Here is a 114880-nt window from a genome sequence, read left to right as displayed (position 1 = left end):
TGCGTGAATTCGGGATTTCTTAAGATGGTATTAGCTCACAATCCGTCAGTACGCTTTCGCTTTCTGACGTCCCAGGACGTCGAAATTCGGTTGACAGCCTCCCGCTAGAGGGCGCGCAACTGCCCACGGAGATTCCACCCGCACTGCGCAGCCTCAGTCCAGGGGTGGGCGGGAATCCCCTTACGGACGCCCGTGACGTCACCGGAGGGCGCGGCCCGTGGGTGTGGGCGGGGCCTTCCCCTCAGCGACGGGCGGGGCCCGGCCGAACCCCCTGTAACAGCTGAAGTGGGTTGCGAGTAGGAGGCGGCGGCTGGTCCTCAGCGGTGATTGGGAAGATGGCGCCTCCGGTGACGGACCGGGGGCTGAAGAGCATCGTGTGGCAGAGTGAGTGCGGTGGGACAGGGGCTGAGAGAGGGAAGGCCAGGAGGCCGCGGCGCCGGGCCCTGCTTTCCTGCCCCAGACCAGCAGTCTCTTGGGGAGCCGCCACGGGCACTCGTTGCTTTGGCTCCCACGTCCATGTTAGCACTTCTTCCTTCTTTCTTTCCCAGCCCTCGTTCTGGCAGCACCAACGATGGGCGGGGTGCGGGAGAACGCGGCCTTCTCGCAGGCGTCCGGCACCCTCTGGGCTGGCTCGGCCGGGCTCTGGCCCCGAAACCCCGCCCTGCGTGAGCGGCCCTGGGCCCGGCTTTTCCTCCCGCGGCCCCTGCGCGGTTCCTCGCTTGCGCTGCCTCCGGGGCCCCACCAGTCGGCGATGTCTCTCCACCCGAGACAGTCTGAGCGCTTTTTCTCTATCCCACCCCTCCCCTTCTCCCCACGCTTGAGTTTTCCAAGACTGCTTACTCTGCTTATTCGTCTTAGTGTCAGCGAGAGTTTTACTAACCGTACTTTACAATGCTTGTCCTTTAAAAACACAAAAAGAAAACCTCACTGTTAAACAAACCCTTCTTCCCTTCTAGAAGAACCCACTTTCTAAAGAGTTCTTGAGAAGGGACCATCGGCATGATTAAATCTCGGGGCCAATCTGCACCTTCACCTCTTCCTTTCCACTCTCGGAGCCACTCCCTTCTGCTAGGACTGTATTATAATACTTACTGGTTACTGATATTCTGCCATTGTGCTGTATCATCTACGACTTTCATAAATATCACTCCACACCTAGGTCTGCCAGCTTAGCGAAGGAATGAAACCGCCAAGAACCAAACAGGAAGAACCATCATTGTTTGGCATTGCTGGGCTCAAAGTAATTATGGTCTAGTAGTGGAAAGGGGTAACATCTAATTAGTATTTCTGGCTCCAGCTTGTTGAGCAAGGAACAGAAATAGTGACTGAGTTAACAAAATTATGGGAGTCACAGAGTTCCTGTGTAAAATTAAAACTCCAAATCGGTAACTGGCATACTGCTTAACATACTAAAAACAAGGATATAAATAGAAGGGGAAAAAAGTTATGAAAATTTTTTTAATTGGATAATTATAAGGTTAGCATTTTGTTTTTCAGAATTTACATGGGTCCCTTTTAAGGTTTGGTAATATTTTAAAATCACAGTGGCATTTAAATACATTTATTTGAAAATGGATAATGAATTGTGTTGTATAATTTCCAAGATGGTCCTTAACATCAGCATTTATCAGAAAAAAAAGGTTAATGATCGTAACCTCGGTATTGATAGCATGGAAACTAGGCAAGAGGGAGCGTTTACAGGTAACAAAATTTCCATCTTGTGCTGTTAACTTGAGGTAGCACCAGGATACCTACATGGAGCGTAAGATAAAGAAGAGGGGACACTGAATGGAAGGAAGTGTTATACAGATTAAAAAAAATAGTTCTTCGAATTTTTGTGGAAATAGGAACATAACTAAAAGATAAGATGATATTCATTCAGCACTTAGTTTAATTAAAGTAGAGAGAGAAAGAGAAGTGGGAGCCTCTGAGTTCTGTTAGCAAAAGGTGAGAAAGTCTGAAAGAAATGATGGAGGAATCTCCTCAGGGAGAATCATATATTTGGGAAAAGGTTTTGCTAGGTTGAAGGTAGTATAGTTAGGTCAGGTTAGAAAGATAAATAACTTAACCTTCAATTTACCTGTAAAGTAGGGAGAAAGGAATTAATATTTTTTGAACATAACTCTGTGCCAGGCACTATTCTTTACAAATATCAAAACAATAAGAATTATTATCTCTTTAACAGATGTTAAAGCTGATACACCTATTATCATAGCTGCATAATTCTTAATAGACAAAAAGTCAAAAACAACCCAAATGTCCATGGACTGGTGAATGGATAAATAACATGTGGTTATGTCCATACAATGGGATATTATTGGGCAATAAAAAAGAAGGAAGTACTGAAACATGCTACAGTTTTTTTTTTTTTTTTTTTTTTTTTAACGGTATGCGGGCCTCTCACTGTTGTGGCCTCTCCCGTTGCAGAGCACAGGCTCCGGATGCGCAGGCTCAGCAGCCATGACTCACAGGCCCAGCCGCTCCGTGGCATGTGGGATCTTCCCAGCCGCTCCGCGGCATGTGGGATCTTCCCAGACCGGGGCATGAACCCGTGTCCCCTGAATCGGCAGGCGGACTCTCAACCACTGCGCTACCACGGAAGCCTATGCTACAGTATTGATGATCCTTGGAAACATTATGACAAATGAAAAGAAGCCAGTTGTAAAGAACCACATATTGTATGACTCCATTCATATTAAATGTCCAGAATAGGCAAATCTATAGAGATTAGTAGAAAATAGATTCGTGTTTTTTAATTTATTTTATTTTTGGCTGCGTTGGGTCTTCATTGCTGTGTGTGGGCTTTCTCTAGTTGCAGTGAGCGGGGGCTACTCTTGGTTGCCGTGCGAGGGCTTCTTGTTGGAGTGGCTTCTCTTGTTGCGGAACACGGGCTCTAGGCGCACGGGCTTCAGTAGTTGTGGTGCGTGGGCTCAGCAGCCATGGCTCACGGGCCCAGCCGCTCCGCGGCATGTGGGATCTTCCCGGACTAGGGCACGAACCCGCGTGCCCTGCATCGGCAGGCGGACTCTCAACCACTGCGCCACCAGGGAAGCCCGGCAGGAGGATTCTTAACCACTGCACCACCAGGGACGCCCTCTTCTAGAGCTTTAAATTCCAAACAGGCCCTGGCAGAATGCAATGGATAATAATGCTTGTGAAAAGTAAACAGTGGGGAAAAGAAAACAGTAGATCAGTTTTGTAATTTTCCCCCATTATTCAATAAATATTATTGAATTCCTAGGGGAATACAGCAATAGAAGGCAGGCAAGTTCCCAGCCTTCTTGAATCTTGCATTCAAGTGTGGAATAATAGAAAATAAGTATATAAACAAAGAATAAACATGATTATTTCAGTCTGTGATATCTATATATAGAAAGGGACTGTTGTAGGTAGGTGGATCAGGAAAAGTTTCTCTGAGTAGGTGACATTTGAGCTGAGGCCTAAAACATGAGAAGGAATCAGCCTTTAGGGACCACATTAAAACCTCTTTTAAAAATTTAATATTTGAATGCAAAGGGCTACATTTATTTACAAAACTAATTCCCATACTTAAAATCAGTAAAAGTTTCTAGTGCTTGGTATTGCTCATTTGCCACTTTTTGCTATGGGGGGGGGAATGGTAATAAAAATATCACTGATAAAAGATTTTAAATAAAAATTTGATGAACTTTATTTGAAAAACACACAGCAAAACAATAGTAATTAAATCGACCATAAAGCAAGTTGAAGCCACCTACAACATTTTTTTCCTTATTCAGTATAGCCTATTTTCTTTCTTGTCTATAAACAATAGTCTAATGTCTGTAATTCACCTTGTATATTTTAGAGGAAATGTTAGAGAAAATGAACCTAGTAAAATTACAAATAAAAGTAATCAGAATGTATTTATCTGAGCCAGTTCTTTGCACATTAAATCATAAGCTTTTTGGGTTTTTTTTTCACATTTTTCTTCTAGTTCTTATATAGCTTCAGATATATTTTTTATTATTTGTCATTTTGTGACTTCCTTTTTTTAAACAGTTAACATTAACATAACTTTTTCCTCCTTCGAAATCTTTGTAATTAACAATTTTAATCATTCTTTTTTTTTTTTTTTTTTTTGGGTACACGGGCCTCTCACTGTTGTGGCCTCTCCTGTTGCGGAGCACACGCAGGCTCAGCGGCCATGGCTCATGGGCCTAGCCGCTCCGCAGCATGTGGGATCTTCCCTGACCGGGGCACGAACCCGTGGCCCCTGCATCAGCAGGCGGACTCTCAACCACTGCGCCACCAGGGAAGCCCTAATCATTCTTAAATACCTTGATGTGGCAAAAAAGTTTGATAACAGAAAAGACTGTAAAATAAAATTAATCTTCATCCCTACCCAGACCCCAGACTCCTTTGCCAGAGACAACCACTCAGGTTTCTTATAAATTCCTTGAGAACTTATTTATGCCAATATAGGCATGTATAAAATATATTTTTTTGTTTTTTGTTTTAATCAATTATCTTTGTTTTATGTCTTTTTTCATTCTGGTCACTTCTTTAAGTTTATCTTGTTGAGAAAAATTCTCTTCTTTTACTTTTTGGATATTTGCAGAGTCATGTATTCTTTTAAATCAGTATTTATTGACTACCCTGTGCCGCCCACTATTCTAGGTGCATACTCCTTGACCTCCTGGAGTTTACAGTTCAGTGGGAGGAGACAGGTACATAGGTACTAAGTGCTATATTAGCAGCATGAAGAAGTTTCATGGGAGAAGAGAAGAAAAAGGAATTATTTCCTCTCTGCGAGTGGATCAGGGGAGACTCCAAATAGGAGGTAACAGTGAAAGGTGGTAGGATTTTGCCAGACAGGGGAATCTGAGCCAAGACCCAAAGATGTGAAAGTATGTGATTGTTTATGGAAGAGGGAATAATTCCTTTTGTCTGAGTACAGAGTATTTGTTGCAAGAAATAGGGGGATGAAGACTAAAAGGTAGGTTGGAGCTAAATTGTTCAGACATGCTGTAGCAGTGGTGAGCTACTAAAGCTGAAAGGTTTTTTTTCCTCTTTCTCAAACAGCAGTCATCAGCATTTTGGGGACTTACTAGAACAGTGCTGAAAGGAAGTCATTTTCTTGTTCCTAAAGTTTTCATTAAGTATAATGCTAGTGTAAAGTGCACTAATGCTAAATGTGCAGATGGATACATTTAAAAAAAATTTTTTTTTATTGGGGTATAGTTGATTTACAATACTGTGTTAGTTTCAGGCGTACAGCAAAGTGAATCAGTTGTACATATATGTATATACACTCTTTTTTTTTTAGATTCTTTTCCCATATAGGTCATTACAGAATATTGAGTAGAGTTCCCTGTGCTATACAGTAGGTCCTTATTAGTTAGTTATTAGTCCTTATTTAGTTTTGGCTGCATTGGATCTTCGTTGCTGTGCATGGGGTTTCTCTAGTTGTGGCGAGTAGGGGCTACTCTTTGTTGTGGTGCGCGGGCTTCTCATTGTGGTGGCTTCTCTTGTAGAGCACAGGCTCTAGGTGCACAGGCTTCAGTAGTTGTGGCTCACGGGCTCTAGAGCACAGGCTCAGTAGTTGTGGCACATGGGCTTAGTTGCTCCACGGCATGTGGGATCTTCCTGGACCAGGGCTCGAATGCGTATCCCCTGCATTGGCAGGCAGATTCTTAACCATTGTGCCACCAGGGAAGTCCTAGATGGATAAATTTTTATTCATGTAACTACCACCTAGATTGAGGTATGGAATGTTTCCAAGCACCCCATAACTCTTCCAACGCCAAATTCCACCCTTTACCCCAGAGTAACTACTGTTCTGACTTACATTGCCATCAAGCAATTTTATAGCAGTGGCTTTTTACCTTTCCACCCTTATGTTTAAGAAAGGAACACTTCAGGCTGCTTGTTGGGTTTTAAAAAAATATTTATTTATTTGGCTGTGCCGGGTCTTGGTTGCGGCACTCGGGGTCTCTGTTGCCACATGCGGGATCTTTTTTAGTTGCGGCATGTGGGGTCTAGTTCCCTGACCAGGGATGGAACCCAGGCCCCCTGCATTGGGAGCATGGATTCTTAACCACTGGACCACAAGGGAAGTCCCCCTTCAGACTTTTAATTGTAAAGTATTTGCTTGAAGAATAAATATAGAATTTACTAAATTTCTACCTAGAAATAATTGCTTTAATATTTGCCTTTGTATATATTTAGGTGGTCTTATACTAGTCCTCAGTTTTCATATTGTTCATATTTCATAATTTTTTTTTAAGATTTTTTTGATGTGGACCATTTTTTTTAAAGTCTTTATTGAATTTGTTACAATATTGCTTCTGTTTTATGTTTTTTGGTTTTTTGGCACGAGGCATGTGGAATCTTAGCTCCCCACCCAGGGATCGAACCCACACCCCCTGCATTGGAAGGCAAAGTTTTAACCACTGGACCACCAGGGAAGTCCCGTTTCATAAAATTTTTAAATAATAAACCTTGAAAGCTCTAAGTGGTCTTTCCCATGAACGGGTCAATCTGTTTTTTGTTTTTAATTTATTTATTTTTATTTTTGGCTGAGTTGGGTGTTTGTTGCTGTGCTCAGGCTTTCTCTAGTTGTGGTGAGCGGAGGCTACTCTTTTTTGCAGTGCTCAGGCTTCTTATTGCGGTGTCTTCTCTTGTTGCGGAGCATGGGCTCTAGGCGTGCGGGCTTCAGTAGTTGTGGCTCGCGTGGGGTCTAGAGTGCAGGCTCAGTAGTTGTGGTGCACTGGCTTAGTTGCTCTGTGGCATGTGGGATCTTCCCGGACCAGGGCTCAAACATGTGTCCCCTGCATTGGCAAGTGGATTCTTAAACACTGTGCTACCAGGGAAGCGCAGGTCAATCTGTTTTTATTCAACTAGTAATGAGTATTACTTTTATCTCTGCCGCAGGCCCCTGGGATTACCTATAAAGATTCTTACCTGTTCATTTCCTGTTTTCCAGACAAATCAGTTTTTCTTGCATATTTATCAGGTTTATTAGTTTCTCTGTGATTAAAGATAGTTGTACAAGTATACCTTGGCATTGCTGATGCTATACACTACTTTGTTAGTTCTTTTATTTTTCCTTTCAGTGTTTTCACATCCTCTTTGGTGTTACAGTTTTAAATACATTTCCTTTTATATATAGGAGAAACAGAAGGAGCAAAGATAGAGTAATTGGTATTAATAGGTCATTAATTGGGGACCATCTGGACTGGTGGAAGATTAATTTAGAGATTAGGTAGAGGCCAATTGATGGAGGATGTTGAATAGTAAGAGTCTAGATTTTATTCTAGGTAGGTAACAGTCAGCATTTGAGAGAATTTTGAGGTGGGTATTGATACAACAGGGCTGTGCTTCAGGAAGATGACTCTGACAACAGTGTGAAAAATGGATTGGAAAAGGTAAAGGGGTTGGAGGTAGAAAGCAGGAAATCCAAACAGGAGATTATTGCAGTAGTTCAGTGAGAGATGATGAGAATCAAGGCAATGCTGGTGACAGCGGCAGTCACCAGAAAGAACAATCAGTACAGCCTAATGATTAGAAAATGGAGGAAAGAGGAAATAGCTGATGACTATGACTAAGAAAATGACAATAGGGCTTCCCTGGTGGTGCAGTGGTTGAGAGTCCGCCTGCCGATGCAGGGGACACGGCTTCGTGCCCCGGTCCAGGAAGATCCCACGTGCCGCGGAGCGGCTGGGACAGTGAGCCATGGCTGCTGAGCCTGCCCGTCCGGCTCCGCAACGGGAGAGGCCACAACAGTGAGAGGCCCGCGTACCGGAAAAAAAAAAAAAAAAAGAAAATGACAATAAAACTCATAGAAATGGAGAAGTCTAGAGCAGTTTTTAGGGCATTTAATCTTAATTTGAGGCACATAGGTGTTTAACCTGTATTGTGTAATGGAAAGAAGTCCAAGGAGAGATGAGGATTTGTGGAAAATTGAAGGATTCCTGGGGGTGGAGGGAAATAGGGAGAAGTTAGTCAAAGAGTACAAACATCCAGTTAGAAGATGAGTAAGTTCTGGGGATCTAATGCACAGCATTGTGATTATAGATAACAGTACTGTACTATATAATTGCAAGTTGCTAAGAGAGTAGATCTTAAACGTTCTCACCCCAAAAAAGAAATGGTAATTATGTGAGGTGATGGAGGTGTAAACTAACACTACAGAGGTAATTATATTGCAGTATATGTGTATCAGATCAACACATTGTATACCTTAAAGTTACAAGATGTTATATGTTAATTATATCTCAATAAAGTTGGGGGAAAAATTAAAGGACAGATCTGTTAGAGGATACTTTGATGATGAGTATGGTCTCTGAGGAAGAGTATAGAGCAAGCAGAGCAAAAGTAAGAGAATTGACTCTTGGGATGTATCCATATTTAGGGTGCAAGAGAAATGGATTATAAGGTTAAATAATTCTCATTAATAATTAGAGGAAATACCTTTTTAGTTTTGTCATATTAGTTGATGTGATTTCCTTTGACTCCTCCAAACACATTTTACCTGTAACCACATCACTTTTCATGGATGCCCCTAATCTCTGTCCACAAAACTAGTTATCTCTTTATCATTTTTGAGATGCTAACACTGACTGGCTTGGTATCCTCAGATTCTAAGGTATCCTCAGATTCTAGTTAGAAATAACGGCAAGCCACATATGTTACTTAAAGTTTTCTGATAGTCAAAAAAAAAAGGTAAAAAACATGAAATTAATTTTTAAAATATATTTTGTTTAACTTGATCTATCCAAAATGTTATCATTGAAACATGTAAATAACATACAAAATGATATTTTAAATTTCTTTTTGTACCAAGTCTTTGAAATCTGGTGTGTATTTTATACTTGCAGGACATCCCAGTTCAGGCTAACCACATTTCAAGTGCTCAGTAGCCACATGTGACTAGTTTCTGCCATATGTGACAGTGCAGTTTCTAAGGTGGTAAAGACTGGAATGAGTTCGACTAGGGAGCTGTTCAGTCTGCTCCATCATAAATTCCATGAGCATTCATTTCTAAGAGAAAGACATAAATTCGGCAAAAATCAGCAAAATGTCTTTGATTTTCAGCTTGTTTTAGGTATACAGGAATAAAGCAAGCTTAGAAAGGGAAGTACCATAATGTTTCAGTGCCTCAGTGCTACTTGAGGAAATCCTTCCTCTTTGCCTGTAGAATACCAGAATCCACTACTTTAGGCTTAAATTATGGTTAAATACTTCAGGCTTTTGCCATAAATGTATATAACATCATAATCTTCCCAGAAATATATATAAGCCTCTTAATATCTTAACACTTCCACACCTTCTCAATCACAATAAAACCTTTCAGATCACAATTCTTATGATGAGTGTCAGTAACCCTTATTAAATATACCCTCTGCTTGGACATGTCATCTTTTAACATGGTGCCAAAAACTTGTTGGTAAATTTCCAAAAGCATTAACTTAAATATAAATTAAGAAATAGAAAAGTTTAAATGAATTATATAAGTATCTCATTATCAAGAATTAATGGGGCTTCCCTGGTGGTGCAGTTGTTAAGAATCCACCCGCCAGTGCGGGGGACACAGGTTCGAGCCCTGGTCCGGGAAGATCTCACAGGCCGCAGAGCAACTAAGCCCATGCACCACAACTACTGAGCCCGTGCTCCGCAATGAGAAGCCCGCGCACTGCAACGAAGAGTAGCCCCAGCTCACCGCAACTAGAGAAAGCCCGCTTGCAGCAACGAAGACCCAACACAGCCAAAAATAAAAGTAAACAAAATAAATAAATTTAAAAAAAAGAATTAATGAAAAACAAGAGTTACTGTAATTTACATTTAATTTTATTTTATGTGTTACATTACTACAGTTTTCAAAATTAACTGAGAATTAATAAAACATTAAATGTGGGAAATTTTTATCTTACAAAGTAGAATAACAGGTATTTGTATTGCCTCTGTGTATTTTATTTAGTAATTTAAAATATATGTTTACATTAATTTTGAAAATCATTGCAAGGAACGCATTAATAAATATTTACTGATTATAAATAAATTCTGAATATTTGTATCCTAATGCTGTGACACATTTTTGAAAATTGTAGTAAATCAGGAAGAAACTTACTTATCTAGTTTTGATTGTCAGATGTAATTTAGCAATGAGCCAGTTAGGGCTATTCCTGTGGGTTTTTTGTTTTTGTTTTGTCCAGGCCATGATGGCATGTGGGATCTTAGTTCCCCAGCCAGGGATCGAACCTTGCCCCATAAAAGTGGAAGTGCAGAGTCTTAACCACTGGACCACCAGGGAAGTCCCAGTGTCTTGTTTTCATCTTGTTTACTTAGGATTTAAGTAAATAGGAAAAACCAAGTGAGATAATACTTTCAGAAATATTTTCCAGATATGTTTATATAATTAAATATGTTAGCCTTTTTTTAAAATTTATTTATTTATTTTTGGCTGCGTTGGGTCTTTGCTGCTGCGCGCAGGCTTTTCTCTAGTTGCGTTGAGTGGGGGCTACTCTTCATTGTGGTGCGTAGGCTTCTCATTGTGGTGGCTTCTCTTGTTAAGGAGCGCGAGCTTTAGGTGCACTGGCTTCAGTAGTTGTGGCTCATGGGCTCTAGAGCGCAGGCTCAGTAGTTGTGGCGCACGGGCTTTTTTGCTCGACAGCATGTGGGATCTTCCCAGACCAGGGCTCAAACCCATGTCCCCTGCCATTGGCAGGTGGATTCTTGACCACTGCGCCACCAGGGAAGTCCCTACCCTTTTTAATAATATTCTTATTCTCAAAGATTAAAAATATATTACAGTTTAAATATACCATATAGGTTATGTATTAAAGAGAACTGGATTTTTACTTCGAGTTTAACATGTGAATGTGCTTTTTATGTAGCTGAGCAATTCCAGTTGATATTTCCCCAGCCATCTTGGACCTTTTGAGTAGTTATTCTGACTGTTGATTAAAATTCCTAAATAGTTCCCTTTTTCTTTGCAGAGATAAAAGCAACAGTGTTTGATGACTGCAAGAAAGAAGGCGAATGGAAGGTAGAATTTGCATACTCACATAGAATTTGCATGAAGCTAGAAGCCTTTATTGAAGATTTCTATATATTTTACTTATTATACTTCTATAAAAGTATAGAGTCTAGAACCATACTGCTTGTGTTCACATCCTAGCTTTACCTCCTATTAGCTGTGGCTTCTTGAACAAATTACTTGACATCTCTGTGCCTGTTTCCTTATCGATAAAATGGGGATGGAAGTACCTCATAGGGTAGTTGTAAATATTAAATAAATTAATCCATGTAAAATTCTTAAAATGGTGCCTAGAACAATTATAATTCTACAAGTGGCATTTTATAATTTTAAGAAAATTTGATGTTAACATACATTTAAAATGAGCAAGTTCTCTGCTTCAAAATGAGAATATTTCTATTTGCTTACTTATGTATAATATCATGTGTCCGTACATTGAGGAAATAAATTTCTAGGTCATGCAAGTTAAATGAATTGAGATAATTTTGTCCACTGTCCTAATATTTTAATTTTATATTATAAAAAGTTTATAAGTTTGAGTAGGTTTAATGCATTAAATTCTGTCTTTTGTGAATTCTTGGCAGTCAAATGCTGATAGTATTTCTTAATTTATATTCATTTTAAGATAATGCTTCTAGATGAATTTACCACTAAGCTTTTGGCATCGTGTTGCAAAATGACAGATCTTCTAGCAGAGGGTATAACTGGTAAGTGTTACAAATACTCATCATGAAAAACTTTTCTTATTATGATTGGGAGAGTTTGAAGTATTAATAAATTTTAGTAATTGTGTTTCTCAGGGGGTTATGTTTTATTTTTTTAGTAATTCTAGCCATAATAATTACACTGGACATTCTTTTCTTTGTGAATCTTCAGAATAACCTCTGTAAGTCAGAGTTTTTTCCCTCAGCTGAGACATATAATTAAGTACCCCTAACCAAGACTAAGTTGCTTTATTGAGTTTGTTCTTCAAATTTTTTATTCTTATGTATTTGTTACAGTTTTGTATGCTGATGCACTAGGTTTACCTTAGTATTTTGATGAATGTTTGTGGTTTTCATGTATTGTTTTTAAATGAATAGTAAGATTTATGTCATAAAATCAACTTTTGTACATATTTACAAGTGTATACGTTTCTCTTTATTACCTAGAAATGAGACTATTAATTGTAAATTGAAATCAGCTTTAGTGTGGGATTATGGGGAAAAAATCACACTACCACAGTTGCTGTCTTCCACTGGGCAGGATTGTGTTAATGAGTTTTTAATTTCTCTTACATTTTGGAGAGAATACCAATATCTTGTACCATTCATAATCATATCATCATCTATATAACTCATCATCCTTTAACTCATCTATTTAAATTTGCCTTCATAACAGCCCTTTAAAGACAGATATTAATACCCCGATTTGTAAAGTGAAAACTGGGACTCAAAGTCAAATATAATTCTTTTATATTTTGGATTCTAGTATAATATCTGTATCCTCTGTCACTCCTAACTTGTGAGGTTCAAAAGTACACCCAGTATTCAAGAAAGTGTGAGCATTGTGTAGAATGAGAGGATTACCTAAAAAATTTAGCAATGTTTACTTTTTGATATTTATTAATAAAATAATCTTTTATTGTTGATTACATATTCAGTTTGTGGTCTTTATGACCTTCAGTAGAAAATTAAGCTCTGAACTAGAAATTAGAAGATTAAAGCCTTGATTTTTCTACTAACTAGATAAGTGTAATATTGATTAAGCTACTTAAGTTTTGTTACATTCCCAGAGTCTCTCTGATGTGCAGTTAGAGAACCATTTGATAATATGTGTACAGCACTATGAAGCTACAGAACCATTTTGCACTGTAAGGAGGTTTTATTGAATTTTTATAGACCATTGTTTCTTACTGTGTGTTCAGTGTTGATTGATATTGTTCAAGGAAAGGACTCTGTGGCCATGTTAGTTTGGGAAACTGCATTAACAAAGCTAACAGTTTTCTTTAGGACTTTTTTGGAGTTTTTTATATGCTAGCAGATAATGTGGATCCCCTGTGAATAGGTATAGTATTCAGTTTTCTAAACTTATTTGACCACAGAAGCCTTTTTTGGGAAGTATTATATAGGACTGTATATCATGGAGCGTATTGCTGTGGATTGTTCTCAATATCCTCCAGTCACCTAGGTTTGCTCTGATTTAATCATAATCATATCTACTAACTTGAACACGGCACATTTCTTTTGAGTTCCACATCAGCTCACCTGCATTGGCCGTTCAGTGATCAGACTTTCTGTCTGCGTTCAGGTCATTTGGGAAAATATTCAGTGTGTCTTGGAACTTTTAAAAAACATGAGAAAAAAATACACGTGTGATGCTACCTCAGTGTCTCCACTAAAGTCAAGTAAAAACCTTTAAAAAAAATAGACTTGGAATTAGATTATTCCTTTGTCACTATTATAGGAATAATCATAAAAACCTTTCCTTTTTTATCATTTAATAGATAGCCACTTTCCAGTGAATTGAAGAAGTGGCACTTTCTGCTATTGATAACCAGACATTTCAGAATCTTTTCAAAGTCTGTGTTCTAAATCATATTACAACATTTTAACATGTATGTTACTCTCCAAACATAATACATAGTATGTACAGCATAAGATGACTGTAAGACACTTTATTTTGGGCACTAAGCAATAAAAGTAAATTAACACAGATTTAACCATAATCTTTTAAAGGTGAAATTACAATTGTTGGGAGTGGAGATAAAAATAAAATTAACTATTTCCTCGGAAATCTTATTTGATATCCTCTCTAACAGAAGCTATGATAAACCTATACTATACTAGTATAAATTTAGGGATGAGAAAATGAATCATCGTATTTAAAAGAGAAGTCCAACGGTAGCCTTCCTTGCATGTCAGATTAATGTTTTAAATTCTTTCTAGGCCCTTTGCCAGCGTGAATCTTGAAAGATGGTTCTCTTGATTTGTAGAATGATACTTTAAGTTAGTATTGTTTTAATATAGCCTTCATAGTTAATTTGACAATTTAGGGCTTACTAGTTTTAAATTCACTTTGTTTTATATTAGTTATTTATAAAGTTCTTAATTTCAATAATAAAAATATAATTGATTAAATTATGGTGATACTTCATTGTTGAAAAATGATTTATATTAATGTGTGGTTTTAAAAGAAAAAGAGTTACTTGGCAATTTATTTAAAGAATGTTATAGCAGTTAAAAACTTAGACTCTAGAGTTGGACAGATGTGGGTTGGAATCCTGTCTCTTCTTTCTTACAGTGTAACTTGGATAAGTTTCTTAACTTTTTTAAGCCTCAGTTACCTCATTTGTAAAATACATAAAGGGTTATTATGAGGTTTAACAGATAATTCATGCTTAGCCTGATTTCTGATATTATATTTTCTATTATTATAGTAGAATATTTTTTTAAAGAAATACATTTTTTTTTTTCGATTCACGGGCCTCTCACTATTGTGGCCTCTCCCGTTGCAGAGCACAGGCTCCAGACGTGCAGGTCCAGCGGCCACGGCTCACGGGCCTAGCCGCTCCACGGCATGTGGGATCTTCCCAGACCGGGGCACGAACTCGTGTCCCCTGCATCGGCAGGCAGACTCTCAACCACTGCGCCACCAGGGAAGCCCAAAGAAATACATATTTTAATTTTAAATGCATTTCTTGGTTTCTTCATGGCATGTTGATTGCTTATGCTGGTAGACCTAGCTATCAAATAGCTGCTTTATCTTTTTTTCTCATGATGAGCACTTAGCCCAGAGTTTAGGGAAGACACATTTTCAGGACTTTAATTTTTCAAGTGAAGACAAAGAAAATGTTAAGCCCAGGATATACAATTGTGTTTCTATATTATTATAAATAAAGAAGTACAGTGAATTTCATTTAAAAATTGTTTCAAGTTTATAAATATTTGGTTATATAAAATGACTTTTTTTTTTTGGTTAGTTGTGGAGAATATTTATAAGAATCGAGAACCTGTCAGACAAATGAAAGCTCTTTATTTTATCTCTCCAACATCAAAGGTGAGTGTTTTGAATCTTTAAAAAGTATGTTCTTCAAAATTTTCACCATTGACATGATTTTCTCTTAGAAAATTCAAAGTAATAAAATGTCCTTTATTAGATGCTTAGGAGAGTCTCCCTGTGTTAGAAGATTGTTTCATTTGCATTCTTCTCAATGAGAATATTTAAGTGAAAGAATTCCTTTCTCCCCATCTATTAAAGCAGAATTTAATTATATAAAATGATAGAGTTTCTTTCAATAATTTGTACCCATGCAGTTTCTATTCAACCATAATTTTTAGGAGGATGGAAATGTATGTAAAAGAAATGGTCTTGGATTAATCTTTCATTTATCTTAGGGACTTCCCTATAGTATACATATATGTATGGGTGTACACACATACATGTATGTATATATGCGTATATGTATGTGTATATATATTTTTTATGGGAAAGGTATTTCTTTATAATCTAACCATGATTTAATTCATACTTAAAGCCAAAACTGTAGAGCCATATAAAGTATCAAATTCCTTTATTCTGTATAGTATCTGAGAATGCATTTTCTAACACATCCTTTGGCTTATTCTTAGAATAAGAATGTTAATTTGGCAATTCCAATTTCATTTCTTCTAACTCTAGCAGAGCAGACAGTAGGGAAAAACCCAGACATTTACTATATGGTCTCTACATATTGGCTGCTGGTGGATTTTAATGACGTTTTATATCTTATCCATAATATAATTTTATAAGATAAAATTCATGATCGGAAAAAATGAAAGAAGCACCATTTTCACCTACTAAATAGGCAGAGGGATTTAAAAAAAGTGTGTATATGTAGACATTTATTTATTTATCTATGTATCCTATTCTAGCTGTCAATACCCATTATCAATGGTTAATGGAGTAGAAACTACTATATACTGCTAGTGGGAGTATAGATTAATATAGCCTTTTTGGAAAATAATTCGCTGTATCAAGAACCTTGAAATGTTCTGAATCTTGGAGTTTATTGTAAAAAAAAAAAAACTCAAATAAATTGTCAAGCTAAATTTCAAAAGCAATAAAGATATCCAGATAAATTCTTAGCATTAACAAATACTGGTATGAAATACCATGTGGCCATTGAACATGAGGTTTCTAGAAAATTTTAATGATCTGTATAAATGTTCATTTTTAATGTGAGTGACAAAAGCAGGATACAAAATTATGTATTCAATAAAGTATCAAAGGATTTAAAGAAAATGATACCTGAATGTGACTCCTTTATCTACCACAACAAACTCCAGTTTCTCTTCCTGTCCTGAATCAATTAGCTCTTGGGTTCTATAGGCCTCTGGGTGTATGTGAGGCCTTGGGCTCCTTGGGTACTTGTAGAGAAACTTGGTGTGAGATTTCCTTCCTCAGGGGCTGGGTGAGCACGTGGAGACCAGCATCAGAGAGTTCCCAAGCAAGGGTCATAAAATGACAGATTTCAGGAAGAGTTTATGTATAAGAGATCTGTGAACCCTAGGGGAAAGGTCAGTTGGATGGATTTTTGCTTTTATACTTACAGCCGTCAGGAGGAGAAACTTCTTTGCCTTCCTCTTCGCCTTCCTCTTCTTATGGTACTGCCTCTATTTAGGATACTCCAACAACTAAACCTAAGCTTCAAGTGAGCTGACAAAGAGAAGCAACCACACATCTAAGTAGGTCAGGTGGCCAGAGAGAGACAGTTTAGTAAGAATGAAAAAAAGGGCATGTCTAGCAACGTATAGGGGCTTGGAGGGAAGAATGATAACCAGAACAGAAAAACAGTACACTTAAGAAGAGTCTGGTATAGCACATAAACTTTCTGAAGCTCAGAAGTGTATTTTCTCAGTTAAAGAGTTAATTGAAGAGGATAATCACTATGGAAATTTGAATTAATAGTCTAAAAGATAAAAATGGAGTATCTCAAAGCAAAAAAACAATCATTGAAATCATGAGGGGAAGGATAAGAGACTTGCAGGATAGATTCATGAGCTCTAACAGAAATATACTAGTTCTAGGAGTTGCAGGAGGAGAAAAAGGAACAGATGGATGAGAGAGAATTAAATTGTTTGTTCTTCATTTTTGCTTTCAGGCTACTGTATCTTTAAAACTACCAGCATAGAGGCAAATACTATTAGACTATATTACCTGCTCTCCCTCCTCTTCGCAGTCTGCCAGCCTTTGGCTTTTTCATTCTAATCCCCCTTGACAATTTTAGCTCCTAGCTCACTGTCAGTCTGTTCAGCAGTTCACCAGTCATAGTCTGGATGGTTTCATTTTCCCTGTAGGTAATACTTTCAGTACGTTCATTGATTTCTCAATTCCTTGATCTGTTATCTTCCAGTGGTCTTGTCTTTTATGTTGCTTCAGCTTCTCAGTCACTTGACCATTCCTAGAGCTCCTCGTCACCAAAACAGCACTCTATTCATACATTTTAACCTACTACTTACTATGCTTCTAGCTATAACTGGCTAGACAACATAGCATCTTAAAAAATCAGTTTATAAATTAATCTTTTGACAGTTAAGGTTTTACTTTATCATCAAAATAATCTTAGTTATTTCAAAAGATAGCATATTTAAATTAGTATTTGATAAAATGTATATTAACATCTAACCTTTTTTAAGTCTGTAGACTGTTTTTTACGTGATTTCGGAAGTAAATCGGAGAACAAATACAAAGCAGCGTATATCTACTTCACTGACTGTAAGTAGCTTTGTAAAAGTTATTGCTTCATTATTTCAAATCCTATTAATTATGAAGTATTTCTTGTAATGCTATTTTAGTACTAGTGCTTTCTATTTATTGTTTGTTCTAATTAGGTTAGAAGGAATCTAAAAATATAAGATTATTTCTATGCTAATTCATGGTAAGGTGATAGAAAATTAAATCATTCCAAACTAGTTTCAAAAGATAGTCATTTTTGCTGGTGTACAGGGGTGAGGGGGTTGATGGAGAGGGCTATCCCTCAAATTCTGTGCCAATAACAGGAAGAATTCTTCTTTAAATAAAAGTTTCAACTGGGGATTTGATTATATAATAAAAAAATAGGACCCTTTGGGAGATGCACTGAAGAAACTGCCATCTGTTTGCTAATATTAAGCGAGAAAACCTATCACATTTCTTTTTCTATGCTGTACATTCAAATAAAAAGCAGCTTTCTATATTATTTTTCCTGTAAATTTTTATTTTTCCTGTAAATTTTTATTTAGCTCATACCTAGTAGTAGCTTGCAATTTTTATAAGGCCATATCATAAGTATTTGTCATTTAAGTAACCTTATTATACAGAAATTCATGTTTATGGAATTGATAAAATTTAATGAGTATGAAGCCTCTTTTAATTTAAGGCATTTTGAGGATAAAGAACAACATGTTAAAAGACAGCAGAAGCCAGTGGTTGATACTCCAACCTAGTTTTAGTGAAACTATATAAGCAGTTAGGTAAAAGGGGGGAAAAGAAAGCTTCTAAAGTCCAGAACTTACTAGTTTAGAGGTTTAGTATTTCCTGACACTAAAGGATATCCTGTAATTCAAGGAAAAATTAAAAATTTGTGTGGTGTGGCTGCTCTTAATGGTAGATTTAGAAAAGTAGTATAAATTCCTAAGAAGTTCTGAAAGTCCTGTGAAAGTTTATTAAGTCCTTAGTTTGGACTTGATTTTCCTTCCTAACAATTTTAGTTTGCTGTATTAGAGCTCTCTAAGGAAATATATCTTAGGTTACGGTGGATATGAATGGGGAAAGTGGAATTTCTATTACAGCCCTCATTACTAGAATGCATCTGTTCTATAAAGTGAAAAAACAGTATTTACATATTATCTCTGTCCTCATAGTAAAATTACTTTGTGAAAGTCAGTAATTATATATAAAAAATAAATATCTTGGATGTTGGAATGATTTACTCAAAAGAAGGAAAATTTAAATGCAGCTATATGCTTTGATTTTGTTTTTTTTCCCTCTCAGTTTGCCCTGATAGTCTCTTTAACAAAATTAAGGCTTCTTGCTCCAAGACAATAAGAAGATGTAAAGAAATAAATATTTCCTTCATTCCACTTGAATCTCAGGTACTCTCTATTTTTATTTTTTTAATTTATTTTTTATTAAAACAATTTTTTTTTTGAGCAGAGAAAGGTTTGTTACAAGGGTCAAGCAAGGTGAATGGGCAGCTTGTGCTCAGAAGACCCAAATGCCTTTTATTTTTAAGTTTAGTTTATAATGGATTTTAAAATTCAGTTTTATGAACTTATTTGTTAATAAGGTTTATCCTAAAGATGTTTTATATATTATATATTTGGTGAAGTTTGAACAATCCACAAATAAATATTTCCTCTGATGAAGGGAGGAGCATGAGTACTAAATTGGAATATAACATTAATAATGAAAGTGGACTTAAATTTCGTATCTCCCGCTAAGTCCTGTGTGTGTCAAGGTTTACAGACCTATCAGATTATGAAACCAGAAGATTTTTAGCATAATGTTTGTTAAAGGACTCCAAAGAGATAAATACTTTTCGCTTCTGTAACCATTTGTGATATTAAAACAAAGTTCTTTAGTAAACTTTTTACATAATGTTATATAAACTATTATTTAATTTATAAAATGAAGGATTTTTGTAGATTTGTTTTGCCTTTGGAATAGTTAATGAGCCTTCAATTAATAATTGCAAACACATAGTACTTTCTCTGTGTCACTTTCCTAAATGCTTTACATAAATGTATGCATGTAATCTTCACAATAGCCCTATGAACAGATGATAATTCTATCTATATTTTAAAGATGGGGGAATCAAAGAGGTTAAGTAACTTGCCGTAATCACACAGCTAGTGCATTGTTTAGCTCTGTTCTCTGTGTTTGGATTCCAACATTTCATAGAATTGAAATAGTTTACTGTTGTTTGGAACTCTAAGGTCAATATTTTAAGAAATAGAATGGTCCTGGATAATGAATTTTTCTTTTAAGCTGTTGCTGGGTTTTTTGGGTTTTGTGTGTGTGTGTGTGTGTGTGTGTTTTAATATTATTTATTTATTTGGCTGCGTCGGGTCTTGGTTGTGGCACATGGAATCTTCGTTGAGGCACACGTGATCTTTCTTTGTGGTGCCCAGGCTTCTCTCTAGTTGTGGCATGTGGGTTTTTCTCTCTCTAGTTGTGGCATGCAGGTTTTCTCTTCTCTAGTTGTGGCGTGTGGGCTTAGTTGCCCCGTGGCATGTGGGATCTTAGTTCCCCGACCAGAGATCAAACCTGCGTCCCCTGCATCAGAAGGCAGATTCTTTACAACTGGACCACCAGGGAAGTCCCTAAGCTGTTGCTGTTTTTGACAAAGAAAGACCATAATCAAGTTTGTAAAATTTTAAGATATCTGCTTAACATTAAACTGTTTTCCAAAGGTTACCTTTAGATTTATTCTTTTTCATATGATATGTAAGTTCAGTGTAGAGTGAAAATGGGCATCCTAAAATGTTGTGGGATTAAATAGCGGTGTGAAAAATATTACAAATGTGTCCAGAGCATCTTGCCGCACAGAAGATAAATACGGTTTTAGCCTCAGAATTCAGTAAATTTCAATAATTGCTGTATATGGAGGAGAGGTTTGTGTATATATCTGACTAATTTGATGGCTAATGGAAATAACTTGTCTTTGTGTGTATAGACAAATCTCATGAGACTCTTCTACTTACCAGTCTTTGCAAAATGTTATGATTATTTAAGCTCCTATCTGTTGGCTATGTTTTTCCCCTAAAAAGTTTTTTCTTTTAATTTACTTCCTTGATAAATATCTTAAGGGAGTTTACTTAATAAATTTAACTGTTATGGGGAAATTACAGTGAAAATTGTCATTTTCTCAGTTTTGTATTGTGACCTTTTGTTTGTTTGCAAGTGAAGATATAAATGAAATACTGCTAACTGCTTTGAGCTGTAAGCAAAGGCCTATGTGAGCGTTTATCAAGAGCATGTGCTGTGGACATTGTCTTCTAGATGCAAAGAGTATGCTATGGAAAGATGATCAAGATATGTGCCCCACCCTCATCCGAGAGCTGTGAAAGAGATACAAAGTATTACGCATCTTCAAAACAATATCAGTTAAGATTAGGTTCAACTGCATATAACAGTACAACTTAAACTTTCAGTGTTTAACCAAGTTGGAAATTTATTTCTTGCTAATATACAAAAAGTCAGGAAGTGGGCTATATAAGTCCGGTATGCTGGCTGTACAAAATTGTCAGGGGCCTGGTCTCTTAGGGATGGCCCTCATGATCCAAGATGTCTGTAGAATTATTATGTTCTCATTTGAGGAAGGAGGATGAAGGAGAGAAAGAAGAAAGTACATTTTCATTTATATCTTATTAGCTAAAATTTAGTCACATGGCAATCCCCAAGTGCATGGAAAATGGAAATGTAGTCTTTTAGCTGAGCGTATGGCTGCTTACCCCAAATAATTGGTATGATTACTGAAAAGTAAGGGAACAATGGTTTTTTAGGAGGCAGCTCATAGTCTGCCAAAAGAGGAGATTAATTCTTACTAGGAAAATGAGAAAACACTTGAAAAATAGAATTTCGTAAGGTAGTAATGAAGAGGGAGGAAATATTCTAAGAAGTGAGAATAGCGTGAGTGCAAAGATACAGAAGCAGGAAAGTGCAGGGGAGCAGCAGGAATAAGGATTATAATGGGTGATGGTATGATAGATAAGGCTGTGTCTGTAGGTAGGTTGGGACCAGGTTGTAGGAGGCACGAGGTTCCATCAAGAGTGATAGCAGAAAATGGGCTGGTACAGAAAAGTCCTAAAGTCTTTAAGGAAAAGTAGAAGTTGGGTGATCGTTGAGGAGAAATTGGTAAAGTCAGAAATGATAGTCTTCTGAAGAAGAGAAGTTGGACATTCAGCATATTTCGAAGTTTCACAGAGAGGAGAGTAGTTGACTCCTCCTGAATCCATGAGTCAAAGGGATTAAAGAAAGCTCTCTTTCCCTTTCAAAGGGTTTAAGGTAATTAATGCTGTCACATATACGTTAGGGCAATTAGATGGAAAGCATTAAAGAATATAAGGGAGTTTGTTTACAGTTGACCTCAGGGAGTACAAAAAGTCTGGTATAGTTAGTGGAGAGGGTGCTAGATTGTATCTAGGCAGAAACAGAGCTAAGCTGGCTATAATTTAGGAAGAAAAGTAGATGGAGGTTGTGGGGGGAGAGTTCCTATATTTAAGGAGCTGATTGTGGGTCATAGAGATGAAGAAAGCATTTAGTAATAGTCTAAAGGAACATGTCATGGTGGTGATGGAAAGTGGGGGAAGGAGAAGGAAGGAAAAGGAAGATGTGAGTATAGAATGAAAACCAGCTCCAAAATTGTATTTGGTTCATTAGAGTATTAGATAATAGCTAAGATTAATTTAAGCTGTGGTAGCAACTCCCCAAATCACAGTGCATTACAACAACAAAGTTTATTTCTCCTTCACATTAGTGTCCATTTTGGTTTGACTGGGGCTTTGCTCTACATCCTCTTCATTCTGGGACTTAGGCTGAAGGAGTAGCCCCTGTCTGGGACATAGCAGAGGGAAAAGAGAAATGGTGGAGCCATACAATGGCTTTTAAAGCTTCTGTAGGGAAGTGGCACATGTCACTTCTACTCACATTCCAGTGACCATAGCAAGCCTGATATCAATGAGTGGGAAGTATACTCCCATAGGGAGAGGCCCTGTAAGGAGGGCAATAAATATTTTTGAACAGATACTATCTACTGCAATGGGGTAGAATGCTATGAGAAAGCCACAGTCCAGCTGTAGGGTGCTTGTTGGCAGTTAATACAGCAACTAAGACTTTGTTAATACAGCAACACAGACATAAGTGGTAGCTTCAGCTAAATCTCAGTCTGTGTTCAGGCTGCTGCTGTTAGTGATGGGTTATGTTCAGAGAAACGAATTACTTTGTGTGAAAGGAAATGCAGGGAAGTTTTTTCATAATTCATTAGTTAACCTATAATGTTTATTACATGTCTACTTTTACACTCAATACATTATCCTAGGCTAAGGGGGATTACTATCATTGTTTAAAAAACAAAATTAAAATTAATTTAATGGGAAAATCTCAACTCCAATTAGAGAGCTTTTTCTTTTGTATTCTTCAAGTAACACAATAATAGTAAATCTCTAATCCAATTCTTTGCATGTAAGTAAATGCTTTTGTTAGTTGAAAAATGTCTGTGAGGTTTCACTGTGTATATCGTAAGACCAGTACTATGTCTGGCACAATGCTGTGTCTTTGGGGGAAGTATGTCTCTATTTTAAGGACATTAAGAGTATAAGCTAAAGAGTTGAAATATATATCAACTTTGGAAAATTTCTAGGTTATTCTCTAATGGGTTAAGATTTTAATGTATGTCAAATATATAGACCAATTTTGGCTTTGTTTTATTTCTTTGTGCCAGGTTTTAGATTTTTATTTTTATTTGACTACCTCAGATTTCTTCATCTGCTGCACAGGTAGAGAAAATCAAAGAGTACAATCTTTATATGAAACAAGAATTGAAGGAGAGAGGTAGACTAAGCAGGAAAGGAGAGTGAGAAAAGAAATAAAGGATGAAATCAAGATGACAGAGAATATGAGATTTGATTAAGGCAAAGACACAGTTGTTTCAGGAAACAGCATGGTTGGTGCAAGTATTTTTTTTTAGAATCCCAAGGAATAGCTGTGTTTTTCTAGATAGATATTTTTAGTCAAGTTTCTAAATTGACAGTGTGACTTTTTTTGGCCTAACTTAGGTATATACTCTTGATGTACCAGATGCATTCTATTACTGTTACACTCCAGACCCTAGTAATGCAAATGGAAAAGATATCATCATGGAAGCGATGGCTGAGCAGATAGTTACAGTATGTGCTACCCTGGATGAAAATCCTGGAGTAAGATATAAAAGGTAAGACACTCAGTGGTGCCTTTATATGTTATGTTATCTATTTGCTCTTTGGTGTACAGGTAAGTAATGTCTCTGTGCTTTTGTGTGTTGGTTTGCAGAATTTATTTTCTTTATAAAATTATGCTGTACATATAGGAGATTTAAAGTTTAAGGCTTAAATTTCAGAGTAACTAATATCCTCTATTACTGAATTTCAGAGCTTAAATTTGGTATGGTTTACATGTATATTTTTCATGAGTTTAAGGAATGCTTAGAAGAATGTCTTTGTTGTCCTATGGGGAATACCATCTTACATTTAATGTTTTATTGTATTTCCACCAAATTTAAATAGTCATAATATCTGGATACTGGTTATAGTATCTAAATATCTATGGTATTTAATTCCAGTAGCCATTTTAAATAGATTTTTGGAGGTTTTTTTTGTTTTTTGTTTTGTTACATCTTTATTGGAGTATAATTGCATTACAGTGGTGTGTTAGTTTCTGCTTTATAACAAAGTGAATCAGTTGTACATATACATATGTTTCCATATCTCTTCCCTCTTGCGTCTCCCTCCCTCACACCCTCCCTATCCCACCCCTCTAGGTGGGCACAAAGCACCGAGCTGATCTCCCTGTGCTATGCGGCTGCTTCCCACTAGCTATCTATTTTATGTTTGGTAGTGTATATATGTCTATGCCTCTCTCTCACTTTGTCACAGCTTTTATTTTATTTTTGGCTGCATTGGGTCTTCATTGCTGCGCACAGGCTTTCTCTAGTTGCGGCGAGCGGGGGCTGCTCCTCGTTGTGGTGCGCGGGCTTCTCATTGTGCTGGCTTCTCTTGTTGCGGAGCACTGGCTCTTGGCGTGCAGGCTTCAGTAGTTGTGGCACGTGGGCTCAGTAGTTGTGGCTCGCAAGCTCTGGAGCGCAGGCTCAGTAGTTGTGGCGCACAGGCTTAGTTGCTCTGCGGCATGTGGCATCTTCCTGGACCAGGGCTCGGACCCGTGTCCCCTGCATTGGCAGGTGGATTCTTACCCGCTGCGCCACCAGGGAAGCCCGATTTTTGGAGTTTTTTAAAAGTTAAAGTTTGACTTTAGTACTATGTACCTTTATTTATTTGTTTCTTATTAAAAGTAAAGTTTACTGTAAAGTGCATAAATTATATTTATATGGCTTGATAAATCATTCCAAAGTGAAATACCTATCTAACTTCACCAAGGTCAAGAAATAGAATACTAACAGTGTCTCAGAGGCCCCCCTCATGATCCCCTCTAGTCATCACCCCCTGTCTCCTCCCCAGAGATAACTACTATCTTGACTTCTAACACATATTTTAGTTTTGCCTGATTTTGAGCTTGATGTTTTTTATTTCTGGCTTTGTTCAGTATTATGTTCTTAGACATTCATGTTGTTCTGTGTAGCCAGACAGCTTGGATTTTAATCTCTGCTACTTACTGGCTGTGTGATCCTTCTGCTCTCAGTTTCTTTATCTATGAAATGGGAACAATCATAGTACTCACCTTATAAGGTTGTTTTTAGAATTAAATGAGTTAATATCTGTAAAGAACTCAAAATAGTGTATGACACTAATAAACTAGTAGACGTAAATATACTGTACTACTACTAATAAGTTATGTCACTTGTTTCTGTTTTAAAAGTTTCTTTAACTTAAACATTGACATTTGTCAAGGTAGTTGGATGAATTGTTTAATTTCAAATTCATGTAGTACTTTATATTTAAGTTTCGTTATTCTTGACCATTTAAAAAATTTTCTGTTAATTACTTAGAAAGTATATAGTAAATCTCCTTAATTCAGATGTGACCAAACAGGCTCTTCACTCATACCTCAGGTGTTGGAAACATTCTTTTTCTTATAGGTGATATGCTAATTACATTCTGAACTAAGTGGTTTATCTCCTGCTAGAGTTCAGTCTCTGTTCAAGCTTCTACTCTTGGTGTTTGGCTCTGTTCAGGGAAATGAGTATGTAATATAGTCGGCCGTATGTATCCACAGGTTCGGCATCCTCAGATTCAACCAATCGTGGATTGAAAATATTAAGAAAACAAAACTCCAGGAAGTTCCAGAAAGCAAAACTTGAATTTGCTACATGCAGAGAACTATTTACATAACATTTACATTGTATTTATGACTATTTACATAGCATTTACACTGTATTAGTGTTATAAGTAATCTAGAGGTGATTTAAAGTATATGGGGGATATGCATAGTTTATATGCAAATACTACGCCATTTTATAAAAGGGGCTTAAGCATCCATAGATTTTGAAATCTGAGTGAGGTCCTGGAGCCAATCCCCTGTGGATACTGAGGGATAACTGAGGCCAATTTATAATTTAATAGCTCACCTTTGGACCTGTTTGGAGTTATTGTAATAGTTAAATAATCAGGCTTTTAGAATCCTACCTGTTCTTTCACAAAGTATTCTTTTATGCCTCATGGACTTTTCAAGTGTAATTCTAACATGAAATTATTTCCTTTTGAAAATATTTTAAAGCAAAATGTGTAATAAATTATTCTTTATAGTTGCTTCTTTATTTACTTTTGAGGTATAAAACCTAAAGGTCCTTTAACACTTTGAAGACCCTTACAAGGAGAGCCTCCATTTTTGAGGTTGGTTTGCCAATTGAAGAGGCTTTTCTTACAATTTCTTGTAGACTCAGAAGTTATACTAATGTCACTGGTCATGAAGTTACAATTTAGAGTATGATTTTATCATTTTAGAAGACAGTGGTATATAAGATTTTATGCAAAAGACTATATTGGAAAGTTGACTGAATGTTAGAGAGCATGTAGGGAGATCTCATACTGCTAGTGGGAGAGATAATTGGTCAAGTAATTTGGAGAGTAATATGGTAATATCTGGAAAAGTTGAAAATGTACATACCATATAATCTAGCAATTATACTTTTAGAAATAATATATCTAGAGAAACATGGAGATGTATGTACAAAGATATTTGTTTCAATGTTGTTTGCAATGGTATAAAATTGAGAATGACTTAAATATCCATCTTTAGGGGAATGAATGTATAGAATCCAGTATAAATCATATGATGGAATACTATATTGAACTAAAATGATTAAATTTGATATGTGTCAACATAGATCTCACACATATATATAACAGTAAAAACATACAGTTAAAACACATATAAAACAGTAAACATATGTATAATAGTAATGACAGGAAGAATACACATCAAATTCATGATAGTATTGCCTTGGAGTGGGGGTAGCTAGGGGTGGGGGAGAAGACCGAGAATTGGGAGGGGAATAAAGGAGCTGCGGTTTTATTTATAATATTTCCTTCATATGAAAAAAACTCTGAAGCACATATAATAAGGTTTACATTGATAAAATCCAGACAAATTGATATAGCATTATATTTGATGTATTATCTGAACTTCTCCATGTTTATAAAATCTTTTAAATTAATAAATTTATGGCTTAATTTTAGAATTCAACTTGATATTGTAAAGTGTGTCTTGAAAGAAAGATAATTGTTCGAACATTTTTTCCATTTCTAGTAAACCTCTAGATAATGCCAGTAAGCTTGCTCAGCTTGTTGAAAAAAAACTTGAAAACTACTACAAGATTGATGAAAAGAGCCTAATAAAGGTAACATATAAAAGATAAATAGTGGTTATGCATAAAGTCTGTCTTATTTCTTTCTAAACCAAGGAAACTGTTGTTCATTCATTTTCCAGTATTGATTTGAGAATCATTAACACAGATCCCCAATTTTGATTTGGGAATCACTGATATAAGTGGTAGTAGAAGTCTTAATAGACAGTGTGGCTTAGAGGAGAAGATAAGGGTTTTGAAATAAGCACTTTGTCTATATCCTGGCTATGCCATTTAATTCATAGATATGTCAATTAGCAAATGATGTAACTTCTCTGTGCCTAAGTTTTCTTACCTATAAAATGGGGATAATAAGAGAATACCTATATTATAAAATAGAGGATTAAATGAGTTAATACATAAAAAGTTTTTAGAATAGTGCTTGCAACTGAGTAAACAGTTAATAAACATAATTTTTCCTGTTATCACCAGCTTTGTGTTCTTGGACATATTATTTACTCTGAGTTGTATTTTCATCTATAAAATGGATCAGATGATATGTACCTTACTTGGTTGGTATGAAGGTTAGGCAGATTAGCTTGTGTTTGGCATATAATAGGAGTTTAATGAATGATAGCTATTGCTATCTTATCAAGGTAATATAAAGTAATCTAAGACTAAGATTAGAACCTGGGGAATTCTAGCATTTGAGCTTGGGTTGGAGAGTGAAGAGCTTGAGTAGACTGCCAGAGGTGGTGCCACAGGGCTAGGAAGCCATATTACAGTAGCTGAAAAATAAAAAGAAGGAACTGTTGATAGTTTAGAAGAGGAGATGGGCAAGGAAACCACCAATTACAATGCATGTAGTAAGAGGAATGAGAGAAGAATACATGAAATGTAGTGGGAACATAGGCTGGGGCTTAATCTTATTGTAACTGGAGTCTTGGAAGGCATCCTAGAGGAAGAGGCCCTTGAGCTTGAAGAATGAGTATAACAGAAGAGGGAGTTTTTTTCTTGGATAACAGGGTTCTTTGGGCAGAGGCATAGAGAAAAAGGCAAAATTCACAAACAACTTGGCTAGAATGGAGGGTGTAAGATTAGATGTAATGTTGGTTCAGAACTTTAAAAAGTTACTAGTTTTTGGTTTGGAGGACTAGTGAAATCTGTTGTCCTGGTTGTAGTTATGAAGATAATGGCTCGGTATACATAGTATAGTAGGTAGTCAATAAATGTTTGTTGAATGAGGAAAGATAAACGATCATTATATTAGTTAATATCCCTTTAGTCCTTCATGATTTCAATGATAAAAAGGAAAATCCACAAAAACCAAACTTGTCCTTTCCATTCTTTCTGCCTCAGAAATTATAACCTTGGAAATGCTTGATACCTTTTCTTCATTCAAGGACCTGAGAGAGTGTCACCTCCTTTTTGAAGTCTTTCCTCACTCTTCAGGTCAAGCGATTCTTCCTCTCACATACTTTCATAGCCCCAAGCCCTGATATAGCACTTATATTGCACAGTCTTTTTCCTATTCATATTTCTGAAGACTCATAACTTAACATGTATTGAGGGCTTACTAAGTGCCAGGCACTGTGATAAGTGTTCATGGTATTATTACATTTAATCTTTACAGTAATCTTGTAGGGCAGAGGTTCTGATTAAATATATATTTTTTGTTTGTTTTTTAATGAGAATACTGAGATATTAACAAGTTAAGCAATTTGTCCAAAGTTGTACAACAAGAAAGTGGTCAAGGCTGGGAATTCTCTGGAGGTTCAGTGGTTAGGACTCCATGCTGTCACTGCCGAGGGCCCACATTCGATCCCTGGTCAGGGAACTAAAATCCCATAAGCTGCGTGGCGTGGCCAAAAAATTAAAAAAAAAAAAAATGAGAGAGAAAGTGGTCAGGGCTGGATTCACACCCAGATCTACCTGATTCCAGAGGCTGTGCTCTTAATCACTATACCGTACTATCTCAAGGTTTATTTAAATGAGTGAATGGTTAACTAAAAAAAATTTTAAAGATCTATTCTATGTAGTTTACCTTTGTCTGCTGGAAGTAAATAAATAAGAAATGTTTGTCTGAGTTGTAGTTATCTCTTACTGCTCCAAATAATAATCCAGAGAATTTATTACTTTTTAAAATGAAGTATAGAAGATACTGATATTAACAATGATTTTTCCCAGCACTATTATTCACTGTTTAATGATTAGTGCTGTTTGTGAGTTAATGATAGCAAAGCTTTCATTGTAATTTACCATCTTAGCTGGCATCAATGTAATCTTTTAAAATGCGTAAAGGTTAAGAGTACAGGCCACGGAGTGAAGCTGACCTGGGTTTGAATCTCCATTCTACCACATACTAGCCAGCTATGTGATTTGGGCAAGTTACTTAATTTTAAGCCTTAATGCCCCCATTGTCAAATGGAGTTAATAATCCCTGTCTCACAGGGTTGCTATAAGAATTAAATAATATGGATATTTCTTGCTTAGCACAGTGTGTAGCATAAAGAGCTCAAGTAATAACTACTATTCATAATTTATATCAGTTTTAGTGTTTATGGAGCTGAATTCCTAAGGAAATAGATTTAGTGCAGGCCAAATGTTACTTTTTTTAAAGGAATTTTCACAATATCGTATTATTGAGTATAGCCTCTTACTCTAATTATGAAAGCTTTTGGTTTTGTAGTCTTATTTTTTTCCCCTGTTATACCACTCAGATTTTTCTGTTTTAATATAACTTCACATTCTTAGGAATGGGGCAGAACTTAGGAAAAGTCTGCTTTTGTTTTCTAAGATACTAAAAATGTGTTCACACAAAGAAATTGAAGTTTCTTAAGATAATTTTATTTTGTTATTCCAGGGTAAAACTCATTCCCAGCTCATAATAATTGATCGTGGCTTTGATCCTGTGTCCACTGTCCTGCATGAACTGACCTTTCAGGCAATGGCATATGATCTACTGCCGATTGAGAATGATACATACAAGCAAGTATAACTTGAAGGGAATATATAGGGCATATACAAACAGGATAGGATATTAGCATTTAATGATTCGTGCAGGCACCGGAAATCTAAAGCCCCTGTAACCTTTTTCATTCAGAGACTTTATCCTTCTCTTACCCCTATAATCATAATCTGTTAAAAATATCTTGACCTTGTTAGTTAATGGGTAATTTAACTGCTTTGAAGCTTTTTCGGTGTATTTGCTTCCTTAACTGTGTCTACAACAAAAATAGATTTTAAACAGCTGGAATTTGTACTTTTCAGTAAATACCAGGCTCACTACTATATTTATTGAAGTGGAAACCATATTCAAATTGGTTAGGCTGTGATTATTCTGAATCACACATCCGAAAGTTATCTATATGTGTGTCTTGTCAACATAGTGTATTTAAAAAGATTAGAAGACTAGGAACCTCATTAGGATGGTTATTGAGAATAGATACAAGTTTACCAATTTGGTACCTATTATTGACTTAACTCTGATATAAGCATATTAACTTTAAAAGTAATATCAAGTAGCTAAATGAAAAATGAAATCACTTTTCTGTTAAGGAACCATTTTATTGTACCTTTGTGCATCATTTATGAGTGTGTGTATATATATACACACACATACATATATATATACACATAAATATATAACATGTTGTTTGATATCATAATTTCTAAATCCAGATTGGCATTTTTCAGCTAAGATTTACTGCTTTGAGCATAGTAATAAAAAAGAAAATTAGTTTTCTGAAATTTTATGTTTAAATTAATTTAGTAATTTTAATAGATTAAAAAGATCCAAAAACTTGTGCTAATTATAATACTTAATATTTTTTCTTAAACCAAATATTGTTAAACTAATTTTGTATTTTCTATTGTATTTTTATTTGCATTCTGGTCAGATCCTGGCTTCTGAGTTTTTCTTTATTTGTATTAATGTTAGATGACGTAGATCAACATTTTTCTAATATAAAAGTAGTTTTTCTAATATAAAAGTAGTTATTCTAATATAAAAGTAGTTTTAAGCAGTTTTTTCAGAATTTTCAGAAAGTTACCTCTCTTATCCTTTAGGTCTCTAAACCTACGTTGCTCAAGAGACTTAGAAACGACTTAAACTGATGGACACTTAAGAATTTGGTTCCAGACTATTGACATAAGTTTCAGACATTTCTAACCTAGTACTTTTTTAAAAAAATGATCTCCCTAGGTTTGCTGGCAAGCAAAGCAAGGTTTAATTTTTTAAGAGTAATAGAGAGACTTATTTAAAAACAAAAACAAAGAAGTCAGAGATTTTTTGAATGAATTGAAAAAGTCCAGGGATAAGACTAGGTGGAAGCACGAACTCCCTGTGGGTTGTGCTCCATCCCAATTTTTAATGGAAATAATGCAGAGCAGAAACTTCTAAGTATCCAGACTGTGTTCTTCATCTTGGTGACCTCTTTAAATGTACTCTTAGGATTGTCATCATCTTTTAGTATCGTCAGGCCTGCTACCTTAATCTTTGTTTATAAATCAAAGGTTAAAGAAGTACAAAGTAGCATTTTAAATGACAAAAAGGCCTCTGTCCTTAGTGCAGTCTTGTAATTAAGCACAGTCGTTCTGCCTTTGGGCATCTGTAATTAAGACCAAATAGGTAGATGGTTTTATAGATGGGGCCTGAAATTTGGGGGATTGTAGAAATGATTATATTTATACAGCAGAAATCTCCATTTATTGTCTGCTATCCAGTGCTAGGAAAGCTCAATGCTGTCCATTCTGATCTTGAGGACGTTGACAGTCCCAGGGAAGATTGAATTTTCCAGCTCCACAAATGGAAGGAGGCTGGCTATTTGCATAAAAGAAGCGAGGAATTACTTTTGGGGAAGCAGTCAGGAAGCCCATTTTGAGTAATTTCATGAACCTCTTGAATTGCCTCTCAGTTCAGTAGAACTCATTAAAGCAATCAAGGTTTTTAATGGCTACACTAGTTTTTCTCTCATTTCCTTTCCCATTCTTTAAAGGAGATGTGGTTATAGGGTTAGGGAAGAATATAGAAACAGATGATATATGTTTGTGAATTTTGTACCAACTCTGAAACATCTGCAGTACTTAATAGGCTACATTAGGGGGTGACATTTCTTTTCTTAATGGATGTTTGATAGTTGAGTTGATGGTTATTAGTATGTCAAAGTAGTGTTTTGAGCAACTAGAATACAAATTGTTAGTGTATTCACTCTTGTTCTTAAAGTTGATTGTGGAACGTTGAATTTTTGTTTCTAAGATACCACTTTGCTGAGATAAAACTCTATAATAATGACAGCTAAACCTAACGAAAGTAAAAAGGTCATGGTAGACATAGCACTTTGATTTTTATTGTATGGATAGCAATATGCCTTAGTTTTGAGTATGTATTCATTATCCCCCAAAATAGTGGATGTATTCTTCAGTTTCTTGAGCTGTATCTTAAAATTATTGTTTATAAAAATGTTTCACTTTTTGGGTGGGAAAATAATCAAAAAGTTCATACTTCTCTCTACTTGTAGATATAAAACCGATGGGAAAGAAAAGGAGGCAGTCCTCGAAGAAGATGATGACCTCTGGGTCAGAATTCGACATCGGCATATTGCAGTTGTATTAGAGTATGTGAACTCATTTTAATTTTTATTCCACATTTTTAAAATACTAAATACATGATAGTACATTTTGTAATCTTAAAATATTTTTGTAAAGAATTACACCTTAGAAATTTAAAGAATCCTCTTACAATTTGACAGGGAAATTCCCAAGCTTATGAAAGAAATTTCATCAACAAAGAAAGCAACGGAAGGAAAGGTAAGAGTGTTATTTAACTTTCAAGATAACAATGAAGGTGAATTTTAAAGTCTGTGTAAAATTTTTTATCTATTTAACTTTCCATTTTGGGAAATTTCTAACATACACAAAAGTAGAGAAAATAAACTTTCATGTACCCATTACCTAGCCTCAACAGTTAGCAAAAGTTTCTCTGTCTTGCTCCATTAAAATTTATTTTTAAAAGGCCATTTAGCCAATTGCATTAATACATTCTTGTTAGATTTTTTATATTGAGGTATAATTTACCTAAGTAAAGTGCACAAATCTTAAGTGTATACTGAATAACTTTTTACATACATATATATGTGTTCATACACACACATACCTGTGGAACTACCACCTAAATTAAGGTATAGGACATTTCTATCATTTCAGAAAGTTGCACAATAATATCTGTGAATAAAGAAAATTTAGCCTGATCCTTTCGAATCTGTATACCTTTTAAACTAGTTTTCTTAGTAGTTAATACCTCCTAGCTGTATAATGTAGACTAGAACTGGTGACAGGATATCCTTGTCTCATTCCCAACCTAAGGGGAAATGTGTTTGATATTTCATCATTGAGTATTATGGTAGTTTTAGATTATTTTAGATACATCCTTTGTCAGATTAAGAAGTTCCCTTCTATTCCATATTTGCCAACAGGTTTTTTTTTGGTTTTGTTTTTTAAATCAGCAGTAGGTGTTGGATTTCATCAAATGCTTTATCAGCACCTATTGAAATTTTTTTCCCTCTTTTATTCTTTTAATGTGATAAGTTACATTCATTGATTCTCTAACATTAAACCAACCATGCATTCTTGGAATTAGCTCCACTTAGTCATGATACTTTATCCTTTTCCTATATCTCACTAGATTCTATTTGCTAGTATTTTGCTTAGAATGTTTACTTCTAGGTTTATGAACAATAGTATTTCCCTGTAATAATTCTTGTGTGTGTGTGTGTGTGTGTGTGTGTGTGAGTGAGATAATCTTGTCAGGTTTTGGCAGCAAAATTATATTGGTCTTTAAATGAGTTGTAATGTTTTCCCTCTCATTCTCTGGAAGTGTTTGTGTAAGATTGTTATTACTTGTCTCATCATTGCTTGGAAGACTTCACAACTGAAGCAGTCTGGGCATGGAGTTTTCCATTTTTATGGGGAAGTCTTTACTTACAAATTCTTTAATAGTTACAGAACTATTCAGATTTTTAATTTTTTTATGTCAGTTTTGGGGTGTTCATTTTTAAGGGATTTGTCTATTATATCTTCATTTTCAAATATCCTCTTATTATCTTTTCAGTGTCTGTAGAACCTATAGCTGTGTGCTACTTATTTAATCCTAATATTGTTAATTTGTGTTTTAGCCTACATACTATTAATATCCCTATATATATAATTAGTATTTCAAAGAACCAACTTTTGGCTTTGCTGATTTCTCTACTGTATGTTAGTTTTATGTTGAATTGATTTCTACTCATTTTTATTTCTTACCTTCAGTTTTCTTTGGCTTGTTTTTCTTTTTCTAACTTCTTGAGTTGGATGTTTACAGCACTGATTTTCAACCTTTTTTCTCTTACTATATATATTCATTTATTTCCTTTTTAACATTGTTGTAGCTGCATTCCCCAAGTTTTGGAATAACCTATTTTTATTTCGATTCAGCTCAAAATGTTTTCTAACTCTCATTGTGATTTCTTCTTTGACTTATGTGTTATATAGGAATATGTTTTTTAATTTCAAAGAGTTTGGGAATTTTCTACTTGTCTTTCTGTTATTGAATTGTAATTTAACTATATAGTGGTCAGAGAATGTGCAATGTATGATTTCAGTCCTTTGAAATTTGTTCAGACTTGACTTGTGACCTATCATACGATCTATTGTGGTTAAGTACCCAATGTGTACTTGAAAAGAATACAAATTCTATGTGTGTCAATTAAATCAAGTTGGTTCATCATGTTATTCAAATATTCTATTTCTTTACTCTTTTTTTTTTTTTTTTTTTCTGTACGCGGGCCTCTCGCTGTTGTGGCCTCTCCCGTTGTGGAGCACAGGCTCCGGACGCGCAGGCTCAGCGGCCATGGCTCACGGGCCCAGCCGCTCCGCGGCATGTGGGATCCTCCCAGACCGGGGCACGAACCCGCGTCCCCTGCATCGGCAGGCGGACTCTCAACCACTGCGCCACCAGGGAAGCCCTCTTTACTCATTTTTTATCTGGTTTTTATATCAGTTACTGAGAATGGTATCGCTTATGGCTATGAATTAGTCTATTTTTTTTAGAATCTTTTCAACTTTCAAAGCTATATCAACTGATAAAGCCATGTTAATTATAGTCTTTATAAATTTAAGATAGTTACCTTTCTGTTGAATTTATCTTTTATCAATACAAAATGTCATTTTGTTTTTCATTTGCAATATTTCTTGACTTAAGCTCTACTTTGTCTGATTTTAATATAGCCATACCTGCTTTATTTTGGCTAGTGTTTACATGGTATATCTTTTCTCATCCTTTATTTTCACCAATTTGTGCCTTTATGTTTAAAGTGTGCTTCTTAAAAAGAGTTTGTATTAATAGTTGAGGTTTGTTTGTTTATTCAATCTGATGATCCTTATCTTTTAATTAGAATGTTTAAGTCCATCTGTATTTCATGTAATTATTGATATAGTTGAATTTGTTACCATCTTATTTGTTTTCTCTTTATTTTATCCTTTTCCTTTTCTGCCTTCTTTATATATATAGGCCTTTTTTTTTTTTCTTTAAACTATTCCATTTTGTCTCCAAAATAAACTTTTGTTTTACCTTTTGGTATCCTTCCTGTAGTCATCATGTTGGGTACTACAAAATGTATCCTTATATTATCACAGTGTACCTTAAAGTATACTTTTGCCATGTCCTAAAGAATTCAAGAACCTTATAATAGTTTAACTCCATTTACCTCCCTTCGTCTTTTGTGCTAAAGAAGCCAGCTGTCATGTTACTGTTAATTTCCTGAAGATAAAGTGTCTTTTTAAAGATTTTTGTCTTTATCTTTTAGTTTTAGCAATGTGACCATAATATGCCTTACTATGATGTGTTATTGTTGGTATTTATCCTCCTTGGGTTTATTGAGCTTCTTGAATCACTGGGTTGGTAACTTTCTTCATATTTGTAAAATTCTTGGCTCTTATTTCCTCACATCCTGATTTTGTCCTAGTCTGTCTTTCCTCTCCTTCTAGGATTCCATTCACTTGTGTTTTAGATTTTTGGACCATATTCTACATCTCTTCTATTCTGTTCCTTATTTTCCCACTTTTTTCCTCCTCTGTGCTTTAATTAAATATTTTCTATTAACCTGACTTTCAGTCCCCTACTTTTTATTTTTTTTTGTGGTACACGGGCCTCGCACTGTTGTGGCCTCTCCCGTTGCAGAGCACAGGCTCCGGACGTGCAGGCCTAGCGGCCATGGCTCATGGGCCCAGCCGCTCCGCAGCATATGGGATCTTCCCGGACCGGGACACGAACCCGTGTCCCCTGCATTGGCAGGCGGACTCTCAACCACTGTGCCACCAGGGAAGCCCGAGTCTCCTACTTTTGTCTGTTGTATCCAGTCTGCAGTTAAACCCATTCAACATATTGTTTCTTAAACTGCATTAGAAAGTAAAGTTCCCCCTTTATAGTATAAAATTGTATGAGTTTTGACAAACATATACTCTCATATAACCACAACCAAGATATAGAACAATTCCATCAACACCTCCCCCCACAATTGCCTTGTGCCACTTTGTAGGCAACCTCTCCACTCAACTCTGATCCCCTCAGAACCACTGATCTATTTTCTTTCCTATAGTTTTGCCTTTTCCGGAATGACAGCTAAATAGAATAATACAATATGGCTTTTTCATTTAATATAATGCACTTGACATTCATCCATGTGACATGTAACAGGAGCTTCAACACTTTTTATTGCTGAGTAGTATTCCATTGTATGGATATACTACATTTTATCTGTTCACAAGTTGCAGAACATTTAGGTTTTTTCCAAGTTGTTGACAATTACAAATAAAGCCACTGTGAACATTCAGGTTTTGTGTGAACAAATGTTTTCATTCAGTTGGATAAATAAGAGTAAGATTGCTGGGTCATATGGTAAATGTATATTTAATTTTCTAGGAAACTTCCAAACTGTTTTCCTAATTTGCTGTACCATTTTACAGTCTCACCAACAATGTATGAGTCATTCGTTGTGTTTTTAATTTCAAAGTTGCATTTAATTCTAGGGCATCCATTGAATTTTTTTTTTTTTTTTTTTTTTTTTGTGGTACGCGGGCCTCTCAATGTTGTGGCCTCTCCTGCTGCGGAGCACAGGCTCCGGACGCGCAGGCTCAGCGGCCATGGCTCACGGGCCCAGCCGCTCCGCGGCATGTGGGATCCTCCAGACCGGGGCACGAACCCGCATCCCCTGCATCGGCAGGCGGACTCTCAACCACTGCACCACCAGGGAAGCCCCATTGAATTTTTTTTAATAAAGTCTATAATTCTCTATTGAAATACTCCATCTTTTCATCCATTTAATTCATCTTTTCACCTGTTTTCTTTAACATAAGTATGATATTTTAAAGTCCTTGTCTGTTAACTCCAGCGTCTGGATTTTCTTGGGTCTACTTTTATTGACTGTTTCATCACTTGAGTATCGATCACTTTTTCCTGTTTTACATGTCCAGTAATATATTACTGTATGTTAGACATTGTGGATGCTATGTTGCAAAGGCTCTTGATGATGTTCTCTTTACTAAGAGTATTGAGTTCTGTTCTGGCAGGCAGGTAATTTGTTAGTGAATAACCTTGATTCTGTTGAGACTTCATGTCAGGCTTTTGTTATGTTGAGTGTATTTCACTTTTGCATTTAGTCGGAAGATATACTCCTTCCAGGATTAAATGTCTGGGATGTTCACTTAGAACTGTCTACTTTGTCTGGATCAGAGAATGCCAATATTGTCTTGCATTAAGACCCCTCTGAAATCTCTGCAGTTGTTCTCTGCTAGGCCTTTAAGAGTTATGCCCTGTATATGTGCAGCTTAGTATTTGGCCAGGGATGCTAAGGCAACCCTTCTACACGTCTTTGAGTTATGTTGTGACTGGCTCTTTTCTGTATTAACCCTGGACCCCAAACCCTACCTCAGTAGCCCCAAACTCTGATCTCTTTTTCCTCTGCCCAGAGAGACTTGCTTTCTACTTAAACTCTACTTCCTTTCACTGTGTTTTGGAAAATGTTTCAGGGAAGAGCCAGGATGAGTGCAGGAATCACCGTCTATGCTTTCCTTTGCTCAAGTAACCTAGCTTTGAGCTATTTTTGAAAAATCCTTTGCCTGAAAGCTGTTGTCTTTTTTATTTTGTCCAATTTTGTTTTTGTTTATGGAGGGAGAATTTTTTTCTTTTTTTTTTTTGAGGTACGCGGGCCTCTCACTGTGTGGCCTCTCGTGTTGTGGAGCACAGGCTCCGGACGCACAGGCTCAGTGGCCATGGCTCACGGGCCCAGCCGCTCCGCGGCATGTGGGATCCTCCCAGACCGGGGAACGAACCCGTGTCCCCTGTATCAGCAGGCGGACTCTCAACCACTGCGCCACCAGGGAACCCCCCGGAGAATAATTTTTATATCAGTTGCTTTATCATGGCTGCAACTGGAAACCTTGAATTTGTTTTCTTTATAAAATTGCCAAATATTTAGTAAATTAATAACTATTTAAAACTTTAAATATTTATATTTAAAGTAAATATTAAAAATATTAAAATATTTAAATTAAATATTAAATATTTAATAAAATTTATTTTATTTTATTTATAAAATAAAATATTTAATAAAATTAAATATTAAAATATTTAAATATTTAAAAATAAATATTTAAAACAGGATTTTAAAGTTGTTATATAAAAATAACTGAATCATAAGTTTGTTTTAAAAAATGTTTTATTTTTCCTAGACATCACTTAGTGCTCTTGCCCAACTGATGAAAAAGATGCCCCATTTCCGTAAACAGATTACTAAGGTAAGCAGTATCGTACATAAGATATGTTATCATTTTAGTTTATTAGTCCATCCAGTTCTGTAGTCAGGTTTAGCAGTGGGTGTCATGGAATACTTGGTGTTAGTTGTCCTCTAAAACCTTGCTTTAGGTCTGAGAAATACCCTAAATATCTAAGCTCCCCAATAGAGTTCTCTCTATGTATACTCTTGATTTATATCTTTATCTTGAATAGCCAAACAGAAAAAGCTTAATATTTATCAACTTAATAAGAAAATTCAACATTGGATTGACAAGTGGTTGTTGTTATACTTGGTTCGTTGAATTAATAGTTATTTTTAAAATTTTATTTATTTATTTATTTATTTTTGGTTGCATTGGGTCTTCATTGCTGCATGCCGGCTTTCTCTAGTTGTGGTAAGCAGGGGCTACTCTTCATTGCGGTGTGCGGACTTCTTACTGTGGTGGCTTCTCTTGTTGTGGACCATGGGCTGTAGGCATGCTGGCTTCAGTAGTGGTGGCGCACAGGCTTAGTTGCTCCGCGGCATGTGGGATCTTCCTGGACCAGGGCTCAAACCCGTGTCCCCCTGCATTGACAGGCGAATTCTTAACCACTGCGCCACCAGGGATGTCTGAATTAATAGTTATATATCAGTAGATTTAAGAGCAATCAAAGCTGTGTGGGCAGGTAAAGTTTTGTTTTTTTGCTGTTCCAGTCCTTCTTACAAGTATTTATCAGAATAATATTTACATATTTTTTATCATATTGCTTCCTAATCAAGAATCAATAACATAAATTCAAACTTTTTCTGCTTGCCTTTAAGGACTTCACTATTTTTTTCTCACCTTATTTTTCACTACTCATAAGCCCAACACAAATTCAACCCTTCCATTCTGTTTTTTGTGGTCTGTTGATTATCCCCTGTAGATCATGGTAATTTTCACTTTTTTCCGTTCTCGAGATGTTTCCCTTGATCTACATGGTACCTCCTTCCCACCAAAGCCCATGCTTGCCTTCAGGCCCATCTCAAAAGTTTAATATTATCAGTTACACAGAAAGAAATGAAAATGCTTTAAATGATTGATTTCTTCTGTTTTTCAGCAAGTTGTTCATCTTAACTTAGCAGAAGATTGCATGAATAAGTTCAAGCCTAATATAGAAAAGCTCTGCAAAACTGAACAGGTATGTGCAGAGCCAGAAATACCTATGTTCAGGATAGATTTCCAGAATTAACTTTGTAAGGTAAAACCTAACTTTTTGTTCAATACAGTGCACTAGATCACAGAACCTCTTTTAGAAGGAGACTCACCCACTTGGTTTAATACATCATTCCTTACCAACGCTAACAAGTAGCTATACAGTATCATAGTAAGCAGTCCCTCCTAATCTGTGATTATGCATTTTTGGTTGAATGGGATGATTTAAGTGTTTGGAGCATTAATTCAGGGTAGCACTGTTGGCAGGCCTTTTTCAGTGGGTGCAGCATTTAAGGCAGCATCCTGCAGAGTACTGTGTAGGCACATTTAATTAAAGTCTCCTCTGTAATGCCAAAACTATTTAGATCAGTGCTGTCTAATAGAAATAGATTGCAAGTCATGTATAATTTTAAATATTCTAGTAGTCACATTAAAAAGGTAAAAAGAAATGAGTGTGGTTAACTTTAATATATTTGATTTAACCCAGTACATCCAAAATATTATTTCGACATGTAATCAAGATAAAACAATTATTGAAATATTTTACATCCTTTTTTTCACAAACAAGTCCTCAGAATCTGGTGTTTTAACTTAGAGCACATCTTAATTCAGACTAGACACATTTCAAGTGCTCAGTAGCCACATGCGGCTCATGTCTACCATATTAGCAAAGGTATAGATTAATGATTTTCTTCTCTGAATTATTTTTTGACTTTTTACATTTTGTACAGTATTAGTTTACAAGTGATACTCACATTTTCCTGTGAAAAGGCATCAGTGTTCCATTAAAATTTGGCAAGTTTTAGTAATAGGTTTTTTTTAACTGAAAAATGAATTTGGATCATAGACCACTGACTATATTTCATTTTCGTTAAGGACCTGGCACTTGGAACTGACGCAGAAGGACAGAAAGTCAAAGATGCTATGCGAGTACTCCTTCCAGTTCTACTGAGCAAAAATCATGATAATTATGATAAAATAAGAGCAATCCTACTTTATATATTCAGTATTAATGGTAATGCAGACTGTTTATTTTCTTGAATATATTAAAATACCCAGCTCTAAAATCATTTTACAATAAGTGGTTTACTATTTGATCATAAGAAAATCTTAGAAAATTCAAAAGTAGTGGCTACAGTTGGTTAAGATAAATAAAAGGAAAAATGTGAAATTGGGAGCGTACTGAAGGGTATATAATTTAAATGTTTGCTTTTTTAAAAAAAGCTTTATTCTTGGATACCTAAAACCTGGAAATGATTATGGTAGCAATTATTTGACTGTGCACTCATATTTTACTTATCTAAGGAACTACGGAAGAAAACTTGGACAGGTTGATCCAGAATGTAAAGATAGAAAATGAGAGTGACATGATTCGTAACTGGAGTTACCTTGGTGTTCCCATTGTCCCTCCCGTAAGAAATTTTACATTCTGTATATACTTGATCATACGCATGTGTGGTCATTTGCATTAAATATGTTTTCTTATGTGGGAATCCATGTGGACAGTCTTCTTAATTTTACTCTGTTGATTTGGTAAGTAAAATATTAATAATTTCATTTTTTTCCATATATGAGTAATTTGGACAAGTACATTTTTCTAGTGAATTTATATCTTATAGCTTCTGTTGTAATTTGCTATTTACGCTTTTCTTTTTATGATTCATTTATAGCAGAATTTGAAGAACTCTGTATAGAATCTCACTCTTTCCCATCGAGTTTTATATAAGCACTTTGGAGTAAACATATTTTCTGATACTATCACAAATTTTATCATTAATGCACAAAATACTGTGAAGTTACATGACCACACCTATTCAGATTTTTTGAGTAGGCTTTTCCACTCTTAGTTTTAAGTCAACTGCACCATAGTGTTTGTTGTAAATTAAACATCTTGTTAGAAAACTTAAGAGAATATCACTAAATAAAATTACTGATTTTTAATTTTTTCCTCTAATTATATTAGTCTCAACAAGGCAAACCATTAAGAAAGGATCGGTCTGCAGAAGAAACGTTTCAGCTCTCTCGATGGACACCTTTCATCAAAGATATTTTGGAGGTAAAATTAATTAAATTTTATTTGTACCCTGAGTGCCCTTCTGTACAATATTTTTTACTCTTTGTATATTTATCTGTCAGTCTGAGCATATCTATGGGTCAGGAATTATCTGCAGTACTGGGAGAGTTCACAAAAGAAGGCTGTATCTGGTGTTAAGGGAGGAAAGGAAACTCTTGAAGATTCTCTCCTTAAAGACTGCAAATTCATACCACTGACTGACTCAAAATAAATTTAAAAAAATAAAGCACACACATGCTTTATGAAAAAAACTCTGTTTGAAATAACTATATGTAGCAGAAATATAGATAATTTAGTGGAATGAAAGTTCAACAAAATAACATTTGTTTATGACCACTATTAGAAAGTGTTAGACTCCAGTATTCTTGGAAATGTATTTGTGATTAAAATGTAAACCTCCAATGGAATATTACTCAGCCATACAAAGAAACGAAATTGAGTTATTTGTAGTGAGGTGGATGGACCTAGAGACTGTCGTACAGAGTGAAGTAAGTCAGAAAGAGAAAAATACCATATGCTAACACATATATATGGAATCTTAAAAAAAAATGGTTCTGAAGAACCTGGGGCAGGACAGGAATAAAGACATAGATGTAGAGAATGGACTTGAGGACACGGGGAGGGGGAAGGGTAAGCTGGGACGAAGTGAGAGAGTGGCATGGACTTATATATACTACCAGATATAAAATAGATAGTGGGAAGCAGCTTCACAGCACAGGGAGATCAGCTCGGTGCTTTGTGACCACCTAGAGGGGTGGGATAGGGAGGGTGGGAGGGAAACACAAAAGGGAGGAGATACGGAGATATATGTATATGTATAGCTGATTCACTTTATTATAAAGCAGAAACTAACACACCATTGTAAAGCAATTATACTCCAGTAAAGATGTTAAGAAAAAAATGTAAGCCTCACTATAGTTTGCTTTTATAGTCAACAGATGGCTGATGCCTTTAGTACTGTTTACTTTTAGAAAATAATATTCAATTATAGGAAATTAGAAAATGAACTAATAAAAATCACGTTATGAGCTCAATAAAGTCATGACATTGATTCTTCAGTCATAATCAGATAGTTCTATTTATTCTAATTTGCCTTTAACTTATTAAACTTTAATTTCTACTTTCCTATGGAAACTAATTGTGTACAATTTATTCCTATGATTTTTCTGTTTTACTTGACTAATTCTATGTCATTCACACATGCTTAATATAGATGGAAAGTTTAAAGAGTTTAGACTTTTTTTTCTGCAGCATAAGTTGTTTTTTTTTTTCCTGATCCATAACAAGGATATAGAACTAAGTAGTTTTTCTTTGCTAGTATTTTAAAAATAAGAATTGACCTTCTCAAACCCTTTAACAAGAATTTGCATATTAAATTCAGAAAACCCACTTTTACCTCAGTGGCAGTCTATGGCCTTCAGGGTTTCTCCTGAAACTTGGTTTCTTCACATCTTGCAGTCTTATTGAAATATTCTAGGACTACTGAGTACCTTGTGCCCATTCCTTGTCCATTCCTGCTTATTGATACCATTTGTACAACCATGCTCTAATGCAGTGGTCTCTAAACTTTCTTGATCATGCACACTTAATCATAATAGATGTGATCAGGAGCCTAGAGTATATGATTATTTATTTATAAACTATATAAATTCTGTATTGATAAAATACTATGTGTACAGTATATACAATTACACAAAAATATATAATAAAATATTAACCCTAAAAAGAAGGAAAATTTTAAAAATGAAATGAAAAGGAAAGCCTTGCTCATCCCATTGGCTTGTCTTGAATACACCTAGGCCACATTCTGTTTTAGAGCCACCGCTATGCACATTCTGTTTTAGAGCCACCGCTATGAAGGGCAAGGCCTGGACTCCAGTAGCCTAAGAGGTCTGTCAGGATTAAGATGGTATTTAGAAACCCCCAGCACTAGGCTTCCCTGGTGGCGCAGTGGTTAAGAATCTGCCTGCCAATGCAGGGGACACGGGTTCAAGCCCTGGTCTGGGAAGATCCCACATGCTGCGGAGCAGCTAAGCCCATACGCCACAACTACTGAGCCTGTGCTCTAGAGCCACAGCTACCGAAGCCCATGTGCCTAGAGCCTGTGCTCCACAACAAGAGAAGCCATCGCAATGAGAAGACCGTGCACTGCAACGAAGAGTAGCCCCTGCTCACCGCAACTAGAGAAAGCCCGTGCACAGCAAGAAAAGACCCAACACAGCCTAAATAAATAAATAAATAATAAAATAAATAAATTTATTTTTTAAAAAAGGAACCCCTAGCACTCTAAAGATAAAGATCCTTATAAGGTCCCTGGAATTCTCACACCAAAGTGGGAACTCTCCAGATGAAGAAATACAGGCATGCAATAAATATTAGTTTAATAAGTAAATGATTTCATTAATTTTTGTAGCAATTAAGATTTGTGAGTTTCAAAAAGAGGGCTAACCTTATTTTATTAAATATATATCCTTATGTTCCTTAATTGTAAACACAAGTTTTGAGTTTTATGTAAAACAAACAAAATCCTGGAATTTACAATATTTTCTTGATGGTTTTAATTCTTTTCTTTCCTAGGATGCCATTGATAATAGATTAGATTCAAAAGAGTGGCCATATTGTTCCCAGTGTCCAGCAGTATGGAATGGCTCAGGAGCTGTAAGGTAAAACCTATAAATGAAAGCCAGTGAAATTTTCACTATGAAATTACAGACTAATAACTGAAAAGGTACACAGGTATTCCTATATTGGTAACTCTTCTTGAAGCATATAGTCACTTAAAAGGCAGTTTTTCTTTAACTGTAACCTGTTTTAGATGAGTCCAGATAAGCAATATGAAAATGTGCCTTATTATAAAAAAAACTTTCATGAAACTAGAGAAGAATTTCTCCACTCATCTTTTTTTTTCTTCACATTAGCAGAGGACATAATCCTTTTTGATGATTTTTTTTGGTGATAAAATATTTGAGACATTCAGAAAGCTATAGACAATATTATAATGCATACCCTATACTCAGTGCCCAGCTTAACAAATGAATCATAAATACAGTTCAAGCTTCCTATATATCACTCTCTGATTTTTATTCTCCCTTTCTTCACTATCCTGAATTTGGTGTTTACCATTCACCTGTGCATCTTTATACATTTTCTACATATATCTGTATTCTAAATTATGTATAGAGTTGTGTTTTGCAGGATTTTTCTCTTGGTCTTTGGCTTTTAGCAGTTTAACTATGATGTGTCTAGGCGGAGTTCTTTTTGTGTTTATTCTACCTGGGGTAGTTGAGTTTTCTTGGATCTACAAGTTAATATTTTTCATCAAATTTTGGGAAGTTTTCAGTTGCTGTTTCTTCAAATTTGTTTTCTGCCTGTTTCTCTCTCCCTCTTCTTTTGAAACTCCATTACTCATGTGTTGGAAAGTTTGACTTTGTCTCATGGGTCACTGAGGCTGTTTACCTTTCTTCCACCTTTTTTCTTTCTGTTCTTCAGATATGCTAATATCTATTGATCCATCTTCAATTCTTTGATTCTTTCTTCTGACATCTCAAATCTGCTATTGAGCCCATCTAGTGAATTTTTCATTTCAGTTATTGTGCTTTTCACATTTTGAATTTCCATTTGCTTCTTTTTTAGTTTCCATTTCTCTTTTGAAATTCCCCATTGATTAACATAGTATCAGCATGCTTTTCTTTAATTATTTGATCATATTTATAATAGATTCTTCAAAGTCTGCTAATCCAACATCTGGATTCACTCAGGGTCAGTTTCTATTGATGGCTTTTTTCCAACGTGTGGGACACACTTTACTGTTTTCTTACATATCTACTAATTTTTGCTTGAAAGTTGGATCTTTTAGATACTGTACTGTAGCAACTCTAAATTGTTTTTTGTTTTAGTAACTTGTATGGACTTAAGCTGTGGGATCACTGCCCCCTGCAGTTTAGCCACTGATGTCATTGCAGGGGTTTTAATTTTAAATTTAATTTTTTTGCTTGGTTCCTAGTGGTTGCCCTATGTCTGAATAGTTTAGAGGTCAGCCAGTTACCTGGGCAGAGGATGTGTTTAGACACCTCACGCCTTCCATCATCTGCTGATCAATCCGAGTGTGGGTTAAGAACCGCATTACAAGTCAGAGTCAGTTCTTGAGTCTTCCCCCCCCCACCACCACCCTTCTTTTTTTTTCCTATTCTTTCCCTGGGCTTTCTCTGGCTTGTCCTGGCACAAGCATAATTTGGCAGTCAGCTAAGGATGTGGGGAGAGTTTGTCTTTGTCTTCTTTGGCTTTCGTACGTTCAGGATTTCCCCATTAAATTTCTGGCTGATGTGCCACCTATCCCATACTGGGACCAAGATGTTGTGCTACCAGAGCTGCAGGTCTTCCTGTTCTAAACCAGGTCTGCCGTTTTTAACTAGCAAAGCTGCAGGATTTTGTACTCCCTTCGCTCCCTACCTTGAATCAAGTCTTCCACCTCAGGCAGTAAAGTTGGTGGTTTTCTCAGCCAGCCTCAGGTCAGTAAAGCTATAGTTTTTGCTGACTGAGTTGGAAGAACAGTGCAGGTTGAGTGTAGCCTCAGGCTAGAAGGTCACGTAGTCACTACCACCATTCTTACCAATATGCTAACATATTTTTTAAGAGTAAATGCTTCTCAATTTGCTGTTTGCCTGTGGTTGATTTCCAAGTGACCTGAACTGGTTTTTTCCCCCACAACTTCATCCAGGTTTATACTTGTTTTCTTGGAGGGCAATCTTCTGACCATCTTATTCCACCATGACCACAAGTTGTCTTTGACTGTGTTTTTAATCTTAATATACATGGTGTCATCTTGTATGTGTCCTCCTGCAACTTCCTTTTTAAATTTCCCTCAACATTATGTTTGTGAAATTTATCCCAAATAGATAACATGCATAAATTTTCACTGCTGGTTGGTGTATTCTTATGTGAGTATCACAGTTTATTCATGTATTTACCACACAAAGGAAATTTAGGCTGTGTCAAAACTGGCAGCATTACAAACAATATGCAATGAGCATTCTTGTACATTTACGTGTGTTTGACTATTTCTCTAGGGTGATTCTCTTGGTCTGAGGACTTTTTCTTTAGTTTTATTTTTCCCTTTTCTCCTGGTTTGGAAGTTATATAGCCTTTTTGTACTTTTGTAGCTATTATCCTTAGAATTTTAGTACACTTCTTTGACTCAACAAAGTCTGAGATTAGTTATCTTTGCCCTTCTCATGAACAATACAGAACTTTAGAACAACTTAATTCAAACTACACACCCTTTAAATGTTCTCTTAATTGTTTTCACCTTATATCTTTTTTATTTCCCAAATTAATGATGAGCATTATTATTTTTTTAGTTGTGTGTGCATACTAACCAGTTATATTGCGCACCACTTCTGCTTTCATCCCTTTTTTTAAGAATTAATTTTATTTTACTTTTGGCTGCGTTGGGTCTTTGTTGCTGCACGCAGGAGTTGCAGTGAGTGGGGTCTACTCTTTGTTGTGGTGCACAGGCTTCTCATTGCAGTGGCTTCTCTTGTTGTGGAGCATGGGCTCTAGGTGCGTGGGCTTCACTAGTTGTGGCATGCGGGCTCAGTAATTGTGGCTCATGGGCTCTAGAGCACAAGCTCAGTAGTTGTGGCGCACAGGCTTAGTTGCTCCATGGCATGTGGGATCTTCCCGGACCAGGGATCAAACCTGTGTCCCCTGCATTGGCAGGTGGATTCTTAACCACTGCACCACCAGGGGAGTCCCTTGCATCCCGTTTTTTGGGCTCATTTGTTTTCTTTTCTGAAATATATCCTATCCTTTAGAAGTTTCTTCAGTGTGGGTCTGTTGGTGGTAGGGTCTCTGTGGTTTTGTCTGTCTGAAAATGTCTTCATTTTGTCATTGTTCTTATATGATAGCTTTGAATTTCTAGGCTCGTGTTAATTTTCACTCAACACTTTGAAATGTTATTCTCCTGTTTCTTGGTTTCCATTTTAGCTCTTGGGAAGGTTTGTGTATGGGGATGGGGTGTTTTCAGACAGTTTTGTCGTACTTTTATAGGTAATTTGCCTTTTCTCTCTGGTGCTTTTTGTGTTTGGTATTCTGTACATTTCCTGTGCTGTGTCTACCTGAGGGTTTATTTTTATTTCTTTCCTTGGGATTCAGTGTGTTTCCTAAAATCTGAAGTTTCATATCTTCCATAAATTCTTCAAATATTGCCACTTCTGCAGTCTTGGTTTTATTCAAACGTCTCATTTTATCTTCATGCCTCATAATCCCTCAAGTTTTAATATTTCTTTTACTTTTTGTGTTTCCTTTTGGAAATTTTTCTTTGGATTTAGTTTTCAATTCTTTAGTTCTTTCTTAAATTTGTGCCTAATCTGCTGAGTAAACTGTATATATTTTTTGAGCTTCTATGTTCATTGACTTTACTTTTCCTTTATTTTAGAAGTTCTCCTTGTTTCTTTTTCAAATATGCTTGGACTTCTTTGTTATTTTGTCATGCTTTCTGTTCTACTTTATTATCATTTATCATTTTCAACATACTTAATTTTAGACTATTTTTTACTAAATTGAACATCTGACATTCTTTGGGGTCTAATTTTACTGCTTTTTCATTTCCACAGACACTTATGCTTGCTTATTTCCTCATGTGCTTCATAATTTTGGATTCTGAACTTATTTCAGTAGCCAGGATTGAGAGTGGGTACCTTCAGAGAGGTTTTGCATTTGCTTCTGCCAGGGTTAGAGACTTTTTTCTTTTGTGTGTTAATTTCTCAGTTGGGGTTCCCCAGCCTATGAAGGTAGTGTAAATTAGAGCTCTCACGAGACAGGCCTGTGTTGAATTATCAGGCAAGAAGCTTCTTTGTCATCTCCCCTTGCTTTTGAGTGTGTCCTGACCTTATGCTGGGGTGTCACCTCCCCATCTCTACTTTGCACAATATCCAAGACTTTGTCTTCTGTGTTCATTAAACAGGGAAACACCCAGACCCCTTGTTTGCTAAGATTAGACTAACACTGTAAGGCAGAGCAAGCCTCAACTCAGTTTACCACTCTAGTTTTTAGTTACCTTTGTGCTGCTGGCCCTTGAAGATTGCTGTTACTTGTTTACTTTCAGCTATGCTTTTAAAAAGATGTTTGCTCTTATTTTAACCAATGCCTCTAGGTGCTTTCTAGAGTGAGATTTTCAGGATACAGGGATTTAATCATTATTTATGTGTCTTTCAGAGTGTAAAACACTAGCACAGTGTCTTACACATTTATGTGAAACAAATTAAATGTAATCCTATTGTCCTAAAATTGCTATTCAGAAATTTAAAAATCGTTACAATCACATAATCATTTTGAGCAATATTAATTCCTTTTCTTTTGCTTTCTTACTTTATTTCACTCTCTTTGGAAAGTTTTTAAACCAAGGTTGTACTTTTAGTATGTCCTTGATTTATTTTGTATGGGAACCAAGAGTGTATCTTGTTCCTGTTTCATCTTTCAAAGCAAACTACTAAGTGTCTTTACTATTTCTGTTGTTTACTACCTCGTCATTCCTTAAGATGGCAGATGGAAATTACCATCCAAAGGCTAGACTGAGAACATTATTAAAAGTTTACCATGGACTTCCCTGGTGGCACACTGGTTAAGAATCCGCCTGCCGGGACTTCCTTGGTGGCGCAGTGATTAAGAATCTGCCTGCCAATTCAGGGGACACAGGTTCGAGCCCTGGTCCTGGAAGATCCCACATGCCGTGGAGCTACTGAGCCCGTGTGCCACAACTACTTCAGCCCGCGTGCCTAGAGCCTGTGCTCCACAGCAAAGAGAAGCCACCACAATGAGAAGCCCGCGCACCACAACAAAGAGTAGCCCCCGCTCGCTGCAGCTAGAGAAAGCTCTCACACAGCAACAAAGATCCAATGCAGCCAATAAATAAATAAATAAATAAATAAATTTACTTAAAAAAAAGAATCCCCCTGCCATTGCAGGGGACACGGGTTCAAGCCCTGGTCTGGGAAGATCCCACATCCCATGGAGCAGCTAAGCCCATGCACCACAACTACTGAGCCTACGCTCTAGAGCCCACGAGCCACAACTACTGAAGCCCGTGCGCCTACAGCCTGTGCTTCACAAGAGAAGCCACCGCAAAGAGAAGCCCATGCACCGCAATGAAGAGTAGTCCCCACTCGCCACAACTAGAGAAAGCCTGCGTGCAGCAACAAAGACCCAGTGCAGCCAAAAATAAATAAATGAATTTATTTTTAAAAAAAGTTTACCGTAATATCCTACATTGCAGGGTCTTAGAGGTCATCTAGTATATGGTTTCCAAAGTGGGTAATAAGGTGATCTATTGGGTATTATTTTTATACTAGAAAAAGGAGAAATTAAGCTTTATTAGTATATACTAGTACACATTTATAATTTATAAACTAATATATATTTTTAATAGATGTACATGTTTATTTTAAAATATTTATTTACTTTTCAAATAAAAGCTCAGAATTTTTACCAGTGGGGTATGGGAACAAAAATAGTGGTTTCTATGACCTAGGGCAGTGCTACCCAATACAACTTTCTTGCAGTAATGGAAATGTCCTGTATCTGCACTGTCCTATATGATAACCACTGGCCACATAATCATGACTGAGAAACTGAATTTTTAATTTTAGTTAATTTAAATTTAAATAGCCTCATGTGGCTAGTGGCTGCTATCTTGGCCAGTGCGCAGATCTAGAGCAATCTAAGGGGGGAAGTAGTAGAAATTGTAGTTCTATTTGTTTAGTGCTTTCCTAGTACTAGATCCCATACTTAGTGTATTCTGTACATTATTTCATTTGATCTTGAAAACAACCCTTTAGGTTTAGAGAGAGGTTAAGGAACTTGCTAAAAATCATAGAGAATTAAAAAGAAGCAGAATCAGAGTTGAAACCCAGATGGCTCTCTTTTTTTTTTTTTAACAGCATTATTGAGTTACAATTGACTTCATAACGTATATTTTTAAGGTATACAACTTGATGTTTTGATACATATACATTGGGAAATCACCACAAACTAGTTAATATATCCATAATTACCTTTTTTTCCTTTTTTTTTCTTTTCCTTCTTTTGTGGCATAAAGACTTAATTTAAGATATATCCTCTTAGCATATTTCACATATACAGTACAGTTTTGTTAACTATAGTCACCATGCTGTACATTAGATCTCTAGAACTTACTCATCTTGCATAGCTGAAACTTTGTGCCCTTTGAGCAACATTGCCTCTTTTTCCTCTCCACCCGTTCCCCGGCAACCAACATTGTATCCTCCACTTCTATCAATTTGGCTTTTTTATTTTATTTTACTTTTTTATTTAAAACCAGAATATTTATTGCGCGACTAGTGATTGAAGTCCTTAAGATGAACTGGTTGCTGCAACAGCTGCCCTCTTGGACTTAGGTGTTTTTCCTTCACGGAACCCATGCCTGAATCTGCGGTATACAATTTTTAGGTTCCTCATTCGACCAGTCCGGGTGGTACTTCATCTTTTAGCTTTAGCACTCCAGTTATACTTTCTCTTCGCTTGGCAGGATAGCCACATTTGCCACAGGTCGACTTCTGAAGGTGGTAGGCCGTAGAGCCACAGCGGCGGCACAACATGTGCGTCTTATTCCGACGCTTTCCAAACAATGACGTTCCCTTCATCATCTCGCTTCTGCCACCAAGACCAAAGAGCAGTTTGACTATTTTAGATTCCACATATAAGTGAGATCATGCAGTCTTTCTGAGTCTGGCCTTTTTCACTTAGCATAATATCCTTCAGGTTCATTCATGTTGTTGCAAATGGAAGAATTTGCTTCTTTTTTAAGCCTGAATAATATTCCACTCTCTATATATACCATTTTTTTAATCCATTGATGGACATTTAGGTTGTTTTCATATCTTGACTATTGTGAATAATACTGCAGTGACCACAGGAGTGCAGATATGTGTTCGATATCTCCTATAATCATACTTTACTAGTAGAGTTCCAGCAAGGGACGTTCTGGTACCACGTCAGCTCCAAAGCAGCACCTGTGCCTCCCTCACCCCCTCTATGTCTTTAAAACCCTATTGTCTCAATGCCACCCCCCGCTTTTTTAACTTCAGGAAGTCATAGATTTTCAGGTATACTATGTCTTTATCTGAAATAAATAAGACAGGGCCTTAGCTCTATTTTATAGGTAAAAGTGCTGAGCTAGATTATGAGTCATTTGTTCAAACTCTGTAGATCAAAATTGAACTTAAAGTGGGGCTGTCCTGCCTGGCCCTTGATGCTCCAGTCATACCATAGTTAAGTCATTTCCTTAAAATCAATGCAGCTGGTGCAAAATTTGAGTTTGCTTGAGTTGGGCTCTTTTAAAAGACTAAAAGCAGTATGGCTTTGGAAATATTTTTAATGTGTTTGTGTTTATTTTTTAGTGCTCGGCAGAAACCCAGAGCTAATTATTTAGAGGATCGAAAAAATGGGTCTAAGCTGATTGTTTTTGTAATCGGAGGAATTACATACTCTGAAATGCGTTGTGCTTATGAAGTATCTCAGGCACATAAATCCTGTGAAGTTATTATTGGTAAGACTTGTGTTTTCCTCTTTTCTGTTTTTTTAAAACAAACTCTAAATGCAAAAATATATATGTAAAACTTTATCTTGTAATTTACATTTAGGACTAAATTGTTGAGTGCAAAAAAGTATTTTTTAAATCATAGTGTGTTTTATCTGATATACCAGAGTTTTTTCCTGGTTGACTTTTTTGATTTTTTTTTTTATTAAAATTCTGATTTTGAGAGAATGAGCTTCAGAAATATTATATTCTTTATAATCTTTATAATATATATTATATAATGTATTATATATATTCTTTATAATATTCTAAATATTACATAAAGAATATATCCTTTAAAATATTACATCTTATCCTTTTCTTGCCCTCATGATTAAATAATTTTTGAAACATACATTTCTATTACAGAAATATTTTGAAATTTTTTCTGTCTGTGGACCTGACATTGGCCAGGCCTGTATGGAATTTAGTTTTAAGAATTTCAGTCAAAGCCACTGATACTGAAACTCTCCTGACCCTTGGAGGTGCCGTGTTTATACGCCAAGCCTTGATCTGCGGCACTGCTTAACAGTTCTCTGTGACTGAACTCACAGTGCCTGTTGCTGTTTTGTCAGGAGGACAGACTAACCTCCAGTTTTGGTCTTCAGTTTATCAATATATAGCACAAAGTGGACAAAGCTGTAGGAGTGGGCAGTGTTTTTGAAGGGTTACTGAGTGTGCTCAATGAAGAGGAAGGATTGAAATACTGTAGTTCAGGCAGATTTCAGGAAGGCATCCTATAGAAATTTTAAGTTGCCCCAAGCTACTGCACTTTGCATATTTGAAGGACAGGACAATATAATTAGCCAAGGAAAATTGATTTAACTGCTGGCCTCTGAAAATTTCTCTTTTCCTCTACCAGGTTCCACGCATATTTTAACACCCAAAAAGCTGTTGGATGATATAAAGATGCTGAATAAACCCAAGGATAAAGTCTCCTTTATTAAAGATGAATAGCATTTTAGCGGGGGAGGGATTTGGAGATTCTTATTAATTTGATCAACTAAAGTAGATCAAGACATTGTAGCTGTCATGTAATTTAAAAAATGTAAATATTTTAAGGAATAATGACTTTTCAAATATATTTCTTAAGGGACTGTTTATGATTGCATATCATTGGATTTGCCTTTTTGTGATACGCAGGCCTCTCACTGTGGTGGCCTCTCCCGATGCGCAGGCTCAGCGGCCATGGCTCACGGTCTTTCCGGACCGGGGCACGAACCCATGTCCCCTGCATCGGCAGGCAGACTCTCAACCGCTGCGCCACCAGGGAAGCCCTGGATTTGCCATTTTTAATTTAAATATTGTTGCTGCTTTATAGATGATGAGAAGAAATGTTAAAATGCTTTCTAAAAGGAAATATTTTCAGCTTTGGAACAGAATATGTTACAGTTATGGGTAATTTTTCACAGCCACCTATGTACATACTAATTACTTATTAGATACTTATCTGTCTAATGCTGAAGTATAGTTTTTTGGGAAAGAATGATTTTAAATGAAAAGGTTGTAAAAGTAAAAACTGTGAACTTGTATGTATGATAGAATGATTTCCTATAAGTGCAGTTTTTCTTTCAACTGAAATTCATAACTTCTTTTATATGTAAAGTAATTTAGTCATTAATAGGAATAGAATGATTTCACAGCATATACTGTTGCTAGATACTTCTGAAGAACACAATTTTGTATAATTCTGAATAATGTATATTTAAATTAGCAAACAAAAATAATCATGAACATTCTAAGAGAAAATAAATATATACTTACAAAAATTATCTCTGTTTTTTGGCAGGGAGGAAGGGGAAATTGGGAAATTTTAAAGTTCTAAGTCAGAGAATTACAAAGAAGAAGAATGCATCATAATCTTCCCACCAAGATAACTCCCTTTGACCTAAGAAAATAATAATGTAATCTTTGTATATGGTTGGATAATGTAAGGATATGTGTGCACATGTGTTACACAAAGGGAGCATCTTCATTTCAAATCTCTCCTTTTACCTGGCCTCATAGTGTTCTATTATAGAGTGGGCTGTAATTTATATATCACTCATCTTCAGAGTTTTGCTCTTACAAATAATGCGGCATTGTTTGGGTACATACCTGTGCAAACTTACACAAATATTTCTATAATATAAATTTCTAGCAAGGACATAGCTGTCTAAAGTATTTGTGCTTTAAAATACTGATAGATATCACAATTTAAAATTTTTATGTAGGGACTTCCCTGGTGGTCCAGGGGCTAAGACTCCACGCTCTCAATGCAGGGGGCCTGGGTTCGATCCCTGGTCAGGGAACTAGATTCTACATGCTGCCATGCTGCAACTAAGTGTTGGCATGCCGCAACTAAAAGATCCCCCACACCACAACTAAAAAGACCCCGCATACAGCAACTAAAGATCCCACGTGCCACAACTAAGACCCGATGGAGCCAAATAAATAAATAAATTAAATAAATAAATACTAAAAAAATAAAATTTTTATGTAGATCAATCCATCACTTTTCCTGTGTGGCTTGCAAATTTATGTTGTACTTAGAAATATCTTTGCACCTGAGATTGTAAATTCACTCATCGATCTTCTAGAGCATTTTGATAGGTTCATTTTATTTTTTACAGGTAACTCTTTTATCCATCTGGAATTGGTTTTAGTATGAGAATGTGTGCTAGATATTGTCTCTTAGCACTTGGCATTATGTCCCATGCCTCCCCATTCCATACCACAGGGGATGAAAACTAAAAAGGAAGTTTTGCAGACTCAAAGGTAAGTGGGGTTCTGAACAGGTTAGATTCTGCCAACGACTTGCATTTGGTCAAGTTTTGAAGTTAGAAGGGAGGCAGAGGCCATCTGCTGCAGCTGTGCCAATGGACAAGCAAGTTGCTGCCGACAGGAGTTGTTTGTAGCAACCAGACTCCACATTTTAGTGTCTCTCACCTGCTTCATGGGTATGAGGCAATGCTGGTGGCAACTGGTGGCATTAACTTCCTGTTCTCTGGATCAGATGGTGATATGACCTTGAATCTAAAAATATGGCCCCTAGTTTCTGCCCTTACAGCTTTTTCCATGAGTTTTAAGGACTTAATTCTCTATATGTTAAAACACTTCTTGAAATATCTAGAGGAGTTTCTGTTCTCCCATGAACCCTGACTGATACAGTATTTAACAGAGATCCATCCTTATTTCTTTCTAAATAGTCAGATACTATACCAAATTTTATTGGGTAATCCCTCTTTCCGCAACTGAACTGAAATACTACGTTTCTCATAAACTAAGTTTGTATTTTGGTCTATTTCTGGATTCTGTTTTATTGACTTATAGTTTGTATCTCTTTTTCTCTATTTTATTTTTTTTTAATTTTTATTGGAATATAGTTGATGTACAATGTTGTATTAGTTTCAGGTGTGCAGCAAAGTGAATCAGTTATACATATACCATTCTTTTCCCATATAAGGCATTACAGACTATTGAGTAGAGTTCCCTGTGCTATACAGTAGGTCCTTATTATGTATTTAATATAGAGTTGTGTGTATATGTCAGTCCCAGGCTCCCAGTTTATTCCCTATTTTGATTCATGGTGTGTTAATATGTGGACGTAATCTCTGTTCCACCCATACCAAAATTACCGTTATTTTTCAGAATTCCCTGGGTATTACATTTTTTAAAAATGAACTTTAGTCTCGTTAATACCAAAAGTTATTTTGATATTTTCATTAGGTGTACAGTAAATTTATAGGTTAATTTAGGGAAAATATGACCTTAAGAATCATTATTTTCTTTATATAGATCCTGCATATTGCCATAATATTTTTCATGGTTCCATGTGAATTGGATCTTCTATTATGCTTTTCAAACAGATATTTTTTAATTAATTAATTTATTTTTTTGGCTGCGTTTGGTCTTCATTGCTGCGCGCAGGCTTTCCTTTTAGTTGCGGCGAGCGGGGGTTACTCTTCGTTGCAGTGTGCGGGCTTGTCATTGCGGTGGCTTCTGTTGTTGCGGAGCATGGGCTCTAGGCGCGCAGGCTTCAGTAGTTGTGGCTCGCGGGCTCTAGAGTGCAGGCTCAATAGTTGTGGCGCACGGGCATAGTTGCTCTGAAGCATATGGGATCTTCCCGGACCAGGGATCAAAACCGTGTTCCCTGCATTGGCAGGCGGATTCCTAACCACTGCGCCACCAGGGAAGCCCTGGATTTTTTTATATATAGGAAGGTTTCTGTTTTTGATATATTAATTTTAGAACTTGATATTTTACTAAGTAATGATAATAAAATAATAATGTGCAAATGCTTACTTTGTGCTTTATATGTGAGGCACTGTTTTTAAGTGTTTATATTACCTCATTCAGTCTTCTCATTTAATCCTGTGAGGATAGGCACTATTATCATCTCCATTTTAAAGCTGAGAAAAACAAAAGGCACAGAGAGGTAATACAGTTTAACCTGGATGACATGTATATGTGGAGAGGAAAGGTGACATTGATAAACAGCTCTCTTTGTTTTTTTTTAATTGAAGTATAGTTGATTTACAATGTTGTGTTAATTACTGCTGTACAGCAAAGTGATTCAGTTATACATATATATGCTTTTCTTTTAATGTATTCTTTTCCATTATGGTTTATCACAGGATAGTGAATATAGTTCTCTTCGCTATACAGTAGGAACTTGTTGTTTATCCATTCTATATGTAAAAGCTTAACGTCTGCTAACCTCAACCTCCCACTGCATCCCTCCCCCAACCCCCTGCCCCTTGGCAACCACCAGTCTAACAAACAGCTCTCTTTGAGACTGAGCATGAGAACAGTACATTGCCAGTGAGAGGGTTAATTTTTTGGTGTCTGCATTTTATCTGAGATCTTTGTATGCCTTGGTAACTATCTGTCCAGGGTTAGTACATGTGTGGAACAGAGATTCATAGTAATCCAATGCCCTGTGACAAATGGAGCTAAGAGTGTGATGACAGCAAACATTGGTCCATTCATTCAATCACTGCACACCTCAGTGATCACTCTGCCCTATCACACTGATAGGAGATCCTTTGAGGCCTACATTTTAGGCCTCAAATTTCACATACATTTTAGGCTTAGAGTTGGAGAGACCCTTTGTTTCCTAAATTTCTTACTGGATTTGAAGACATAAGAGGTCATCACACATAAATTCCTACTATAAGCTGATTCCTTACCCCACTCCACCCTCGGTAGAATGAGCAGTTACAGATTCTGGTATCAAGACCCTGAAAAAGACTTTTTTCGTTGTTGCTCCTAACTGAAACGATTTACTATCTCTGAAGCACATTTTTACTTCCTTTCAAACTTTAGTTTTTGCCACACTAATAGGTAAAATTATATTTCATTATTTTGATTTCTTTTATTATGAGTTAGGAATAACACATTTATTTTTAAGGAAATATGTGTTGATTTTGATTTTTAAGAATCAGAGGTCCATTTTTTGTTTCATTTTAGCACATTGTGTCCCCCATTTCTTGCAGTTTTGGTGTTTTCTCTAGGAAGTCATCTTCATAAGTTTGTGTAATAAGTAAAATACTTCTGGGGTGAAGACCAAGTTTTCTCTGCATTTTTTTTTAATCCTTGGTTGCCTTGAGTCAAACTAGTATTTCAGTCTGTTCCTCCATCTCTCTACTTTGGCAAGATCTTCTGCAATAGTTCTAATCATTTGATCAGGAGTTTGTTTCAAAATGGTTGCTGTCCTTAGGGCATGATCCAAAGACGAGTTTAAAATCTACAGAGGAAAAGTCCACACGTTTTAGTTACATAAATTTACTACTGCTTCTGTTAATTGGGTTCCCTCATTATTGAACATTGCAAAGTGGAATTTTTGGAGTATTCTGTTTTCCACCCAGTCTATTTCTGTTTTTGAGGCTTGGTTTCCTAGGAAACCAGTCTGAGATGGAATATATTTTGTAGAGAAAGGGACAGAAAAAAGACCAACACGTGACTGATGAGCATGAATCAGAGGGTGAAGTCAGCAACCTGCTGGGCTGTTTCCCTGCTGTGGAAAAAGAGATCCGTGACAAAGAAGAAAAGCTCTTGGGGGGAGGGGCATTGAAGGAGATTTAGGGGCCATAACCACTGAGAGGGCACCCAGGGATGCAGCACATGCTGTGGCAGCATTTGAAAGTAACCTGACTGAAAATAGGAATCTACTGATAGCTCTAACCCCAGTGTCCCTGGAACAAACTTGTGAGCGGCATGCCTTCAGGTCTGCGCTGGGGAATCCTGTAGCTGAGGCACCACCCAAAAAACATTTTCTCCAGGAAATATCCCTTGGAACCAGTTTAGGAATAATACAAACCATGTGTCTGCTCAGGCTGTCTTTATGTTAGTGCTGAGCACAAGTTGTTTTAGCAGAGCATTTTCTGATGCTCTCATACTATAATAATTTAAAAGCCATCAGTTTTGTGGTCATCAAGACCAAACTTACAAGCTGCAAAGATTCTAGAGTGTTTTTTTCTAAGTCCTCACCTCAGATTCCGTTTCTTCGATACCGGTAAAGTTGCTTGAGGATGTGCTTTCAGAAATCCTGCAGGAGTGGGAATGGGGTGAGGGTGTAGCAAGGTCTGAACTGTAAAAAAGGCAAAAGCACACTGATACTTGTATAAAGTGCCATCCTCAACTCTGTGGTCCAGTAGTGGCTGTGTGTGTGGGCGTGGGGGGGGCGAGGAGTTTGTGCTCCCTCTGCCCAAGGACACACAACCAAGACACAAACCCAAGAACTCCCCAGTGGCTGCATTCATACACACTGCACTGCACTCTGGTAGTGAGTAGTGGGGTTCAGACTGAGTGAGTGTGACTCCACACAGCCTGAACTCTGGTCACTCAGCTACACTGTCGATTCTGCCTCCTAAGTAGCTCTTGAATACTAGACTTCTCTCTTTCCTTTTCTACCACCCTTGGCTAAGCTGCCATCATTCCACCTGGATTACTGTACTAGCCTCTTACTTGGTCTCTGTGCTCCAATCCTTGACTCCTCTAATCCATTCCCTCTCCCTTAGTAGTTAGAGTGATTTTTAAAACACTGGAAAACTTTAAAAAACACTCTGGTTAAAAAATCTCATTGGCTTCCCATTATACCTAAGAGTCTGAAATCCTTCATGCAGCTGACAAGCCCCTGCACAGCCTGGCCCTGCTCATCTCACTGCCCCATCTTTCCCCCACTGCCTCTCCCTCTTTTAGGCTCCAGCTACATTGTTCCTGAACTTGCCAAGGGCTTTTCCACACCAGAAGGCTCTCTTAGACTGGCATGTTCTTCTCTCTTACTCCCCCATCCCCTTGCTACTTCACTCATCCTTTGGAACTCAGCTTCCCTAAACCCCCAAATTAGGTAATAGCACTCTGTATGCTCCCTTTTCCTCTACCAAAAAAGTAAGGGCAGGGACAGAATTTGACTTTGTCACTGTGTCCTCAGCACCTGCGCAGTGTCCTGCTATTGATACTCAAGTATTTGTTGAATGAATAACTGAATGATTGAAATATTAGCCAGACTTAGGTTTGAATCCTGGCTCTACTACCTATGATCTAGGTGATCTTGGGCAGGTGATCTAATGCACTAAGTGCATTGCATGCATCCAGACAACGGGTAGCCATTTTGTTAATCATACTTACTCTCCTGGTATGAGTTCACATTCATCATGAGAGGATTTTGAATTTGCACTCTGGAAACAGATCCATTTTGGTTTTGAATGAGCTGAAAAATGTTAGCTCTGATCAGATTCAGAGCATCAAAAATGATCCCCAAATGGTAGATATATGGGTATCATTCCCTGAACTTTCCTGTATGAATGAAATCTTTCATAAAATTTTACTAAGTAAATAAAACTAGGGAACATGGAAAATAGCCATCGAGTATTCTGAATTCAAGAAAAGAAATTCAACATTTAAAAGGAGTTTTATTAGCAGACAAGAGACCAGGACTCTAGGTTCCCTTGGTGCTAGCTGTGTGACCTGGGCATGTCTATGGACTCAACTTCTTCATCTGGCAAATGGAGGGATAATATTTTCCAAGAGTTTGAACTGAATGGATTTCTGAAGTCCTCTCCACTTTAGGAGCAAGGATTCTAGGAGTCAGAAACTAAATTATGTTACTAAGACAATTCCAGAAAATAGAGACTAAACAGAGAAGAAGATAAATGTCACCATGGAAGACAAGAAGAACGCCAGGGGAAGGAAGAGAACAAAGTCAGTAGCCAACAAATCTGCCTTCTCTGTCACTGAGGCTCTCTTCTCCCCCTTCTCTTGCCTCTCCTCCTCTCTTCTCTATCTTCCCCTCTTTCTCCTTCATTCTTCTGTCATATCCACTGGTCTCTAGTAGCTTGGCTTCACTCCCCCTCAGGAGGGTCCCATTTGACAAAGGAACAGGGAGAGACACGGAAGGCAGGGCAGAAGTCAGAAAGTCCAAATTTAGTCATGCTGTACCCAGACTTAAGTCATGACGAACAGAGGCACTAATGAGCTCAGTCTTAACCCCTTGGTCACCTCCAAATATAGTTGTGGATTTTATTTGAAACATAGAAATTCAGAGTTGGAAAGGGTCATAGGGTCATCTGGTCCAGTTCTCATAGTCTACAGATTACAACATCCTGACAAAGTACATTGTCTCTCAGTCTACAGGTGGGACTCATGACCTCCTGCAATAGCCCGCTCCATTTTCTGTCCGTTCTGGAGGTTCCTGTCTAACACCGAGCAAAAGATGCTTCCCTGGGACTTCTACCCTCTTGGCCACTATATGTTTACTAATGGAGTTCAAGATCACATTTCAAGTGACTCAGTTGCTTTCTTCATTCGTATGTTGGAATAAGAGGTCTCGTGGGCTGTAGACCCCAAAACCAAGGCGATAGTAAAGAAATCTGTCTGTTGCTTCTTCAGAGTCTTAGGGACTGTCGTCTTAACAGAACACATCCAACTGGACGATCTGGCAGCTGGGGGTGAGTAGGGGAGACATAGCTGAGGTCAGCCAGATAAACACCATTCTTTAGTCTTGGACATTGGCAGTTGTGAAAGCTCAGAAACATTCTCTCTGGTGCCCTGTCCCCAGTGATGGAGAGAAAGCGCTCTGAAGGTATGAACTCACCCATGAGGAAAGGATGTCAGAGAACCAGACACAGCTGTCATTCAGAAGCAAGACAAGGGTGTTCCCTTCCCTCCTTTGTGTTCCCTTAGCACACTCTGTGCTCTTAGCTCTTATCATATTTTTCCATGAACTTTCCTTATTTGGGTAGGAGTTCCTTTCTCTCAATAGGTTGTAAACTCCTTGGGAGGAAGGAGCCATGTTTTTTTGTTTGTTTGTTTGTTTTTGCGGTACGCGGGCCTCTCACCATCGTGGCCTCTCCCGCTGTGGAGCAGAGGCTCTGGACACGCAGGCTCAGCGGCCATGGCTCACGGGCCCAGCCACTCCGTGGCATGTGGGATCTTCCCGGACTGGGGCACGAACCCGTGTCCCCTGCATTGGCAGGCGGACTCTCAACCACTGCGCCACCAGGGAAGCCCAAGGAGCCATGTTTTATTCATCTTTATAAATAAATGTTTGTGGGATTTTACTTAGTTCCAAAGACAGCAAAATTTTGCATTGAAATTAGCAATATGATGTTTAAGGAGTGTAAACATGTGGGGATAGATCTAAAGCTTTTGCCCCTTCTGAATAATAACAATAATAGTGGCAGTTATTCAGCCAGTTACTTATTCAGCAAATATTTATGACTTGTTACCAACTTACACTGGTGTAGCACTTAGTAACTTTCAAAGTCCTTTATTGCTAGGATTGCATATCTCCCAGTCCCAGCCCAGCCTCTTGCCATCCAGGTGTCGGGCTGGATGTGCAAGTGTCAGATGAGTGCTAGAGACCTGGCGGCAGACTAAACAGGGCAGGGGCTCCCCATATGGAAGCAGTGGCTGGTATGATGTAGGTCTCCCATGCAGGGAGATTAGGTTGTGTACAAAGATGGGATCTTGCAGATGTACTTACAAGGTGAAGAATTTTTATTTTCATTTAAATAACAGAGCTGGGCAAAGGCACTTCTTTTGTTGTGATTAAAGAAATTCTGTCCCGGGGTGTTGAATATGTAATGAAATTCTAAAAAGAAAAGATTAAAAATACAACTCATTGCCTGGGAGCAACAGCTGCCCCCATTTATGCCTTGTTTTCTGAGGCGGCCCAGTTACTCTCACCTTTAGATAATGCTTTACCGCAGACTCTCGGGAGTTATAAATCTTAGTGCTGCAGTTCTCACATTTATTACTCTGCAGTCCAGTCCCAGAAGCAGAATAGCAGCTGAGTCCTGTATCAGAACCTGAAAAAGCCCAAGTTACACAAAGGAAGTGTGAGGTTTTTTTATTATAGTCCTAAAATATGCTCTGGAGAGTAGAGCTCTGATCGTGCAAGGTATGCATTAGGCCCCAGAGTGTTCAATTTCCCCAAGGGGAAATTTACCAAGGGGGGTTGCCATCCTAGGGGTGACATTTGGACTCCCCTTATGACAACTGAGAGATGTTTTGATAGAAAACAGTTCTGATAGGAAAGTCTTAAGATTTGCCTAGCACATGTAGGTGTTTAGTAAAGGTCCTCTGAATGGATGGATCTGTGAGAATTTCGTCTATTGAATTATCAGACGATCTTGCATTTGTAGTTATTTTTCCAGATTAGCCCTGATACATCCACATTCTCTTCTTAGACCCTGCGGTGGCCAAGAGCTTGTGTTTTGTCATCCAGGCAATTGGAAAGATGGTTTTCCTCACATCACGTTCGTGAGTCCATATGGGAACTTGAATCATAGCTTTGCCCTCATCAGTACCACAGAGAGGCTAGCAGTAGAGAGCACGTGTGTCTGGTGCAGGTCTGAGTCTTATTCGGTAGGCTGTGGGCAGTGGAGTTCTCCAGGTTAGGCCAGAGTGTGGGAGCATGGGCCCGGCAGGTGAGCACATCACACTTGGGTGTCCAAGCAACGTCTTAGCTCCAGGAGTGATGAGGCTTGGGGACAAAGCTTCTGCCAATGCTACCTGCCTTGCTGCACTCATGATTACACTCATTTGTAACATTATCTTCCAAAGTGTAAATCACAAATGGAATGAGCTCTAGGAAGGATGTTTTCTTTCCCAAATCTCAGTCAATGGTCATTGAATGCCTTCTAATCCAGAAGTCAAGGAAATTACAAATAGAGGAAGAAGGAGCTACACCCTGGGAAGGTTGTGTTGTACAGGAGCAAGGACATGGGTTCAGATAGGCCTGATTTGCAGCCTGACTCTGCCACTTATTGGCTATATTGGTTGACAGTATGTCCACAAATTCTTTAACATGCTTTTCAAAGAATAGAGCCTAATTCCTCTCTCCTTGATTGTGACAACTCACAATTTAGTGACTTGCTTCTAACAAATAGAATAAAGTGGTAACGATGGTGTATAACTTCCAAAATTAGGTCATAAGAGACATTGAAACTTCCATCTCAGTCTTTCTCTTGGATCACTTGCCTGGGGGAAGCTGGCTGCCCTGTCTTAATGACACTCAAGCAGCCTTTTGGTCCACATGGTGAGGAACTGAGACCTCCTGCCAGTGGCCATGTGTGTGAACAATCTTGGAAGCAGATTCTCTAGCCCTAGTCAAGCCTTCAGATGATGGCAGTATTGGCCAACATCTTGACTGCAGCTTCATGAGAGACCTTGAACCTGAACCACCCAGCTAAATGGCTCCCAAATTCCTGACCTGCAGAAACTATGAGATAGCAAACATTTGTTGTTTTGAGCCATTAAGGTTTGGGATACATCATTACACAACAATAAATAACACACCAGGCTCTTTGACCCTGGCAAGTCACTTAATTTCTCCAAGCCTCCATTTACTTATCTATAAAATAAAGATAATAATTCCTACCTTACAGGGGTATTATGATAGTCAAGTGATGTACACTATATGTCAGCCATTCTCAGTTCTTTAATTTCAGAACACTCTTACTTACACTCTTAAAATTGAGAACCCTAAAGAGCTTTTGCTTATTATAGTTTTTATCGTATAATATATGAAATTTTTTATACCTGTAGTAAAAATCCACCCTCCCCTTGCATTGGAGAAGAGCTGTCATACAACATTCAGTCAACTGAATGTGGCTTGGTAGAGAGGTATTTATAAATTTCAAGTCATTTTTGCTGTGTAGAATCATTCAGATTTTCCTAAGACTAAATGGGCAGTCTCAAAGCTTTTTTTTTTTTCAGAATTTTAAACTGAAGCATTTAAAAAATACTTCGTCATTTAAAAACAGTAATAATCACTTCATGTTCACAAAATAACATTTTTTATGAAAAATAGCTATTTTTGAAAAAAAATCAGTGAGTAAAATGGCAGTGTTTTACGTTTTGGCAAATTTCTAAAACATCTAGCTTAACAGAAGGCAGCTGTACTTTATAGCTGTATCTCCATTCAGTCTGTTGAAATATTGTTCTTGCACAGAAAAGAGAGGACCTCACGGCCCCCCGGGGGCCCTCTGACCACACTTTGAAAATCTCTACTCTGTTCTGGTGTCTGGTATACAGTAAGTGTTCGATCGATTAAACCTACTATTATTATTAGAAAATGTGTCATCTACAGAGCAGAAATAGAACCAATGTGTCATAACAGGAAGAATACTGAGTTGAAGGAAAAAGCAAGCCTGGTTAGCTCTCTGGCCCCCAGCTTCCTGCTGTATAAACTGGGTAGATTAGGCTCGGCCGCTGATTTTCTTCTCAGGAGCTACCTAAGCCAGCAGGCCTCAACTCCACCTCTTCCTCACCCAGGGCAGTCCTGCCAGGGGATGTTTTTCTGCTTAAATTATCTTTGGAGAAGGGCCCCTATGACTAAAACTCATTGGATTCCATGCACTGGTGCTCTCTGGGTCTGCTCCCCGCTCTAACTTTCTTTGCTCCTATGAAATGTGTATGGACAAGTCAGCAGCAACTGTCCCGTGGCGGGGGAGCTCCCAAGGTGCAGATTACGGGTCATGCTGGGGGGCTGCCACGCAGAACTGAGGCCGCCTCGTGACTGAGTCACGGAGCCCTGTAACTCCAGGCAGAGACAGGTGTGGGCACTTTCACCCTGCTTGACCACATCTCATTTGAATCAATTCATTATTCTTTACATTTTGCAACAATAATAATAATAACCAACGTGCAACACCCTAGTCTAAGTAAAGCTATTTGACAAGTAAAGCACATGGTCTGCTGGCAGTGAGCGGACCCCAAGGAGAGGGATCATGACGACTGGCCCCAGACCCCTCAACTTACCGAGAACTGAGTCTGGGTGCCGTGCCTTGTCTTGAATGGCAACAGGAAACCTTCCACAGTTGATTCCTCTGTGGCCTTTTTTCTCCATTTTTTGCTTCCTAAAAAAGGTGCATAAAATCCCATAAACTTTTAGTATACTGCTAATAGCGATAGTTAGAGGTCTGGTAAAACTGAAATGTGAAATTTCTTATGTCAGAGCCTGGAATGATGGAGGATGCATGTCATCCTCAACACAGCTATCCCTCTGCCTGCCTGTTTGAGAGCTTCCCCGTGAGAAAGTGCACCCAGCTCAATTTGGCCTGAAAAGAACATGCATACCAAACATTAAAAGTAAATCTGTTTTGTTTCCCTGAGGATAATATCTGGTCATGATACACATAAACAATATAGAAATTTGAAGTATGGAATTATAAAATTTGGAGTTTAATTCATTGTCTCAAAATCAGTTCTTATCAGGGGAGGAAGCTGTACTACATGTCAATACCAGATCACATGACTTTGGATCCATAAGCACTAGCTGAGAGATCCGAAAATTCCAGCAAGGTGGATTTTGTCCAGTGTCTATGGGGCTAAAGGCTATGAGAGCATGTGGGGTTAATTTTAGCTGTGCAAGGCCACCAGGGGGCATCAGAAAGATGCCCTTCGATTGTCATTTACCGGGACACTTCCTCCGACTTGTCTGTAGCTTCTGTCTCCCTTCTTCACAGAAATTCTAACTCCTCCAAAGGAATTTTAGTTGACAGCAATTCTTAAGAAAGCTCTAGCTCAGCCCCTGGAATACTATAATAGCCCCTAGGGAACGTTGCTCATTCTTAGCCTGGAGGGCACCGTGCCCAAGATGTCCTGGATGTAGCCCAAGATGTCCTGGATGTAGCCAGTGAGTCAGGAATGAGACTGATTGCCGGGGATGGAGTTTGAGCCTCAGGCCTTGCTTGCAAATGTGTGCATGTCCCACTGTGCCTGGGCCTGCTGCTGGTGGAGAGAGGCGCAGTGCTTGGAGTTTGTGAGGTTGGGGGCTGAGAAGCCAGGCCCTTTCCCTCTTCTTGGGAAAATATGCTCTCCTCATGAGTCACATATTTTCTCACACCTCATTTTATGTCTCCACCCTCCTCCTCTGGGGCATTTGAACATCTGCTCTCCAAAGTGGAAAACTTGGATGGCACTCAAGTGAGTTTAGTCCAACACATGAGTTTCTTTTTCTGCCTCTTTTAAACTTCTTTGTGCACTAAAATCTTCTTGCCAAAAACAGTTAAGGGCGGTTCTACTTGAGAAGACAGTTTTTCAACAAGACCAAGTAGCTGAAGTGTACTCTTAAATCCAAAATTCTGCATCAGACATAAAGGGATAAGCATTTTACACATAGTATATATGTTATTTATCTGCATATATATAAATATCCTTCAAACAGTACGTACATCAGTAGGCTAAATAAAGAACACATCCCATCTGAGAGAGAGCTAATCTTCTAAAAGAGTAAAGAGTATATATAACCCTCTGTTCAATTAATTCCTCAGGGATGATATAGTTTACCAAGATTTCAATTTATGAATCATGCATATCGCCACATCACACCCCAGCAGTTGATTTACTGTTAGATCTGATTTTACACTTGGTTGTGTTTTGCCTTCCATCTTGTTCATTATAAAAGAGAAAATGTAGTCTAGAACGCCAGTCCCTGTCTTGCTACTTTAGTGGTTCTGTGAGGTCTAGACTATGAATTTGGAAGAGAAATATTTAGTATCTTGAAAGCTTAATCAAAACATTTTTTTAATGTCAAGCTATTTTTATTATGCTTACTAAAACCTAAAAAAAAATGTCAAAACGTAGGTTTTAATTCAATTAAAAAATATAGTGGATCTGGGATGACTCAGGGATTTGGCATCATTTGTGACCTTTGTATTGAAAGGAGAGTCAAAGCTGATGATGGACATGTTGGTTTAAAATAATGGTTCACACCAGATGACACACGGATATTTAACCACAAAACCATGCTGTTTCTTTTTTTAGAGAGCGGAAACTCAATAGGACCCTTATGACAAGTGCTCATTCCGTGCTTGGCATGCTTTCCAACAGGAAACTTCAGTCTTTCAGACCTTGTCATCTGCCTCTATTCGAATCCATTATGTTCAGGTAATAGTGGTGGCTAAACAGCCCCTCCCTCCTTGCCTCTCCACCTTCCTAAGGTCAATTAGCCAAGCTTTGGCTCCAGTCCACAGTGCCTCTCAAGCTTGGAGGAGGCGCCTCTTGCTGACTGATAGAAGCTTCAAATAAATGATTCTGAATCCACACGGGCTAACAGCTGACCAAAGAGTGTTTCAAAACCATTAAGAATTTCTCCTTAGGATTTCACCTCTACAGCTTTTTACCCGATTTACAGCTTGTCACCTCCGGAAGATTTCTTGCTGAGGGATGTGGAGAAGTAAACCCTGGGACACGGGATTAGGCTTATTTCCGGTGGCACTGGGGGGCAGAGGTGGGACCCAACAGGGTAAGTTTTCATTCATTGTGAGGAGAGAGTAGTGAGGCTGCGAGCTGCTACACAATGGTGTATAATAATCTCCCACATGGGCAAGGTTCAAAGGGAGCCTAAAGGCCAAACCACCCTCCATACGCTGTGGTCATGATTCTTAACCAAGAGGCCTATCAGAATCATCTGGGGGAGATTTAAAAGAAAGATTCCCGGGCTTCCCTGGTGGCGCAGTGGTTAAGAATCCACCTGCCAATGCAGGAGACACGGGTTCGAGCCCTGGTCCGGGAAGATCCCACACGCTGCAGAGCAACTAAGCCCATGCGCCACAACTACTGAAGCCCGCGTGCCTAGAGCCCATGCTCCGCAACAAGAGAAGCCACCACAATGAGAAGCCCGCGCACCACAATGAAGAGTAGCCCCCGCTCGCCGCAACTAGAGAAAGCCCGCGCGCAGCAACAAAGACCCAACGTAGCCAAAATAAACAAACAAATAAATAAATATTAAAAAAAGATTCCCACCAGGGCTTCACCCCGGGGAGGCTGATACAGTAGGTGGGGCTGAGGCATGTGCATTATTTTCAAGTGCCCTGGTAAGGCTGATGCTCTCCGCAGTTGAGAGCCGCTGCTACAGGGATTTGTCAGTTGGGAGGGAGACCGGGCTGCGTGTCCAGCCCTGAGATCTGCGATTCTATAACTCGGCCCATGGCTGCTGGCACCTGTTCAGTTAGTTGATGCCCATCCTCACTGGAGTTACTATCCCAGGACCGGCTCCCACCCACCCTGGGAATTTAGCAGCTGGAAGCCCTCACCATTCAAGGACCCGGTGGCAGAAGGCACAGCTTGCACCGGTCGTCTCTGTGCTGTCCTGCCTCCCCGCAGCACTGTTAGGCTCCTCCTGCACCACAGAGCACACACAGATGTGGATGTGACCGAGGAAGTGACTCACCCCTCGGCTGCTCAGGCACAGCCCAGCAAGCCGCGCGGACCCCGCCAAACTCACCATCTCAGGACTCCACTCTGATTTCTGGCTCAGTGGGGCCTGTGCTGTAACGGCCTGGGGCTTAGAGAAAGAAAGCTTCCACCCTGCCTTGACTTCCTTCCTTCTCCAGACATTTAAAAATCTAGTACAGATGAGAGAATACTCTCCCCACCCTGTTTTCTCTTTCCTTTAGTTTCAAATTACACCAAGCTCCACCAGAGGATGAACCAATTTAAGATGATTTTTAAATCCTTCAATCTGACCACTGGTTAGCAGAATCTAAAAGCCTTTCCAAAGCAATGTATTCAACTATGAATTAAAACAAGGTTTAGGGACTATCTAGAGGCCTAAATGATTGTTTATATGTCCCTGTTTAACACACACACAAAAATCACACTATGGAACTGAAAAGGCTGACACCACCCTTACTATGGTTTTACCCTTTATGTAAACAGAAAATAAACGTACTTTTCTCACCATTATAAACAATAGTGAGAAATAAGCATCATTGTACAGACAGCTTTTTCTATATTTTGAATTACTTCCTTAGGAAATGTCTGGATCGAAGGTTGTGAAAGTGCTTGTGTGATGATACGTGTGGCCTAATTGCTTTCCACCAAAGCTATACGAATTACAGAGCCACCATCAACGTTGGTGGCTCGTTTGTCTACACCTTCCTCTGCATCAGGAGTTATCCCTTGAAAATGTTCTTGTTAATTTAAAAAGTAGGGGTGGCTCCCTGTGTTAACATTTCCTCTGTTATTAAAGGAGATAAACATTTCCACATATGTTTATTTATTGGTTGTATATCCTACTTGTGACTTTCAGTTCTAATCTTTTATCCATTAATTTTTTGGAGGGTTTCAGTGTTTTCTTATTCATAAAAACAACCATTTGTTGATTGCTCCTTGTGCCAAGTACCTCTCATATCACCTCCTTTATTCCTTACCACCATCCTGGCATGTCGTCCCCATTTTAGTGATGAATAATCTGCGGCTCAGAGAATTGAAGCAGCTTGTCAAGGTCACACAGAGTGAGTGGCAGAGCTGGCATTTGAGCCTTTCCCCGTACACTTGTGTCCTTAACCACAGAGCTACTGCTCCTTCGTGCCCTTGTCAGAGCAACTTTGTATGATAAAAATCTTCATCCTGAACAGTGTTTGCTCTTACTATTTTCCAAGTTGTCTGCCTTTCTTAAAAAGATTTACTGTAGTTTCAGTTTTGCAAACATTAGTTGAAATGTTGACATTGTCAAAGAGGTGGTGGAAATGGCCAAGAAACATATGAAAATGGGTAAATTTCACAAATAGTCAAAGCAATACAAATTAACACAATGAGGTATCAGTTTTCCTTTATCACTTTAGCAAAGGTTGGAGAGAAAAAGAAAACAGATACCCTGGTTTGGCTCAGGTTGGAAGGCACCTTCACTCCCAGGCACTGTTGTGGGCACCACTTTGCTAAAGGCCAGTTTATCCAAATTTTCACTGTGTATCTTTTGAACCATTAACTGCAACCCTAGGTTTTTATTCAAAGGAACTAATCAACTATGGCCAAAGGTTTGCATATAAAATGATTTTACTGAAGCAGTGTTTCTAATATCAAAGAAGTGGAAAAAACTAAATGTCCATCAATAAGGGATTGGTTTAATGAATCAGGGTACACCCATACAATGAAATACAGTGCAGTCCTTAAAAATGTAGCTGTAGGTTTATTCAATAACTTTTGAGAGGCCCACAATATAATGTTAAATGTAAAAAGCATATCCTAAAACAATACATGTATGGGGACTTCCCTGGCGGTCCGGTGGTTAACACTTCGCCTTCTAATGCAGGGGGCGCGGGTTCAATCCCTGGTCGGGGAGCTAAGATCCCACATGCCTCTCGGCCAAAAAACCAAAACGTAAAACAGAAGTAATATTGTAACAAATTCAGTAAAGGCTTTAAAAATGGTCCACATCAAAAATTCTTAAAAAAGCCCCCAATACATGTATGATCCCATTTTTGTAAAAATGTGTATGTGTATCAGAGAAAAAAAAAGACCAGATATACCCTAAAATATTAGCAATGGTTTTTCTGTCAGTGAAATGTTCCTCTGTATACTTTTCTCTATTTTCTGATTTTTTTGCAATAAGCCTGTATCACTTTTATAATTTAAAAAATAATGAGGTTTTTTTTGCTTCATTTTTCCCCTGTGTTTTCTTTTATTACTTCTGGGCCTTCAGGGAGTATCTTCGCACTTCACAGTTAAGGCAGATTTACATTAGCAGAATGTAGGGGGGGTGCCCTCCGCCTGAACTGGGAGACCTGGGATCCAGTGTCTCCTGTCATTTGCACTGGGCAAATCTCTTCACCTTTCTAAGCTTCCAATTTTTCTTCTGCAAAAAGTCTATGCAAACAGCAAAACTCCAAACCAACAGAATTATTACTGTTTATTGCTTATTATAATTTTGTCATTATTATTTTAGACCCAGGGCTTTTAATCCCAGTATTTCCAATTCCTTTATAATGAAATCATCTCAAAGTGTGGTCCCCAGACCAGCAGCATTGACATCACCTGGGAGCTTGTTAGAAATGCAGAATTGCCGGCTCACCCCAGACCTACCGAATCAAAGCCAGCGTTTCAGGAAGATCTGCAGGTGAGTCCACGGCAGACTGCAGTTGCAGAAGCCCTGATCTAGAACAGGTACTTCAGGCAGGTTTCTCCTGAGTTCTGAAAGAGTGGAGAGGGTTAGCAATACAGGCAGCTCTCACCAGCACTAACACCCAGGGCGCCGGTTAGTATAAGAGCCAAGTGATCTCAATTATGCCAATTTCAGAGTCACGTTCAGCCATACTGGTTGGTTAAAGAGCCAAGGCAATGAACTGAGCAGAGCCAGGACGGGGCTGCAGGACGTTACTCCGGAAGCCGAAGACAACCTCATGGTCATTTGATCTGGTTAGTCTAGTTTTTTTTTTAAAAAAAAAAAAGCAGTTTGAATTTTAGAGTCAGTTCTTGAGCTACCTGGGCGCCCCACTTTGGGGGATTATTTGGGTTTTGTTTAATCTGGTGAAGAGTCACTGGGAATTTAATTTCAGCACTCCTGGGACAGTGGGGCCAAGTGACCACTTGCCCTTTTCCCACCCTCCCTCCCCTGGGCGTCTCTACGGAGAGAGGGCCCCCAAGGAAGCCAGGCTCCCGGAGGTGGAAGCGGTGGTCCAAGTCCACGTCTCCCTTCTCGGACCCTCGGGAGGGGCCCGTCGCTGCCCTCTTTGCTGGGCTGTGGGACCAGCCTGTCAAGTTCCTCGGAAGAGGGGGCCTCCTGTGTCTGTGCCGGTGGGGGGTGGGGGCGGCGCCCTGTCGCCTCTCACCCACATGGCCCTGGCGCCACGCAGGACGGCCAGGATGCTCCTTGGGTAACTGGGGAGCCGCAGAGAGGGACTTGCCATTAGGGCTGCTGTTGCACAGGAGGTGACTCAAAATGGGTTCTCCATTTCCACACCACCCCTAAGGCACCATCACATCCTGCCTGGAGTCCCTTTCCCCGGACTCCTCACTTAGCTACCTCATTCTTATCCCCCAGTACTCAATTCAGATCTCACCTCTGACCCTACCCTCCCACTGTGAGTTACTTTTGGTCATATCCCATCACCTAATTGTCACGGTACCTAACACCCAGGTAATGTGCGTACTGTGAGCCAGGCCCTGTTTTAAGTACGTATATTAACTCATTTAAACGTCCTAATAATATCATTAAAATTTCCAAGAAGCTGCCAGGTGAAGCCAATGCTGCTGGTCTGGGGGCCAGCTTTGAGATATTTCATTATAAAGGAATTAGAAATAATGGAATTTAAAACCCCTGGGTCTAAAATGATAATGACAAAATTATAGTAGACATAATAGTTCCGTTGGCTCAGACCTTTACAGTTTGCAAAGACTTTTTGCTAAAGGAGTTGGAAGCTTAGACAGATATTATTATCCTCACTTTATACAGGAGGAAACTGAGGCACGGAGAGTTTATATAACTTTCTTAAGGTCACAAAGCTGATTAATGACAGAGCTCATATTGATATTTGAACCCAGGCAGTCTGGCTTCACAGTCCTAAGGAATGCATTATTACTTGCACCTACATAGCACTTTTAACATTCTGTAATTCCACGTTAATTTTATCTGTTTGTTATATGTGTCCCTCATGGAAATGTAAGCATCTTGAGGGCAGGTGGTTTGTCTGCCTTGTTTATATTGTATCCCCAATACCTAGAAAAGTGCCTAGCATTTAGCAAGAAATATTTACTGAATGAATGGTTAATACTAGAGGTAGACTCTCTTTTCAGGGCTATTTATCACAAAGTTATAGAGTCCTCATCATCTCACAACAGTTGCTATACACTTGGGGCCAGTTAAGAAGAGCAAACCCAGACCTGAGGGGAGTGCTGAGCAGGAGCCTGGGCTGCCTCACTAGGCTCACTCACACCATGTTGAAGCTAATTTCAGTTCAGGACTAGAGAGAGAACCAGCTGCGAACCTTGGGGATCATTTGTTAAATCCACAGTGGTGCAGAGTTTACTATACTGAGTACTCACTCTATACCAGGCATTCAGTCAGTTGTTCGGGCTACAAAGATGGGTACAAAGGCACAAGGACAAATGAGACATGATGCTATGGGGGCACAGAGGCTGGGATGAAGAATCCTGCCTGGAGTGGGCGGCTATGCATCAAGTTATATAACTAACCTTCAGAGTTAGTGGGCTAACTCTGAAGATGGGCCTTGAATGAATGGGATTTTGCCAGGCAGGTAAGGGTTTTGAGGAGGCAAACATACTGGTTTGGAAGGGCTAACATTTATATAATCTTCAATATCCTGTCCTAAACTCTGACAAAAACCTATTCAAGTTTTGAATAACAGCCATGGGCTCTGTCTTCAAATACAGTCAATTTAAGGCAATTATCCAGACGATTCCATTTGTCAGAATTTTCATGTATTCTGAAATGTTCTGATAGTTAAGGTTACAAAAAGTACTATAGAAAGACACTGGTAATTGATTTGAATTCCTGGTTTTGCATATGTAGACAATCCAAAAGAATTTAACTTGAGAGAAAGAAAATGTAGAAGTGGACTCATGAGAAATGGTTCTTTCACTGAGTGTGTTATTCTTTATGTAGCAGAAATAGTACAAAACTATTAAGAAGAAAAATTATTTCTTCCAGGCAATCAAGATCTACAAAAAATGTTACTATTCATCCAGAAGAAATAGCTCTTTAGCAGTTCATCAGTTTAAGCTGCATTGTTACATCCTAAACCAATAAGATATTTCAAAAACCAACACTTGAAATAGCTTCTAATTCTTAAAAGCTGGTTCCACTTTATATAATATGATTCATAGGCCTTTGGAAAGTTAAATTTTCATGAAATGTTAAGATAGAATTCAGTGATTCCATTAATTAGGATTCTATAAATACATAAAAACCATTTTTCTTGGCATGAAATTAGGCTGTAGGCTGCTATATTACCTCATTTGAGGATGGAGAGGATGTGGATGACAAGTCATCCAGGTTGATTTGAGAACTCACGGGAAGAGAGACAGCTGAAGTATATTTGCCTTTATTAATTTTCTCTTTAAAATCTTCAAGTAGCATCTCCAACGTGAAGATTTCACCTTCTACTTTTCTAGGTAAATATAAACACACAGGCATCTTATTGAGTATGCAGTCAACATTCTAATTAGTAACAACAGTTCTTGAATATAACATTGATCTACATTTTTAATGCCATCTATCTTCAGACAGGAAGGGTAATGGACACCTTCCCTGACAGGCATCCTGTTTATAGTTGCACTGCAAAGGCCTGGGCTCTAATACTCAATTTTTTCTTCCAGTTTTATTGAGATATAATTGACATACAGCACTGGACAAGTTTAAGGTGTACAACATAATGACGTGACTTACATACAACACGAAATGATTATCACAACAATTTACTGAACATCCATCATCTCATATAGATACAATATTAAAGAAATAAGAAAAAATTTTTTTCCTTGTGATGAGAACTCTTAGGATTTACTCTCAACAACTCTCATATATAACGTACAGTAGTGCTAATTATATTTATCATGTTCTATATTTCTAATTCTCATTTTGTTATTCATTACCTGTGTATCTTTTGGCAAATCACTTAATCTTTCTGTGCCTCCAATGTCTCAACTATAACATGAGATAACAATATTTTGCTTATCTGGATCTGATTATTTTGAAGTCCCTTACAGTTCTAAGAGCTATGATTCTAGGAAAATAGTGATTTATATCAACTGAAAAAGAATGATATGAAAAATCTGAATAACTTAATTAACAAGCTTGATCCATAGGTATATGTACATATAGGTATATGTGTATATATGTACATGCATATATAAATATATATTTTGCCCCCAAATAATTAATTTTCCTCAAATTCATTAAATTTATAAAAATTTATCTCATATTACTCCACAAAGAAAAATCTCAACAAATTCCAAAACATTAAAAATTATACCAGTTCTTTCCCACTAAGATCAAGAACAAGGCAAAAATATTCCTTCTCACCACTCCTATTCAACATTGTACTTGAAGTCCTAGCTAAAGCAACAAGACAAGAAAAAGAAAGAGAAGGTATACACGTTGGAAAGGAAGAAATAAAATTGTCTTTGTCCACAGATGACATGATCATCTGTGTAGAAAATTAGAATCAACAAAAAAACTTCTGGAACTAATAAGCAATTATAGTGAGGTTGCAAGGTACAAGGTTAATATATGAAAATCAATCACTTTCCTATATTCTTTTTTTTTTTTTTTTTTTTTGCTGTATGCGGGCCTCTCACTGTTGTGGCCTCTCCCGTTGTAGAGCACAGGCTCCGGATGTGCAGGCTCAGCGGCCATGGCTCACGGGCCCAGCTGCTCTGTGGCATGCGGGATCTTCCCGGACCGGGGCACGAAACCGTGTCCCCTGCATCAGCAGGCAGACTCTCAACCACTGCACCACCAGGGAAGCCCTCCTATATTCTTTTAAGGAACAAGTGGAATTTGAAGTTAAAAACATAGTACCATTTACATTAAGATCCAAAAAACTTAAATATGTAGGTATAAATCTAAAAAAATATGCACAAGGTCTCTATGAAGAAAATTACAAAACTCTGATGAGTGAAATCAAAGGACTAAATAAATGGAGAGATAGTCCATGTTCATGGATAGGAAGACGCAATATTATCAAAATATCTGTTCTTCCCAACTTGATCTATAGATCCAGTGCAATCCTAGTAAAAATCTCAGCAACTTCTTTTGTGGCTATTGACAAACTGACTCTAAAGTTTATATGGGGACTTCCCTGGAGGTCCAGTGGTAAAGAATCTTCCTTCCAATGCAGGGGACTTGGGTTCGATCCCTGGTCAGGGAACTAAGAACCCACATGACGTGGGGCAACTAAGCCCACCACAACTACTGAGCCTACGTGCCTCAACTAGAGAGCCCACATGCCACAACTAGAGAGATAAAACCCACACACCACAACTAGAGAGAAGCCTGTGTCACAATGAAAGATCCCACATGCTGCAACTAAGACCTGACGCAACCAAAAAATAAATAAAATAAATGTTTTAAAAAATAAAGTTTATATGGAGAGACCAAAGAGCAGAATAGACAGCCTACAAATAGACCTACATAAAATTAGTCAACTGATATTTGACAAAGGAGTAAAGGTGATACAACGGAACAAAGATAATCTGTTCAACAAATGGTGCTGGAACAACTGGACATCCATGTGCAAAAAAAAAAATGAATCTAGACACAGACCTTACACTCTTCACAAAAATCAGCCCAAAATAGATCATAGACTGGGAATAGAAGGATCATGTTTATGTATAGAATGAGTTGGGAAATTTTCCCTTTTCTTTTTATGTTCCAGAAGAGTTATTTAAAGTCTTTGTTGAACTCACCCATAGTCCCACTTGGATTTGGTACATTTTGGGGGTTTGACTGTTTACAATCTTTTCTATTTTTGTCTGGTTATTAGTCTTTTCAGATTTCCTACCTCTTTTTGAGTAGAGTTTAATAATTTATATTTTCCTAGAGATTTGTCCATTTCATCTACATTTTAAACTGTGTTGATATGAAGTTGTCCAATCCCATTTGATCTAAAATTTTTATTCTGATATTTTCCCTTTCTCATTCTTTATGTTATTTATGCTTTTCAGTCAGACTTTCCAGTGGTTTATTTTATAGATATTTTCAAAGAAAATGTTTTATTGATTAAATTATTTTAAACTTCATTTATTTCTCCTTCCTTTTATGAATCTCTTCCTTTTGGGGGGTTTATTTTGATGTTCTTTTTCTGCCTTCCTGGTTTGAATTCTTAGTTTATTGGTTTTGAACTTTCCCCCCTAATAAATGCATTTTAAAACTATAAATTTTCTTCAGAGTACTACTTTAGCTACATTACATTGGTTTTCATGTTATTTTCTCATTTATTGTTGACTTGTAGATTATTCCTAACCTCCATTTTTATTTCCTATTTAACACAAGAATTATTTAGATGAGTGTTAAAATTTTCTGATTAGATTTTTACTATCTTTTTATTATTAATTTCCAGTGATCAGAGAATGTGAGTGGTATAATTTTTTAATACCTTTTTTTAGAGAAGTTTTAGCTTCTCAGCAAAACTGATAGGAAGATACAGAGATTTCCCATATACCCCCTGCCTCCACACATACATAACCTCCCCCATTATCAACATCCCCACCAGAGTGGTACATTTGTTATAATTAATGAACTTATATTGACACATCATAATCACCCAAAGTCTATAGTTTACATTGGGATTTACTTTTAGTATTGTACATTCTATAGGTTTGAACAAATGTATAATGACATGTGTCCACCTTTATGATATCATACAGAGTATTTTCACTGCCCTAAAAATCCTTTGTACTCTGCCTATTCAACCCTCCCCCCACCCTAACCCCTAGCAACCACTGATCTTTTTGTTTTTGCCCGTTTTGCCTTTTACAGAATGTCACATAATTGGAATCATGCAACATGTAGCCTTTTCAGATTGGCTTCTTTCTTAGTAATATGCATTTAAGTTTCATCCATGTCTTTTCATGACTTGATAGCTCGTTTCTTTTTAGCACAAATAATATTCCATTGTCTGGATAGACCACAGTTAATTAGTGCAGTTCATCTACTGAAGGACATATTGGTTGCTTCCAAGTTTTGATGGTTCTGAATATAGCTGCTTGAAATATCCATGTGCATGTTTTTGGACATAAGTTTTCATCTCCTTTGTGTAAATACCAAGGAGCATGATTGATGGATCATATGGTAAGAGTATATTTAGTTTTGAAAGAAGCTGCCAAACTGTCTTCCAAACTGGCTGTAGCATTTTGCACTCCCACCAGCAATAAAGCAGAGTTCCTATTGCTCTACATCCTCACCAGCATTTGGTGTTTTTAGCATTCCAGATTTTGGGCATTCTAATAGTGTGTAGTGGTATCTCATTGTTGTTTCAATTTGCCATTTCCCTGATGATATATGATGCGGAGCATCTTTTCATATGCTTATTTGCCATCTGTATGTTTTCTTTTGGTGAGGTGTCTGTTAAGATCTTTAGTACATTTTTTAATTGGGTTTTTTTCTTACTGTTGAGTTGTAAGAGTTCTTTGCATATTTTGGATAACAGTCCTTTACGAGAAGTGTCTCATCTTCTCATTCTCTTTACATTGTCTTTTGCAGAGCAGAAGTTTTTAATTTGAAGTCTAGCTTATCAATTATTTCTTTCATGGGTGGTGCCTTTGATGTTGTATCTCAAAAACCATCACCATAACAAAGGTCATCTAGGTATTCTACTATGTTATGTTCTAGGGGTTTTATGATTTTGCCCCCCCAAAAGCACCAAATCCAAGTGGGATTATGGGTGAGTTTACCAAAGACCTTAAGTAACTCTTCTGGAACATAAAAAGAAAAGGGAAAATTTCCCAACTGATTCTATAGATAAACATCAGGATATTTATTAATATATTTCACTAGATTCATAAAGGAGATTAAATAGATTTCTAAACCCCATTTGATTAAACTTTTTCCTAAATTTAAAAATATCTAATTCTAGTAAGCTAGGAATAGATGGACACTTTCTCGATAAAGCTTATCTACGTGAACCTACAGAAGTCATTATACTTGGAAGAATTCCCAATACCATTAGGAACATGACAAGAATGATTGTTTTCACAAGTATTAGTCAATGTTTTTTGGGAAAACCTAGCAAATGAAATAAAGCAATAAAAAGAAATGTGATATAGAAAAGTTGGTGGGAAGAAAAGATATAATGTATAAATATTTAAGGGGAAAAGTGAAGTTGTGGGGAACTATTATTTGTTTCTGATTGTCATACCTAAAAACTAAGACAGTCAAACTGAAAATCAACGAAATAGTAAGAACAAGATTGTGTCAGGTAGCCCCGTATAAGTTAAACATACAATTTTCTTTATTTCCTGTATATGGATTAGAGAAAACATCTATTAACAACACACAGAGGGACTTCCCTGGTGGTCCAGTGGTCGAGAATCTGCCTTCCAATGCAGGGGACGCAGGTTCGATCCCTGGTCTGGGAACTAAGATCCCACATGCTGTGGGGCAACTAAGCCTGCGCGCCACAACTACTGAGCCTGCCACGGTCTGGAGCCCATGCATCACAACTAGAGAGCCCACATGCCACAGCTACTGAGCCTGCGTGCTCTAGAGCCCATGCCACAACTAGAGAGAAGCCCACGTGCCGCAACAAAGAGCCCATGCACCACAGTGAAAGATCCCGCATACCGCAAGGAAGATCGCACGTGCTGCAACTAAGACCTGATGCAGCCAAATAAATATTTTTTATAAGGTATGTGTATAATCTTGACTCTTAAAAGAAAACACAGAAAAGGTACAAAATAGCTAAGAACAAATTTGACAAAACATGTAAAATCTACATGAAGAAAACATGCTGGGGATGTTTTCATGGGAATGGGATAGGAATACTCATTGCAAAGATTTTAATTTTTCCTGAACTGATCTGTAAATTCAACAAAATCCTAAACAAAATTCAAATGGAATTTTATTAAAGAAATTTGGTTCCTAAAACTATATTTCTCAATAAAAGTGACTCTATCAATGAAAAAAAAGAAATTTGCTGAGCTGATTATAAAGTTTATTAGTAAGAAGAGTATATAAGAATAGCTAAAGAAAGTTTAAAAGAAGAAACATTTAAAAATATACACTAACCTATAGTAATTTAGAACTATGTGGTTAATGTAGAAATAGAAACAGAACAATGGGGAGGATAGATCCAATCCCATGTACACATGGGGGTTTTGTATATGATAAAAGTGGCTTTTTACCAATGGGGAAAGGCTGCCCTATTCAACGAGTGGTGGGACAAAGATCTAAACCTGGAAAACCAGACTGATAAGTAAAATATAGGAAAATATGTTCTAGTCTGGCAGGCAGAAGGGAATTCATCAGGTGACAAGGGGAGACTGAAAATTTAAAGGAAGTGAAATGATGGAGCGAGGCCTCAAGGTAGCGGGAAGAGATAGGCTCAAGGACCAAGGCTGGAGAGGTTGGAAGGTGAGTGAAGGAAGAAAGAGGAGGTGAAAACATGCAGAACTGGAGGTGGAGAAAAGACATTTCTTGAGGGAATTTGTGATCTTTTCTGTAAAATAGAAGACAAGAGTGTATGCCGATAGTATCAGGGAGGAGGGATTGATGGAGGCAGAACCCCATTTCTTGACTCCTTGGCTTCTGGTGCTAGTGTGTGAAAGACTCAAATGACCATCAGACTACATTCTGACAAACAAGATACATGAAATCCAAACAATGTTTTTGAATATTACCTTTCAAAGGCAATAATAAGAAGGTTTTAATAAGAGCACAATAGCTGACTTAAGCAATTAGCCAATTAATTTGCACAATTCTTTCCTTCACAGAAAGCCATCAACAGTAGCCTTTGGACCCATCATTTAGAAGGTTCTCGACACACCACGACCTCAAGGGTTGGATTGGGTTCTGCTCTTTGCCACATTTTGCCCATTTGAGAACAAGAGGAGCTGAGCACACTTTGCTCTGAGGCAGTTCTGAGGTGAGTTTTGGGAGAGGCTGAGTCCTTCCCTTGCCCCAGTGTTGACAGCTTCTCCTGTATATGGGATATAATTGCAGTTGAAACTCTTTTGATTTATACTGGGGCCAGGCGCAGTGTGGGTGTAACTAGGATATAAATAAGGCATTGCATAACTTTGGTCTTAATGCGCACAGAGGCCTGTCTTTAAGACGACTGCCAAAACAAGTGGGATTTCTTGGAAAATAAATATCCTTACTCTATTAGTTTTAAACAAATAGTGAAAGCATGTGGAGATCCTTTTTTCCAAGGAAAAAAAGGCTTTGGCGGAAAAAAATCAATATTAAAACCTCATCCTTGCTGTCTAATTACTCAGTATTGAAATAACAATAGACAGAGATTTCATTCATTTTGAAGAAGTAATATCTCAGGACGCTAGTGCCAAAATATAAACCATTAAAATATTTTGGCATCAAGAATGAATTCGTGTTAAAATGCTATGAATAGAAAGAGCTGAACTTACAAATATTAAGCCTACTAAATGGGTTCTTTAAATTCATCCCAGGAAATTATATGGAAACAATCCTAGCCTTGAGTCCTGGACTACATCTTAAAATTATTTAGATTGGAAAGAGAGGGGCATGGTGGCATCAGAATGGCCAGCTGGAATCTTCATTCAATATGATTGTGCACCCAAGTTTCTAATGTGAATTAATTCAGGAATCATTTGACTTCAAGCCTTAACATTTTGCCTTTATCAGGATTTGTGGGTCCCTTACCCCAACACTAACCAATGTAACAATGATTCATTCCTGCCTGCTGTCTCTTTGGAATTGTCTGTGCATGAGGAAAAAGAGGGACAGAAAAGAAGAACCAGGCAGGGGAAATAAAGGCAGGAGTGGGATGAAGGAGAGGACAGGACAGGAGGAGCTTGGAGAGGAGAGGGTCCTCTGGGGTTAACACGTGAGCCTTTCTAGAGTTTCTTGTACTCTTCTGAGTCTCAGAACCAATTATAATGACATCCAACAAAATGCAAGGTGGTGGCACAATGTCTCTCCTCCAGGAGACCATTGTTCATTTGGGGCACTCTATCTGGGTCAGTGCCCTGCACAGGACCTTACACATAGCAGGAATTCCGTACTGCTTGTTGCATGGGGTGACACTTATTCAATGGGAGCACAGTTTTTGCTGACCCAAGACCAATGGCTCTCCAAGCACTAAGCCATCAGCCGCATCAGAATCCCACCTGAAGGAGATTACCTCTGACCCTTCCACCTTACACAGTTTAAGCCTCACCTTTCTGGATCAAATTCATCGACAGCTGGGGATTCACGCTTGTGGACTTGCTGTTTCAAAGTCAGATGCTTTTCCTTATTGGCCAGAAACTCCTATTCCAGCAGTTCGAGGTGTCCCTGCATTTTCTCGAGGACCTGTAACAGTGGAGTCACTGGAATCATTCACAGGTAAGCCTGTGTGTGTAGTTGGTTTTCCCCAAAACACAATGAGGATGTACCCCACAGTAGTGTCAAAACAAAGCCATCATCCTTCTCCTGGCAATTGTTTTGTTTCAGAGTCTGACATCTAAAATATAGACAACCCAAGACCCATCTCAGCATTTATGATAGCACATAGCTGAAAAATATGGTCACTTCTGATTTCTCTCCTAGAACCCACTTGGAGGTGTTTAAATTTTTGTTAATGGGACATTCATAATCCTACATATTTGCAGAATAATTTTTAGCTCACAGAGCACTTTTCCATTCATTATCTTATTTAATCCACACATCAATGTTGTAAACGTGGCAAAGTAGATTTATTATCCCAGTTTTATAGAGGAGGAAATTGGGGCTCTAGGAAGTATGTCAGAAGTCACATAGATATTAGAAAAGAACTGAAGTTAGAGGACCTGGGATTGAATCTATGGCACTTGGGGGATGAAGTGGGGAAGGAACATCGGGAAGTTTAGTCAAAAGCTTCAAATGGGTCTTCCAGATGTAGCCTCATGCAGATGAATGTTTAAACTGTACAGGTCAGGGTCTTATCTCGATGCACAGAGGCTGCAGCCCTGCAGCCCCAGTCACTAAACATTCCCTGAGCACTGCCCATGTTTGGTCCTGGGCCAAAAGTGTGAGAGACACAAAAGCTGTATCAGGCACAGTCCCTGGTCTCAGGGATTTTATTCCAGTTGGGAAAACAGACTGTGGGATGGAATACTTTGCTATGGCTCAATGGAAGAAGTGAGACTTAAGTCAGGCTTAAAGGACTCAAGAGGGCCTGGATCAGGCAGTATCCGTGAAAATGGAGAGGAAAGGATGAATTGGAGAGATATTGCCAAGGGCAAGAATACTGCATCATGGGATTACAGAATCGGACACACCAGGGTTCAAGTTCAGACTGTCACCTACTAATTGTATGATTTTAGTCACCTTGAACTCTAAGTTTCAGTTTTCTGATTTGAGATAATAGCCCTCACCTCATATTGTAAAAATTAAATGAGATAATGCTTAGTGCCAGGAGCATAGTGCACCCTCAATAGATGGTAGCTCTCATCTTCATTGTTATTAGTTCTTACTATTATTAAAATAAACAAACAAGTTTAGAAGCATACTGGCTATACAGGTATAAAAAATGGCAAGTGTGGTAGATGTTTTCCATTTCTCCTCACCCCAGATCCACCCTCCAACTTTCTCTGTGCCCCAGCCAGGAGGCTGGCCTTCAATGGACTGTATCAATAGGCTCCCAGGCCTCTGGTTTTGGTTGATTTCAGCCAATGGAAGACAACAGCAGGAGAGAGGAACTGAAGAAGGATGAGGTAGGGTCTTTATTTCCTTGATTTCCTCCTGTCTGTATCATCATGGATTGGCTGTGTCTCTATCAAAAGCCGCAGAACTTGTCAGCTACCCCTACAGCTACTGCTACTCTTCTTATGCTCCATTATCTGCTCTTCCTCCGTCCCTCTGCCCCACTGTTCCTTCCATGAGATGCTTTCTATCCCTTATTGTTTTCCCTTAACCTTGCCCATGCTTTTGTAAAATAATGCCTTACTAAGCTCTCCTCAGTAACTCCACTAGAGTAGGCCTTCTTGTTCTTGCCAGGACCCTGACTGATACTATAAATATCACAGACAACACTCAAAGGTTTCTACTGTGGGAGGTGGGAAGAATGTGAACCCCCTGATGAAACTGAGGAATTTGGAAAGGCTAAAAAGTTTGAATGAAGATGTCAATGTTGGGCAAGGTAGAATTTTTGGTAAGAGTGGGAGATCCAAAGGAAGATCAACACAAACATTTGGAGCTCCAGATGAGAAGTGAGGACTAGTAATTTAGGAATTGGTAGCATGAAAATGGTGGTTAAAGCCACGAGAAGGAATTAGGTATTCAAAGGAAAGAGAAAAGTGAAGCAAGCCAATTATGAATTATAATTTGGGATCTTGGAATTTTAATTGTGTTCAGAAGAAGATAGGGCATAGTTTTCTTGCCATAAATGTACCTCATTTAACTCTCTTAACTAAGATAGGCAGACATGCTACATGTCTAAGCTTGTACAATCAACACATAGAACCAGGATGTTTGCTGCAAAATCCAAATGCTTTCTCCGTGTGCTGCTCACCCTGAGAAAGTTAGTTTTAGCCCTGTCTGGCCTTCCTTCACTGAACCAGATGGGCCCGGAATTTAGGAGTCACCTTCCTAAGGAGTCACCTCTCTCCTCTTCTCTCAGTCCCGACACGAATCCCCACATACCCTCTAACATAGGAAGAAACTTCCTGAAACTTCCTCAAGAAGGCTAATGCCTTGAACCAGTTTCCTCTGCTTTGCTTGGCCTTTTAAAACTTTATGTTCTCCCAGTTTCTGAAAGCCTGGGTTTTAGGAGATCTCCTTTATCATTCACTCCTTAACTCCTGCAATCTGGCTTCTGTAGAACCACCACTTCATTGAAATCAGGGTTGCCAAGCTCCCTCATGACCTCTCAGTTGCCAAATCCAATGCACATTTTGCTTACCTTCCTTACTTGAAGATTTGATGGTGTGGCCCACTCCCTCTTTCTCAAAACCCTCTTTTCTCTTGGCTTCTATAGCTCTGCCCCTTCCAGGTCTGCCTCGACCGTTTGAGTCTCTCCTCATCGATCTCCTTTGAGGACCCCTCTTCTTTTACCTGCCCCTGGTTCTGCTTCCTATGATCCTATCTTTGGATTTCTTCACTGCTTACTCTGCGTGTTTGCCTGAGCAATCGCCTATACCCCACAGCTTCAACATAAAACTATACCCAAATTTACATTTCTGGCCCAAACAACTCCTCTGAGCTTCAGATCCATTGCTCTAATTGCCTACTGGACCTCTCCAATTGGATGTCTTATGGGTACCTCAAAATGTCCCAAACTGAATGTGACATCTGGCCTCCTGCCTACCTGGCACACCCATTCTGAACTGGATCCTCCACTTTTATTCCTGACCTTGGTTACCCAAGCTAGAAATCTGGAATGCATCCAAGCCTCCTCTCTTCTTTACCTGGTTCAATCTGCCGCCACTTCCTTCAACTCTTGGATTTGTGCCCTCTCCATCCTCACTGCCAGCCTTGCTTTAGGACTTCATATAACTTGTTACCTGGATTATGGCTTTCGAGCTAATCTCTGTCCCTACAGTCTTGCCCCCATGGTGCTTGCTGTTTCTCAGCTTTGAATCCTCCAGTGTTGCCCCATCACTCCACCTCAGGATGAAATTGATCTAAGCTCCTTAGCGTGGTGTAAAGGCTTTTCATGATATAGTCCTTATCTACCTCTCCAGTCTCCTCCCTTCCCCCTGAGCTCCATCTGGTCAATTACACTGCCACACAGTTCCTCACACTCTCAGCACTTTCTTGTCCCTGTGCCGCTGCACCTGCTGATTCCTTTTCCTGGAATACACCTTTGCCCTTACTCTGCCATATTCTTCCTACATGCCCAGCTCAGAAGTCCCTTCCAGGAAGCCTTCTAAAGTACCGTCTCACTGGCAAGGGTGAGCCTCTTCAGTGCTGCCATTAGTATCATATGTAACCTTTCCCAAGCTGCATGTTACTTGTTGATTTACTGGTCTGTTCCTAGGAGACGATAAGTCGCTTGAAAAAGAAATGTTTCTTCATCTCCAAATTCCTAATGCCTGATACAGAATCTGAGTCATAGGAAGTACCCCACAAATGCTGTCGAATGAATGTATGAGTTATTTAATTACTGTGGTGAAAGAATAATGAACTGTGTCTCAACATTTGCCTCCTCCTAGTTTTTGTCTATACTGTTTGGTTTCTGAAGCACAGACTGCCCTGAGCTTTGCTCGTGTCCTTTATGTCAGGACTTCTGGCCATCTGTCCTGCTGCTGACCCAGTGGCCTAAACTACATCTTCAACTTCACACACACCTGGTTCTAGTAGTCTCAGCTTTTTGCCCCACTGCCATGCTTCACCCCCACTTCCCACGACCCTGACACTGATGAACAAGGCTATGGTTACAACATAAATTAATGATTTGATTAAATGCAACAACAAGCAAGGATGTGAAAGTCAAAGGTTTTGATCTGAAGAGCATGGCTTCAAGATTAATTTTAAGTTTTCAAAGTTTTACATATTGAGTTGCCAGATACTGGCGATTTTTGTAGCCTGTATCCCCCAGGACCCATCAAATCTGGATGTGCTTGCCCTTTACAACAGCTGACATATTATTCTCTTGAACTTACCATGGTCTCATATTTATTATGGGATGACTGCTGAGGAAAAACAGCCATAAGTAATAGATCCCCTGAGAAGGAGAAAGGGCTAAATACATATAGAAACAGAAAGCTCTAAGCTCTTTTAGTCCCTGTAACACAAAGATAGTTTCATCTTCAGCAAAGCATTTCTTATCAGAGCATTTCTATTCCCACCAAAGTAGAGAAAACATGATACTATAAAGTCATTTGTATTTTCCCATGTCAAATTCCCTAAAAAGATTTTTAAAACTTGATAAAATTTATTACCAGCCTCCTATCTTGCAAATGATAGGGAGAATCCTGTGCTATGCTTTTGGAAAATTCTTGTACCTGCAGTGAAAAAATGCAATATTTCGTTAAGGGCATAGTGTCTTACGTTTGAATTTGGTTATTTCTATCTTTCATAATAAGCTTTAAAAGTATTACTTTAGTCTTCAGTTGATCAGTCTGTTCTTTTAACTTCTGGCACATCTGTTTCCCTTGGGATATCGTGTGAAATGTGTAAGAAGAACTTGAGGAAGGGTCTTTCTGAGAAGTCAATGGCATCATAGAGAGACTTGTCTCAGATTCTATTCCTATGTAAGAAAGAATAAGTTTTGGTTACCATTCATCTCAGCTGCACTGCAGTTTTATTAAGTACAGAAAACAGAAGTCTATGGCAATCACTACCAATCACTATTTAAAAAAAATTTTTTTTTTCAAAATGTATATCTAAATCAAAGAGGTTTAAAAATGCTGGTACTGGGACTGCCCTGGTGGACCAGTGGTTAAGAATCTGCCTGCCAGTGCAGGGGACATGGGTTGGATCCCTGGTCCTGGAGGATCCCACATGCCTTGGAGGAACGAAGCCTGTGTGCCGCAACTACTGAGCCTGCGCTCTAGAGCCTGCGAGCTGCAACTACTGAGCCCACGTGCTGCAACTACTGAAGCCTGTGCACCTAGAGCCTGTGCTCCACAACAAGAAAAGCCATCACAATGAGAAGTCCAAGCACCACAGCGAAGGGTAGCCCCCGCTCACCACAACTAGAGAAAGCCCACGCACAGCAATGAAGGCCCAATGCAGCCAAAAATTAAATAAATAAATATTTTTAAAAATGCTAGTACCTGCAAGATGTTCTTGGTGGATGTGTACCATGGGCTCCATCTGCGCATTTAAAGGATAAGAAAACGTGACTGTTGATAGTGATCATGACGCCATTACTCAGGATGACTCGATGTGTTCTGGTCATCATGGAGGCCACCCAGTTGTGTCAAGAGCTGGGGCCCTGATGCCAAGGTTAAATTCCACTCCGACACGTATCTGCCAGGTGACCCAGAGCAATTACTTCATCATTGTAAACCTCAAATTCCTCAACAGTAAAATGGAGATAGTAATAGAACCTACCTCATAGTGTTGTGATGAGAATTAAATGTTACCATAGTATCTGTCATATGGTAAGCATTTATGTTAGCTGTTACTACTATCATGTTTGTTACTATTACGAGGAATACTCACATATTTCTCCTACAGCTAGACCATAGGTTCCACAAAGGACCGTTGTTGATCTCGTCACCGGCTCTATTGCTGGCGCTCTCACTAACACTCAGACACATGGTAGCCACACTCCAGAGAATAATAACAGTAAGCATTAAGTTCCAAAATGTGTCAAGATAGTGACTGTTCACACAGCCCTTTTCTACTCACCACAGGCTAACTGGATAAGAGTTCAGATTCCGGAGTGATTCACCTTGAGGGTCTTCCCATTGTTCCCAACACACACAGCTCACAAACACGCTAGTGCCAGAGAGCTACTGTAGTGGTCAAACTAGACTGTGGTTATTATGAATATCTCAATTATATGGTGGCTGTGGAACCTATAGAGTCCAGTTCTCCAACCTGAATTGACAGGACGAGAGAAAATCAGACACCTGACTTCAGGCTCCCATTGCCAGAGACAGATGAGCTTGATATTCCTTCTGCCCCTACTAACCACAGGGCACTGAGAACTGTGCCCACCGAGGGGTGTTCTCCTGCAAGCAGAATGAGGAACGTGGAGACTTCCCAATGTCACAGGGGTGCAGATTTCTCCATGACTGAGAGAAGCGTCCCAGTCGAGGCCAGGTGGGCTGCTGGCTCCCGGTATGTGTGTATGTGTGTGTGTGTCAGGGGTGGGGGCTTCTGCTCAAACTCCCCAGAACGTTCAGCTGAAAGGGAAGGCAGCTGAAGCATAAAGAGGTGGAAATGGAAATAGGCAGAGAACGTTCAGTCAGGGGGCCCCTCATAGAATGCTTAAAGGAAAGATCATACAGTCCTGGCAAAGTGCCGAGAGCTACAGTGTTTACTTTGATCATTACTGTGAACTTACCTAACTATTGAACCTCAAACAGTCAATGAGATCCTGAGCCTCAGCATGCTGGGAAGGTGGGTGGAAGGATGGGAAGGTGCGGAAAGGGGAAATAGTATAAAGTAAACATTAGCAAAATTTTGTACTAAATAGTTACCAATATAACAATCTTAAGCGTGTTATTAAAGATCTTAATTCAGTCCAATTGAGCATTCATAACCAAGGACATAATATGTGCAAACAGAAGGCTAGGCCTCTGGGGGAACTTGGGCAAAGGAAAGATGGAGACGAGGTGGCTGCCTCCAGAGTCTTCAAATCTAGTGGAAGGAACAGATGTTTCTAAATCGTTAGGATCCAAAGCGGGCTGAGATAAATGCTCTGACAGAATACTAAACAAACAAGGATGGGAAAGACTGTGACTAGGGGGTTCTGAGAAGTCCTGTGGCCAGTGGGGAATTGAAGGAGGCCATGAAAATGAGCAGGTCTGTGGTAAGCAGAGGTGGGATGTTCCACGCAAGGCAGGATTTCAGAGAGGGCAGGGCCAGCCAGGTACCTAAGGATGACTCCTGGGGTGGGAGGGGGGAGTTTAGTTTAGAAGAGTAGGATGGCATGAAAAACAGGGAAACGCAAATTCCAGGTTGAAGAACTTGGATTTTATTCTATTATGTGTTGTTGTTAGTTCAGCCCCTGATTCTTCTCAGGAGAAGACCCACTGAGCTTCTGAGAGGTCAAGGTATTGGGCCAGAACTAGAACCCAGAACCTCAGACCTACACCTCAGTTCTATGCACCCTCCAGAGACCCACACTGATATAGATGAGTAGCGGCCCTGCTTATATGTTTGCTGGAGACGGCTTTCACTTACCTCTATCTGTTGTGAAGTTTCAGGAGTTTTCCATTTCTGCTCTTGTTTTTCAACACCGTTTGATCTAGACATGCTTTCTGAAATATCTTGCACAATAGCTGACTTATCTCTCAATTTAGGAGAAAAGCTGGCTTGTTTATCAGTTGTAAGTGGTTTGTCAATTATGTTATTTTTAGGAGCAACCTTAGAGGAATCAGAGAACCAGTAATGAACTTGACCTTGGCCATATTTGAACCTGCTGCCTGAACTTGCTTTTTCAGCCTGCTGTTTCTGGGGTGTCTGCCCTTGGCAACTTTTTTCTTTATCACCTGGACTCTTGATTTTAGTTAGAAAATTTGAATTTTCCTGATGGTTGCTTTCTCCAGCAGTGACTGGATCTTCTAAATCAGAGGTGTTTTCTTCTGTCGTGGTTGGCAAACACCTGGGCTTATTGCTGTTTTCACCATCGCTTTTGGAGTTGAGTTGGTCAGTGAGTTCTGAGGTTTGCTCTGTTGGCCAAGAATTCGTAACATGCTGCAAAATAATATTTTTAATAATAGCTCCATCAAAACTGTCAGCATTAGAGATCTCTGGGAGAGTTTCACAATTAATGCCTTGACCTTTTGAGAATTCCTCTTTGCAAAGATGATGGAGTAAAATATCAGGAATGTTTGACTTTGAAGGGTCTCCTTGGTTAGATGGAATATGAAGATTTATGGTGCATTGATTCTCTTTATTATATTTTTTGCTGACAGCATTTTCAGTTGTTTTATCCAAAGTCATGGCCATATCTGCCTTTCTGCAAGTCTCTCTATGTGTGGCCTTTTCTTGAAGGTCCTCTTCTGTTAAATTCATTTGATTTGAGACATCAAGGATGTCATATTTTGAGGTAAAATGGTAATCGTTGTACATCTGAATTTGGGAGAAGTCCCCATCATAAGGCAAATCCTCCTGTTTCTTAGAAGTTGCATCTTCCGAGAAATTGGCTTCATCCATGTATGTGTGGCTTGACCTCCTTTATCAGTTGCTGCCTGGTCTTGATGTTCTTAATTGTAGCAACAGACCTTCTGGTTTTCATTGATTGTCTTCATTGTGTGTCTTAGTCCGTGCAAAACAAAAAGAGCCTCATTATTAAATATAATTTATTTAACGTATGAAACCATGCTTATCCTAGTGTCTATGCCGGAACAAAACGGATGCTTTTCGTTTAGAGAAATGCAGTTATAAACATGAAGGCAGGAAGCACAGCCAAGAGTAACATCCTAAAGCCTACATGAACATAATCAGTGGTATATAAGCAAGGAATTAGAAAGGAGGGGGGCTAAATTTTTTATTCATTAAAATTTGAGGGAGACATTGGTCTCTAGTTAATGACCAAATATTTACCAACTTCTCTTAGGAAGTACTATTTGAAATTTGTTCTCCCCAAATAGGAGCTTGGAATGCAAGTAAAGGATTGATTTTTTTTTTAAGTACCACGGCTGTCACTTGTCCACACATCACTGATGGGCCTCTTTGTGTGGCACTGAAAGCAGACTCAACTCAAACAAACCACCAGCCTACTCTGTTCTGGTGCTTTTTCATTTGTCCTCCCAGACATTCTGGTCCCCTTCTTCTGATTTTCCCTTGTATATTGGAGAAAGGCAGAGAAGGACTGACAGAAATATGAGCAAGGAACCAAAAGGTCTTTTGAACACCCAGAGGCCAATCTGCCATCAAGCATCCCTCTTCTGATTAGAACCCAGGCAGAACCCAGTTCAAGAGACTGCCTTGCTCTGAGCAGTCCTGTCAAGCTGCCACAGTCTGGTGGTAGCAGCGTGTCTCAGCGATACTCCTGAAAATGTTCAGAGCAAAACCAGCTGCCATTTGGTATGAGTCTTTTATTCTTTTAAATAAAATTTAAAGCATCCATTTGGATATCACTTCTTGATTTGCAAACTTTTGGGACAACTTTTTAGAAGTAGTATAATTACCTCCAGTTTTAAGGGAGTAACTGAGGCTCTGACTCAACCAAGGGACCCACAACCACTGGCTGGCCTCCCTTGCCCATATAATGATGGGGTTGGATGAACAGATCTCTGAGGGCCTCTTCCCCATCTAAATTTTTATGAGTCTGTGGACTTCTGCTTTATTATATAACCTAAAAAGCTAAAGCAATATGTTTGACAAAATAGTAAGATTAATTCTCCAAGCAAAAAATAGAGTAAACGCTAAATGTGGTAAAGATATCTATAAAACATTGTACAAAAATTTGAATTTATAGATATATGCCAATGTTAGAGAACTCAAAAAAAATATTTTGTTTAAAGTGAGAGGGAGAAAGAGAGAAGAAAAAGAAGAATTATCGTCATCATCATCACTGCAGGATAACTTTACCAGTCTAATATTTACTGTAAAGTGAGGTACATGAACAAAATTACAGGCTACTCCAACTGAACGTGAAGAACAAGGGAAATGCTTCCCAGGAAAGTCAAAAGCACAGAGGGGAAGCAGGTGTTCGGAGACCTGGATTTGATTTCCGGCTTTTCCACTCTTTAGCTCTGTGCCATCAGGCAAGTTCCTTAACTTTTCGGAGTCTTAGTTTCCTCTTCTGAAAAATAGGAATAATAATACCTAGCTCACAGGATTGCTAGATGAACATGAGATAAGCGATCTAAAGCTCTTGGCACAGTGCTCAGCACAGAGTGAGCAAACAATTATGGTAGCTTAAAAATGAGAAAAACAGTCTCAGTGTTGGAGTGCTGAAGAACGCCCAGGTATGGAAGGCTAGGTACTCTTTATCTGTGGGATATTTACAGGATAAAGGAATAAATGGCATATATGAGACATGATCTCTATAGGAGCCTTAAAACTACTTTAAAAATCTACCTGGAAATGAATTTATTGTTTGATCGTGAAAACTATCACCAAATAATTTTAGATAAAACATTGTCTGGGCTTCCCTGGTGGCGCAGTGGTTGAGAGTCTGCCTGCCAATGCAGGGGACGCGGGTTAGTGCCCCGGTCCGGGAGGATCCCACATGCCGCGGAGCGGCTGGGCCCGTGAGCCATGGCCGCTGAGCCTGCGCATCCGGAGCCTGTGCCCCGCAACGGGAGAGGCCACAGCAGTGAGAGGCCCGCGTACCGCAAAAACAAAACAAAACAAAACAAAAAACATTATCTAAGTTGTCCAAATGGCCAACAGGTACATGAAAAGATACTCAACATTGCTAATCATCAGGGAAATGCAGATTGAAACTATAATGAGCTATCACCTCACACCTGTTAGAATGGCCATCATCAAGAAGAAAAGAGATAACAAATGTTGGCGAGGATGTGGAGAAAAGGGAACCCTTGTACACTGTTGGTGCAGCCACTATGGAAAACAATATGAAAGTTCTTCAGAAAATTAAAAATAGATTTACCATATGATCCAGCAATTCCACTTCTGGATATATACCCAAATGAAATGAAAACAGGATATCAATAAGATACCTGCACTCCCATGTTTATTGCATCATTGTTCACAATAGCCAAGGCATGGAAACAACCTAAGTGCCCATCAATGGGTGAATGGATAAAGAAGATGTCGTATATATACATTCTTATTCATATTCTTTTCCATTATGGTTTATCACAGGATATTGAATATAGTTCCCTGTGCTATACAGTAGGACCTTGTTGTTTATCCATTCCACATGTAATAGTTTGCATCTGCTAATCCCAAACTCCCAATTCATTCCTCCCCCACCTCCCCCTTGGCAGCACAAGTCTGTTCTCGATGTCTGTGTGCCTGTTTCTGTTTCATAGATAAGTTCATTGGTGTCATATTTTAGATTTCACATATAAGTGGTATCATATGGTATTTGTCTTACTCTTTCTGACTTACTTCACTTAGTATGATAATCTCTAGGGCCATCCATGTCACTGCAAACGGCATTGTTTCATTCTTTTTTATGGCTGAGTAGTATTCCACTGTATATATGTACCACATCTTCTTTATCCATTCATCTGTCAATGGACATTTAGGTTGTTTCCATGTCATGGCTATTGTAAATAGTGCTGCAATGAACATTGGGGTGCATGTATGGAAGTTATCATATATATATATTATGAGAAAGAAGGACATCCTGCCATTTACCATAACATTAATGGACCTTGAGCACATTGTGCTAAGTGAAATAAGTCAGAGAAAGACAAGTACTGTATGGTATAACTTATATGTGGAATCTAAAACAAGCTAAACGCATAAAAACAGAGAGTAGAATAGTGGTTACCAGGGGATGGAGGGTGGGGGGATAAGACAGTTGTTGTTTAAGGGTACAGATTTGCAACAAGCAGTGAATAAACCCTAGAGATCTAAAGCACAGCATGATGAGTATAGACAACAATATTGTATTATAATCATCAAACGTTCTAAGAGACTAGAACTTAAGTATCCCAACCACTAAAAAAATGATAATTATGTAACATGATAGAGGTCTAATTATCACTAAAATGGTAATCATATTACAATATGTAAGTGGATCAAATTAACATGTTGTATACCTTAAAATTACACCTTGTTATATGTCAAATATATTTTAATTTTTTAAAGTTGTCTAATTTTTGAGGGGGAAAAGCATCTTTAAATGCCTACAGAGAAAAGAGAAAAGAAAGATGAATTCTAGTTTTGCAGGACTTTTAATGACCCAAGCTATAGCCTGAAACTCATCCTCAAGCCTTCTTTGTATCTTGAGATACTCATTGCTGAGCAGTTCTTACTATGGAAGCCCTTCTTGCTATGGAAGCAAAGACCCTTTGTTAGCCAGATTCTAATTTCTAAAATATCATTCTGTTTAAACTGATAAAATTTAATTTTTGCCATGACTCTTAAGAAAAAGAAACAAGAGCAACCACCAAGACAAGGTAGAAGCTTGAGGAACGCTCTCATTACACACAGGAAAACAGCTTCTGTTATTATTATAGTTATTTTTGTGTGTGATTGCAAGATATTAAAAGGATTTTTTCTGCTAAAGGACAAGCTACAGCCTTAGAATCATCATGGGCCCCTTACAGGTAGCTGGAAGCAACTAGACCATCTTCCCATACCAATCCTCAGCTCCATCTTAGAATCCAAAGGTGAATCCTAAGAGGTTCCAGTCAGAACCCAACAGAACTTTTCTATAGAACCCAATTTGATTTACTGAGTTCAGGTGAACATATTTGGGGCCATGACTGCTTTTGCAGCTGTCCTGATCATTACGTGCTCAGCAGCAGCTCACAAATCACCCTGAGAATGAATACTTTGAGCAAAAGAGGTCAGCACATCACAGCGACCTGGCCCTGTGGAAACAGTTCAGTCTGGGCCCCGAATAGGGACGAACAGCGAAGTGCTCACCATGCTGACCTCTATCCCCTGTGTAGTTTACTTTATTATGAAGTCCAAATTTGGTGCTGAGGTGCTGGCCTAACCTCACTAATATGCCTAGTCTAAGAGAAGAAAATAACCATGGCTGGGATGACTGCAAATCTGATGGATTCAACTTAGAATGTCTATAGGTGGATAAACCAAAACTCCTTGGTGGTTGGAGACCAAAGATGGTCAGCGAATCATTGTTTCTGGCTGGTAGGTGATGTTTGTTCTATCTACCAGGCCCATTCAGTGGTAATACAGATGTTATATATGATGTTATGTATCAGAGGACTCTTTCCATCTTCAAAGGAAAACTGTGGGGCTGTGTGCCTGTGACAGTCTCTTACCCTCATCCTCAATACCCTCTCTTCTGTGTTTAGATCTCTGCTAGCCTCCAACAGGGTGCACCTGGCCCCGAGGCAGAGGAGAAAACAGGCGTTGTTTTCACCAACGCTTCCCTGCCTCCTTCCACTAAAGAACTTAACACTCAGGTCCTGAACCCCACTCTTCTAAGATCAACCCTACCTTCTGTAATGATAATAGGAGTTGACTGTTGGAAACAATGATTCAACAATCCAAAATCTTCTTACTCCTTTTTGTGTGTGTCATTAAGAATGTGACTAGATTACAGTTAGGAACTTCAAGTACATGATCCAATGATATTTCGTGCCCATAAATCAATATGCTCTAAGTCTTCAACCAACACATGCTGCAGTCAACACGAAGAGATAAAACGACAGCGGTAGCAATAGAAACTCACCTCCATCTTGGGGTCTCTGGACATCAAGGAGTAAACTGGTTGAAGGACCTTGAAATACAGATGAGCAATCCTGTCATTCTAAATCATCTTTCTTTTTTTTTTTTTTAATAGTTGGAAGTTGGCTGCAATTGAATAATAGAGCAAAACCTGATCATGCTGTGCCTGCTTCTTCTGGGTAGCTTTGACTGTAAGAAATCAGCTTTGAAGACTACATAGGGAACCTCTGATGTGATCTAAACTTGTCTTTTTTTTTTGTTGCTTTTGTTGTTCTTTTAAGAGCCTTCAAAAATACTGACTTTGACTCTGTTTTAATTTTCAAATTCTCTCCCTCTGTTCCTAGCTCAAGATTTCTATTTACCCATGAAAGCAAATAGGAGATGGCTCAGAGTAGTATATCCTAGGCCACGCCCAGAGGTCAGGTAGTCATGGATTTTGTATCCAGTGTATGGTGTTTCTAGATTAAAATATGTTCAGAGGTAATGTGATAGAAGGCTCCCTCTGCAATGACTGCATTTGATTACGCTCTGGTAATTCTATCAGCTAACTCTATCTCAGAAATGTAGGGTGCCCACAAATGCAGTGTCTGTGACTGTAACCACACACCATTCAGGGCGACGGTCTGGCTTCATCCCGCTATTGTTGAGTGGCAGTAGGAAGACACTGTGAAGGAGCAACAAACCAATCCAATCCTCCCTGGAGAGCCGATAGATGTATTATTCATAGTCAGTCTTAGCAATGTAGGCCTTCCATGAGTGTACGCAAAGTTGATGACCAGCTGCTACAAGTTGTCTATCTTGAAACTGTTTTAAAAGAACAAAAAATTTTTTTGAGACTGAGTAAACTAGTGTATGGAGAAGCTTCCTCTTGGTGTTTTACCAGCAGCCTTTGCTTACTTTCCTTGCCCTTTGGTGGTCAGTGCTGTCCTTTTATCCAATTTTCCCACTGACATAGCCAGGTAATCATCATAGATTGTTGGATTTGTATGGTAAACAATGGACCTTTGCTGTGCTTTGGGAACGTTTAGAAAACTCTTACCAGTTGATTTTCTAAAAATAATACTTACCACAAATTTCAAAACACGCTTGATTTAAAGAAGTATAATACCTCATCCTTTCCCTAAACTTTCTAGCTTGAGTTTGGCAACCTCTGCCTAGAGATAAGAAGGGCCAGAATATTTTAGGAAAATTCTTTCTCTTTTGTTTAAAGACTTGCTCTTCTTTCCCTCACATTTTACCCCCTGTCTAAAGGAAGAACATTGACTTGAAATTATCAATAAATGTTTTAAAGAATAAAATGTCAAATATATTGTACACCAATGCCTGATCTATGCTCCTCAAAGTGATTTCTGAACGTTATGATTTTGGTAAAAAGTCTAACCTTGCATTAGAAAAAAAATCTAAAGGATGAATCCCCAAATCTCTATGTGGTAGGATTACAGGTAAATTTTATTTTATTATTAGAGCTGTCCCTTCATTTATTAAACAGATATTTATTGAAAATACCTAGTAGGTGCAAAACACTATGCTAGGTCGTGGACTGAAAAGGAAATACAGAAAATGGTTAGGCATGTAGATTTTGGTGCCAGACTGAGTTTGTAGCTAGACTCTGTTACTTATTAGCTGCACAACTCTGGACAAGTTACTTAACTTCTCTGTTCTTCAGTTCGTCCATCTGTAAAAAGGTGACATTAATAGCACAGATAGGGTTGTGAGGATCATGGGAGTTGTTTTTTAAAATCATCACTTATATAGTACTTACTATGTGCCTTACACTGTTCTAAGCACTTTACAAATATTAATTCATTAATTGCATGCAAAGGATTTAGAATATTGTGTATTATAAATGGTGATAATTACTATGAAAGATAGGAAAAGAATGTGAGAAAGGAAGGAAATCTTTCTTGAGATAGGATAGGCAGGAAAGAGCTTTCTGAGGACATACTTTTCAAGAAGGATGCAAAACCAGCCATGCAAAGAGTTGGGGCAGAGTGTTCTGGGCACAGGGAAAATGTATGCACAGACTGGAAGATGAAAAAAAACTCTGTGTATTGGGGAAGCTAAAAGGAGCTAGCATGGGTGATGGAAGTGAAGATGAAAGAAATGGATGTCGTCAAGACATAAGGCATATTTTGGAGGAAAAATCAACAGAACCTGGCACTGTGTTTGTGAAGGTAGGTGAGGATAAGGGAGGAATTTATCATGACTCCTTGGTCATGCTTTCTTGTACTTCCAAGTATTTTATAATACAGATCATGTGAATCAATAAGGAAATGACCCCGAAGAGCAAAAGACATGAATTAACAGAAAAGGAAATATACATGTCATTGAAAACTATGAAAAGATGATTATCTAAACATGTAGAAAAATAATCGCCCTTGTTCTATGGTTTAAACATACTTGTAGTCAAATAACATTTACTGAGTACTTAACAATAGTTCTCTATACCTCATACAGACACTTCATGCTCTGAGGACAGCAGGACATGATTGTTTGTTTGTTTGTTTGTGTTTGTTTTTGTTTTTTTGCGGTACACGGGCCTCTCACTTCTGTGGCCTCTCCCGTTGCAGAGCACAGACTCTGGACGCGCAGGCTCAGCGGCCATGGCTCACGGGCCCAGCCGCTCCGCGGCATGTGGGATCTTCCCAGACCGGGGCATGAACCCGTGTCCCCTAGCATTGGCAGGTGGACTCTCAACCACTGCGCCACCAGGGAAGCCCAGGACATGATTTTGAATCCTGGTTCTGCCACTTTCTAGACTCACAATTTTGGGCAATTGACTTATTTTCCTACTTTGTAAAATGGTGATGACAACTCTACCTCAAAGGCTTAATATATGAATAAAATAAGACAATGCATTTACTTAGTCCAGTGTCTGTCATGTAGCATGTCCAATAAATGGTAACCATTACTATGGAACCAAAGTCTTAAGCTGTGTAAATCGTCCTCCACCCTCACCCTCATCCTGATGAACCAGTTATATATCTGGAAATCCATGAAGATAGCAATGCTCTCTAAATCATTATAGCATGTTAGGGCTGGATTATGCTTATTTTAGCTTTAATGCATGCATAGAGTTCAGAACAGTGTGTGGCACATAATGTCTGATAAATACCACCTTTAAAAAAATTGTTAACTATTATATAAACTATCTCTTTCAGTACTTCAAAATTTTAGCTTTTTAAACCATCTGTAGTTTTATCTAAAAGGTAAGGATTTAAAATGTAAATCTGTTAAAAATTAAGCCCTGGTAGAAAAAAAAATAGCGGGACTTCCCTGGTGGTGCACTGGTTAAGAATCCACCTGCCAATGTAGGGGACACGAGTTCGATCCCTGGTCCAGGAAGATCCACATGCTGCAGAGCAACTAGGCTCGTGTGCCACAATACTGAGCCCGTGTGCCACAACTACTGAAGCCTACGCACCTAGAGCCTGTGCTCCGCAACAAGAGAAGCCACCACAATGAGAAGCCCGCGTACCGCAACAAAGAGTAGCGCACACTCTCCGCAACTAGAGAAAGGCTGCGCACGGCAACGAAGACCCAACGCAGCCAAAACTTTAAAAAAAAAGGAAAAAGAAATAACAGCACTATTTCCCTAACCCCTTTCTTATAAAAAGCACAAAGCTCTTTAAATAGTAATCAATTAGACTCCCCCCAAGTAAAGTGAATATTACCTAATCCAACACCAAAATGCCAACTTTTATTGGACAGTTTTAGCTGCTATATTAAAATACTGGTAGTGATAAACATATAAAAAGTAAATAATACTCAACATTTAGCCTTTTATGATAGGCTTGTGTAGGCTTAATAAACAACCATTAATTAAGACTCACAACACTCAGGTGAGGTATCTCTTCACCCTCTCAAGCAATATCATCATCTCAGATGGAACCTCAGTACAGTGCTAAACAATTTAGGACAGGAAATAATTACCTGCTCAAAAGATAACAGCACTTTGCATCTAAATAATGCTTTTTAACCAAGAGTATCTAGCCACATTACAAACTCTAAGAGACTTAATATACACTCTGAGACTTAATAAAAACACTCTCAGAGACTTAATAAGTATCTCCCTTTAACCTCATGGAATAGGTTGAAGGAGAAGAAGCAGTTTAGCCAAAATTATGCAGCAGGTCACTAGCAGTGAGAATTTAGTTCCTTGGATTCAAGTACTAGGTGGGAAGTAAAGAAAGTGAATGTTTATTGAGGGCATACTATGTGCTGGGCCCTTTGTGTATATCCTCTCATCAATTCTCTCCAGGCCCCCCCCCCCAAAGATAAATACTGTATCATCCCTCCTTTAGGATGAGGGAATGAGCTCAGAGGAGCAGCTAGGATAGGTCAGTCTGATTCCAAATCCAACTTGCTTCCTCTCCTGTCAGACCACATGTCACAAAATGGAAGACGAAATAGAAGTGGTCAGACTCTATTTTTTTTTTAACAGTATTGGTGATTGTATCAGTTTCCTACTGCTGCTTTAACAAATTTTCACAAACTGTGGCTTAAAACAGCACGAACTTCTTATCTTTCAGTTCTGGAGATCAGAAGTCCAAAAATGGGTTTCACCGAGCTAAAATCAAGGTGTCAGCAGGCTGCATTCCTTCTAGAGGCTCTAGGGGGAAATCCATTCCCTTGCCTTTCCCGGCTTCTAAAGACTATCTGCATTCCTTGGCCTGTGACCCCTTCTTCCATCTTCAAAGCCAACATGACAGCATCTTCAAATCTCATTTTGACTCTGACTCTCCTGCCTCCCTCTTCACTTACAAGGACCCCTGTGATTACAAATGTGGTTCCACTCAGATAATCCAAGGTAGCCTCCTCATCTCAAGATCCCTAACTTAATCACATTTATAAAGTCGTCTTTGACATATAAAGTAGTATATTCACAGGTTCCAGGGACAAGGATGTGGACATCTATGGGTACCATTATTTTGCTTATCACAGTACTCTTACATTTTGGAGAATTCTTAGAAAACTAGAATCTCTGCCTCATCATTTCTTCCCCAAGCATTATCTCTTGTACCTCCAGGGGGGATTATTATCCCCAAAGCCCCTCCTAATGTGGAGCTTTCTTATTCCATGGAGCAAATTTGTCGAGATATAGTAAATACTGTAGGAGGGCATACCTCAAAAGTGGAAAGTTTTTTAAAAATGATAACTATTTATACGTGCAACTATGTGGATGAATCTGAAAATAATTATGCTCTTTGAAAGAAGCCAGACCAAAAAAAAAAGGAGCACATATTTATATAAAATTCTAAAAAAAGCAAACTAATATATAGTGACAAAAAACAGATCAGTTGTTGCCTGGAGTTGAGATGGAGGTTAGGGGAGGGGTTTCCAAGGAGCATGAGGAAATTTTTATGGATGGATATGATGATTGAGGTGATAGTTTCACAGATGCGTACGTATGCCATTTAAACATCAAACTTAACAAATTATGCACTTCAAGTATGTGCTGTTTATTATTTGCCAGTTATAGCTCAATAAAGCTGTTTTTAAAAACTCCATGAAAAGAAACTTCAAAATCTACCAAGGCACACAAGAACTTCATAAATGAGGTTATAGAGCCAGAGAGAAACTGCATCACACTGCTGTGACCTTATCTATATAGCTCTTCAGAAAATTCTCAAACACCTCATTCAGATGTTATCATTTCAGGATGATTGAAGATTTGCAAGTATAGCACATTGGGGAGTTTCTTCTGCATGTTATCTGAGCTCCTTAGCATGGCACATGAGACCCCTGGTGAACTGTGGCTTCCTCCCTCTTCAACCTGTCTTCCTGCCACACCTTGACTTGAAATTCATGCTTCAACAATGCCAAGCTCTTTATAGCTGCCAAGCTCACCAGGTGTTCTATGTCTCCATAAAATGTGCTGCTGCCCTCTCCACCTGTAGAATGCCCTTCCTCCCTGGCCTCTTGGTCCAGGAGAGGTCATCACTTCCTCCTCTGCCAACCCTGTCCCTTGTGCAAGCTTCCTTAGTTGCACTTTCCCCACCGTATGGTAAGTAGTTGTTTCCCATCTGTCTATGTCACTAGCCTGTCTGTACTCCCAACCTTGGCATATAACAGACTCAACAGTTACTGCATGGAATTAAAATGCTCGCAGTATGTAATGAAGACAAATATCAGAGCCATTAGGGTGTCTGTAGGAAGGACATCCAGCAAAAGAGAAATTTGGATGTTGATAGACGAAGGGATAAAGCATGGTCATGAAGTTGGTGGCAGTGACTCTTGCAGCCCAAACTAGAGCAATGGTTCTCAGTAGGAGGCAGGACCACTCCAGAGGATTCCAGAAATCTGTGGGGTGTTTGGGGTCATCACAGTGCCTGGACTAGGGGGGAGGAAGTTGCTGCTGGCATTTATTACTTGGAGACCAGCCTGGAAGCAAAGTACAACCAGTCCTGTACATAGAAGATTAATCACATCTAGTGCCAATAGGGCTTTCATTAAGAAACACTACTCTAAAGACAGAAAGTGCTTTCTCAACAAAGATTGAAAATACTCCTCTTCCTTAGTGCTTCAGGTGAGTGTGAGGTGCATTCAGTGAAGGACCAGAGTCCTCTCCCCCAGCTACAAGCATTCACTCCCCTTGGCCCCATCTGCCTCGCCAACCACCAAGTTTCACTCAGCCCTCCTACTCTCTGCACTTCATTTATTTTTTTAAATTTTTTAATTAATTAATTTATTTATGGCTGTGTTGGGTCTTCGTTTCTGTGCGAGGGCTTTCTCTAGTTGTGGCAAGCGGGGGCCACTCTTCATCGCGGTGCGCAGGCCTCTCACTATCGCGACCTCTCTTGTTGCGGAACACAGGCTCCGGACGCGCAGGCTCAGTAATTGTGGCTCACGGGCCCAGTTGCTCCGCAGCATGTGGGATCCTCCCAGACCAGGGCTCAAACCCGTGACCCCTGCATTGGCAGGCAGATTCTCAACCACTGCACCACCAGGGAAGCCCACTTCATTTCTTTTGTTCCTCGGATACCCTGTCTCCTTCCCACCTTGGGGCCCTCCCCTCATGCTGTTCACTCTGCCTAAAGTGTCTGACCCACCTTCCTGCTTTCTACCTGCTTATTTCTTACCCATCTCTTAGCATATCTCTTCCTCCAGAACCTTCCCTCATCTCCTATACTAGTTCTGGTTCTCATTATATAAGCCCTCAGAGCATTCTGTGTATCTTTAATGGCATTTATCACAATTATAAAATATCGGCAGAAGGAAGGTGGGGAGAGAAGGAGACCAGGAGAAGAAAGGAAAGGAGAGGGGAGAGAGGGAGAAAGACCTATTTGGCTGTTTGACGAGAGGGGAAAGAGCACACGTGTTTAAAAAGAAAACCAGACTCTTAGCTCTGCTCCTTGTTAAATGAGGACCTTGATTAACTTTTCAAAGTGATTTGAACCTCAGTTTCCTCATCCACAATATGCGGATAAAGGGTATTTGTGGGGATTAAATGAGATAAGTATATAGAGTGGCTTGCTCCGTGTCTGACACGGCGGGGGGGGGTACTCAATGATTGTCCAGTCTTTCTTCCCTCTTCCTCCTCTTCCCTAGTGGAAGGATATACAAGTATAGAAGTTTAATTAAGAAAGCTGGACTTAAAAATTAGCCTTTATACCTAGCTGGATAGAGAGGAGACATGAATAAGCCATCTAAATGGGTTTGAGGGGCTCTGAGAACACATGAACATCTTAAAGAAAGCCTGTGGTCAGTGGGTGGTCAATTGTAACTGATGGTGAGTAAAAAGCAATGAAGAGAATTCGTAGACGCTGACGTGGTGGTGTTGCTCAATATTCTTAAAAGATCTGCTCTTTTCTGCACAATCCCTCCAGCAAGCAAGCTGGCAAGTATCTGTAGGATGACCACACCTGACTTCTTGGGAGGAATCTGAGCTAACTGGGAAGTAGGGCACCTCTAAAAAGTAACTTAGTCCCTTGTGACTGTGAGTTCTGGGTCCTATCAAGGTCCTACTGATGCAAAACAAAACAATGCTTTGGGAAGGGTCAGTGACACCTATCTGAGGTGGAGTCTAGCTACTAAGGTAGAAAGAGTTCTAAGCAGATATAGTTTAGATTTGCATGATCCTGTCTTCAAAGGGAACCTCTGGGCACATTTGCAATCCCATAATTGAAACTGATAATAACGTCATAAAACAGTGGTTATTATCTTCAGAGGAGAACATCTGAGTATGCATACTATCCTGGAGGCAGACAGACCCTTAGAAGTCAGACACATGGAAGATTGCTAGGGGAGTTGAAAGAGAGTCTCGCTTCCTTTCTAAGCAATCCACCCTCCTAAGTGATCTTTGGAATAATAGGGTAGTAAATAAGTGTCATTGGGCAACTTCTTTCACATGTGACACCATGTGAATTAAGAGCATTTGATTGCTTTGCTAACAGAAAGCATCCAGATCTGCTGTTAAGCTGTGATACCGACCATCTCAACTTTAGATAACCCCAAAAGTTAACCCTGTAAAAGAACACAGCTGTTTCCTGGTTAAAGCCCTGAACTACTTGCTTCTCTTTCTCAGGCTTTGTACACCTACCGTCTTTGTTCCACAAGCCCTAAAGGTTGCCGTGCTCACCGGCCTTTACCAACTCCTGTCCTGGATTTAAGATAGTTCTGCATCCTAAGACCCCCTCAATCCAGGAATGGTTAGTCACCCCAACATAGAATGGATTCCCTCACCCCACCAAATTCCTAACCTCTCTGTTATCCCCTTACTCCTAATCACTTAATCCCATTTCATATCTAAGTTTTTCTTGTTTTTTGTTTTTTGCAGTACGCGGGCCTCTCACTGTTGTGGCCTCTCCCATTGCGGAGCACAGGCTCTGGACATGCAGGCTCAGTGGCCATGGCTCACGGGCCCAGCAGCTCTGCGGCATGTGGGATCTTCCCAGACCAGGGCACGAACCCGTGTCCCCTGCATCGGCAGGTGGACTCTCAACCACTGCGCCACCAGGGAAGCCCCCTAAGTATTTTTTATACAAAGCCACCAGAAGGAAATGACGGAGAGGCACACTTATGGGGGGATGGGGATATGCAAATCCACGGTAACTTTTCTTAGTTTTTAAACCTTAAAAAATTCCTTTATGTTTTTCTGCTTATTTACAGAAAATGTGAAAAGTAGAGAAACGTGTAAAGAGAATGCTTCAGGATAATTCTTTCTAGTGTTTATTAAACATTTTTTACATAGTTGGGGTCATAATATACAATTTTGCAACATGCTTTTTTCATTGAACATTGATTTCCCCATGTTATTAAAAACTTTGAAATAAAGACCTTTTTAAAATGGTTATATCCACCCTATAGCTATACTGTAATTTATCATTTCCCTAATGACAGACATTTACATTGTATCCAATTTTTCAATGTTTTAAAATAGCATAACAGTAAACATTCTTCCTTGTATTTTAAATTATTTACTCTGGATAGAGTCTTATGTGGGAAAGTATTAGGACAGAGTGTAAATATTTTAATGCTTTTAACATGTATACCAAATTAGTTTCAAAAGGCATATATTCTCATTAGCAACCTGGGAGTGATATACTGATATATACTCTGTAACACTAAACAGTAACATTTTAAAAATCTTTGTCAATTAAAAAATAATATCAGGGAATTCCTTGGCCGTCCAGTGGTTAGGACTCCATGCTTTCACTGCTGAGGGCATGAGTTAGATCCCTGGTCAGAGACCTAAGATTCCACAAGCTGCGCAGTGCAGCCAACAATTTAAATAATAATAATAATTTCAGTGTTGTTCTAATTTGAAGTACTTTGATAACTGGTGTGGTTAGACATTTTTCATGTGTTTACTGACTTTTTTTTTAAATTTATTTTTGGCTGCATTGGGTCTTCGTTGCTGCGTGCGGGCTTTCTCTAGTTGCCGCGAGAGGATGCTACTCTTTGCTGCAGTGTGCGGGCTTCTCATTGCAGTGGCTTCTCTTTGTTGCAGAGCACTGGCTCTAGGTGCACGGGCTTCAGTAGTTGTGGTGCGTGGGCTCAGTAGTTGTGGCTTGAGGGCTCTAGAGCTCAGGATCAGTAGTTGCGACGCACAGGCCTAGTTGCTCCGCGGCATGTGGGATCTTCCCAGACCAGGGCTCAAACCCGTGTCCCCTGAATTGGCAGGTGGATTCTTAACCACTGTGCCACCAGGGAAGTCCCTATTGGCCATTTTTATTTCTTCATTTGTGAATTATCTCAGTACTTTGCTCATTTATCTATTATCCACAATACGACTAGTTATTTTATTACAAAAGTAACTAAAAAGTAATGAACATTGTAAAATGGATTAGAACATTTGAATATTTATAGTGTTTTATAACATGCTCTTTAAATAACTCAATCCAATACATTGAGAATATCTTTCTATGTCAACCAGTGTATATCTAAGCCATCATTTTTTTTTTTACTTTTTTTTTTTTTTTTTTTTTGCGGTACGTGGGCCTCTCACTGCTGTGGTCTCTCCTGTTGCGGAGCACAGGCTCTGGACGCGCAGGCTCAGCGGCCATGGCTCACGGGCCCAGCCGCTCCGCGGCATGTGGGATCTTCCCGGACCAGGGCACGAACCCGTGTCCCCTGCATCAGCAGGCAGACTCTCAACCACTGCGCCACCAGGGAAGCCCAAGCCATCATTTTTTTTAAACAAACAACTTTTAAAAAAAATATTTATTTATTTATTTTTATTTGGCTGCACTGGATCTTACTTGTGGCACGTGGGTTCTTCATTGCCACGTGCAGGATCTTCGTTGTAGCATGTGGGATCTTTCAGTTGTGGCATGAGAACTCTTAGTTGCGGCATGTGTGTGGGATCTAGTTCCCTAACCAGGGATCAAACCCGGGCCTCCTGCATTGGGAGCGTGGAGGGAAGTCCCTAAGCCATCATTTTTAATGGCTGCATAATATTCTACTGTATGGATTAACAAGAACTGTTTTCACCAATCCTCTGGACATGTAAGTTGTCTCTAATATTTCCATGTTAAAAATGACTGTGATGAATGTGATGAACATCTGGTTCATTTATTTTGTGTACTTGTCCGATCATTTATGTAGGTAAAGTCCTAAAAAATGGAATTGTTTGGTTAAGAGGTACTGAAGTTTTTGATATGTATTACAAAATCTTCCACAATGGTAATACCAATTTCCCGCCCCAAAAGCAGCACGTGAAAGGACTAATTTCACATACCCTCACCGACAGTATTATCGTTCTTTAAAATCTGCAATATGATAGGCAAAAAAGGTGTCCCATTGTTTTAATTTGCATTTATTGAAACACTAGTGAAGCTGAAGTTCACATGTGGGCTCATTGTGGTTCCTTGAATTTCCATTGTAAAGTGTTGGTCCCTGTCCTTTGCCTATCAGGTTGTTGCCTTTTTTTCTGTTGGGTTGTTTCATTGTAAGAGCTCTTTAAATACTAAGTATTTAGTACTAACCCTTTGTCAGTCACATATGTCTCCATTTATCATTTTCCTTTTGACTTCACAAGAGGCAGTATAGGGGGAGACACACTGGCTCGGCTATTTACCAGCTGTGGTGGATGCTGTTTAGATGCCCTGTTCAGAGGCCCTTTGCTGAATACACATCTCCCAGCTGCTGTGAGGTTGGCTACTAAGGATTATAGCTGCCCTCCTCTCTCTAGAGTTTGCCCTAGAGGGAGCTGCCATACCTGGGGAAGTTACATTTCAGCCCATCCCGATACAGGGGAACTAAAAGCTAGCACCCTTCTCTAAAGTGGGTGAGGTTTATGCTCTAGACTCTAGAGCCCTCTGTCTATGAATCAGACCAAGGCTAAGATTTCCTTGGAGTTATTCTTGCTCAGCTCTTTTCTGTTCCCTATTCTGTTTCACTCCTTTCCTTACAGGTGCCTCCTGTAGATCTCTCCCTCAATAAATCATGTGGATCTAAATGTCTGTCTCAGGATCTGCTTCTAGGGAAGCCAATCTAAGAGTCTGTAAAATGGGGATAATATTAGTACCTACTTCATAGGGTTGTTGTAGAGATGAAATATTAATTAAAATAATAGTAATAGCAAAAATTATCTAGTATTTATTATGCACTAGGCATTGTCCTAAGCAATTTACATGTATTAATTCATTCAGTCCTTATATCAGTCAGGGTCCAGGTATAATCCTTAAACAAGTAAAGTGCTTAGAACCATGCCTGGTGCATATTTAGCATCAATTAATCTTATCTATTATTATTGATTGATTCATTCTCCATTTCAAATCAAAGATTAAGCCTGTTAATACGTTGTTTCCCCTGCATTTTGAGGTCTCCTTCCCATGCCCCTTTTCTTAGGTATTCCTTTGGAAAGCTCCTTCCCCTTCATTTTTTTCTCTTTTACTCCAAAAGGTAGAGCTGCCAAGTCTATATTCTTGCTGAGGAACCTCCACACCCAACATTCTTCTTTTTCTTTTAACATCTTTATTGGAGTATAATTGCTCTACAATGGTGTGTTAGTTTCTGCTTTATAACAAAGTGAATCAGTTATACATATACATATGTCCCCATATCTCTTCCCTCTTGCATCTCCCTCCCTCCCCCCCTCCCTATCCCACCCCTCTAGGTGGTCACAAAGCACCGAGCTGATCTCCCTGTGCTATGCGGATGCTTCCCACTAGCTATCTGTTTTACGTTTGGTAGTGTATATATGTCCATGCCACTCTCTCACTTTGTCCCAGCTTACCCTTCCCCCTCCCCGTATCCTCAAGTCCATTCTCTAGTAGGTCTGCATCTTTATTCCCGTCTTGCCCCTAGGTTCTTCTGACCATTTTTTTTCTTTTTCTTTTAGATTCCATATATATGTGTTAGCATATGGTATTTGTTTTTCTCTTTCTGACTTACTCCACTCTGTATGACAGTCTCTAGGTCCATCCACCTCACTACAAATAACTCAGTTTCGCTCGTTTTTATCACACCCAACATTCTGACTTTCTTTCAGTCAAGGGAGCAGTGTTATTCTCTGATAGAATTGTTGGAAAAGAAAGCCACAAGCATCATCCACCGGGTTATTCAAATTTGTCTTGACTCAATGGTGTCATTTATAACTCAGAGAAAAGTCCAGCCACCCAGCTTCAGCTTTTAAAAAAAGAAGCTAAGCTTGATCTATCCTAATAACCCAGCAGGTTTAAGGTTATGCACACTCATTGCTCTCTCCCTTCTTCAAGGCACTGGAAAATGGTCAAGTAAGCCTATGTCAACACCAGGGCATTCATCTAGTAATGTTTGGCACACAATAGGCGTTTCAACATATGTGTTATTGAATAGATGACTGAATGAATTTACAAGGCAAGATAGAGCAATGACATCAGTTAATAGTTGTTTATATGTATCTATTTATTTACCACTTAATATGGTTGCCATTTCCTTCCTGCATCTTTAACCATCCAAGATCATTTTCCTTCTCGAAGGAGAACCCATATAGCTTCTGTCAGTGAGGGTCTGTGATGGCAAAATCAGTTTTTGTTTACTTGAAAATGCCTTTATTTCATCCTCATTTTTGAAAGATATTTCAACTGGTTAAATAACTCTAGGTTGACAGTCATTTTCTCTGACTGTAATATCAAAGATATTCAGCTACTGTTCGTTGTGGTGCGCGGGCTTGTCACCGCGGTGGCTTCTCTGTGGCAGAGCACGGGGTCTAGTTGCGCAGGATTCAGTACTTGTGGCGCACAGGCTTAGTTGCTCCGCGGTATGTGGGATCTTCCCAGACCAGGGCTGGAACCCGTGTCCCCTTCATTGGCAGGTGGATTCTTAACCACCGCACCACCAGGGGAGCCCTCTCTCGCTGGTTTTACTTTGTTTTCAGTGCTCTGCATTTTCATTATTTCATGTCTAGGTGTAAATATTTTTCTTTTATTCTTTAAAAAAACTTGCTGAAAGTGTTGTCTGTTTCTCTTCTCATCTTAGAATTTCAATCAGACACATGTTAGATCTTCTCAGTCTATCCTCTGATTCTCTTTTATATAAAAAAATTAGTTCAGTTCTATCTTCCAATTTGCTCATTCTCTCTTCAGAATGTCTAATCTACTGGTAAACCTGCCTATTGAATTTTAAATTCTAATTATTGTGGATTTTTTTTAAAGTCTAGATTGTTTTTAAACCTGCCCATTCATTTTTTGCAGAACTTCATTATTTATATTTTCAATCTTTTATTTCTTTTATATTAAACATACTTATTTATAGTCTATGACTATTTATAATCTATGACTGTGATCTATTCCAGTTTTAAAGTCTTTATGTGTTTGATTCTGTTATCTGTTTTTTTGTTTGTTTGGGTTTTTTTTTTTTCCTGCTAATTCTTGTACAAGACGCCTTCTCTCTTTGTATGATTTCTGATTTGGTTGAGAGTTCATATTTCTTGGAAGTTTTTCTGTGGAAATGTTTGGGGTCTGGCTTAAGTTGGTGTCATAGTCAACTTGGGTTGACAAAATACCGTAAAGTAAAATACCATTGCTTAAAACATCTATTCCTCACAGTTCTGAAGCCTGGAAACCCAAGATCAAGGTGCTGGCAGATTCAGTGTCTGGTGAGGGTGCCTTTTCTGGTTCATAGAGGGCTATCATCTCACTGTGTTCTCACATGGTGGAAGGGGTGAAGTTGCTCTCTGGGGTTTCCTTTATAGAGGCACTAATCTCATTCATGAGGGCTCCACTCTTATGACCTAATCACCAGCCAAAGCCCTTATCTCCAGATACCATCACACTGGGGATTAGGTTTAAACATATGAATTTGGGGGAGGGAAACAAACATTCAGCCTATAGCATTTGGATTTCTCTAAATGTGACCTGGTTTACCTTTGCCAGCTGCCTGCGGGCATCACCAACCTGAAACCACTTTAAGGTAAATTACGTGCTTGAGTTTTTCAGACAACTCAGGTAGAGAAGATTATTGCCTTTGGTTAAAAAAAAAAAATCTCAGAGGAGATATTTCCCCCTCCATCCTATGTTAAGGCTGATTGTAGGCAATTTCCTTTTGTAGTCTTCTGGAAAGAGGCTGAAGAGGCCTTTTGGGGGATCCTGGCTTTATGTGTGGAGTGTCTTATGAGATTCCTCACGTTGGCAGGAACCTGGCCTTTGTCTCTTCTTTCCATGCCTCATGAGACCATGACAGCTAAAACTCAAATTCATCTGATTTAGCCAAGACAAAGCTTGACTTCAGGGTTCTACTTATCTCTTTTACTAGTTCTTAGCTTCTGAGTAATCAATCCTTATTTTCATGCTAGCTTATTGATACATTTTCTTTTTTTTTTAATATTTAAAAGCATTTTAAGTTGCTTTCAGTCTGAGTTGGACAAGGTATCTATTTCATTAACTGTCAGAAATGGAAGTCTACAGAGTGATTTTCTTCCCTACTTTTTATTCTGAAAAATTCCAAATTTCTAGAAAAGGTAAAATAATAATACATGAATAGTAGAGTACACGAATAGTAGAATAGTATATATATATATATATATATATATATATATATATATCCCCATACATCCTCACCGAGATCCAACTGTTAATATTTGGTTTGTATTTCTCTCTGTCTTTTGCTGAGCCATTTGAATATAAGTTTCAGAAGTCATGGCTCTTTACCCTTAAATATTTCAGCTTGCATCTTCTAAAAATAAATTCCCTTATATAGCCATAATTCCATATCTGAGAAAAATAACAGTAATTCCATAATATCATCTAATACACAGCCTATATTCAAATTTCCCCAATTGTTTCTTAAATGTCTTTTATAGTCTCTCCCTTCTTCTCTCTCTCTTTCTCTCTTCTCTTTCCCCTGTCTCTCTCTCATTTAGAACTCCGTCAAGATTCACGTACTTTTTTTGGTTAGTTTTTCCTGACAATGATGTTTATGAAGAGTCTGGGCTAGTTGGCTAATAGAATGTCTCAAATTCTGCATTTATTTCACAGTGCTTTTTAAAAATATATAAACAGATAAACTTATTTCCATGTTTAAAATCTCCCACTGGCTTCTATAACAATAAAGCCCAAACGCATTCCCCTGGTTTACAAAGGCCTACGTGAGCTGTATACTCTCCTCTCTCTCACTGCATCTTAAGCCACAGTGGCCTCTTTCCTGTTTCTCAAACCCACGAAGCTTGTCCTCACAGGCATTAGCTTTAGTCCTTGCATTAGCTGTTCCCTTTGCCTAATGTGCTGTTCCCTGAGCTTTGCTGGAAAGTTGGCTCCTTCTGATAATTAAAATTTCAGTTTGAATACTGTCCTCTCAGAGTGGCCTCTCTTACCTTGACCCTCAATGTAAAGCAGTCCTTCAGTCACTCTCACATCCCCCTACTTTGAATTCTCTGCATGGTCCCTATCACAGCCTGATATCTTTCTTGTTATTTATTTTAATTGAATTCCAGGAGGGCAGGGCTGTGTTCTTTCTTGCTTGCTACTACATTCGGGCACCTAGAACAGTTCCTGACACATAGCAAAAACAGAATAAATACTTGCTGAATACTCTGATGAATAAGCTGAAAGCTGAGGACTGAAAACAAGCCAGGCATTTAAAGAGGCTGGGGTAAAAACCTCGCAGAGGGAACTGCCAGGGAGAAGGCCCTGAGAGAACCCTGAAGCTTAGTCTATTCTTGTGTCTGAGGAATGTCCTGTGCCCTTGGAGGGAAGTGAGCTAGCAGGAGGGAGAAATGCAGGAGAGTGGAGAGGTGGGCAGGGAAAGATGGTTTAGGGTTTTGCAGGTCATGGCAGGGAATTTAGATTTTATTTTAAATCAAATGAGAAGTCACTAAAGGTTTTCAAGTAGGAGTAGGACATCTGATTTATACCTTTTAAAAGATAATTTAAAAATAATTCAACTTGAGTAATATGGAGATAACTAATATGATAGAAAGTCATATGTGTAAGAGAAGATTTGCAAGGGGAAATAATGATTCATTTCCGACATGATGAATTTGACACATTGTACTTCCTTTGTGGCTTTCATATCAACACCCCAAAAAGAATTTATGAGTAAGAAGAGATTATAATACCTATCTCTGAAATAGTACAGCCAGCTAATTCAGTTGCTGCTTCTAAGCACCTGATATTAAGGGTAGTTGTTGATAATAATGATAACAGGTACCATTTATTGAGCAGTCAGGAACGATGTTAAGCACTTAACAAAACTTACCTCACTTAAGCATCACAACCACCTTTATTAAAAGAGGATTTACTATCTGTGCTTTACAGTTGAGGAAACTGAGGCTAAAGAAGATAAGGATAACTCATTCACGGTCAATCAACCAGTAAGTGGCAGAGATGGAACTCAAATCTGGGTCTAGTTTGATGCCAAAGCTGTTATTTTAACCCCTTTGCCATTAACACGTTCTCAGTAAGAGATACTGAAAATGGAGTTTTCTTAACACAGCCTTAAGGCTGTAAAAACCCTTAAATTTCATTTCATTGGAGAAATATCTATTTGAGAAATAATCCTATTAAATTCATCAGATTAGTTAGCCGAGAGAGATTATAGTCTTAGTATTTTTGTAAAGCACAAACAGACCTATTTTTCAGTTAACTTGACGTGAAGAGGAAGGGAATGGAAATAAAACTTAGCCTTCCTAGTGTCTTTGGAATGTAGTTGCTTGAAACTGAGCGAAGCTGCCACCCAACTTTCCCGGGAACCAATGATTCTGCGGTCAACACAAGTTTGCTTTTTTAACAGCTGGGAACGCCGAATTGTGACACAGCCTCAAGAACTGAGGCTGCCTTGTTCAGACTTTCACACGGGTCCCTCTGTTCCTTTCATAGAGCCCTCTTTTTCTTAAACATCCCACAAATGCCGCTGGTGGACTCATTCTCCGGGCCGGAACCAAGCCTTCAGGACAGGCGGCACTTGCTTGGGCTTCCCATCTTTTAAAATGCTCTCCGCCAGACCCCGTCTTAAGGACGCTTTCTGGACGATATTTATCGCCCACCCTTCAGCGT

The 114880-nt window shown here is 38.6% G+C and overlaps 2 protein-coding genes, 1 long non-coding RNA gene and 1 pseudogene across 5 annotated transcripts; 2 read left to right on the top strand and 2 right to left on the bottom strand.

The window, feature by feature from the left end:
• Positions 1–226: 226 nt before the first annotated feature.
• STXBP3 (syntaxin binding protein 3) lies at positions 227–58715 on the top strand. 3 transcript variants are annotated; one of them, XM_004263114.4, is made up of 19 exons: positions 227–384; positions 10959–11008; positions 11625–11706; positions 14961–15037; positions 17656–17734; positions 18992–19092; positions 23776–23930; positions 27458–27548; positions 30358–30482; positions 33014–33109; positions 33245–33302; positions 39258–39323; positions 40402–40482; positions 41373–41511; positions 41802–41908; positions 42460–42552; positions 45148–45233; positions 52986–53134; positions 54027–54933. In XM_004263114.4, the coding sequence occupies exons 1-19, from the start codon at positions 336–338 to the stop codon at positions 54119–54121; spliced, it is 1779 nt and encodes a 592-aa protein (XP_004263162.1). In that variant the 5' UTR covers positions 227–335; the 3' UTR covers positions 54122–54933. The 3 variants fall into 3 exon arrangements, 2 of the variants coding, with proteins under 2 accessions (XP_004263162.1, XP_033290231.1); XR_007472775.1 differs by lacking the exon at positions 45148–45233; XM_033434340.2 differs by lacking the exons at positions 52986–53134; positions 54027–54933 and adding an exon at positions 54954–58715.
• LOC117202603 (60S ribosomal protein L37-like) lies at positions 51896–52425 on the bottom strand (annotated as a pseudogene).
• A 37-nt stretch (positions 58716–58752) lies between the features above and the next one.
• AKNAD1 (AKNA domain containing 1) lies at positions 58753–91878 on the bottom strand. The gene is given in 13 exon segments (XM_004286749.3): positions 58753–58892; positions 59636–59735; positions 60776–60857; positions 63132–63286; positions 63360–63456; positions 66413–66510; positions 69691–69776; positions 75348–75504; positions 83251–83384; positions 87935–87997; positions 88094–88242; positions 88772–88811; positions 90855–91878. Coding segments are annotated over 13 exon segments (2268 nt in total). The 5' UTR covers positions 91830–91878; the 3' UTR covers positions 58753–58760.
• On the top strand, positions 72471–98262 carry LOC117202604 (uncharacterized). The gene is made up of 6 exons (XR_007472890.1): positions 72471–72793; positions 80369–80742; positions 81827–81978; positions 83239–83417; positions 84625–84766; positions 97078–98262. It is a non-coding gene; the product is annotated as an uncharacterized LOC117202604 (long non-coding RNA).
• Positions 98263–114880: the final 16618 nt, after the last annotated feature.

Source organism: Orcinus orca, chromosome 1 (assembly GCF_937001465.1).
Source record: "Orcinus orca chromosome 1, mOrcOrc1.1, whole genome shotgun sequence".
NCBI lineage: Eukaryota > Metazoa > Chordata > Mammalia > Artiodactyla > Delphinidae > Orcinus > Orcinus orca.
This window is presented reverse-complemented; position numbering and strand designations above follow the sequence as displayed.

What these genes read in the sequence shown, in the direction of transcription:
- STXBP3 (XM_004263114.4), top strand. Translation starts at nt 336, where the DNA reads ATGGCGCCTCCGGTGACGGACCGGGGGCTGAAGAGCATCGTGTGGCAG. An exon ending in TTATCTCTCCAACATCAAAG is followed by an intron (nt 15,038 to 17,655) that starts GTGAGTGTTTTG and finishes ACCTTTTTTAAG; the next exon opens with TCTGTAGACTGTTTTTTACG. An exon ending in TCATCAAAGATATTTTGGAG is followed by an intron (nt 42,553 to 45,147) that starts GTAAAATTAATT and finishes TTTCTTTCCTAG; the next exon opens with GATGCCATTGATAATAGATT.